The sequence below is a fragment of the Erithacus rubecula genome (assembly GCF_903797595.1).
Source record: "Erithacus rubecula genome assembly, chromosome: 9".
Classification (NCBI taxonomy): Eukaryota; Metazoa; Chordata; class Aves; order Passeriformes; family Muscicapidae; genus Erithacus; species Erithacus rubecula.
In genome coordinates, this window is record NC_136660.1 from 8824340 (window position 1) to 8965608 (window position 141269).

Genomic DNA, 141269 nt, shown 5'->3' on the forward strand with positions numbered 1-141269 from the left:
TAATTATTCAACTAAACTTTGCTATACATCTGTTTGGTTTGCTGAAAGGAAGTCTGTGCTTTCAATGAGTATTCACACAACTGTAATGAGAGGTGATGGAAGGAAAGTGAAAAGTGGAATGATGGAGGAGAGCAAAATCATTTTTTGCTGACAGGTCACAGTCTGGGTGTGCTTACTCTTCTCACCCTGTGAATTATTTAAGTGGACTTCGTACATGTGATACCATTGTCACACAAGCTGTTAACTTAATCCCACTGTGGGGAGACAGCACCCAGTGCCAGGCACATTGTGGCCACGGTCTGTCCCCAGTGACGACACAGGGCACTTGCACTCTGGCCTCTGATGGGATCCAGCAAGCCAGGAACAGCTGCTGCCAAGTGTTGCATCAACCTGGCCTTACAAGTGACCAACAAAATGCTGAAAATCACTTTTTTTTCCCTTGTAACAGCAAAACTTCCTTACTGTGTAAAACTGCAGTTAAGCTTTATTGAGTGATTTGTTCTGATAGAGCTCACAGCCTTTGTGAGCTCCCCCCAGTTATGTCCTAGCCAAGGGCATGCAGGGCCTGATTTTTCAAAGGTGTTTGTCTGGGATGAAGGAGAGGAAGCAGTGGCTCTCTACAGAGTATCCCAAACAGCATTCCACTAATTTAAATGCAAATCAGGTAATAATACACTTAAGATCCCACTTCATTTGAAAGTACTATTTTTGTGTCTGCATAATGCATGTCCTAAAACTGAATTCACAGAGCACCCAATTAAAAACTGAAGGGCTATTTTTTAAATACTCTTCTCTATAAAATCACATTCTCACTTCTTTGACACATTGAAACTTGCATAAATGCATTGAAACCCTACCAAATGACAAGAAGATACTCCATACTGTTAGTAGCATAGCAGGAAAAGCTCAAATTAAAACTGCACTTTCTGAATATCAGACAAACCCCTGCCCACACGAGTTTGAAGCAGCACAGTTTCTCTGTCAAGGTTTGGCATTTGCATGGATCATAGCATGTGAGGCTGCTCTGCTTCTCTGTCCTTCTGCTCCCACTAAGCTGTGTGTCAGAAGGGCAGAGCCACAGCACTCCTTCCTCTCAGTGTGCCTAGAAAATATACACAGCTCTCCACAGACTTTACATCCCAGCTCACATCCTCAGCTTTCTCAGCCAGTCACTCCTGGGATAGGAATAATTATTTATTTCCCCAGTCCCCTGCCAGATTTTAAGGTGGGAGTCAAGCCCTTCTCATCTTCATAGCCTAAGTTCAAGATCAGACGAATTTTTTTGGTCTTTTCTAGTCCTGAATCTGCAGGATATCATGAGACTCCACAGCAGTCCCAGTATTTAGGGATGGTTTGAGGTGCTCCAGATGACAGTAGAAACATGACACTTCACCTGGATGTTACCTCAAGATTGAGAAAGTAGAAGGTGAAGAACTTGATTTGCACTGGTCTTATGTTGATCTCGTGTTTGAAGCAGAGCTGACTGATGATTCCTGGAGGATGTTACCACCCGTGTAAGGGAGGAATCCATTAAACCTACTCTTTTCTCAGAACTGTGTATCCATATTTGAACTGAACAGCTAATTTATCTTAATTAGAACAACTTTAGGTTGCTCTCCTAAATGTCTAACATATGACTTAAAATAATTCTCTATGAGAAAACCATTGCATTTCTTAAAACATTTCTGTTTCGTGGCATATACATCACATCCCTTCCATACTAATATGTCTCCTTTAGCAGCCGTGACTGCTGAACACTGCACACTTTGCAAACTCCTGGAGTGATCTGTGTAGAACTTCTTAGCCCTGACACATCATTGTGTTCACTTTGCTGATGGACACCACACCTATCTATAAATCCCAACCCTGGTAAAATTAAAATTTAAGAAAACCCAAATAAATTTCAATGCATCTTAATTGACCTCACTTGCCCATTTTCATGCATAAAACATAAGCTCTAGCTCTGATTAATTACTTCTGACCTTCATCAGGTAATAGAGCAGAAGGGTTCATGTCACTGATAAACAAGAGGGTATTCAAAGATGTCACAGAAGATGTGTGAAAGGAAAGGAAACCAGAACAACTTCTAATTTCCCTGTGGTACTTTAATGTGGCAGTGAATATTGCAGCTTTTCTAAAAGATGCAACGTGAAACCCAGGCAGCCTGTTAAGCAGGCAGGTACCTGCATGAAAATCCCAGCTCATCTATTGGACCTTAAGTGCTAATGTATCGCTGGTCAAGAAAGTGAATGACAGGAATTGTAACCAACCACCTGTGTGAGCCCGGGAAAGATCAAGCACCCTATTTAACTGTGCTCACACACAATAAAGTGGCTTAAGCCTTGTTGCTGTGATCTACAAGTGTCTTGTCTTTGTCTTGGACCCGACAGCCCAACAGATCAACAGAAACTACTGTAACAACTCTAACACTTTAACTCGCAGCTGTTTGGGCTGCCTAAGTTGGAGTTGCCTACTATTTCCAGGGCCATGGGTTGTGGAGCACTCCCAGCACTTAAGGAGTCAGTTTTGAGTTTCTTTTCCCCAAACACAATTAACTGCTCATCACAAGCCACAGACTGTGAAGGTGCAGAATGTGGAGAAAAAGCCCGAGGGCTCAGACACAGGGAAGGATGTCAGAGGCGAGCAGACAGTGCTGCTGGGGGTGCTGACACTTTTGAACTTCTGCTCCTGGCCAGAGTCAGTGATGCACCCTGGCATTATCAGGTGGAGTAACTTTTGGAAGAGCTGGAAATTCCAGGGCCACCTTGGCATGTGCTTCTGCCTGCACTGTGGTTCCTGCCCCAGCTGGCATGAACCAGGATTTCTACCTGCAGTCTCAGCAGATACTGAGAGCTGAATGGAGCAAAAGTCCAAACTAACTTTCCACCCTTTCAAATCCTCATTTTAAAGCACTCTAATTAATATCTAACATCAGTTCAAAAGGCTTATTATTGTATTCTAAAAAGCAATCTTAATTCACAGATAAATATTATGCAATATATTCCATTAATTTTCTGTTGTGGTTTTGTAACTCAGCCAGCCACCTGATGCACAGATTGTTGGTCTCATCATATGGAATGAATACTATGCAAATATCCCTCTTCCCTCTGCTCTGGGCTGGATTATAATGATCATACAATGCCAATCTGGGCTAGAGCAATTTGCTCACTTTCTTTTTCAGTTTGGAATCAGGATAATGATATGAATACTAAGGATAAGATTTATTAGATAAGTACTCATACTGCCATGTTGTCAGCAGCGTGGATTTTACTCAGGAGTTCTTGCTACCTAATGCTTTGAGCAGGAGGTAAAGCAAGCAGCGGCACAGTTTGGATACCCATATTGAGACAAAAATGCTGAACAGAGGTTTCTACTTGGAGGAACAGTAGTTGGAGCTGAGGAAATTTAGGTAGGTGTTAGAGCAAAATTAGAGAACACTATTTACCTGAACTGATTAAGAGTCTCTAAAATACTGCTCTAATGTGGTGCATGTTTAATGTTTTATGCAAGCGTGCTTCAGTTTTAAGTGCTCTCCCAAATTCCTGGTGTCCCTTTCAGGCAGACTATCCCAGCCAGCACCTGCAGGGCCCTTGCACTGAAAACTCAGCAGTGGAAACAAGCTGGGAGGGTATCAAGAGGGTATTTGCTACTGAACCTTGAGCACTTCTTCTCTTGAGCTGTGACAAGCTGCCTGGATTCCAGAGAGAGTCTTCCTTTCACTAACACTCCACACAAAAGTTAATTTACCTGACTAATGGGCTGAGAACAGCTGAAATCCACGTGTTTGGTGTAGCTTTGCTGTGACTGCGTTCTCAGGTTTAGGCAAGAAAAATAAGTAGGTCGCTGTTAGTAATTTGGTTCAAAAAATGCCAGAGACCCACAATACTGCATGTCTTTTTATCTGAGTTTTTACAAATTCAAGTAAGAAAATCATTCCAGGAAAGAAATCGGCAAGGAATTGAAAAAGAAACCTGATGTGAATATATAATTAAAAGTCTAATTAATCCATTGAGGGGGAAAGAGGATATCTGTTTGAAATAACAAAGGAGTGGTGCTAAAGTTGACAGGAGCTCTCTGAAATGACAGGCAGAATAGGAGCGGCAGAGGAATGCTTGGAACCTTGTTTTCTGTGACTCTTCCTCACTTGAGTACTAATGAAGTCCTAAACTTATGAGAACTGTCAGTGCCTACCCTAGTTCATCTGTGGCATCTTGTTCTCATGCCTGTTTACCAACACAAATCTTTACTCAGAAAGAAAAATATGGGTATGAGTGTGGCCATCCGAACAGAGACACTTTGTACCCCGGAAAATGGCAATGAGGAACCCAAACCCCACAAAAGCAGAAAGTCATTTGGCTCCTGACTCTGCCAATAGTTTACTTTTGCAAAGTACCTTTGTACTGGGGATTGATGGCAGGAAATATAAACTCCAAGGCTAGTGGAAACCTGGGAAATGCCAGAGGTCAAAGCCAGAAACTTTTATTAATGTGGCGATGCTAAGAAAGGAAGTGAGTTTAAACATAATTTCTGAACTAAAAGAATCTTACCACAAAGCCACAGTAGGAAAATGTGGGTTTGCTAATTTGGCTTCTTTTTTTTTCCCTTCCCCTGAGAGCTACTAGTGTTGGCACTGATTACCCACCTTACCTAGGCAAGGCTTCTGTGATGATGGGATTTGCAATCCACCTTGAGCAGGCAACTGGAAAGATGACCAGATTAGCAGTTTCTTATAAAAAATACACATAAATCACAACTCTCACCATCTAACATTATCCCACCTAACAAGAAAAGGGGGTTGTGATGAAAACTTCTAAGAACAGAAACAAGTTTGGGCTGATTTCTGTTCTCATGAGGGTCTGCTCAGGGACTGAAGGAAGGAGGTCAGTCCAGTAGGGACAAAGGTTGGCCATGCCCACGCACTGCACTTCAGTAGTTTTCCAGCACTCTGTAAAGCTCAGTTCAGTGGCTTTCCTCTGCCTGTGATGGTGGAACAGGTTTTTTTGCAGTTTTGGTTTAAAAAAAAAAAAAACAAACCGCACAAATTAATGAACAAAGACAGTGCAATGGAGCAAAAATCCCAACCTGGGCACACCCTCTCATCAGGGAAGGTAAATAAACAGCTTTTCTCTATTTTCAGCTATCATTCTTCACATTCAAACTCCTCCCATTGTACCAGTCACCCCCAAAAGAATCATCAGGTCTCCTGGCAGGTGTATAAAACCAGAACAAGTCAGGACACTATCACATAGTGTGCTATACATCACCAGGTGTCCAACTTTATCAAAGGAGAGGACTTCTAACAAGTGTCAGAAGCCACAATGTCCGGTAAGAGCTTCCAGGGACTGAAGGAACAAGCTGAAGGTGCAGCAAAAGATGCTGGTAAGAAATATTAAATATTGCTGTATATTTGGAGTGGGGCTTAGTTGCTGAATACCATAACCTGTAGCTGCATAGGTGCTAGCAGGTTCCTCTATTTCTTGACTTTGCAAGCTTTTGCCATCACCTAGACAAAGATCACAGGCCAGCCATTGCTCTCAAAGCTGGCTCAACCTACTCACCCATTTCTCCCTCTATGCTTCCTGAACATTGTCCAGCTCTTACCACTCTCCAAAATGTTAAGCTTATTATTTTTAGAGCAGTGAAACCTTTTTTTTGGTGATAACAACCTTCTGTATTTAGCATTTGCATTGCTCAGGCTGGTCTTTTCTCATGCTCTGCTGTGGTTTTTAATCAGCTCTCCTTTTAGTAAGTTTGATTTAAGTTTTTTGATTAACGTTTGCCACTTGGCCTGTCAGTGCCTTCTGGTAATATAACTGCATTGATTGCAATGGATAGTTTGTAATGTATAGAACATGTTTCAGTTGTGTTCTTCAGCAGTAATCACTAGACTGCAGGGTTTAAAAAACCCTGTATACATATTTCTGTCATAGCAATGCCCATGTTGTAAGGCTGAGTACTGCTGTCATTGGCACTGGGCATTATTGTAGTTTTTTTAGTATATTCCTTACCATGTTTGCCTGCAGCTCTTTCCTGGTAGAGTTATAAATTGGTCAGATATGGTTCTGGATTCTGATCCTGCAAACACTTTCTTGCATAGCTGAAATATATGAATAACATCATTGATTACAATGAAGTTACAGAAAGTTTCCAAGCATCTGGGGACAAATGTGTAGTAGTCCCACGAACATGACAGAACCCCTTTCTGAAAATCAAAACAGTCTTTGCTGCATCCTGAATATATTCCTGCCACTGAGGGGGCACTTTACTGATAAACTATATCAGCTATCTTACAAAAGCAAGGCATCTCACTTTTTAAATATTTTGTATTCTGGAGTTGATCTGTTATGTTTCTAGTTTTTGCTCTTCAGCTTCTATTTATATCTTGTTTATAAAAATCTCCCTTCTCCTGTCCAGCTCTGTGCAATGCACTTGCTTCCATTTTAGAGCAGGCCCTACTCCCAGACAGCCCATAGGGAAAATGCACATTAGATGGCCAACCTACCCCAAGCATAATAAGGCAGAAAGATCAATATAAGCAAGTGTAGTGTTAAATAAGCAGCTTGCTGCTAAATGTCATCATTCCAACCCACTGCTAATCTTCTCTTATCTCCTGCTTATCTGCCATTGATTTGCCTAGCTGACTGTAGGTGCCAGGTGAGTGCTAATCTCAGAGCAAGCTGCTGTGGCAGCACACAGTGCCCAGGGTGCCCTGTGAAGGGCAGAGCCTCAGCCTGCTCTGTACCAGCTCAGGCACTTGCCAGGGGCACAGGCTGCTGCAGGCGTGCAGAAAGCTGACTGACATACGGGATTCCTGTAACCAAAAAAGGAAAACAGCTGGAAAGGATTTTGATTTAGTTTTCCCTCAATTACAGCAAACACATTGGGACAGGCCACTCAGGATGCAGTCAACCAGATTACAGATGCAAGCCAGAAAGGTAGGAGCAATGACGTTCAAATCAAGATGGAGCAGCTCAACACAAGCCAGAAGCGGCCAGTGCTCATTCTCCTCTGTCCCACAGGTGTTCCCAGCCTGAAAGTCCTCGGTGTCAGTGACTTTATTTAACCTTTAACATTTTACAACAACTTTAATGTTTTTATAACAACTTTTATAAATCTCACAAAAGGATTTCAGGATCTGTTGCTTAGTAGCTCTGCATATGTACTGGCAGAGTGTAGCTGACACTCCCTGGCCACTGAGTGTCACGTACAGTATTCAGATTGACTTCCTATGTAGAAAACTTGTGGGGACAGCTCTTCCTTCTAAAGGGTTAAGTAACCCCTGTGTTACATTTTGCTCCCTGAGGTCCAGGTCCAGCCCTACACTGGATCCCAGCACCTGCTGGGCCAGCAGCTGGGATGGAACATTAATGATCCTGCAGTTGAAAAGATGCTGTCTAGAAAGTGTTGGCATCTTGCAGCTGGGGATTGGGAACAAGTTAAACTAAAAACTAGTCTGATTTTGGTTTTTGTAATAATCTAATAATATTCTAAGTATGAGGGGTGAATTGGCAATTTTGGGGTCTAAAATATTTCATGAAAGCCAAAATGCACTGGCACTATCTCCTTAGAATTGACACCTTTCACAGTTCCATGGATGTGACAAGAAGGGAGGCTTGGGCACCTGTTGATGTTAGATGGGGAGGCAGAAAAATGTCCAAAATCTTTTCTGTAGTCTAATAATTTTCACAAATCTTTTCTATCATAAGTATAAAACCATGTTGCATTTATCCAATTTTCTGCTTATCTTTTTCTCTTTCCTGCAGCTTTTGACAAGGCTTCCAAGACAGCACAAGATGGAGTAGAAAAAGTGGCTGGTCAGGCTGCAGAAGCAATGTCTGGCTTTGGGAAAAAATGTGGATTTAAAAAATGATGCTAATTCAAGTCTGCTTGTATAAATCTCTCTCTCTTTAGCCTGCTATTAGCTACTTCTTTGTGTAGAAAAATGAAAGCTGTTTGATATCTGGCTAATTTTGTTCTCTTCAAATACAAATTTTTAAGGCAGAAGGTCCCCCTCATCCTTTACATAAAAAAATACAATCTTTTAGCACTTCTGCTCACAATCGTCAACATGGCTCGAAAGGTTTTGGCAATGCTACTTCCCTGCTCTTACAACAGCTCAGTGATTATTGCCACATTTGCTGAGTGTATTTACAAAGCCAGTGAAACTGTTCATAATTAGGACACCAGAACAGTCATGTGATGAAACTGAGTCTTCTTCCAATAATCAAAAATTAGCTGGGGTTGTATTTCTTGTCAGTAGTTTGTTTGTTTCCATCCTCTGTATTTTTAGATTAAGATAAATAAATGTACTGTACGATTTCCACTACTCAGATCATCTTGTTATTTAATCTCACTGTCTTGCTGGGGCTTTCAGTGAAAGATTGCAGAGTGTCTTGCTAATCTCTTTTGCCCTTGGATTTGAAGCCCTATGAGGTCAGGGAGGGGAGTACTGAACCCTTCTGCAGTCTGGCAGATGGATGGAAACCAGCAGCCCGGCACTGCAGAGGAGCCCTGTGGTGTCTGGGAGTGAACAGAGTTGTGCTGTCCAGAGTTGTGGTGTCCACCCCCTTCTCCTTTCTCCTACACATCTGGTGCCCATCTAAATGTCTTGTTTCCATTATCCACAACACATCTCCTATTAAACCTCCTGGGAATGAACCCCGGCGTCTTCACCTCAGTGCTTGCTCGAGGCAGCACTGGGCTGTGAGAGATCCCTGTGGGTGCTCTGCTCTCGCTCCAGCTGCTGTTTGTGTGCAGTTTGAGAGCAGTTCATGTGCAGTTTGTGTGTACAGGTTGTGTGCAGTTTGTGTGCAGTTCATGTGCAGTTTGTGTGCAGTTTCTGTGCAGTTTGTGTACAGGTTTGTGAGCAGTCCATCTGAGCAGTTTGTGCTCCAAGGCAGCCCCAGCCAGCCATGGCCTGTGCAGGGATGGAACTGTTGCCACACAGGCAAGGGGGCAATCTTCTTGCCTAGGAGATGGAAATATTTATTTGAGATTGCTGCTTGCTGGGCAATCAGAGGCTGTGCAGCTGGACAGGATGCCCTCTTAGTGCTGCCTCTGTCAACAGAAGGCACTAATACCCACTTATTCACAGTAAGTGCTCTTACCTCAGCCTCTGGCTGTTTCTCATTGCTAGGCAATATTTCCTTTCCCTTTCTTTTTTTTTTTCCTTCCCCCCTCCCCCCCTTGCTTTGAAGCCTTACCAGCCTGTTTCAGTAAGAATCTAATTTGTGTCTTACAAAAGAAACCCCAAGCATGACCCAAACTCTCTGGCTGCAATGAAACACGGCAGTCCAGGCCTGTTTGAGGTATCAGAGTATTGTGCCTCTTGACCAAGAGCTGTGGTTGTCCAGGGTTTTTGGAAGCCAATCTTTACGAATTTGGTCCAAGGAGAGACTGGCTCATTGCTGAACCTAAAGACCATCCTGGTCTGCAATCTGCCCAAGGACTGCACAAACAGAAAAGCCTTTACTGCACCTTATATGTAATAGACCATCTGTGAGTAAATGTAGTCCATGGCTTTGCACAGTGTCCCTATGCAATGGCTCCTGTCATTTAAAGCTTTAAAAGCCTAAATATTTACCCAAGTACAAGCTCACAGAAAAAGCATTAGACTATTGCACTCTCAGTTACTGGGCAACCCCCAATAGTACTTTATTATTTAGTACTTTTCATGGTTACCTCCCTGATGGTGAAATCTCTGGAGACTGAGCTCTTTAGGCTCAGCATTTCAAACACCAATGCTGTGTTTGTGTGTGATTGTGACCCATACACCACAGTCCATTGCATCTTTTTTTTTTTTTTTTGCTGCCTGCAAATCACTTTAAATATCACAAAAAATAAAAAAATTACACTTGCAGGTATTTTCATCAGCAAAATCTGTTATCCCCTTGCATGACAGACACTGTTCTTCCTGCTTTGTTCATGGGGAATGCAGCCCTGACTCCTGGTGTGCAGTTTTACACCCCTCTATTCCAGTTGTCTTCAGTATAACTGCTCTGGCTCAGTGTTGGCAGCAGCGATGGCAGGGTAGGGACTGGACAGCCTGGCTGAAGGGACTACTGGAGGTCACCCTCTGAGTTGAGAGAGGAGAAAACACTTTATCCACCCAGCCAGGGAGCACCCAGAGGCAGTTGCTGACTCCTGATCCCCAGTGCAAGGATGCCCTTGTTACTTCAGGAGCCTGATCAGAGTATTTCACATCTCTTTTGTCCTGAAGGCACCCGTGAGCCTGAGTCACTTGCTGGCAAGTGTTTCCAGGTCTAAACTTAAGCACTTTGCTCCACAAGTAAGGTCCCTGCCTTAGTCACAGTGCTCTTTGGTCTGGAAGCATTTGAGGCTCTCTCTCACTCCTGCATCACACAGGGACCCATGACCCAGCCCAGGACTGCATCTTCCCATCCCAACTGAAGCCTCCAGAGTTCTGTAAAAGTAAAGTAGACATCCCTAGAGCTCCTAGCAGCTCTTGTACCATCTGCCTCAGACATGTGAAGTTATCTAACACCAGAATTCTTCCTTATATTTGGTGCTGGGTGTGCCTGCAGATGCCTGAGCTATGAAATGCTGAGCAAAGGGGATTCATGTTTCAGCCTGGCTGGACTGCCCAGCCTGAGCACCTCTGCTCCATGCCCCACTCCAATATCCTAGAGGTCTTCCCGGGGTGGCTAAGGGGCAAACAGTCCACCCCATATCCTCTTCACAGCTCAACAGACCAGGAGACTGGGGTGGGGAGTACACACCACACAGATTTTTACCAAATTTTTGTCCTCCTCTCAGGTGAATACTGTGATTAATGGTGTGAAGGTAATCAAGAATCCAAACTCTTTGCAGCTGTAGTTTCCTGTCACGTGTGGCAAAGTAAGATCAAGAAACCTGGAGTTGAGTACACTGTTGGTGTGTTGGATGCTGTTGCCCACGTGCCCTGGGGTGAGCCGGAGTTGGAGCTGCTCTTCAGCTCTGCCTGGGTTGTGCCATTCACCAGGCCCCAAACAAGGGCAGCTGCCCCACTCAGCCTCTCTCCTCTCCAGAGGGGAGCAGCAGCAGCGGGCACGTGGCAAACTGGCCCCTCTTGGCACCACCTCCCAGATAACCATGATGGCTGGATTAGCAAAGTTGGAGAGGATATTCCAGCCAGTCCCCAAAGTCTGGTTATGAACAATGCTGTCCAGCTCCCTTCTGGGTCTGTAAGCACTGTCTGCCCCCAGGGCCCATGGCAGCAGTGGGCTTTCCTGCCCAGAGGGCAAGTTGACTTTCATATCCCTTTCACGTGTGAAGTTTATTTCCCACCAACCACACAGACCCTTCACTCAAAAGTCAACAAGGTTTGGCAAAAATAGGCCTTTCCCCAAAGCCTGCTGCACCTGGACTGGGGCTGCCTGGCTGTGTTGGGTATAGGGAGACTTTAGCGAGGCTGTGAGAGGATTCCCAGGGTTGCTGCTGGCTGCAGACGCGGTGGGCAGGTAGGGGACAGTGTGTGAGGGGACAGTGTGCTGGGAGGGTGGCTGGGTGGTGGTGGGTCAGTGTCAGTGCCGGTGCTGGTATTGGTGTTGGTGTGAGTGTTGGTGTGAGTGCTGGTGTTGGTGTGAGTGCTGGTGTTGGTGTGAGTGTTGGTGTGAGTGCTGGTGTTGGTGTGAGTGCTGGTGTTGGTGTGAGTGTTGATGTGAGTGCTGGTGCTGGTGTGAGTGTTGGTGTGAGTGCTGGTGTTGGTGTGAGTGCTGGTGTTGGTGTGAGTGTTGGTGTGAGTGCTGGTGTTGGTGTGAGTGTTGGTGTGAGTGTTGGTGCTGGTGTGAGTGTTGGTGTGAGCGTTGGTGTTGGTGTGAGTGCTGGTGTTGGTGTGAGTGTTGGTGTGAGTGCTGGTGCTGGTGTGAGTGTTGGTGTGAGTGCTGGTGTTGGTGTGAGTGTTGGTGTGAGTGCTGGTGTTGGTGTGAGTGCTGGTGTTGGTGTGAGTGTTGATGTGAGTGCTGGTGTTGGTGTGAGTGTTGGTGTGAGTGTTGGTGCTGGTGTGAGTGTTGGTGTGAGTGTTGGTGTTGGTGTGAGTGCTGGTGTTGGTGCTGTGGGTGCTGAGCTGAGCCTGGGGGATGAGGACCCTGCAGCCCATGCCCGCGGTGAAGGTGCCGGGCTTCACCTCTGCTCTGCAGCTGGGTGTGTCTGCCCATGCCGGCTGGTGGTTGGGCTCAGGCAGTGCTTGTGTTTGTGTTTGTGTTTGTGTTTTGTTTGTGCCTCAGCAGCTCCAGCCCCTGTGTTCCGCCGTTGCCGGCCCAGCCCAGCCCAGCCCAGCGAGGCCAGGTCCAGGCCGAGCCATCCACAGGACCAGCCCTGAGGGGAGGCAGAGCCAGGCCCGCTCTCAGCAGCCCCGGCGCAGGAATGAGCGGAGCCCCTCGGGCTGCGGAGGGTGAGGAGCCCAGCAGGGCAGAGGTAGGTACAAGCAGAGTGGTGCAGGGGCTCCATTCCAGGAGCTGTGGAATGCAGTTACCCAGATGTGTTGCTGTGATGGCAGAAACCGTGACACTGAGTGCAACCTAATGTCAGTCTAAATGCATGCGTGATCAAGGTCCTGGTGCTTGCAGGGAACTGACCTCCTCATTGGTTTGCCATGTAATGAGAGAAAATGGGTCCTTTTTGTATTTGAAAAGTGGGTGTATTTTAATGTTGTGTGTTTTCACTCTGTGAGGCAAACATCACCTTTACCTGTGTGTAGGGAGTGTTGTGATGGCATGTACTCTCTCCTCTCCCATGTTACAATTCAACACATACCTGCAGTGCATCCATGTAATGTAATTAGGGTTGGTTCTGTAATTTTATTTCTGCACTGATATTCACTGGAAAGCCAGTGCTGCTGCTGTACCAGGCCATACTCATGGAAGTTGCTCAAGAGCTAATGTGGCTTTCTAAAGAAAGCTGTGTTTGTGGTGCTGCAGCGTGTCAGAGTGGAAACCATTGGAATTAGGATAGGATGGGGAGGGGTATTTCCAGTGATAATGCAAACACGCCTCAGCAAATACACAGACCTGTTGCTGGCTCTGAATCTTGCTGTCTTCACACATCTCTCTGCTGTCAGTAACTGGAGCAGCAGCAGAACAGGAGTAGGAAATTGCAATTTCCTGTGAACAAGGCTGGCCGTGGATAGTTGAGGATGTCACAGGGAACAATGTGTACATTTTACTGCTTGGCTGCTGTGCAAAGAATTTCCACTGGTCAGATGCTGTTCTGAGTTATCTGAAATATTTCTGAGTTTGTTTTCTTTTTTCCTGCATTGTAGGCCTGTTTTGAACTTTGTCAACAACCCTCGACTTGATGTCAGTTTAAAACCAATATTGTTACTTTCCTTCTGGGTTTTTTTTTTTTTTTTGTGAGCATATTGTGGTAGAATTTGCTTTCAGATATGGTGAATAATCCTTTCCCTGCTGACAGAAGATAAAAATGAGGAAGGGAACCCCCTCTCTACCCTCAGTAACTCTATATGCTGTTTAATTGATATAAAGTAGGACTCTGTGGTCTGTAAACAAACTGCAGTGGTGGGAAGAAAACAGAGCTTTTACTGTAATGCTGGAAAGGGACATTGCAGAAGAACTGTTGTTCATGAAGTGCCATGCCTGGCATCAAGAGACGCCTTCCTAGAGCCTGTTGTGGTGGCAGCTGTAGGATACAGAACAGTTTGATAAATAAACCCTTGTGCTGAGGTAGATTATGCATTTTCACCTTGTTTTCAGCAATAATTATTTGATCAACAGAGTGAAACCCTCTGTCCTGTGTGAAAGGGCACCACAGTAGTTCTAATGGAAAGCTGGTGATCTCAGAAAAAGAATAAGCTTAGTGTTTTGGGGCAAGGTCAGCTCCTGTGTGGCTAGACAACATAAAGGTGCCCTGTGAGAGGAACCAGGGTGCTGTGGGGGCTACATGCCCAGCAGTCTGCCTCCTGCACATCCCATCCCATTGGCTACAGCTGGAGGGACAAGGCTGGGCAGCTCAGCTTTTAGGCAGCTGGAGTGAACCCACCTGAACCCCACCAGCTGTTGCTGATGCTTGAGACTCTGGAGGCTGTGCTGATCCTGCAAAGTGTTTGCTGTGGGGACAGTGGGGAAGGACACAAACCTACTCTCCTGAACCAGACCTTAGAAGTAAGAGGTTAAAATATTAATTACGACACACCACGAAATTATGAGCCTTCTCTAACACAATGCAGATTTCATCAGACACTTTAAAAAGCAGGATTAGTGCCTCCCATTTCTTTTTATAGCAGTGAATTTTAAGTCCCACTGGGGATCAAAAGAACGTGGGCAAGAATCATCTGAAACTGGATACTTTTCTATGTAAGGTTTTGAAATGACAGAGTTGATTTAAGCAACTCTTCAGAAGTTTCTCAATGCAATGTTTTTCTGCCTGGTTCACGACGGGCCGTGCCAGCCTGCATATCCCCCTGCGGCACCGGAGCCTTTGGTCAAGACAGCTGTGGCATGCACACTGTTTACCAACCCCCCGATATGGAAAAACAAAGCTTTCATTCCTGGGCTGTGGAAAACTTCTGCCAATGAATCCACGCCCTCTCTCCGGGGAGGAAATCATAACAAACATTAATGTCTCTTCACCCTTTTATGCCTGGTATATTAATCACCCGAAAAGGGCTCATGACTTTTCCCTGTTCCAGTTTGCATTTGCCCTCTAACTGCTGGGAGGAGTCCTGCTTTGTCTATAAAAAGCTGCACTTTGCCAAACAGTGTAACAGAACCGAACTTAGGGATTCACTCGCCACCTCATCCGGGGAGAGAGGACTGTGCGCAGCCATGTTCGGGATTGGGAAGAAGCTCGCTGAGGAAGCTGTGCAACAAGCTGAAAGTGCTGCGCAGGTGGCAGGTAAATACAAATTGCTGCTTTCCCTTCCTCTGGATCATGCCTTGGGTGTTAAAGTATTTGCCCTGCTCCCGCCCCTGCTGCTGCGAGCAAATCTGCCCCTAGGGCATGAACTCTATCGGTGCTACCCTCAAGGGTGGGGTCAGCACATCCTGTAATCTCCAAACCCTCTAACACTATAGTGAGTGGAAGTCTAATACGAACTCCTGGGTTTCCAATAACTTTTCCTACTCGGGCTCATAGTGCGTGGGTGCCTCGATGATGCACTGATGATAGGACAGAGGAAAGCTGCGAGCGGAGGCGAGGCTGCTTATTTAGCTCTTTGCTTCCTAATATGAGCAGCCATGACAAATACAAGCTCTGCAGCAGCGCAGGGTATCAGCTCTGAGGCTCTGATCCGCTCGGAGCTGCCCAGAGAGGTGCAGTTCAGTGCCCTGATGTCAGTGCTCCAGCCCTGCCAGCACCGCAGTCATGCACTCCACCAAGAGCACAAATGCAGCTGCAGGGGCTCAGGGCATGAGCCAAGTTCACTCCTGCAGAGTTTTCTGAACTGGCCCAGAACTTAAATAACCATTGTTAGTGGAGCTTTAACATGGAGACCTGCACTGCTGAAATTCCTGAAGTGTTTGTGCTTAGTATGTGAGCACTGGAAACTCTTTCATATTTCTTACATGACATTTTGGTAAACTCTTGAAACCAGTTATTTTGTCTGCGACTTCAAATGTTGTAGAAACTTGTGGGCTATGTGCCCAATGAAGCAAGTGGGAAGCCTGCTACTTATTTACCATGACTTGGTTCATTTTGCAAGGAAGATGAACAATCGCAAATCCACCTTCTTTTCCAAAGAGTTTGGATTTATTCTTAGATAGCTATTTTTACGTTGAAGCATGAAAGAAAAACACCAGGATGTGGGCAATTGGAAAGGAACCATCAATTTTTCAAATGAAGATTTCTTTCTGATTTTGCCATAGAATAGTCCTAGAAATGTGTATTTTGTGGCAGCTTTTTGATGTTCCTAACTTCTTTAACACTGGGGAAACCTCTACTGTTTCCTAAGCTGGAAGACAATATGGATGTTTTAGAAGGAACATTTGTCATTTTCAGAGGAGCTGAGTACTAATTGCAATCAGCTGTTGGAACTAAGTGTTCAGGAGTCAACAAAATCTAAGAGCAAAGTTTATAAATAGTAGCTGCAGTCCTTCCCCCTCTGTCCCAAGCACTTGAAGCTGAACCAACTCTTTGGATATCATCTCTCCGAAGGCCTTTGCCTACATCTTCCCAGTCCTGCACTGCAGCATGGCTCTTCCAGCTGGAGTTGGATTCTGGAACAACACAGGGGGGTCCCAGGCACTGGCCTAACTTTGGCCACTCCAGTGCAATCTGCACATACCTTGATGCTAGGCAGTAAACACACAGCACATGATGCTGAACTCGTCACACCAGTGTTAGTACTGCACTGACTGGAAGGATTCTAGAGGTACCCTCTAAACCCTCAATTAAATGAAAATAAAGGGGTATTAATGCCAGATTTCAAGTTAAAAAAAAAAAAAAAAGGCTGTCTAACTGGTGGTTTTGCAACCATTAATTACCTTGTTTCTGAACTACTTCTGTTGTGCCTGCACGTGCCCCAAAGGCACAGTCCCAAGGGCCATTGCAAAGTACAGAGTGACCCAACTGGGCTTTGCAAGTATCTAAAATTAGCACCTATCCCATGGGTCCTGAAAGGAGTCACAAACTTGGCTGTGACACAAGATTGGGAAGCATTTTCCTTAGCTGCACCTTATGAGCAGTGCACATCATTCACATAAGGAAACTGCAGCAAAAGATGGCATGTAATGATAATTAGCATGTCTTTTAAGCAGTTGAAAATGTCCTACAAGCTCAGGGTGAAATAGGCTACTGGTTTTTACAAGACACTAAAAAAAAAAAACACTGTTGAAGAGACATTCAGTGCAAGCCTGGAGACCTTTGAAGTTTTAGACACTCCCAATCCACTTAAATGTCTTACCTCACCTCAGCATTTCTCCCTCCTGCCACTTCCATGAGGAATGTCTTGCTCTGTCAGCCACCCTCTCAGTATCTGTTATGCAGAACACATCTATGGTGTTTTTTAAAAGTAGTACTTGGAGCCAGGGGTAATAAACAAAGGTCCAATGCAAAGCCTGTTGCCCTAAACTTCTGAATCATGTAAGCAAAACTTCCCTGATCATAGCTGTTGGAAGCTGATAATTCAAATAATTACCACTATTTTCTAGGCTGCAGGCCTTTAAGACAATACCTTCTCTTGCTCTTCATTTTTCAGGATGTCTCTTTTATTAAACTTTTCCATGCCTTTAAAACTACTCTGGTCTCTTAGAGAATACATTTTCTTTAGATACAAGAGAAAATATTTGACTAATCACTACATTTTTGATGTGCTGCTCATACAGCATGCCAGTTCAGAGAGTATCAGTTTATGCAGCTGGCAAAAGAATCCTTACCAATCAAACTGCTCTCAGCAGATCCTAGCCAGGCTAAGTAAAAGGAAGGTTTCATTGCACCTTATTCTCAACTAGGCTTTATTTCTTGACAGTCTAGTTACCCTACATTAACATCCATAATCTTCATCTATACCAAGATATATGGATACTGTGGGGAACTGCAACCAGAGTTCTAACAGCACCTCTACCACTAGATAAGGGTGCCCATCCTTATGGAATAATTATTCACCTTCCAGCCCTGAAACATTTATGGAACCCTTTGAAAATGTGACTGTTGAAATAAGGGGAAGGGTAAAGACTGCTTAATTGACCTTTTTTTCTCCTAACTGCAGTTGACACGGTGAATCAGACTGTGCAGCAAGCAACGGAGCAGGCTAAAAGTGCTGGTCAGAAAGGTACAGTGATATTTGTGTTTATTTCAAAATGTCACAAATGTGACATCCCAGACAGGGCACCCAACACTGCCTTGCTCCTTGTTCCACACCTGGTGGGAAATGGGAAGCTATTGCAGTGATGCTACAGTTATCTTTGTTTTTTCTCTTTTAAAAGCACTTGATGAAGTCTACAAAGTTGCTGAAACTGGTGAAAAAGCTGTAAAAAATGTAGCAAACCAAGCAACTTCATGGGGCAAAAGCTTTGGACAATGAAGATCAAAATGTATCACATGTATCACCACTGAAATTTTTGCATACAAGTTTCTACTATATCTACTCTTAAATAAAGACAATATTTACACTGCCTGGCTTGCATGTATTGCCTTGATAAAAACATATTTACAATCGCTGGTCTAGAATGACTGGATTACTGCACAGAGCAGGGAGCTAGAGCTCTGCCATGCTACTAATGCAAAGATTTTTTTTTGTTTGGGTGGTTTGGATTTTTTCTTTGTGGTGGTTTTTTTTTTTGTTTGTTTGTTTTTGGTGGGGTAAGGGCTGGCTTAAAGTGGGCAGCAAGTAAAGTCAAGTACTTGAGAGCTGGTCTCCCATTTTGTCACTGAGCCTAAATCCTGAGTGTGTTTATGTGCAAGTCTCAAAAACTGAGCACCCAACAGGCCTCTCCAGACAAGGTAAGACCCTCTGTGCCTCTCTGGCTGTGTTTGTTCTTCTGATCTCATTGGTAAAATCACAGTTAGCTCCTGTGTTGAGGAAAGCTCAAATGTGTTTGAGGTGTATGTAACCACTGTAGAGCAGCACTGTGACACTCAGAGCCAAAGCCAGCAGCAGGAGGTTGCACTGCTGCCAGCAGAGCACTTGGCTGCAGCACCTGCTTTGTGCTGAGCTGGGTCACTGGGGCCACTCCAGCAGCTCTGCTCAGCACAGGCACCATGAGTACTGCAGCCACACTGACCATGTCTGTTAAACCCACACAGGGACAGCAGCTGAAACAGTCAGAGCCAGCTCATTTTGAGCAACTCAGCAACAACCAGAAAAAAATCTTCAAAAGCCAGAAACACTCTGTGGGCATATGAACTTAGAATGTGATCTTAGAATCTGATACTACAGACTTCTCAATTAGTAGCACAATAATTTAGAGGTTACTTACCCAGCACCTTGAAATCACAGCAAGAACTTCCATTGCTTTGACACTTCTTCCTGATGGTGACAGCTGCTATCAAAGAAAAGGAGGTGTAGTACTCAGTTCTTTGCTGGAATAAAAAAATTACTGTTCTGCTTGCTCTTCTGAAACATTTTGCATTCAGTAATTTGCAGGTGGCATGTGACCCTGAACACTGTGGTGTCACCCTTAAGTGAATCACTTGCAGCTTTAGAGTACTTGCTGAGCTGCTACTCAACACAAACTACATACCTAAGCATTATTGAGTGCTGAATGAAAGCTTACAAACACCCTGTAAGGATGTGCTTTGCTCTACATAGTAGGTGTGGTTCAGAGCAGCTACAAATCTGTGTTCAGACCCAACTTCAGGTCCTGACTGGCTCCCTGCCAAACAGTACAGCAAATTTCTTAACAAATGTTTAGTGGCATGTAAGTGAATACAAGCAGTGATAAGGTTATTAGCTGGCAGATAAGACTTGTATGTGTGTACATTATATGTAAGGAGGATCCAACACCTAACTGAAGTTACAGTTTTAGTAAAAAAGCCCCAGTATTTAAAACATGCATCCCAGAGAGTGATTGCTTTCTTCAATTGTAGCTTGGGCTGGGAAGAGGCCAGAGCTGCTTTGTACCCAAACCTCTAAAATCACATTAACTCATATGAACTGTACAAAATTTTGTCACTTTCTTCTCTCTGTTGTTGTGGGGAGTTGAGAGGTACTTGCACAAAATGTGGATGTGGATAAGGAACATGTGACTTTTTTTTTCCATAACTGCCTGATCACATTAGGAGTGAGGTCAACAATGTTCAGAACTGGTGCGAGATTATTTCAGAGCAGGCTATAACAAGAAGTCTGGGATCACTGATAAGGATTTAGCTCTTGTGTTGAGTTCCAAAGGGCAAATCAGCTCTTAAGTCAGCCTCCAAGCATTTGTCTCATCAAGAATCTCTTTGATTGGAAGTACCCTAAATTATTACACCCACTCTTGATATGCTTGGATTCAGGTCTCCAACACTGACTCTGTTTAACAAGGGGTCAGTAACTACTCAAACTGCTGAGTACAGATCCAGCAAACATTAAGGGCTCATCTCTAACTTTAGTAAAATCATGCCAGGTGGTAGGTCTGCTTTTTATTTCAAGACACCCCCAGAAAAGAAGTGTTAATGTATGTGTACAAAAGAACAGAGAATGTCAATGAACCAGGCAATTACAGGCATGTGCAGGCTTTGTCTTTTTTTCCCTTCCAAGTTGGTAGGAGGTAGAAGATATCCCAGTTAGCTATGCCAGCTTTCTGTATGCTCCAGCATTGAAAAGGTCTCATTTTTCAAGTTTGCCCAGCTAAACTAAGGCTGCTGTACTAGCTATAGAGGAAACTAAGCAGGAGAGGGAGAACAGTAAGAATTTTGCTTTAAATGAATTTGCTGCCAGATAATGCAACACTACTTTTAAGATTATGTCTCATTTTTATAATACAATTGTTTATTTGTAAGCTTTTGCCTCCACATTTTGGTCACAATTTGTCAGAGCTGAACTGTTAAAATCATAATTTTTTTTTTACACTTTATAATAGTTTATGTAAAAATGGCACTGAAGAATGTGATCCAGGATACAGATCTTATGTTTAGAGATCCATACTTTGATCATAATAATTCTCAAGCTCAAAGGGTTCATGTTTTTTTTAAATAGTATGTGTGTATATACACATTTATGTATGCTGCACTTGCTTGATCTGTAGCACAACCCTAGATGCCAGCATATATGATGAAGTAAGCCCCTAATTAAATACCTCACACAGGTTTACTGCTCCATGCTAACTACTAAATATTTCTTTACACAAATTTTAGAGGACAAGCTAAAAAGACCTGAAATGATTTACTAATTATATAAAATATATTTAGCAAATATATTTACTACATATATAAAATACTTTAAAATCTTGCTGACAAGCAAGTTCAAGAGACAAAGATATGTATTAGTGAGCCCCTTAAGATAATTCAGGGACAGTATCTTAGTAGTGGTCAGGTAATGAATAGACATGTGTGCTGTGAAGAGCTGCAGATTGTAGCTACAGAAAACTATAGTATTAAGTAGAAAACAGTAATACACCAGCATAGTAGGTTTGGAAAGGTCAACTTTTTTTAATAACTGCTCTCTCTCCAGGTTATGTCATGCAGTTACAAAGTAGTTAGGAAAAAAGCATGAGTTTCTGGGAGGGACTAATTGTCTTTTTAAAAAAAACATTCATATTCATTACATAAATAACATCTGGCACTTCAAGGGGACTCCAAGGGACAAAAGCCTTACACTTCGAAAACTGTGCTTGATCCATTATTTTGTTGAGGTCCATTTTGTTGTACTTTATGTTCAAAACTTTGAAGACCTCTTGATGACAAAAAAAAAGAAAAAAGGCTGTGTGTGTTAAGACAGTGAATTAAGTTTATAGCAGCATTCTAGCTCCTCTGTGGTTTGGCCAATGATTTCTGGGTTCAGTTTCACTCTAGTTGTTCACTGAGGCAGTATCTAATTTTCAGAAAGCCTCTGAAAGGAAAGGACTGAAAAAGAATTCCAAAAAACCTAAGTATGATTGCTTACCAAATTCAAAATATCCCTTTCTTAAAAAAAAAGGAAACAACCTATAGTCAGAATAGTTATGTAGATACTTGATTAAAAACATAACTAGAGTTGCTCAATAGTTTCAGCTTATAAAAATATTAGTCTGTCAGCGCTACAAATGTCATGATGATAGTCAAACTAGCTTGAACAAGCAAGGAAAGGCAGTCCTGTAACAGTAGCACAGTTAAAGAAAAAATATTGCCTTAAGAGAATCAGGCCTGAACCTTTACTACAAATAGAAACTAGACTCCTATCAAAGTTAATCCCTGCTGGAGGCCCATTCTTCCTTTGACAATGCCATAGCATTGACCATACAAGGCCTTACTGAAAGTGCTGAAGCCAAAATTATGTCATTAAACAAAAGTGCATGAAGTAATAATGAGCTAAGTGCTCATATAGTACAGTATCTGATCTGAAGTCTGAGAAGTGGCTCAGGTGGCAAGACCACTCTTTCATACATAAAATGTACCATTTTGATTTGTAGGTGAAACACCCAGAATGGCCCCCACAAGTGCAGATGAACTGTTATCTTCAGATACATACTTGTATACAATTTCCTAATCCACGGATTTTTATTGTAAAAAAGACTAGTTTGGAACTGAAACTAATTGAGAATAGAATCCACTATAATGTCAGAAGAAAAGAAAATTTTGTGGTTACATGTAAACTTGTGATAAGCTTTCTCAAGAAGAGGATACATTAACAGCGAGGGGTGGGATACAACAAGGAGCGGTCATGGCCTGTCTATGTAAAGGTCAAACCAGCCTCATTGTACACTTTGAAGACTTTCTCAATTGCATTGACGTAGGCAGCTGTTCTCAGGTCCAGGCCCAGGTTGTATGTCATGGCAGTACGCATGATTTGCTGAAACAGAAAAGGTTACATGTAGTTTCTGCAGGTTTCTCCATGGGAGCTCAACAATTTTGCTTGTAGGATCCAAGCAAGGAGTAAAAGGAGCTGCTAGATTGGTATCAGAGCTTGGATCCTTTGTGGATCAGTTAAGGAATTTCTTGATTCCCCTTAAAACTGAGAGCTGAAAGGGAAGAACATCTTTCCCAGGTCACTATATTACCCCTTTTCAAGTCTTACACTGAAAGGGAGAGATAAGATGTTTCAAGGAGTCTTTGTCTCACTAATTAATCATACAGCATAGAGGAATTAATCTAAAACTGCTAATGGTGAAGTAAAGCACTCTTATGTACATGTCCCAGTTAACCAGGTACAAGAGGACAACTAAGAAGTTTCTACTTACTATTATATTATTCTATTATTTATTCTATTAATCTCTAATGTTTATTACACCCAGTTCAAGCTAGTCATGATGGCACAGAGCAGAAATTCTTCATACTCTAAGTGACCTTCCATTAATCATGTACTATTTATTTACTCCTTTAACTGCAAAGAAATTCTATACAAATTCAAAGACTGTCCCAAAGCCATATGAGTTTTCTTTCATGTAAGTATATATAGTTATGCAGTATTTACCCGGGCAGAACGTTCCATTGTGTAAGCCAACCCAGAGTGCACAATGTCTTTCTCAGATGCACCCTACAATAACAGAGAATAAAATCAAGGTTTAATCCAAGACACAAAAAGGTCCTCATTGTGTGCTGGGGACAATGACATGCTGAATTCCTATAATTACTGAAGCTTGCTCAGTCATTCTCTTCTAATGATGGGTAAAGAATCTAAATAGCCTTTACTGTGTTACTTGAAGAGCTAGATACGATCAATTAAATTCTAAAACCTCAGATGTAAGCAGTGAAGACTTTTATGGGCCTAGCTTCTAGATGCATGATCCTACCATTATCTACTGATGTAGTAATTACTGTTTTCAGCCTTCAGACCACACAGTAAATATTAAAAGTTTCCAAGAGTCAACAACCTATTGCAATTGTTTTGAAGACAAGTTTTAGAAAGGGCATAGATTCATATACTCCACATCATATTAGCCCTTAGCAACTCCACAACTGTATTTTCATTAAAATTTAAATACACAGAACAATAAGCAGTTGAAGAATTAGGATGAGTCATTACAGGTTCAATGTTTCATCATCCTGATTGCTGGCTCCACAAAATACTTGCTTTCCCTCAAATACCAATTTGGGCTGGAAGTAGAAAGTACTAGGCCAGTTTCTATGGCTTGTGTTTAAGAGATCCAGCATTTGCTTTAAGCCACAGAATCCATCACACGTGCTGCTCATATATCCTAATATGTATAAAATGCACCATTTCTGGATCAAGCTAAATAAAGTCTATTGCTATCATTTGCCTGTAGTCCAAGTTTATACACACTTTCCTCCTGAGGAAGCATGGTTTAACATTTTTCACAACTTGCTAGACTGATTTTCTCCTCATTTGTCCCACCTGAATTTAAGTTTAGAAACCAAACCAACTAATATTTCTAGTTTCCATGAATCCCTTGGCAGAGTATTGCACACCTGAAGTGTCTGCTGTGCTAGGAACCATCCCCTTATTCTTCATTGTGCACCTCACTGTGCTGGCTTTGTTGGAATATATCTCACTCTCTTCCACCATTCCCTGCAGTGAACAATCTATCCTTACCCACCTCTTTCCATATCCCTCATCCTACAGATCACTGCCTCCACCTCAGGCCTCGTTCAGGCTAGTAGGACCTAGGTTAGTTCATTGTTCCATGTTGGAGAAGCTCCTGTACTTCTATCTATCCTTGTCATCTTGCTCTGAACTTTTTCCACACTTCCAATGTTTGAAGATGCAGAGACCTAACCTGCACACAGTATTCAGAAGGCAGCACACTCTGAATTCATATGGTGGTATCATTAGTCAGTCTTACACCTTCAGAACAATTTCTAATGCTGGATTTGCTTATTGATTGCTATGGATTTTTAGGCTTGTACTTTGTCATCAACTCCAAACTTTCCTTTTAAATGCAAATGGATGAGCTCACAACCCATCACTTCACTGGGAAATTTCCCCACCATGTATTGCTACACAATAGACAGCAATGAATTTTACCTGACATTTCCTTGTCTGACAATAATACAAAAAGCATCTGTATTAGAACTGTAGCTTTTTTACTATGTTGGAGGTATTTTGCATTGCCTGAAGTAAAGGAAATAAGAAATAGCTTACTTCCAATATTTCAAAGTAATTCAGATCATTTGCTTGCTTTGTTTGGCCATTAGGCTAATTATGTACTAATGCTTTGCTTGGGGAAAAGAGCTCCATAATAGTTACAATGCTAAAATTTAGATTTCAGTTATAATATCAGAGTACAGTTCCATAACAGTAAAAAAACCAGCAGCAACTACTTACCGATATCCTATCTTGAAATTCTGCTGTAGGCACAACTGGAATAGTTCCCCCATGTTTCCCAAATTTTCTTTCCAAACTTTCCTGGACAGACACTAGAAAGGGAAAAAAAAAAAAAAGCGATATTTTAGAATTTTTTTTCCTTATGACATGAGTAGTGCTTTGGTATTTTCTTAGATATTTATTCCATCTTAGTTCTTGAAATTCTGAAATTCCTAAACAGCAACAAAGAGCATCTGAGATGACACAATCTCGAAGTTAAGAAAAGGATTTAAATGAGAATTGCCATAACTCTCCACTACTTTAGAAACACCTTACAATGTATATTTATGAGAAAGGGCTATAAAAAACTATTCATGTGGATGTTTTGTCAAGTCCAGTGTCTCAAGATTCTCATATTTTCTACAGGGTACTGTTTAAAATGGAGCAATATCCTCCAGTTCTTCTCCACTGAGCTTCCTCTCTTCATGTAATTGTTGTTATTGTTTCCCAAAAAGTAGACAGCACAGAATGACCATAAGTGGAACTGTGAGTCACAAGCAAGTTTTCCCAGTGCCTGTCTCTATTATATTATTGGCCTTTATAGAAATCCTTTATTGTTGAATGTGAGGAACAATGACACCCACTTGAACTTCATTTGAATGCTTCCTAAATACCAAGTGTACAGCTAAAAGATGTTATTAAGAAGTAGCAAATATTTCACTTAAGTGGTTTGACTTTATTACAAAGCTGAGGAAAGAAATAAAAGACAACAAAAAAAGCATGCATTTAAATCACTAGAGCTGCAGGTCAGTTAACCTATAACACTTTTTCTATTCTCAGTAAGCAGCAATTACAGACTTCTGGGGAAATTGTGGTGAATTTAAAAGAGTTCTGTTTTCATTTCTCCCAAATTTGGAGTTTGCTAATCCAGTCTATTAATTAGTGCATGGAAGCAGAAAGGAGCACTTACTGAGCAAGTGGTAGTTTGAATCTCTTTCATATTTGAAAGTCAAACGGCCGTAACTGACGTGGTTCAAGTTTTTCAGCCATTCAAAGTAGGATACTGTTACACCACCAGCATTCAGGTAAAGATCCTGTACAGAAAGAACAAATATTTTGAATTGTGACCATGTGACAGAGACAGCGCTATCATGTTCTGCAACAGCAAACAGTGTTATGTACAAGGCATCATTTCAACTGTAGTACAGAAGGCAATCCAGTTCTTATTCTTACAGAGTAAGACCCTCTTCTTCAGTTCAGGGATTACTTCCACTGATTTAAAATAGGACTTGACTTTAGAACACATCAAGTTCAGGTGTACTTGACTGACTACTTCTATTTTAGCACAAGTGTTTAAGAAAATTAGAGCATTCTTAGGCTATCTCAGTAAAGGCTGAAGATCAGCTCCTCTATCTAGCAAGATCACTTGATCAGGACACCCTTTCTCTGTGAAGAAATGGTCATTATAGCTGGATAGGTCTTATTCTTTCAAATTATCATTACACATACCCTGCACACTGTGCAGTACACAGCTCTGTCAGAATATCACCCAGACACACCATGTCTACAAACCTACCAGAATATTTACTCTTCCCTTTTACTGTTTTTAGTGCACTTTTTGACTGAGCAAATGTCAGCTAATAATCATTATTCTTTGGCCATTTACAGTTGTAGTAAGATCTTCAACAAATACTATCATTCTTCAGCAAGAAGGCATCAGTTATTAAAAAAGACTCTTAGAGAAGGAATGGCCATTAATAAAAGCCTTCAATAACTAGTGTCTTGGTACTCTTCACAAAAATGTTCCTTTTGTAATGAAAATCAAAGGTTGTGATAGAACCTTACAGGGATAACCATGATATTCCGTTCCAAGAAGATCTTGTCAGCTTCAGGAGTTGTAGGCCCATTGGCACCTTCAGCAATAATCTGAAAGAAATCACAGCACAACATAACTCAGAGGTATAGGTTTTGGTTTTTCATGCTGATTATAGAATATTAGTATTTAAACAGACCATCTCTATTTTTTATTTCCATTTGAACTCCTTGACTTACTTTTGCTTTAACCTTGTGTGCGTTGGCCTTGGTCAACTGCTTCTCACTGGCAGCAGGGATGAGAATGTCACAGTCTGTTTCCAGAATGCTGCCCTCAAGTGGCTTTGCTTTAGGGAAGCCCATGATTGTCCCATGTTGCTGTGTGAAGAAAACAAACCACTGTGGTTTCAGTGTGTTGTGCACTCATATGAATTTCTTCCCTTCTGACTTTCAGGGAGAGAAAAGGGATAAGCAACAGTACTAGAGAGACAGCACATAATATATTTCCTATCCTTACTTAGGCATAAAAAGCAAGCTACAAAGCTTCAGGAACAAAGTTCCCAAGACTGAAGCATAACAGCTCTCTGCATAAAGACAAAAAAAGGTCCCTCTCAGCTCTTAAAATAGTTTTCAAACAACTGGAATGACTCACTAGTCTGCTATACCCAGGATAAGTTGCATCACATAAGATTGCAATAGTTTTTAAAATTCAGTACTACAACCGTAGCGTTTGCTTAGTAATTGAATCTTCATTCTTTTGAGAAAGAGGGTGATAAAGAAATTCAAATATTCCCTCAATATAAGAAGACACATCAAATAAGCCCCTAAAAAGTTTTAAGCAGAAGATTGTATTTTAGTGCCTGTGAACTGTCTCCTCAAGTCTACTTCATTTGGAAACTGAAATAAAAAGATCTCATCCAGTTTTCATTATAAACTACACATTCAAGTGACACTGCTGGGCAGGCTTTTCTTCTTTCAAAAACATCCAATAGGTAAGAAACAGCAAAAGTACACTTTGTACATCTTAAAAGACCATGAGCTTGTGATTCTCAGTCAGGAATCCTTCAGGAACCTCCTTGCTCTGGTTCCTTAAGACAATCTTCCTATTTCAGGCATCAGAAAGGCAACTCAAATTCTGGCAACAAAGTAATTAGCCTGCACACATACAGACATTTTTTGAAAGTCAGGTCAAAGGGTAAAAAGCTACCACTGTATTTGCATTCTTGTTGGGAATAAGAAGGAAAAGTCAGAAGAATTAACATTTCTAAGCCATTTTGTAAGGACTATTCACAGCATGCTTTAAATATCACACCACCAGTCTACAGCCATGAGTTCATTCCATCTACTTGCAAAGCTGACAAAATTTTTCCTCAGCTAAGTTTCATACCAATTTGAAATCTTCTAGTTCCTTCGGGTCAATCCCATCAGGATTCCAGATGGAACCGTTAAACTCTCCGACAGCGACACATTTTGCACCGTAACGATGCAAGTATCTCATAGAATGCAAGCCCACATTACCAAATCCCTGAAGGTGGAAAGAGAAAGGGAAAAGTAGTTAATCCTCCAGCTAAAATGATGATTACTGCTAAGGCTTATACAGTTTTCAATAGTTCTTCATCTATTGGCACATCTTGGCATTAGATGATGTGTATAGGCAAGATGGAAGAAATCTACATACATTCCATTCTTGTTTGAATACCATTGCAGAAATTATATACTGTAGCCAGCAATGTACAGCTGTGGCAAGTGTTTTGTACTCGAAATATAGAAATGGAAAGGTAATGTTGCTAAGAAAGTGTTAAAACTGTGATGTTTATCAACCTAGGAAAATTCTGTGTACCTACTTTATGACTGGCACCCTCTTAAAGGGGTTAGTGGATTTTTGTATGACTACTGACTTAATTCCAGGCCATTAGTTGCTTTACTTCCAGAATGCTGATGTTTCTGGAAACAAAGAACACACATAGCAGACCAAAAGGTCGCATGATCAATGTTGAAAGCTTGTCATACAAATCTGTGCTGGAAAAAAAAGCTGAATAATAAATTCCTGTATAACACAGCTTCAATTATACTTGGGATTTTTGCTTTTGTATTAGAGGCAAACTTTGATAGAAGAGTCTGTCATGCCTTAGGTCTCCTTGAAATGCTCTAGGCTCATTTTTCTACAAGAATGTTCTGTTTTTCTTATGGCCATATTTTCAGTTTAAGTTTTGCTTAAGTGTGTGTTGGTTAGTCCTCTGGCAGGCATGAACATACCAAAGAGCAGGGAGATGAGCATGCTGCTGGGCCTGTGCAGGGCAGAGATGTTTGTTCCAGCCCACAGGTTAACTAGAGGACAACTTGGAGGTTACAATTACTCTGCTATTTCTAACAAGCACTTTTGGGAAACAACAAAACAAATGAGTTCCTCAAAGCCTCCATTTAACACACGGTTTAAAGTTAAAGAAGTTTCCTTTCTTTGAAATTTTAGGAACGATAATGCATACTACTGACTATCAAATCCTTTCAAAATTCAACTACATAAATCTCCAAGTCCCCATAAATCCCTGATTTCGGAACACCAAAAATGTACATTCAACCCTACAAATTTAGGATAAGGTCTTAGTTCACATTTTTCCCACTGCTTATTCCATAGTGGAACTAGAACATAACCCTCAATTCCCCCTCTCCTTAAATTTTTTATTGTAAAACATTGCAACAAATTTTGTGTAGGTAGTATCATAACTCACTGAAAAGTATGCTATGTAAAGAACTCCTGTAACAGTGTTCATTTTAGTATTTGCAGCTTACAAGATCATTTATAGAGATTTGACTTTGTACCTGTAGAGGGCAAGTGAAAGTTCAATTTACAAAAACCAGTCAAAAATAAAAGGACATCTATGTTACTTGAAAAGTGTTTTTAAAGTTTGAGAATAAAGGTTAACTTGGAAGTTATAAAACTCTGTCAGTATCTAAGGGCTACAGTCTGTTTTAAAAACAGCTCTACTGAAAGCCTGTGTACTACTTCTTTTCCTACAGTCCAAGGAAAAAAGGTTACCTGAACAGCAAATGTTTTATCTCCAAATCCTGGAGTCATTCCTAATAAGCTCATGTATGAGGCTTCATTGATGAAATTTTCAATTCCATGGAAGACACCACGACCAGTTGCAGATATACGTCCATGGATCCCACCCTGGCTGATGGGTTTACCAGTGACACATGCATGTGCATTAATATCCTGTAAAACAGCAAAGGATTTGCAAGACATGGAATTAATTAAAAACACCAAACAGCTGGAATAAGAAGTTTTGTACACTTTAGACAAGGAAATTTTAAGAATCAGAACATTATATAACATCCATGCATTTAGTTTGTAAAGATGATTTCCTTCCTCACTTTGTGTGAACACCTCAGAATATTCTGTCAGGAAAGTTGTGTAATGCAATAGTAGATATGACTTGCAGTTTTTTTGCTGCCTCTAAGTGTTTATGTTAACTTCAGTCTAGGTATCATGGTGACATCCACAAGCAGACAAATCAAAAAGCTTTCAGGAATGTTTCTCAAAATCAGCTCCTATTTACAGCCACAATTTCTTTACATCATTATTTTTGATGTCTTAACTTTTTTAAGGGCTTAGACATATCCTTGAACTGGCTTTTAATCATCTTTAAACAGTGTTTACTGTTCCTTTATAACAAATTTAGTTACTTTGCAATTACAAAATGAGGTATGACAGTTGTAGTCAGAATACATTATCTCAAAGGAAATCTGCTGTTTGAAGGTCATATGGGAAAAGTTGAGTATTTACTACTTTAATTCAGAAAAAGCAACATTTTCAATCAAGCCTCTAGTTGTAATTTGGTGGCAATATATGCCAGATAGTCAGCCAAGATAAAATAGCTATTTAAAACCATAGCTGATTTTTCCAATTGGAATTAATAACCTGAAAAAAATTCTTCCAAACCAGACACTGGACCTCCCTCTTCTGTCACCAGTGGTTCCCATGCTCCCACACCCTGGGAGCACAGTCACACGGTGGCTTGGCTTCCAACACAAGTGAAAAAGAGGGATGAAAGGGAATCCACTGAAATGAGTGTGCCAGCAGCCGGATGGGTTTCCATTCCACCAGCCACACATTCCCTTGTGCCAAAGGCATTTGCATGCCTGTGGTGCAGGATGCTTGGTGAGAGGAAGGAAAGGAACAGACAAAAGTAAGTGGAGGCAGAATGGCTGGAGGGGAATAGAGCCATAATGAAGACTAAAACTATTTACTGTTTGAAAATGATAGTGAGTTAACATATAACCCTCTTTAAGAACAATAAAAGTGATGCTGGGCTTGTCACAGAATTCCTAATTCAGCCTCCCAAAACAGAGCTCACTGCTCTCCATAAGCTGTATGCTCCCTCTTGTGGCATGTCAACTGTAACAAAGATTGGCAGGGGTGTTTTCTTGGAATGACTGGGTCTGATGTTTTAATAGACTCTCAGGTTCTTAGTCTGTTAAATGGTCTTAAACTATGCTTTGGGCTTCGTGCATTCACAAAAGAGGAAATGCATTTTATAAATATGTGAAGAAATACAACTTCCCACCATACATAAAAATGTATTTATCAAAGTCCTTTCCTGTGTACCAAAAGTCAGTTGATTGTGTCAGGAAGTACAGGAAGAGCAGAAAGGATTAATTTAATAAAAAACTTCAGCCATATATAATTCAGTGATCCAGCAACTTCAGATGGATTTTCTGGAACAGTTAACATGGTAGTTATTACCAACTTGCATGGTTTATCAAGAAAACAGAGCATGAAGTGAGGGCAGATCCAGGTCTTCCTAAAGTCACATATAAACACCACAGCTGATATCAAAGTCCTAAAATCTTTGGTTTCAAGTCAATAAACAAAAGCTTTTAACACATTTTGGGTGAAAACCAAAGAGCATTGCTTTTACTGAGAATCTTGAAAAATGGCATATAGCTAGCATCTGTCTAAGACTTCTGTATCAGCACTGGTAGCTTATCAAGTTAGTTGGTGATGTTCAGGCACTAACTTGTGCTCCTTTCTTAACCCCTTTCCCTCTTGCAATGATATTCTCCTTGTCTCTCCAGCTTCCTGGCTCTGTATGGTTTTGAGCAAACTTCTCTTATCTGTTTATATCTGTTATTTGATTTATCCTTCCCACTTGAAACTCCCTGAACACAGCTGTGTGCAGTATGCAAGCACAGAGCCATCAGGTTTCAGACAGATCCCTTTCACCAGAGTGATCTTATCCACTCCACTGAATGTACTCCATTGCACAGCTTCCACCTGTGCTTGGAAATTACTGCTGGTTTCACTTTTGTTTGTTGCTCCTTTTCTGTTCTTACTTCCTCTCCCCATGGCCACTTTTATCTTTTTAGCATTCCTTAATCACCTTTATTTTTGCTATTGGTGTTCCAACCAGTTATCTGAACCATCTTCCTCTAGAAACTAGTTTGGATTATTCCCCTTTTTGTAGTCTTGTCAGAATTCTCATTTTTCTTCTCCATTACCTGCTCAGCCTTCACAACAGCTCTGGAGTTCCACTGTGACTGCCACTCTCTTGAGTGTACAAACAAACAACTCAACAAAAGTAAGCAAACTAACATTTACATTTTCCCTCCCATCCCCCACTCCCTTATTTCCATTTTTTAATTAACTTTGCAGAAAAGTGGTCTTGAATCCTCAGGTTTTTTAATTTTTTCAATAGGATACTGCCATACAGAGGAAGTCTAAAAAGAAGCTGTTGTAGCATAATTCGAATTGTAATCCTCAGTAATTATTTTCTTTTCTGTTGTCATGAATCATAAGAATACACAATAAGGTGAGATTATAATGTGAAAAGAACAATAATGTGAGATTGTACAAAGTGCAAAGAATAAGAAATGCATCCATTTTGTTTAATTTTTTTAAAAATCAAGCTTTTGTGTAAAACTATGAGAACTCTACAGCAAATCTTAAAGCAGGTCACTTGCTGTGATCCTTCTTGTCAGTTTTAATAATACAGTGCTGTTGTATCACAGTGAAATACACATTTTAGTGCAACAGGGTAAATGTTTTCAGGCAGTAGCTTTGCTCTAAGTTGGAATTTTAAGTTCTGAGGGAACTAGCTGCCACCTTGCATGCTGGAGTCCTTCAGAAGTCATAATTTTGTCTTTTTATCTGATATAAAGTTTTAATTAAAATATTTACCTATGTGAATAGCAAAAAGCAAATAATATTTTACAGTGATATCCTTAACAGAGACCTCTGTGTAAAACGGATTTAACTCAACTAATCAGCATGCCACAGCTGATCCCTCAAACATTCCTTTTTTCCTCCCATAAGATACCTCAGACTGTATTTCAGACTTAGAATAACCTGTGCCACTCCTACTGTCCAAGAAGGCCTCAGACAAGTCTTGTGCCAGGAGACTGCCCGAGGACAGCCAGGCACATCTTGAGCAATGTGGCACTAATGTGGTGGCAGGCACTAAAGCCCAAGGCACTGAGGTGAAGTACACCCTGCTGTACTTCAGGGGAGCTGCTGGAAGGGACAGCACAAAGTACAAGGAAACAGACTTTCAGCTTCAAAGGGAGCTGGGATATCCAAACAAGCAATAGATTAGCATATTAACACAGCTACCAAATACATTTTTCTTTGAACTGACCTGTTGAAAGTACACAATCAAAGTGTTTGGTTAACAGGTACAAATAACCTCACTGACACAAGGACAAAGGCCAAGCCAAAGGCTAGCATTAAAAAGTGATTTTTAAAAACATTAATTTTTTTTATTGCCTTCTGGGCTATAAATTATGTGTCTTTTACTTTATACTTTGAACAATTTAAGTCCACAATGAAACTTGTTTACTACTAGGAGACTGCCAAGAATCTGGAAACTTTTACAAGTTATACCAATAGTGTCAACTTAATTGGTCTCTTGAATGAACAAAACCATGAGCACGTATTTAATAAAACTTGTAAATTCAGTTATCAGTTAACAACTTTAAATTAGTAATTACTGTACCAATGAAAAACAGGAAAATGATACAAATATAAACCAATTTTAGACTATATACTTTTAAAAACAGTGAATTTTCATTTTGTTGAACAGTTGCAATCAGTATTGTATCAGAGAAGCTTCTTTTAAGGCTAGTGTAAGAATGTTAACCTTAAAGCTATTTTTCCTTTGTTGTACTCTAAAATCCTCACACCACTGAGGTTGTCACAGTTTGCAAGAATATTTTTAGATCCAGTAAGTAAACAAATTTATATGATTAGGCAGCTTTTCTGCTTGAAAGCCTTTGCTCAAGACTTACATAGTGTCCTATGGTACTGGCATAGGTGTCAGCAATCCAGGACATCTCCCTCTCCCCCGTGCTCATATCAGGAGCAGGCACATCCACACCAGGTCCTGTTGGCAACAGTGAAAACATTTCTTAAGGATCACAGACAGTTATTTCCAATCTTTATTCCTTTGGAAACTGTGCAGGCCTTGGCAGATAATTGTTTTCATGTTTAATCCTCATTTTATTAGCAAACAACATATTCTTCTGGATTCACTGCAGTTTTAGATGCTGTATCACACCTTTCTACAATATTATCAAAACCCCCAACCTTTATATAAGCCATTTGATAAAAGGTGTAGGCCACTTTGCAAATAAAAACTCAGAGCAGGATAGTGTACCAAAAGTGGTTTGGTTTATTTGCAGGGAGGGTGCTATCTAGGTATGACTCCTACATACCGTGACATTGATTTCATTCTTTGCATAAGAATTTCCTTCCTGCTCCTGGGTGAGTTTAAATATTGAAGGTAGGCTGTTCCTGGTCATTGCACTGTAGTACATGCATTTGATTTTACATCAAGAAAGGTTTCACTTATCTTTCTTGATGAAATAAACCTTTAAAAGAAGTCTCATATATGTGTTGAAATTTTAAAAAAAAATATCTAGTTTTTGTAGCTAGCTAAGAATAGTATTTCCCCAGACTATATAAGATTATAGACACTTGCTAATCAGGATATTATATGCAATTCTTCGCCTACAATTTTTAAAGTATCTTTAAAACGTTTGTGAAAGTTGTGTAGCACCACCCAGAGAGCCTAAAAAGAAGACAATTTTATCAAACCATTCTAATTGTCACTGAACTAATTATCACTATAGCTTACAGTGTGTATAGTAAAACTATAGTCACATGTAACATCAGTAAGTGTGCTTATAAAAGAGCTTAATTTACATGATAAATACTGTGTCTGAAAGAGCAGATGACAAACATTCTGGATGAAGAGCAAGAAAATGCAGATAAAAGGACAGACATTCCCAAGGCATTAGATATCAGGAATACATGACAGACCATTAACTAGCTACATGCCTCATTATTCATTTGAGTAAGAACCTTCTCTGGGTAAAGCTGCTCCCTGTAATTAAAAGTTAAGCTGCTAATATTCAGCTTTCTGCAGAGGAGACGTCCAGACAGCAACTCCAGACAGCAAAGCTAGCAGAACAGCTCAGGGCTGAGTGTGAATGAAGCCCCTGCCAGCATTACAGAAGCTGAGGTTCTGTTACACAGGCTCCTGTGCTTCTTGCCTACGCTGCCCTTGCAGCCTCTGGTTGCCATGGGTGAAGCCATCAACTTTTGCTGGGGTGGATCTTCTATTTCCTTCCTCTCTTTCCTCAGATACCTGCCAAAAGCCTCAACTGAGACTACAGGAAACAGGAACAGTGAAGAGCTTGCCATTAGAGATAAAAACTGCAACAAATATGGTCACCATTTTCTGATCTAACTCAGGGAGAAATGTGATTCATTTTGGATACCATGACCTCAGCACTTGTGGCTTCTCATAGCAGAACAGCCACCAGAAAAAGTTAAGACAGTTCCCTATAAAATGCACTACGATGCAATGACTCAATTCTTTGTGGTTCTTGCTGAAAATTCTGTACCCAACTTGTTTACAGTTCCCAAAAATACTGTTATTTAAGGATATTATCTAATGGACACTGCCAATGCACAATAAATCAGATTCTAAATTTGAATAGTAAAGCTGCCCAACGTACCAATAAAGCCCTTTTTTGCCAGCTCCATGGTAAATCTTCTTGTGATCTTTTCCAACTCGTTGTCCTGTAGAGAAAATGCAATAAATATCAGAAGAAATCATTAGTGCTTATGAGTATTTGCTCAAACATAGCCCAAGCATAAGCGAACGCCCTCTTCTTTCAGAAGAAAGGATGATTCATAATTTATATAATTTATATGCCACTCCCTAGCAGACTGTTGGTATTCAGGCAACACAAGAAACATTGTGCTTTCTTTCTGTACATTCTGATCCATGACAAGTCGGGAGCATGGCACAGGAAGAACCACCTGTGCCCACAGCAGAGATTTCCAGCAAACAAATTTGATATCCTGTGTGAGCGATTTACAACCAGCAAGAGCTGGCCCTGCCAGTTGTATGATCAACACAGCCAAACAACTTGACACAAATCCTTCCAGGAGCTGTGAGCTTAGAATATCTGTTATGTATTCTGGTATTCCTTTCTGTACACGTTGTTTTAATTAGGGCAAGAAGGCAAGCCTGCAGTAAACCTTTTATAAGCCAAGTTAGTTATTATTCATACTGGAACACTGCATAGAATGGTTTAATGGAGCATAAAACTATTAGTCAAAATAAACAAAAACATTAACTTTTTTTTTCGAAGAGTAACTTAATTTAAGCTTTTATTAACAGTATCAACTTTAAAAAAAAATTCCAGGTTCCAAATTATTTGTAGTCTCCTGATTTTCAGAAAAAAAGCTAATATATTAAGTAATTGAAGTATTCCACCTCTGTAACACAGACCTTTTAAAAATTCTTTTCCTACCTATTGCATGCACAGGCTACATTCAGCCTTTACACAGGCAGAAGTGACAGGAGGTTTAAGTGGTCATTAATGCCCTTAGAAGAGCTTTTTTAGCTGGCTGGCTTCAGTATTGCAGATAACCAAATTTTTATCTATGATTAGGCTTACTGTGTAGTTCTTGGGATTGATCTTGACACCAGCCTTTGCCCCACCAAATGGCACATCTACAAGAATGCAAAGGAAAATCATTTTACTTTTTCAACAATAAAGGCAGAACACATGAGAAAGAGGTGTAATTATATCTTTGATTTTAGCAGTGATTTTGGTTTTGCTGCATTTATGGCTTCTGAAGTGCAAGTTATAATCTGATCTAGGTACTCTTATAAAAATGGGAGATGTTTAAAGGCACTTTGAAAATGGTCTTTAGAAGTCAGAAGTTCATTATTTAAATTTGCTATGCTTAAATGTATCTTATCCATGACACTTGAAGAAATAATAAGTTTTACCTTTTATACTTTATTGGTTTAGCTCAAAAATTTTACTTAGGAAGTCCTAAGCACATCTATATACATTAGGAAAGTATTTTCTTTTCTTACACATAATATGCAGATCCTCTCCAAACTCCTCTACAATTTAGTAACTGTGTACAAATTATACTTCTTTATAACCCAGAAAGGAATTTTGTCTCTCTCCACAACTCCCCTGCCTGAATCCTTTGCAGCCTCCATCTGCTCCCCCTAAAATTAGTCTCCTACTAATCCAAATTTGTCATACCTGAATTTGAGTTCAAGATACATTACTATCTATGGGGGGGGAAGTTAGCAGAATTTGGACTTTTCAAACAAAAATGCAACCTTATTAAAGAATTTTCAGTAACAGCAGAGGGAACACGTATTATTTTTTAGATACAGATTTTTCCCACCTTGCTACAGATTTAAGTTAGAGATTAATGTCTGAACTTCATTTTAATCCTTTACATGTTTGGGGTTTTTTTATGTAATTACATTAGTACTGATTGAAACTGAAGATTGAAATCTTGCCTGAAAAATGAACACTTACCAACCACAGCACATTTGTATGTCATGAGAGATGCTAAGGCTTTCACTTCATCCACACTAACATCCATACTATAACGAATACCTGCAAAAGACACACAAGAAAAAAACAGGAATTCACTAAACAGCTTCATAAGTATTTAAAAATTGGGAAGGGCAATTCTACACCAACAGTCTTTAACACACAAGTAGATAGTTTATCAACTTATTTAGTTATTTAAGAGGTAAAGAACAAGACCTTGTTCCCCTACTTAAATATCTACCTTTCATGTAGCAGAAATTCACTACTTCAGTAATTTTCTTTGAAGTAGCTTAATGGCAGCACTCGGCCTTAGGGGGAAAAGTGAATATTCCTTGTGATAAAGATGAATCAAGCTGACAGGTAGCTAAGAACAGAGTTTTCAAGAGGCTGATAAAGCACTGCAGCATTCCACAAGATCTTTAGCTTTGGACTTCATTCATTGTATATACAAGATTAACTTTGTTCCTCAACATAACTTATCAAGTGGAGGTTATAATTAAAGTCTTTTTGAAAGAGTAATACAAGTTCCTGTTAAGTTCTTGCTTGGCTTCAAGGCCCTGGCTGCTAGGCACAGCCACAAAACAAAAAGCAATAAACCACTCTGCTGGTTTAAATTTTTTCAAAACACTTTGAGGGAATAGTCCTGCACCAGTGAGTTTGTGAGGCCAGGCCACCCATCCCACACCCACAGGGAAGGCAGCCCACACCTGCATTCCCTGCTCCAAGTCACTCAGCAGGGCTGCAAGTGTGTGCTGACACATGGTGCAAATGCAAATTCCATTTGTTGTGCACTGGTAGCAGCTCAGATACAGAATGGGTGAGCCCAACATTCTAGGCAGCTCAAAGCTGAGTAAAAAAGTAGTTACACAAAGGTAAGGAGATCTTTCACCTGCCTGACTGACTCTTACCAGTCTTCTAAAAAATGCTAAAATCCAATAAATTGATTGAACTCAAAGTTAAGATTCATGTATCTGAAGGTAGCTACAGAGCAGGAAATATTTAACCAAACTGACAGGGCAGATATAGAGAACTAGAGACTCTGAAACATGATGTTTAAGATCAACATGTGCCCAAAGTCACGGGGCCAGAGCCAGAAGAGCCCTATGGCTGTAGGTTTGTTCCTATCCAAGCTTCTCCTACTTAACTAAGCATACAATAGAGCCATGAATTATTTATTACTCCCATCTCTACTCCCCAAATCCTTGGTTGTAGATTCTGCCAAGCTGCACGGTGGTTTGTAGCAGGCACAGAGTGTCCTTTAGATGCCAGAACATGGCACCACAAATTTCCTATTATGTAAAGAGAAGACCATATTCAGGTTCTCAGGAGTGTAAAAAGGCCAGCATACATTATCCAAACTAAAGCACTGTGCTGCTATGAAAGCCATTCCTGAATGCTCTGGAAACAATCCCAGTTTCAAAGGAACTAAGTGCTGCTCAAATAAAGCTGAGGGCCAAGTGCTGTTTTCTTATGTGAGTTCAATCAGCAAAAGAAAGTACCCTGCTTCTGCAGAACAGAATTTAAATTTATTGTGTGAAGAGTGGTCTCCAAAAGCAAACTAAGTAGTTTCTGACTTAGCTGCATGGAGTTAACATCTGAGCTTTCAATAACCTTCTCATGGGAAGTAATATTCAAAATTTAAGTGAAACCCATCAGAGCCCAAAAGGCCAAAGTTAGAACATAAATGTGTTGGGGTTTTCTTTAATGTCTCCCTATGATCCTTCAGAGGAGCAGTCATCCTTTGAGCAAGAATGAGCATTACCCATGGCACTGACTGTCAGGCCTGGGGAAATCATTCCCTCCTGGCTGAGCAGGTACTCTGGGGACAGGTCTCATCTGAGTATTGCTCAAGCAGCCAAGTTTGGAGTCACAGCCTATGATGGCCAGAAGTGAACTCTGCCCCTCCACCCCCAGCTGAACTAGATCACTGTGTATTTATTCAACCCATATACTTATTTAAACTTCCAAGCTGTGTATACAAAGCAGTTTTGCTACAAATGTACTCCTGCAGGCATACAAAATGTTGTTTATTGATATATGAAAAGCAGTGGGGAGACTAAATACTTTGGGGTAGCTATCTTGTATAGTTTAAAGAGAGAAGCAAAATACAGTTTAAAGAGAGGGAAGGCTCTTCTGCAAATCATATGGAAGATAGGATCTGAAGAGGAAAACAAGCAGCACTTTAACTGGAGTGCACTAGCATGTACTCACTCCAGTGAATGCAGAACAGTTAGAACTCTGGTTCCTTGCATTATAATCAAGGATTACCACAAATTTTGAGGTAATAACAAATGTTAAGTTTTCATATCAAGGTAAATATGGAAAAAGCCCCAAAACTAACAAAGTATTGACAGGCTTGCAACTGAGCTGCCTATCTGTCAGCCATGTACATATACCAGAACACAGAAAACTTTTGGACTTGAGGTCAAAACTGTTCGTTTCTGGACAACTTCTGAAAAAGGTTTAATTCCTTTTCCAGGCTTTTAAATAGTTGTAATTAAAATGGCTTGTCTGCTGGCTTTATCTTTCTAAGTGGAAGATTAGTCAATTCTGATAGTTGTGATGACTTTACTGGTCACTCTTCTCTAGTTTATGTGGTAAAATCATCAGGTAAAGTTCAGGATGTGAACCCAGGTTCTCTGACAGATGTAATGAATTTTTCCCTTCCCTGGCAGGAGCACATAACATTTAGGATGCTCTAACATTTAAATCCTTTTCACAATTCAGCCAGTTACAGTTTTTCAGGAACTGTAATTACTCTACAGGAGGGCCACCTCTTGACAGGGAAGTCATTCATGCTAAGCTGTTAAGACTGATGAGAAGAAGCAGGCATCTGAGAATGCTGTACATTCCATCTGCAAGCAGATGCACAAAGATAAAAGGCACACTTAATTTCTATTCTATTTGGACATCATTGAAATTTAGTTTGACAGCTTCCTAATTTGGCAGGAGTATTGCCATGCATTTGTGTGACTCTTTTGGCACTGTTACTATGAATTCAATAGCCTGAGTCTAAAAATGGACCATATGCACAGATAAATTACTGAGTTTGGTTTTTTGGCTTTTTTTTAAGGTTCTCACTACATAAAAGCAAACAAAGTCACTGTTAAATAACAAGATTACAATTTTTTTAAACCCTGGCAAGTCCCATGCAGTAAGTCTCTGGAAACTTGTGCCTTTTACAGCAAACCAACTACAAAAAATAGTTTGAAGAAAGCCTCAAGTTACAGTATGACTCACGGCCATGGAAAATACTTTTCATTGGAAAACATATTAATTCTTGTTCTAGCTGAGAATTCCCTTTCCTTACCACGCCCCAAGAAGTTAAACAGTATGTTAAGAGTGGCTTTGTTTTTCTGTGCACAAAGGCTTCTAAATGAGGAAATGTTTTAATTTTTTTTTGTATTGGTCAGTGTAAAGGGAAAGCTTTATCACTACACTGAAGTGTCTGTGCTTCTAAAACTTCTTATTTACGACCTGTAATATGGAGATAGTATACTAACTTCATTCAGTTACCTGTTCACATCAAAGCAGTCTTTATCAGCAAGACTACTTTGAATTCTATAATAAAAGCAGTCAGTTATCATTTTAATCATTTTACAATGGGGGTGTAATAACATACACATAACAGAGACCTTGATTTCCAAGAAAACTGTTTTATACATCCTACTAAATTTTACAGTGTATGGATTTCAGTATGTTCTGTGATGTTAAGTGTGTTTATTTTGCTTCCTTAGAGGATAAGTGGTGTACAGAACCACCAACTTTTCAAGGATGACTAGTGCATTTCCACTACGCCTACAAATCTATTTAGGGAAGTTCATGTCACTATTTTCTGAGCTACTCGTGCAGCAATCCTAAATGGTAGTACCTCCATATGCCCTCACTACTAACAAGCACGAGGTATTCAAAGTCTCAAAAAAAGGAAACAGTTGTCACAGCAACAGTTCAAAGCAAAACACTTGGTAAACTACTCCTCCTGCACTAAACATCTTGTAATCTTAGTAAGTCTCTCAAGTTCCCCAGAACCTGGAACACATCTCAGCCTAAATTATTAGTGTCTAACCAAGGGTTTTGTCCTGCTTTGACTGGAGTGTTTTCTTCTGGTTGTCACATTCTTGTGAGCTCTGGAACTAATTTGGGTCCTTTACAGAAGACAATTCCTGTTTCTATGGTGCATTTGTTCTGCTCACCTCTACTTGCAAAGTGCTATTTTGCTCATCCAAAGAAGCCTATCCTACACTACAGTGCCTTAGTTCCTTAACGTTGTAACTGAATTATGGATAATATTTTCGTGTTTGGTAAGTAAACAAGTGCAATTGTGATTGTACTATCACCAAACTAAGTATTCACTGTCACCTAACCCAGTGGGGTGGGGACAGATCATCCAAGCAATTCTTAAACTCTCTTAGAACATACAGATTTTTCATTTCAGAAAAACAACCCAACCTTCCCAAGAAGGAAACTGCAGAGTTAATAACTGCAGTTATTTAACAGTTAAATACCTGCTGTTATTTAACCATTTGGAAAGTGCAGTAAACAGCACAGTGACCAATTTGTAATTATTGAAGACAAAGAAATTCCAGATAAACCTAACAAAGCAAGATGACTAATTCAACACTGGAAAACAAGAACACTGTACAACCAATCAGCAACAAGAACCACTAATTCCTAAATTCAATTCACTAACTGCCAAGAGAGAAGATAAAAATATTTATCTCCTTCTACACAGCACTAGCCAGCTATAAAGCTGGGGCAGGACAGACATTCCCCTATAGAGACAACCCATCATTCTGCTTTAAGCACTAGTATGTATAAAATGACCATAAGGTACTCAGCCAGACAGAATACTTCAGTATACAACTTTTTGTATGTTTTTAACAAGCTGCACTTGAAGTATGCTTAAACATGTATGTTTACTTCAATCCATGCTGTGAAAAGCCAAGAATTTCCTCAATTCAAAAATTAGCTCTTGTGAATTGATAAGACTTGGTGTTTTAAATGTGAATATAGCAAATTTAGTACACTACCAGGCAAGCAAACAGGACATGAATTTATGCACTTAGAATCTGGCTGTGATGTAAAGTCTCTCACCTACAGAACCACCTCAGCCCCACCTAAAGGATTAGGTCACTCATTAAAGTGCACTCAACACTAGTAACAAGGACAGGAACAGGGAGATACAGTAAACTGCTTCCACACAGATATTATTATTACCACGTGCAGGGGGGCGTGTGTGCAGAGGGCGGAAATAACACACAAGTTGGCCCTGGCTGGTCCAAATGCCATAGGAGCCACAAAAGAAGCCACACAGTGCTGAGGTGGGCAGGCAAATTCCATGCTCTTCCTAAGAGTCTAATTTCTAACAAGATGGAGCTGCTGCAATTCATGCAACAAAGAAAGTGCTTGCTAGAATCACCCAGAGAACAGATAGCAGGGAGACTATCACATAGGAGATTCCTCTCCCCAACACGTGTTTATGCAGAAAGCCCAATGCTGAGAGAGGTATGATCTCTCTATAAATAGACAAAGAGCCAACAGTAGCAAGGGAAAACAACTATTTAAGATCAAGGACAAAGCTGGCTACTGCAGCAATGGTATGAGCTGATTATATGAAAAAGCTGAGACTAAAAAAATTCACAGCCAAAAGAGCAAGGCATAGCCTCTTACAAGAATATCAAAGGTAAAAACCAAATCCTGATAAGGTTCACATGACAACTAGCACATTAAAAGAAAGTAAAAGACAAGACACACATGCCTTTCCTTATTTTTTGGTTTGCTATTTAAATGTATAACCACTGTTGGACTAATTGTGAAGTTACATAAGCTACAATAAGAGAATATAAACCTATGAAAATTGGTCACAGGCTGGACTCAATCTTAGAGGTGCTTTCCAGTCTTAATGATTCTATGAAAGTAAGGCACTGGTACAAACTTTAGCTATAACACTGCAAGTGATATCACCATTAAGGTAATTTTTTTCCTCTCAAAAAACCTCTCACACTCCTCTGGAGTTAGATCAGTTCCCAAGGTTTATTTCAGGTTACAGATGGTCTATGTTACAGCTCCATCTGTTGCATGGTCCATAGGGTACATTTCCATCTCTTACTTGAAAGACCCCAGGCCAAAGGTACAAGCTCTTAACTTTCACCCACGCATGACTTAAAAAATGCAAAGTTAATTCAACTCTGAGATAAACAGCTCTGCTGTTTCCAAAATACCTTATAGCTCTACTCCTTCCATCCTTAGAAAAGGAATAAATAATGCTGAGACAGCACATGGGGTTGTACTGGTCCAAGTCCTGCATGTACAGGTTTTTCTTCTGCAAGTAAAGTTTCCATTATGAGCATGCAAACTGCTTCAGCCACAATAATGCCTGCAACAGAGGGTATTTTGTGACTGGGCATGGAGATCAGTGCCAGCCTTGGACCTCTGCAATTGGAAAACTACAGCAAGGGTGGCATGAATAAAAGCCACCTTATGCAGTAAGAAACTCATTAATATGAACTCATGAGCCAAGTGAGAAGGATAAATACTGATAGGTAGAAGAAAGCAGCCAAGACCAGACAACAGGAAAGTTTTGTAGTGCAGAATAGGTCCTTCCACCAGCCAAGGCAGCACCACACAGGAAATCAAATTAATTCACCTCCAAGTCAACTGAACAAATAAAGTAAGACTCACTTGTCTTCACATAAAAGAGTCAACTCTGAAGTAATGTTTGACAAAGCTTTCCAAAATTCCTCTGTAAATGAAAGGTATACTAAATCTAGTCCAGAACTAGGGACGGTTTTGAAGCCTTTCTGAGCTGAGGAAGCAGCTGAGACTTGGTTACAGCAATTTGGGTGAGCACAAACAAAAGTTAGACTGTTTCCGGCTTTGATTCATTGCATTTATAATAGACCTGTTGGACAGCTGAAAAAGCTTGAAAAAGTTTTAAAACCACTTAACAGCATTATTCCCATAGTAAATACTCCCTAACAAACATGGAATCACTTCCATACTACTAAGCAGGTAAAAATTCAGTAAGTTTATTTTGTTTTCTAAAACTGACCGATTAATGATAAATAGCCATCAGCAACCACATAAAAAGTAGCTTAACCAGCTCTACACCTTTCATAGAACCTGACAAAATTATTTAGAAGAATTTATTATTTTAAGTAGGAACTGCCAGAGTACTTTCCAACAAAGTCATCTGTATTCAGACATCTCATTTCCTGTAGCCTATTTCATCTGTTTGATTTCTTTAGGCAGCTGTCAGTGCAGTGAACAAGAGCAGCTGTGGTTTCCTGTTAGTACTGGCCACTGGCATGCAAGTCACCACATCAGCAAAGGAAAGAGTGATGTGACCCACAGCACTACTTCAGCTACCAGGCAACATCAGTCCAGTTGTATAAATACTACATTTGGCATGTAAGCAACCTGAGTCCCAACACACAAGAAAACTGCTTATTCCATATTATCAGTGGGATGAGGACGCATCTAACTGAATTTTCCCTTCCAGCAAACAGCTACATTGCAGAAAATGGAGTCCTTAAAACCTGGATTTATATACTGGATACACTGGAAGACCTACCACTTAAATGGGGATAGTAAAGACTTCTAAACTACAGCAGAGAAAGAAAAAGAATCGCCACCTTCTCAACATGCAAAAGTCTGCAACTATCAAAGCAATTAAGGATTAACTTCTACAACAGTTAAATAGGCAAGCACCACAAGATTCAACAAGGAGTGTTATTTCTGGGTTCTCTCAATAAGGTGGAAATCTACCAAAATCTGTAAACTGAAAAGAAAGCATATTTCAGTACCTCATGCTTCTTTTCCAGAAAAGCACTTTTCTTCACTCAATGAAGAATCACCTGCACTGCTATGTACAACACAACCAAGTTGACTTGTGTTCTTACATGTGCTTAAGAGAATTGTACTTCTTGAACAGAAATACCACAGTCAAGTTTCTCACCAAGGTGTAGGAGTTTGCCTATACAAAAAATGTAAGGTTAATCTTGGATTTGCCCTCGTGCAGCTGTATCAGGCCACAGTCATCCATCCACTCAGGACCTGTATTTTCAAAGCAGTCCCCTCATAGCATTCACTCTGCTGAGGTATTTCTACTTTGCAGACAAAAGAGAAGCCAGCACAGAGGAGGTAAGGAAGGACTAGAAGTCAAGGAACTGCTGTTTTGTATCATTTGCAGGCACACGTGAGATTTATAAAGATAAACCTTGCATTTAGAGTTGGGCAGTTTTCACATTTGGGCTGAACCACTCAACAGGGATTGAGTATTCACTCCAGAAGAGAATGAGCAGGCAAAGAAACTGAAGATATCTGACAAAGGAACATCATCTCAATGTTATACTCTTAACTACAAATGGTTAGTACAAATAAAGTGCTGCTACAGTGCATATAATGAAAATTTTTATTTAGACTCTTCTTATTTGAGTAATTCAGCTGTCTCCAAGTTTAGGGCATTTAAATCAAGACCTTAAAATTTGATTTACAGTATAAATTCTTTGTTACTTCATGGTTAAATCTATAAATGCCCTTATGAACAGAAAGACATACTGAACTAACATAAAACTGCTAATCAAGTACTTTGGTATGAATGGACTGAAAAAATTAGTAACAATTAAAGGAGGACAGTCTTTTAAAGACCTAAAACTTTAGTACTTACTCCTACATTTCCTACTTGAATCTTAAAGTGCACTTTGATAATTTGTCTTATCTGCACATAGAAGAGTATTTAATATTCTCTAACCAGCATATCTTATCCTTCAGTTTAAGTAAACCTCAAGGAATGTAAGAGATGAGCTTTTTAAGCACAATGCAAAAAACATTGAAAGAACAACAGGCATGACAAAGTTTCCCCACTTGCTAGCAATCACCTAGCAGTAACTAAACTCAATTTCTTTCTTAGCACCAAATGCACAAACACCCACTCCAAAAAAAAAAAAAAAACCAAAAATAAAGAAAATGAGTAACCTTGTTCTACCAAATTTTGCTTTTCAGGAAGGACAGAGTTAAAGGCCACAATTCTGCATGTGAAAAGATGTGGAAACTGTGTTCCTCCTAATGTCTTTGCAAGCCTTCCACTTGTCAACTCATCCTTTCTTTTAAAAGGGGCCCTTTCGTCCCTTGCTGTTTCTTGATGGTGCAAATTACTTGCATGGGACTCTGGGGTCCACAGTGTGTGGGACACTCACTTCAGCAAGTTTCCCTACTTTATATTGTTATATGGGCTGTGGATTTGTATTTAGTTGGACTTTGTGCATTTATCCCTGTGGCCTGCACTAGAATTCTAGTTTAAAAATCCCACTCTGACAGAAGCGAAAGTTCTTTGTGCATTTTAGGTGGATGAAGTGTACTATAAACGCAGAAATATCTTTACCACTCTTTAGCCGTTAAAGTAGAAATGTTCTAATTCCTAACATCATCTTCATAGCAGGTTTCAAGCAATTGATTTATGCTTATCATGCATCCCATTTAAACTTACTATAAAATTCAGATCTGTCACTGATAGTGAGCAAATTCCTAGAGAGCAGTGGAAGGTGAAACCCATTAATGATCTCTGTGCTTAAGAATGGAAAGGAAATATCATCTGCAATCCCTTCCCTAAATTCAGAGAGGGTGGGGAACAGCACAATAAGAAAAGGACAAACTACTGAGACTTCCTATTTTCTTTAGCTGTCATTTTCAATTTCCTGTAAGTGCTCCAGTGTTTCAGAGTAAGTGTAGAGAAGCATAACAAATGCCACTGAAAATCAAGAAATTCTGGTGAGAATTTAGAAGTGTAGCTATCAGAACAGAGTGTCCAAACACTCAGTTGGTGGGGTTTGCTCATGTACAGTGCATTTTATAATTATTTGTTGTGTAAACATTTGTTTCTTCACTGATGTGCAATACTAATGTGAAATATCAGAAGCTATCATATATTAATATCATTTTCCTACTTCATTTGCCACTGGACTGCATTTTGTTATGCAAGGAGCATCCTAAGAGTAACACAGGCTGTACAGCAAAGGACTTTTTGTAAGCAGCAGCAAAGAGTAACTTAACTGAAGCAGTGATATAACAGCACTGTGATATCCATCAGCATTTTAAAAAAAATTATAGCAATGGCATAGAACAGTACATTCACAGAGTAAACTTCAGCCACGCCCAACTTCAGCTACAGCTAAATCTGATGCTAATTCTTGCTTCAAGTAAACAACCAAAAGTTGAGCTAGCCTCTTTTGGGTAAGAATTTAGCATGTCACAGGACACTCACTAGATATTTGATTTTGGAATGTTAGGAATCACATTCACAAGACACACTATTTGTGCTGCAGAGAGAAATCCTCATGTGTGTATATATATATATATATATATATATATATATATATATGCACCAGCTGAATTGATTCTCACTAACACATTGACCTAAGATCACCCTCTCTAATCTAGTCTTGAAGTTAGAGGACCTCATTTACAAGAAATCTCTTACTATCTATAACTGTCATTATTTGCCATAAAGCTGAGGTACACTGAAAAAAAAAAGTGTTTACAGACTACAGAAGCTCTCATTTGAGTCACAGACTTGAAATGGTTTCCAATACTAAAATGTCCACAGAGATCAGAGCTCTTGAGTTATGCCGAAGGACATCTCTATTTGTTTTTCAAGGAAATGCCAAGTATCCCAGCCTAAACGGGAGTCTGATTCCTCTGAGATCACGGCCGGTCCCACGAGAGCCCAGCTCCGCTCAGCTCCAGGGGGATTCACCCTCTCGGTCCCTCCGCATGCCATTGGTTTCACCTAAGTTGAGCTAGCTACCTCCAGAAAAATCACTTTTTTTCTAACTATGTATCCAGCCGGTAACTGGAAACACAGTTAAATTGTTATTAAACCTGTTATTTTCCCTACGGATGCTTTCTGTGCGAGTACTCGGTTTTCTCGAACACAGCAGGGCTGAGCGTAAAGGGACAGTGGCACCTCCAGCTCCCGACTCGAGCAGCACTTCCAGCATGGTGCTCCCACGTCTCCTTACAAACACCATCGAGGTCTGAGCCACATCGAGTTAAAAATAGGCGGGGGTTCTCCTCGCCATGCCTGTACCAGACCGGTGGGTGCGGCGAAGTCCCGCGCCGGTACCGTGACAGGGCTGGCCCGGGGGTCACCCGCGGGGCCGGGACAGCGGAGCGCTGAATGGCTGCGGAGGAGCCGCCCCGCGGTATCGGATACCAGGGGCGGCTCGGGAAGCAGCGCTGCCCTGGCCGGGCGGGCGGCAGGCGCGGCGGGACAGGGGGGTTGGCCGGGGGCACGGCAGGCGGGGCGGGGCGGCCGCGGGCACGGCAGGGCGGCCCGGCCCTCCGCGGGCCCGGCCGGCCGGCGGGGCTCACCTCCCTTGCAGGGCGTGCGGTGCTGGCTGTGCTGCGCCCGGTAACCCTCGATCACCTCCCACTCGCCGTTGTCGCGCTTGATGGGGAAGGTGACGCTGAGCACATGGTTGCAGGGCTTGATGATGCGGAGGATGCCGCGGACGCGGTGGCGCCGCTCATCCATGCTCTCACGAGTGCGCAGCCCCTCCACCAGCTTGTCCTCTACGATGCTGGCGCCGCGATCGAAGAACCCCTCCACCATCTTGAAGAAGTTGGGGTCGTCCTCCTTCTTGGCCGCCTCGCAGTAGTGCCGCCGCGGACACCGGCCCCCCGCCCCATGCCGCCGCCGCCACCGCCCCGCCGGCCGCCGCCGGCCCGCCCGGCTCCGCGCCCGCCAGCACCGAGCCGGCGGCCAGGCGGGACGCTAGCAGCTCCCCCAGGTAGCGGTACATGGCGGCGGCCGCCAGGAGCGAGGATCGGAGCGGCGCTGCCGCTGTCACAGGAGGGGCCGGGTACCGCCGCCGCCGCCTTTAAAACGCGGGCTGCAGGGAGGGCGGCGCGCCCGCGGGGCGCGGGGGGCGGGAGCGCTCCGCGCCGCCCGAGCGCGCCTGCGCCCCGCGCCCCGCGCCGCCCCCGGCGGGATTCGCGGAGGGGAGGGGGCGCGGCGGGAGGGGCGGGGTCGCGCCTGCGCAGTGCGCGCCCGCCGCACCGCCCCTTCCCTTTCCCTTCCCATCCGTGAGGCCGAGCTCGCTGCCCACCCTGCCGGGAGCGCCGCCGTGCCGCCCCTCCCGTCCCCCTCCCGTCTGTGCGGCCGGGCCCGCTGCCCACCCCGCCGGGAGCGCGGCCGGTGTCCCATCGCCCGGGCCGGGCCCTGTGCCCGCTGCGGCCCGTGAGGGGCCCGGGACAGGAGCCTTCACGTGCCGCCCTCAGCCGCGTGCGGAGCCGGGCCTCCCCTGGCGCAGGTTCAGCGCCCGTGAGGGCGTGCTCACACCCAGCGCCCACGGGGAAAGCACCCGCGGGGAACCCGCTCTTCCTCCTGTGTTTAAGTGCTGCCCTGCCGAGACGGGACAGAGGCTTCGCTAACATGGCTGCTTTCATAGAACTGTTCAATCACTGAGGTTGGGAAAGACCTTGAGATTTATCTACTTTGTCTGCTCGACTGTTGCTGGGTCTTGGTCTATTCAAGTCCCTTTTTTATGTAGCTCAAGCAACATCTCTTAAGAATATTACTTTAACTTGCTTTAAGAGCATCAGAGAGAGTGCGCTGTGCTATTGAACCGGGTTCATTTAGAATAATTATGTGCCTTGTTCATTTTCTGTCGGTTTGGGCTGCTAACTGGAAAACACAGTGGGTTTTTTTTCTTTTTAGGTTTGTGGGAGGCCAATGCCCCTAAGCCAGGAATAACCAGGAAGTTCCTTTATCGCTGTGGGAATCTCTAACCACTATGGGCTGTGCTACAAGGTTTGTGGGAAAGCAATTTAACTTTTTGTGTATTTGTCAGCAGGGAGATTAGTCACAGATTCTTTAACTCACATAAACTCTTCAGGCAACTGGTGCTCAATTGTTATCTTGGTTTAATGTTGCTCTCTGTCCTGGGAATCTGAAGAAGTTCTCTTAATGACCACTAATAAGGCTTGTTTTTATCTGTAATGAGGATGGTTTATAATTGAAATCTAGAGAACAAAGATCCTTGATAGTAAAACGGGAAAAAAGCGAGAAAGCTGCAGGTTCTTTGACCAGTTTGTTCTTTGGATGTTCACACAGGGGCTTCAGAAACAAGCTTACTGATTTGGTTTTCTGTCCATATTATAGGTGTTTTATGGAAAACTTCTAATTTGGTGTTAATTTTCATTTCACAGAACTGCAGTGTTCTCAGTGGTTGTATCAGCTTCGAGCTGCTACAGTCATCTGCTGTGTTCTCATTAGCTGGATCTCAATTTCTGTACAACTTCTTAAATTTTGTAAATGCACAGGAAAGAAGGTGGTGAGCGGTATTTTGGCAATTAGTCCTTATCAGGTAATTATTTCCACCTTGTTCTGTAGGTTGGAATATCATTGCTCAAACACAGAGGGTACATGAAGAATGTGATTAGCCAGTTTGCTCAAGCATGTAGTCTTACATCTTAAGGTTAATATGCTCAACTCCTGTCCTGCTTTCAGCTGTGTTCTCTCTGATTTATGAGCACATTCAATTATCAGCTGCTTGCAGTATCAGGCTGTTTGTAGCTCATGTTTGTGGATGTATTTGAGACTGAGCATGGGACATGACAATGTGAGAACCACGTGGATCTCTCCAAGGGCTCTCTTGCACAGTTGTATTTGAAGCAATGGCAGTACCACACCTACCCTGCTTTCTAAAGGATTCAGCAAAGCATTTAACAAGCTTGTGTGTTGATGCTGAGAATGACTAAATCAGCATGTTGGATTTCTTAGTCTTTAAATATTGTAAGAGGTAAGATAACTATGTAGTTTTATTTTGCACATATTTATGACTGAAATAATGTGTACAGTTTACAGGCAGTTTGTCAAACCCAGGAGGTCTCTACTGTATTTGTGTTTAATTTAAATTCTTTCTGGAGGCAAGAGTTATGACACTATCTGTGTCCCCCATTCCAATAATCTTATGTGCTAAGCAGTGAGCAGTTGAATCAAAATCAGCTTGCCAGAGGAAATTATAAATGGCATGCTTCAGAATAAGGTCTAGCAGGAACTAAAGGATAGAGGAATGAAAAAGGAATTGTATCTTCTTTACTGTCCTATAGCATGTGGGGTGCCATCAGAAGATTCACATTTGAGTAGCATCAGTAAAAAAGTCACTGGGGTGGATTAAAAGATAATTTTTTGTCTTCAGAACCTGAATTTTCACTAACTTCATTAATTTCATATGACGTTTTGGTCTTAGGACTGCATCTGAAGAGAGAAATAAGTAGAGAAGACTCAATACCTGTGTGGTAGGAACTGTCTGTATGATTTATGGACTTTGCAGCAGGGTCATTTTCAACTGTGTACATGACAGGTATCAGTTTCTATTTAAAATCTGCGAAGTTAACTGAGGGAGACAAACAACTTGATTTAGTTTCTTCTAAGCTGCTTCTAAAACATATATAAATTCTAACGGATTGTTTTTATTATAGATAAGCACAATGAGCACTGTATTGTGCCTTCTTAAAGCAATCTGTTTTAAAGTGTATATTAGCAATTTTATAGCAGGTGGACTAATTTTTTATGTGTCAGATTTTAAAATTTTATTGAGGAAAGGGGTCTAAGGCAAGAATCAAATATTTTCTGTTTCAATCCATTATATTATTTGAAGTACTAGCTATTTGGGCTGGTGCTGAATTCCCTCAGAAATTACAGTAGCTTCTGTAGAAGACATCCCAGTCTTTTTACCAGCTTACCAGAGCAGATGAGAAGGAGGAGAGAAGCTGCAAATCAGGGATCCTCCCAGGCTGGGATAACTGTGCTTGTCTCCTGAGCCCTTCAAATCCAGGGTAACCCTGGGGTTCCCTCCTGTGCAGAGTTTGAGCCTCCATTAAATAACACACTCAGGAGGAAAGTTGATCTGTACAGAGGACCACTTCCTTTCTGTGGTAAACTGTCTTCTGGGAAGACAAATTGCTTTTGAAATAAACTGCACATGGAATTTCAGTTATTTCAGAAAATTTCATTTTAATTTGTGAGCCATACCACATGAAACACTTGATATTTCTTACCCTTAGCTTAAAGAATTGCTTGATATAAATTCTAAATAAAAATTGAAGCAAGTTGTTTGCCTTTGAATTGCCTATATGAACATTCATGCTTCCCTTCCTCATTTCACCAGAAAAAAAAAAAAAAAAAAAAAAAAAAAGCCTCTTTTTCTTGGGCTTAAATGTTATACTGTACTACTTTATGTAGACCTTGGTAGTGTAACTAAATAGGTGAGAGCTGAGGTTATTTTTGTACCCCGAACTGCTGCAGAAAGTGTTCAGCCTCTGAGGCAATAGATCTCTGGACAGTTGCATAATAGTTTCTGGGTGAATAGGAGGATGTGAATCTGATAGCAATGTTAAGTGTAGTACTGTTCATGCACCTCTTGGCTAAAGTTCTGTGTGTCTGTGTTAAATGGAGCTGATGCAGGTGAGCAGAAAGTGTGTAGGACTTCACAGAAATCCTCCTGCATGGGAACTGCCTACATATTGTGGGAAAATCTGCTAAAATAGTACTGAATAGAAATATAATTTTTTTCCAGATCTTTAGCTTGAGATGTTCTCAAGTTCATGGGTTTTATTTTCTGCCTTCCCAATGCTTTAAAGTAAAAACTTCATGTCTAATTAGTTTTAGCATAGGATGTGAAAATAGAGATGGCAGTTTCTTTATATGCAGGAGAATGCACCTGCATTCAGTCTTCAGAGTAATAGGGAGTAATGTTGGTACAGTGTTTTTTCTTTCAAATATGTAATGAAACAAATGTACTACAGATTAAAGAGTCTAAGGAATAATTAATCTGTAATCTGATTTTAATTTTAATTCCAAATTTGTGAATAAGTTATTGTACTTTAAGTGCCCTATTTCTTGGTTATATTCTTCCCTTTTTTATGCCAAGGATGTAACAGCAAGCAACCAGGATATGTGGAACAGTTGTCTGACTTCAGTGTTGCAGGAGGGCTGTCCCTGTGAGATGCTGTTACAGGCAGCACATGGATTAGGTGAATCCCAGAAGATTCCCTTATTGTGTGACTGGCTATATGAGCACTTTTAACAAATGAACACGTGACTAAAAATCTTCATTTCAGTCATCTGTTTACAACCACAGACCAAAGCTTATTAAAAGCCTTTTTACTGATAGCATATTGGTTTAGAGCCTTTCCTCTGTAAATAACTTCAGCTCTGTTGAGCTATAGCAGATCTGGAGAGCACACTTGTAGGTTTTCTTTTGTTCCTTTTGCCTTGATAAAAGAGAACCTGAATTTGGTGGTTTTCCAGGCAGACTGCACAAGTTAATTTGCTGATGCTGCAAGTTTTAGATGTGTTTTTTGCAATGTTGCAAAATTGGAGAAGAGATACTCAGATTATTTCCTGTTGAGATAAAGGCTTTAAACTTTTCAATACTTTGTTTTATTAATGAGATGCTTTGGTACCTATGGTCTGATTATTTAATGTTTTTATGTTTACTTTACATTAAATTGAAGTTTTTCCTGACTGCCAACTTCAAGTAATAAGCTGCTATAATTTTCTTTATCTGTAAATAATAATGTTTTTGCCTGTCTACAGCCCTGTGAAAGTAGGGAGTGAAACTCGTAATTGTGCAAGCAAAGTAGGAATTTCTAGCCTAGTAGGGACTACACTAAAGTGAGCTTTGTTTTTTTACTTGAGGCAGTGCTACAAAAATAATCTCTAGCTGAGCAAAATAATATTTAAATTTATTATTTAATTAAATGTAAGAATTCTTTAACAAGATATCATTCTTATTTAAAAATTCTGGTAATAGATCTATTAGTCCATTATTTAGGATTTGAATTTCACAGGGGTTCTTAATTTGTAAGTGAAAGATACTTGGGAAAACCCTCAATAAGTGGTTCAGAGCACTTTTCTGAGCTTTTAACTTACAATTCTGCAGAAATCAAAATATTGAATAAATTCCGGTAACTACTTCATGAGTAAATATTTTAAATTGCCATGAAAAGTGGTTGTGGTTATGTTCATTAGCTTTAAAGACCTGTCTCCATCTGTTTATGTAGTTACTGTGCAGGATGACTGATGTTGCCAACTGGTTACTTCAGTCTGACAGAGCAGATATAAAAAGCTCTTCATGTATACGGGAGCTGATGCCCTTATCTCTTGGTCAGGCACTCTATAGATACACAGAAATTCTCAGTGCCATGTTTTGGTACTGTTACTGTCAATATATTGATAATGAGTATTGTCAGGTAATCTAACTGATAAATACTAAATATGCTTTTTAATCACACTTATCCCTGTAAAACCACTTCTGGTTTTCAGATGGGTAGGACAAAAAGTAACTAACTCTGGAGACTGCAGATCTGACCCAAAGCTTGCTGAAGTCAGTAAGAAATTAATCTGATTTCAGTGACCTTTCCGTCAACGAGGCCATTCATGATAGAGGCTTTTGTGGGTCAATGTGAAGGCTGTTCTTTTCTCAGTTCCTGTATCAGTGAGAATCTGTGTAAGCAGCTGGTTTGTGTCATTGTGGCATGATCTTTAGCTTTTGATTGGTATTTCCTCCTTTCTAATTTAAAAAACAAAAGAGGGCATGATATAGTTACCAATCCTGAAATATTTGTGATTCTCATCTCGCTGTTAAGTGTGTTTGAAATTAGCTGATGAAAAAGCCAGTAATGGGAAAGCTGATAGATATACAGGCATAAATCTTCCACAGATGCACTGTGAGCGTGGCATCTTTGTTCTCTTAAATAAGGTTAGGACAAAAAGACAGTCCTTCAGTCAGTGTATTTCCAGGAAATTACGTTTTTTAGAAAATTCCTGTCTATTTCAGTGAACATAGCAAATAACAGGTAGTAGAAAGTGGCTTGCCAGGAGTGAAATAAGAATTGTTTGAAAGTAACATTTACAGTTGCAATGAATCTTTTTTGCAGCTCTTGGTGTCCTTGGCTGTCTGGCTGAAATTGTACCTGAGATTTTTCCAGCCTAGAATCACAGCATCAGAGGCTGCAAACCAGTTTTTTCTTGGTTTAATACTCAATTGATAATCAGAAGTTGTTGACATAAACGTTGTGTGTGTTGTTTAAATAACAAACATTAAAGCTCTTATGAGCTAGAGAATACTAGTCTCCTGTAGTGCTTTTGTTTGCATTTCTATTAGCAAAATCAACTTTAGCCTCTTTCACTTTGGAAGAGTGGTTATGGAAATCAAGATTGTTAAAATATATTTGATTGCTTACATCTTCTGTGAAATATGTTGGTGGGTGAAGCCCACAAAGCATTAAAAATTCTCATTCAAGTTTGTTGGTATAATTGAAATTGGTATTATCAGAAAATTCCAGGAGTTCATTGGCTGGTATTTTTCAGCACATTATGGATTTATGGTTATGCTGGGTGTAACAATGTGTATGTGATATCTTTTCTTGGTCATCTTTCATAGACCTCAAGATTTTGTTCATGATGCCCTCCGGATGTAGAGATCCAGCACAAAATTAGTGTTGTATAGTTCATCCCAAAGGAATCTCAGAATGATAAAATAGGTCAGAAAAGGAAATATTTCTGTTTTAATTAAATTGTCCCTTCTTGAGCACACTTGAGCAATTTTTGAAAACACAGTATCAAGTTTTTCTTGATTATTATTTATTGTCTGATCTTGTCAGCGTTGGCAAGATGATGTGTTCTGCTTCATCTCTTTTGTTTTTTCTTTTGAAAGCCATTAGGTTGAAACTAAGCTTATTTTGAAGTACCAGAAAGGTAGGGTCTCTGCATATCATTAGTAACAGATTTTCTGGTTTCAGAAGGACTATTATATTTTGATCTTCTGACTAAACGAGTTTAAATCACCATGGAATTTGTCAAAGCTTATCCTGGTTTCTTTCATCTTATCAGTTTTCACATAAGCCTGATGTTTTTCTTTAGTTCAGTAAAGGAGCACTAAATGCAATCTAAATAATGTGTGCTTTGAGATTGTTCAGTTATAGAGATCAACTTGCTTGAACAGGGGATGCTTTGTGTTCACCTCAGGTTTTAAGGCTACGTTACCATTGTGGCATTTACATCAATGTAACACGGGGCTACTTAAGCAGAAATTGAGCTTCTTCCTCATGTGTCCAAAAACCCCAAAGTAATAGATTAATAGGTGAAGGATGGAATTAGAAGCCACTCTCTTTCACTGTTCTGTTTTCCCTAAATACTTTACCCCTCACCTACACTGAACTCATGCTTGTAGTGAAAGTCCATTAATGTTACTTAGTTTTAGGTGCAATTTAATCTTGTTTATTAGATGGCTAATTCAGTGAAGGTCATGTAAGTTAAAGAAGTTAATGGGCCTGTTAACTAAAAGAAAAAAAATGTCTCTTATGTGACGAAACACTTGTCTTTTTTTTCTCCCAGAGTGAGACCTAAAGTCACAATAGAATATAGGGCACTGCCTCAGGACTTAAATTAATTCTTAACATTTTGAAAACTAAGGCTTGATTGTGTGGGTGTGTTCTTCACAATATAAGGTTCCCTCAAATATTTTATGAGGTTCAGGAACTAAACAAAAAAAAAAAAAATAGTTACATCAGATGCCCTGTGTTAACCCTGACTTTGAATCATTTGATTATTTTGTGCTTGTAAATCAGCACCTGAGACCTCAAGTAAAGAATAAAAGCAGAGGAGGACAATAAATCTCATATTGCAGGAAGAGAGAATTGTATAACCAGGTATGATGGCTGTTAAAAATCTCAAGAGATGAGATGAAATGGGTTTTGTATCTTATCAAGAAGGTGAAGGATTATGCACTGGGGAATGGCAGTGCAATGTTTAAGGTATGAGTATGTAAGATTTAATCTGTGAGTTCTACACTTGATTCAATTTACTGTGCAAGCAAAAGTGAATTACTTAACCTTTCATTGCCTCTGCTCCCATGAAAAATCCAGATGATAATTTATTCCTAACTTCTTAAAAATATGGGGAGCACAAATGCATTAAGTATTGCTTGGAACTGAGCTGTTTGCACAAACTTGTAATGCCCTCATATCTGAATGAATATAGGCCAGAAATTATGGAGCTTGGGAAGTGTGTATTCCTGGAATTTGCTTTTCTAATAAACTCATAGGTTTCTTTCCTATAAGACTTGATTTTCTTCAAGAAATATAGGAAAGTCTTAGATTATTTTTCAAAGTGATAAGTAAAATCCTTCTTACCTTGAATGTTCATCCTTTATGAGAACATATTCAATTTAATCATTCCTAGGAACAGAAATAATGAGGTCTAATGGAACTGCATTTAATTTATTTTATGTTGGAGATGATGAAAAATAGAAATTATGTAGGCTTTTGCAGGTTCTGTTGGATTAAAAGAACCCATAGAAATGAGTGATAGAGCAATGAGCAGAAGTTCTCTTGGAATAACAAGTACTATCCATAGCTTCATCTACAAGCTACTTTAATGGGTCAGTCTGGATAAAAGGAATGGTTGTCAAATACATTACATGTATGTTTTGCCAGCAGATTTTATATCAATTCTTTTCATACTGTATGCTTGATATGTCTGAAAAGTAAGTTTTTCAGCAGGTCTTTATCCAGTAAATTGGGTGATGGCAGGTGAAGAGAAGCTAATATAATTTGACCTGTGACTATATTTGGTTAGAAAAATTTCTGACATGCCAAGTAAACACCAAGTGGAATTTCTCAACAAGCAAAGAAAATAAATGTGGGGTTGGCATTAGTTCTTTGGGAATATGCCAGTGTAGATATGATTGTGCTTTTTTCTGCTGAGAATGTCAGATCAACTTGTTTAAAGCAGTGTAGTTTCTTGAACTTAGACTTGTTTCTTAATGTTCTCCCACCCTAGATCATAAAAGAGCATGAAATTGAGATAAGAAGAAGGAAGGTGACTTTATTAGCTCTGTAATTGCATGAATTGCTAATTCTAAGGGGCCTGTTGGGAATATAGACTTTGCAGCTGAGCTGTTCCCTGGCCTTGCTGTGCCCAGCAATGGAACTCCAGGAGGCAGAGCTCTGACTTCTCAGGGTGTGAGGCTTTCATTCCTGCTGTGAGCCCAAACTCCTCATTGCATCAGTGCTTGTGAAGCAGTTCTAATCCTAATGATCAGTGGCAAGCTTTCTGCCAGTTCTTCTGCTCTTGACATCAAGTTTCTGAACTGAGACATCACTATTTAATTTTTAGAATAATAGGTTAGAACTACTCTTGAAGTATCATGGTACTCTTATTAAAATGTGAAGCAAGGTGACAAAAATTTCTGTCGTGGAGTCTGGAACTAGATTGGAAAACCAATGTAATGTGGAAAATCCTGGATAACTTTTACTTTGGAAGAACTTCAGTCCCCACTAAACTATATTTTGATTTATATAAGATGAGCTATTGAAAATTTGACAAGTTGGGTTTAACCTATTTGGATTAACTTTCCCCACATCTTTCTAAAATACTGATGTTGGCTGCAAGAGTGAAATTTTCTTTTTTGAAAGATAAATGTGAGTCAAGACATCTTTTAAGGAGCTTTCATTTTTTTGATGTTTATAGTCTTAAGAAGCTGGGCTCTGTTTGGAGAGGAAAAACTTTGCATAGCACCACCGTTCTATTCAGCACTACAGTGTACGTGGCTTTGCAATGCTCAGCAGTGGAGAGTGCTGCTGATGGACAGTTTCCTTCTCCACGTTTGCATGCTCCAAGGAAAGCTGAGATGTCCACTAAACAGTTTGTCACTTCAGAGCTGCCTGGAGATGGGAACTGCATAGATCAGCTTCCAGGATCAGAACTTTAAACTTACCTGGATATAAAATGTAACACAATTTTTTAAACACCGTTTCCCAAGTTAAAGGGATAAGCATAGGCAAAGGGACTTGACAGCTGGTTCCCATTTGGGATTGGAATCTCAACTTCCTTGAGAGCTGGTAGAGTAAAACTTACTTATTTGCCATATGGAGAAAGAATCATGATGTACGTCATAATGTATGAAGGAATTAAAATGTTTGTATATTGTAATTTCATAAAGTTCCTTTTCATAGAAGTATGTTACTATTTTGATTCTCACTTGTCTCTGAATACCTTGTATTTACTGAATGAATACTGTCTTTATTTTTGAAAAGATACCTTCAATTATTTTTTCATCTGGTTTCCATCATATAAACTAAATCTCCCTTTGCTGATTTTTAGATTTATGCTGACAAATATGATGTCTTAATTGGTTTAGCTTTGTGTATTTTATCTCAAATTCTTCTTCCGCTCCAATGTTTCATAATGGTTAACATGAGATATTGCCATACCTCACTTAATGTTTTTTATGAGCACATGGTTCCTAAAGTGACTCTCATTCAGATGGTATGTTAGTTTTACCTGCAAGATAAAGTTTTTATATAAAATGTAATGTTAACATAAATGTAGTTCTTGCAATGCAATGTCAGGTAACTCAGAACATTAGCCAAGACAGAACAAACTGTACTGCTTTTTGAATTCCTGTCTCTCTGGTCTGTTGTAAAGGTTACTAATCTCCAGAGAAAGATAATGGATCACATGTTTAGTGTAACTGCTTTTTGGATTTTCTGCTTTATCTGCTAATTTTAAAGCATTTTAAAGTAAGCTCATATAAACAGGTTTAATGTGAAATTTATTGGAAGAAAAGCCAATATATATTTGCTCATTTCCTGTCATATGCTTAATACTACCATAACTGTTTATATTCTGTGTGCTTCCTAACACAAGCAAGTTAAACCTGGAGTTACTCAAATCATTAGCTGGATACAAAGAGTACTTTGATATGGAATGGATTGCAAGTTCCTTGTGTTTCTTCACCTCTGTTTTTCCTCTTTCATGTTTTTACAGAATGTAAAGTTCAGGTGGTTGGGTGTGGCACTAAAGCACCACGAGCCACATGGAGCAGTAACTGTCTTTCTGTAGATGATGTCTCTTGACAATGGAATAAAGGTGGGTTACAAAACACTCTTCAGAGCTACTTCAGTACCAAACTCAAATGAGTTTGTTGGGGCATTAAACAGAGCACTTGTTAAAAGGATAGATTTCTAACATTGGCACTGCTGCTTCTATTCTATGGGAAAACTTCCTGCTAGTGTTTTTTGAAATATGTTTTGAAGACTATTGTGATTTTGTGTAGCAGCTCACATGGATAAAGAGTATGCCAATATGCTAGTGGCCAATATTGGCCTGGTATACATCAGTCCTATTGTTTCTGTTCTAGTGAAAAACAAGTTTAGAACATGCAACACCTGGTAGACAGAAAAAAATTGCATCTGCAAGCAGGATTGCAGTTCCAGTACACAAGGTGTTAAACTATGAGGTGATCATTTCTTTAATTTCTATTTTCTCTGTGTTACATGCAGAAAGAAGCAATTTATAGTTTTACTTCAGATTGGAGCAGCTTCTGCATGAAGACAAATTAATAAATAGCTAAATCTCTTTAGTTTTCATCCTTAACTCTTCATATTTCAGGAGCTTTGGAAGTTAAACAACTTAAAATTTCAGTGGCAGGACTATGTAGTACTGCAAGTACTAAAAATTTTTAGAAAAGTTGCTGAATCAAAGGCAGCTGAGTGAAGGTACACAGTAATAATAGCACAGTAGAGATAATAGAGGTATTGCCTCGAACAGAAACAGTGAAGAAAATGATATGCTTTGATTGAGAACAAAGGTACAAGAAGGTTTTTATCAGTGGTTATTCTACTGTGCCCTGCTGCTACACACTGACTTGAAACAATAGAGGGAGACCCAGGATGCCTTGTTACATCATACCTTGAAATTTTTGATTTTGTCTGAGGTGTTTTGAGACAGCTGACTTACTATGGAAAAGGGTAAAGACCAAATCAGTGTTTCTGGCATTTAATTAGTGCACTTCATTCACATTTTGTTCAATTGCGGTGATTTCCTTTAATGATTTGGGGCACAGTAGGATAGAAATTGCGATTGACAATTTTTTGAATATAATCAGTCAAATTATTTTTAATAAATAGTCAGAGTGCATTGCTGCCTTAAAGTCTGAGAGAAAAAACCCCTCTTTGAAATAAGGAAATTTGCATCTAAAAGGCACCTTTGGCTCAGTCAGCTATGTTGGTAGTTACTCAGTGTCACCTGTTCCCTGTTAAAGCTTAACCAGTTTGCTAAACTGACATCCATCTTAAACCATTGAAATGTAAAGGCTTATATATTAAAAAGCTAATGGTAATTTTCTCTATTTATCATATCCTAATTTTTTCATAAGTGAATGCGAAAAGACTTGAAAACTTTGTTTCCAGAAGATTCACTGTAGTTCTCCCTCACGTAAAATATTCTAATTTTTTTGTCTTGATTTCCTGCAGTGCTCTAGTAAATTAACAACTTTACTACTTAGCTGGAATAGCTATGAAAGAGTGACGTTCATGCAGTTCTGCTAAGAAGTTGGTAGGTGTGTTCCCTCTGTGGTCACAACAAGGAGCAAGTGTGGGCAGTGAACCATCAGTGATCTTTGTAACGCTGTTCACCAGTGTACAGAGACAGTTTGGCCCAAGTCTGAAGGTTATGTTTCCTTAAGGGGGCTTTATCTCTTAAAAAATCTTAAACCTCAACTTGTAGAAAGAACAGAAAATCCTGTTCACTTATAGCTGAGGTGTATTCCTGGGGTGTGTGCAAAAGGGAGATATTAAAATAATCTTGAAAATCCTTTGCCTTTTCAAGAACTGAAATTCTAGATTTGCATATAAAAGTCAGTATTGTCACGTAGTTAGCATCTCACAAGAGTTTTGTTTAAATTGCAATGCTTACAGCCAAAGCATGTCTTTGAACTTTTGGGTCTCTGGATCTATTGAAGCGTGTAAAGCCAGTTTTCCTGAGATTTGAAAGTACTGAGATCAGCTGTGGATGGGATTGGATTGTCTGTTCCTTTGAACCTCACAGAAATATACTAATGCTACCACAGAAAGGATGTAGTTGTACACTAGAGGAACAATAAAATGTGCACAATGTGGTTTGGGGTGGGGAGGGAATAGTGCCATAGGTTCAGTGCTGGTGAGAAGTACTTTTTGCCATTTATGTTTGCAGGAAGGTTAAATGTTTGCTTTTCTGGAGGGATCCCGAATAAGCAGTGATGAAGTAAAAATGAAGTCATGTTGGAGCTGTTAGTCTAAAGGTGTCTTGTGGGCTTGTGTGCCACTTGGCTTCTCCTGGAGCTCCTTGTGTAGCTTGTAGTTTTGAACAGCCTTTGAAAATGACTTGATCTAGTGATGACTTGTGTGCTCCAATATGACTTCTTGGAGTGAGTGTTTAGTGATGACAAATGGGAAGTATCCCACTTGTCTTAAAGGCAAGAGGAAGTGCAGCTTCTGTTAAGGTCTATTGCTAACATAACCACTTGTGGTGGAGAGTGAAAGATGTTTTCCTGACACCTAGTAGATTACTTACATAGTAATAAAATAAAGTAGATTGCTTTACATGGTAGATGTAAGAATTTCACCTTTTCAATATCCTGTGACCCCCCCCAGTACAAAAGCAAAAGGATAGTCTTATCTATGGCTGTTTGTCCAAAACAGTAACAAAATCCCATTTTTGACTATGAATATGCAGTCAGCATCCAGGATTTCAATTTAAAGCTTCATCTTTTTTGAGTAAGGCTTCTGTAAAGATGAGACAATAATATTGGTGGCTTTGTATTTTAAATATTTCTTATGTTTATATTTATCTTCTGGTCCTAATAAATCTACTGGCAATTAATCTGATGGAAATCAGATATTATGATGTTTCTTTGACCAGTTACCTTGCTTTCATCTTAGGTCCTGTATTGTTTTATCCACCTCTTTATCAAGTTTCAGTCCCAACATGGACTTTCATTGGTAATGATACTTGCAGAAAACTTTCTGCAAACTGAATAGTTTTTCTGAAAAAAAAGCCACAATGATGTTGTTCTAATATTTTGAGGCATTTTAATATACTAAAATATGTGGAAAAGTCTCTTCACTGAAGGTATAGCTGTTTAGTTGTTTAAATAGTTCTTATAAACAAGGGTTTGAGGAATGAGTGTTCTTCAACAAAACATGCATGGCACGTTTGTGTATCTTTGACCTTTTACCTTTATCTTTCTTTTCTACTCAAAAGGTCAGTGTTCTCTAGAACTTCTAACTTCTTTTGTTTGTAGCAGCCACTGGATGCTCATATCTCCTTTATTATATGTTTCTGTGTATTGCAAAACAAAAATCAATAAATAGCATTTACTTAAAGGGCCATCCCAAAAGACACGACGGCAGTGAGGAAAAAATTATCAAGTTAATCACAAAAGCCTATTACCTTTACTCCAATTTTCAAACACAAAGAAGGCAATCTCAGTGGCTGAGTTGAAAGTGTATTATCAGTGTTCAGGTTTTTGCATCATTTGGTTCCAAAAAACTAATAATAGTAAAATGAAATGGCTGATGCAACTGCTCAGTAGATGCCTTTATATGATCCAAGCTTGTATTTATAGAAGAAATGTCTTCATTTGAGATCCAGGGAAATATTTTCCTTCTACAGCCCAGCTTTAGGAAACACACGCCCTGCATGCAGGTAGGTACACATTAAATAGCAATAGCAATGCCACTTGATTGCTTGCCTTCCTTTAGTATATTAATAGTTCAGTAATAGTTATGAAGAACAACTTGCTTCTTCTTACTCAGTATTTTGATTTAACATTTTTTACAGTGTCAGGCTATGGAACTGTTTAGAACACTGATTTCTAGTTTAAATTATTTCCCTGCTGCTGCAAGGGTATTTAGGAAGTTTTCTATTGTGATACAAAAACCATAAATTTTCCATATTCTAAAGATCATCTTGTTACTGAAAGTGCTCCAAATAAGAAAAAAAAAATGGATGCCTCATGTTTTATGGCTATGTATTGCTGAATACAGGTTTTATGTACTTGTAAACCAGCTGTACCTATGTTGAGTTCAAATGGTTCAATTGTAGTCCTCTGGTAATAGCCAGTGAGAGGAACTAAATACTGCATGGATTAATATTGCTGCCATTTAACTTCAGTAGTAAGTACTAATAGAAGTTATTTTATGGCCAATGATAACCTAAGTACCTCATTTAGAAGTAACTTTATACTGATTACAGATACTGCTGTAGGCAAATGGTGGCTTGTGATTTTCATCAGTTTTGATATCAACTAGCAGGGTTCCTGCTGTTCTTGCTGTCTGGTTGACAGCAGCCTCTGTGCACAGTATTCCATTGCTGACATGGTGTTATGTGAGCCAAATAACCATCCTGGTGTAAAATTGCATTTGGTTAAACGGGTCACTTGTGGACAGGACTACAGTCTATGCCTGGAACTTTGTATTAGAGTTCAGATAAAAGGTATTTGGTGGTTGTAACAATCAACAAACAAGAGATGACAGAAATAAGACCTATCCTATTCATTTCCCCAGTTAGGCATGTGTGCATGTATGTTCTCCCACATCTGTGTTCCCTTGACTTCTTGTTAGGTCCCACCAGCCTTGGCTAATTCAATCCACCTAAATCTCCATGAGCTACCATTCATTTAGAAATATAATCTTCTAAGCCCACATGATACATTTCTCACTCTACATAGAGTAAGTCTGCTTCAGCTACAAGTTGCTTAGCTTGATTTCTTCTCAGTTTTTGTTTTCCATTGTGTTTCTCTTTATATGTGTTTGGACCAAGCTTATTGATTTAGTAGATGGGTGCTGTCGCTGGTGTATTGATTCACTTGCAGTGTCAGCAGGAGTTGTTGGCAGAAGGATCACCTTTCTTTTGCTTGCACAAGTTACTAGCAAATGTGGAATGCATTCATCACTTGGTTCCAGAGTTGTTTCAGTTTCTAAGTATATGAAACTGTTACTATACTGCTTGCTGTTTCTTCTTGCAAAGTTGACCTACAGCTGCAGTACCTGACTTTTTAAAAAGATCAGGTTGAACTTTGGAGGGAGATTTGGGCAGCATGTGAAAATGCCAGAAGAATTTCCTGTGATTTAGTCAGAATTTTGCATCAAGTAGTTTTTCTGGTTTTCCTTTGGTTGGCAACACAGGTTGAATTGTTGAAAAAAGAAAAGCCCGGGTGAACAACCTTCCAGCTTGAATTTAACTGAAACGAAATACTCTGTAGATGGCTATGCATAATTCAGTTTCCTCCATTGTAAGGTAGATTAATCAGTCCTTTAAATTTTTATACTATGTGTGGGAGGAGTATAAAGTCCAGTAAGCAAATAAGAGAGGATAAAGTTGATGATACAAGTTAAAATTTAGAATTTAAGGAATATCCTACTTTATGTATTTATTACTTACTGGGCCAGCTTTTCAGCAGGTAAAGGACAATATAATGGTTTTTTGCATGTTTTAAGGATCAAGTCATTAACCACATACTATTTAGGATGTTTATCATCAAGCTGCAGCAAATCAAAGTAGTAAATTAAAAAGAATATACTGTTTATCTCCTAAAATTTTAGTGTTTCTAGAGGGGAAGTACACTTTTGAATTATATTGATGTAGTCCTTTGTCTTCTGATGCATTACTGTATTTTATTTCTGTAATTTTATTTGTAGCATGAAACTTTGTTGTGTGTAACAGACATAAACTCTTAGCTGGAGATTGAATTTGTGTGGTTTACTTTTATTGTACAGGGCTTACGTAAAGACTTGATCAGACTGTTTGGATGTAACTTCTCAAAACAGAGAATTAGGCATGTGGCTACCGTGAATATTCAGGAATGATAGAAAATTGAAGCTGTGTCACCCTCTTCAATTACCTTGGTGTAATGCTTAATGATTATCATGGTGAGTGAATACAATTAATGAGTAGAAAAATATGGAAGAGAATTAGCGAGTATTTCTAGTGTATTTTAGGGGTTCTTTAAGGTTATGTATGTATCAGAACATTTCTAGAGTAACTATGGAAGAGGATTTTTAAAGCTATTTTTAATTTTGTTCCATGTGCAGCAAATCACTAGATATTAACAATTTGTTAGTGACAGTTCATTTTAAAAACCTTTTGAGACTTCCTGTTTTATTGTTTAGATTGGAGGAAATACACTATGTAACATAATATATTTCTGTATATTAAACTTCAGTTGCAGTGTCTTGCAAATGTAAAATTTGCTGATGTAGTTACTGTTTTTTAATAGATCATTGACCCGTCAATCAGACTCTGACCATTTCAGAGATAAAAAGCTTGGCTTTCATTGGCTGTTAGGAATAGAGCACCTTTCCACAAATTAGGAAATGGTGTAATAATTAACAGGTATAATGGATATGTGCATTCAGGTTTCAGTTGTGTCTCTGAGTTTTAGCTCCTGTTATCTTTGGTATTGTTAGTTAACCCACTGTCTGCCCACAGATCATTTAACTACAGTATAAAATGAATTGCTTTTGTGGCAGCAGAATTTTAATAAAATGATTGATAATTTTTTTCTCACCTTTTAAAATCTGTAGCGAATTGTTCTTTCAGACTTTCATTTATACCAAGGTGCAGAACTTCACTAACTAAACTCATTAAGTGAGTAATAATTCTGTTCTAAAGCAGCAAAGCGAAGTTTTGCATACAGAGAGTTTAGGTAAATTTTAATTCTTTTTTTTCTTTCTGATTTGCAGGCTTAAATGATTTTAGTTTACTGATGGTTCCTAGTACAGGAAGGAGTTTGACATCTTTGATCTAAAAAGTCACTTGGAAATTGCCAAAGCAGGCCGTTTAATAGTGGAATCAGAAAGTCAGCAGACTTACCATTACTAAGGTAATTTATGTTTTGAAAATAAAAATTATAATTTAATTGCAAATGTTCGTTAAATAGCATCAAGATTAAATTCCTTTGGTGTGATGATAGATTCATAGAACAGCTTGGGTTGAAAAGGTTCCTAAAAATCTAAACCCCCCTGCCATGGACATGTTTAGTAGACCAGCTTGCTCAGGGCCCTATCCAACCTTGAATGTACTGGCACTGCAAAATGTGAATCAGGAAAGCAAATCCTAAATTTAGAGAAATTACAGAAGTGAAAAGTTAAGGAAAACTTTCTGAATTTTTGTGTAACTTATAAACCTTTAAACATGTCAAAAAGCAAAGGAGGGGCTGCTAAATTACTATATAATTGGACATTTACAAAGCTATCATTTGAACTGATAGTAACATTTTCTATTTGTCACAGATCTGTTACTGAGCTTTTTGCATCATGTATTAGGTAGCCTTTTATCTCCAAAACTTATTAACATGATTTCTGCAGGGACTCAACCTCACTATTGCTTTGCCTTGTCTTTCTCTTACCTGATCCACTACTTTAGCATTGACTGTAAATTCTGTTCCTCTGGTTATTTGTATATTACCATTTTTTATATAACAATGCTTTCACAGCTTTGGGGATTGTCCTTTAAAAGTTTGCAGTTTCTGGTACTAAATTTAAATGTGCAACTGCAGAAGTTTGGACACTCCAATGTTTTAAGTGGTACTGATTTTGTTATGAGCATGAAAGTGAGTGATACCAGTCACTGGGTTTTGTTTTTCCTTGTATTTTGCCCTATCTAATTTTAGTGATTGTACATTACTTTTCCAGTGGCAGCAATGATACACCAGAGATCAGTTGTTCTGGGATGTTTATGGTTTTTCCATGTTACAGTAAGCCTCATGAATGTGCAGATTTATCGACCCCTGGTGGGCTTGTTAGGAGAATGGTTGGTAATTTAATTAGTGCTAAATGAAAAATTTGCCTAGTTTTTCAATGCTGCATTTGTTTCAATGGTCTTTTCCTTCTATTTACAGCTGGATTAGCTCTCAAATTTTTTCTGGTGTTCTCTGCATCTGCAGAATTGCCTATTGAAGCAACTTCTATTAGCAACAGACCTCCCAAAACAAGTAGCTGTAATCAGCATTTTAACCAATAGTTATGGCTGTTTCTGCATATTTTAAAATTATAGTTACACAGCAGAAATTTTAAAAAATAAAAGGTCGTCTTTTTGTATGCTGTGTAAGTGGGCATATTTTTAATTAGCTAGGAAAGCTAGTAATTTCTTGAGTAATTTGATACTACATAAATTAATTAGATCAAATCCTAAATCACCTGCTCAAGCTTTACTGACCCCTTAGTGGTTTTTAAATAATTGTAATTTATCAGTAATAGCCTGGAACAGTAGTTTCATGCCAAAACAGCATGTAAAATATTACATTTCTAGCATACTTTAATTTCAAATAGCTGTAGTGTTTTAATCATTTAGTTGAAACTGTAATTTTCTGAGAGATCAAATTGTCTCCTAACCATGCTGTGAAGATTTCTTACATTTATTTCAGATGAGCTAAAATCAAATGAAGTCACATTTCACTGTTTAATTAGCAATAATAAATGAAGACAAATAGGTCAATAATTAAACTTAATTCTAACTTCACTATAATGTGTTTCCATGAATCAGAAACTAGGTGTTGCTGTAAATTTATTTTTCTATGCAAGTTTGACACAAATAAGTGTTAAATATTTCTAAAATAAATTCAGTTTTTTAGATTTTGTCTGTTTCTATAGTCTTTAAGTAGTCAAGTAGTATTTGAATCAGTTAAACTAGGAAATACTCCCATGAATTTTAGGTGTTTTTAAAATTGTAAAGAAAAAGTAAAATCTCTTTTTGCTTTTGCTAGTATTTATTATTGTGCCCATTGCATAAACCACATAATTTTAAGTCAAACTTACACAGCAGTCAAAAATGTCAAAAAGACCTCAAATTCATATTTTTGTGGGAGCACCCAGTATTCCGTGTGCACTGCAGGGGTTAGAGCAAAGCAGTTCAGCCCCTACTGGTGAGAAATGGAGAGAGCTGCACTGTTGGTGTGATACCCATGGGTTTGTTCCTGCAGAGGTCCAGGGTGCTGATGCCCCCTGGGTGCCCCAGGCACAAAGCTCCACACTCCCACGAGTCCCTGCAAGTGGGGACAGTGCTCAGCAGGGCAGCTTCAGGGAAAGAGAGGGAAAGGATTTGACATCTCCTGCCCCTGTGACACTAGCTTGTACCAGCAAAAAGAGCACAAGTTTAACTTGCTCTGATTGTCAAGTATCCCAAGATAGATTCACACCTGCAGATGTAAATCAGGCTGCAGATCAACACCTGCCCCAGAGCTGTGCAGAATCAGCTGGACAAGAGAAACCATCACGTGCCTGCTGCCCAGAGCTCACGGAGAGAAAAGCCAGTCCTTTGGAAGTCAACAGCTCTGACATTTCTGCTTTGGTTGCCAGTACTGAGCGGGTCAGCATCCATGTGCAGTCTGTGGGACTTCAGGCAGGTCACACAAGTGAGCACCATGAACATCCGAGTCAGTATTTGGATGTGTTTTTCCAAAAAAATCGGGAGTCCAAACCAAAAGAGCCACATGACTCCGCAGACTTTGCAGTGTCGGCTGACACTGAATTTCGTAGTGTGGTGACTTCAAGTCAGGTGGCTGTTTTTGCACAGAATGAGATGCAGGAAAGAGTTTTAAAACTACCAGAAACAGAAGCAGGCAAAAAAGCTGAAGAACAACGGTATGATCACTTACAATGTGATTCTGGTGTTGGAACATGTACTACTAATGTGACTGAAAATGAATATAAGGAAGAGGATGCAAGTTCTCTTGAACTTTTCAGTTCTGAGGATGATGGGGAAAATGTTTGGATTAATGCTACAAAACAGGAAGAAAGTGCTCAGGGAAATGCAGAAAAGTTTCAAGAACTTAATGCTGCTGAGCAATTTGTAAATGAAATCCATATTGAGCCATTGAGCTCTGGAATACTGTGCTCTCAAGGGAACTGTTCTCACAAGAACTCTTCTAAAAGACCCCGCAAGTATGAAGATTCCTTTCATCTTTTTCACTCAGCATTTAAAAGACAACTGAAATCCAAGAGAGCTAAACTGAATTCTTCTCCTCCTGGTTCTGGGGTGAAAGTGGATCCAGACAGGATGACAGAGTTCAAGAAACTCCAAAAGAAACTATCACTACTTAAGAATTGCTGCAGCAAAGATCAAAAGTACAATATTTTGGTCACAGCTGTACATCCTTGTCATATCAAAGAAATACAGATGAAGACTAAACCAAAATCTTCATGTAAAATTCCTGTAGCAACAATTGTTGTTATTGACCAGTCAGAAATTGAGAGAAAGGTGGTGCTGTGGCGTGGGGCTGCATTTTGGTCCCTCACTGTGTTTCCTGGGGATATTGTACTGCTTACAGGTGAGCTTTTGTTTGTCTTTTAAAAATATGGATCTTTAAAATGCCTAGAAATTCTATTAAAATGCCTAAAATTCTACTTTAAAATGCTTAAAGTAGAAGAATGTAACAAGTAATTTGGAACTATGGCTAAGCATTTGTAAGTTGCTTATTTACATAATTTGAGTTCTCATTGACTGTTCTGTGGAAGTTTGCCCTCAGACTCAACCATGGGGTGTCAGGGGTATTCTGTAAGGTGTCATTGTGTTAAAACAGTTGTTCCTGAAAAGTACAAATCCTACTACAGACCAGACCTAAGCAGTGTCTGCTAGGAGGCTAATGAATTCAAGAATTACATCAAACTAATAAGAAAATTTTACTCATTGTAAATGGTGTTGGTAGATTAAAAAAAAAAAAAATCACTTGTGTTTCCAAGTGATCTCTTTCAAACCCTGTGTCTTGCACATCTGCATATAAGATACTTATATAGTCAAGAAAAATAATGATACACTTCAATATTGTTGGAATATGAGTGGATAAGGTTGTTTTTTTTCTTGCAGATATAATAATGTATGAGAATCCTTGGTGTGGAGAGGTCATGCTTCAGTCTACATTTACCAGTCAGTTACTGAATTTGGGAAACTGCTCAGCTCTCAATCCACAAGAATGTAAGATTGTAGTGCATAAGTTGCCATGAAAATCATGTTAAAAGAGCTGTTTCAAGTACTGCATTTTGTTGGCAATGCCTCACACATGGGATGAAATGGGAATGTATGCAGGGTACAAAAGGTGTGAGCACAAGATGTGGACATGACATCAGATAGGCATGTGGAGATCATGGTAAAGCTGGTGGCTACCATTCTGAATTCTAAAAAAAAATAAGTTTAGTTTAGGAAAGAGCAGTTATCCCAGGACCTGGCCATGTGGTATCTGAGATTTCATAAGGATTTAATTTTTTTCAAAAGGGAGTAAGTAGATCCATTCAGGGAAGGTGATCAATTGCAAGCCATGGAGCATTGGAGACTGAGGGGAAGATACTGTGGAAGTATCACCATTGTTCTTACTGTCATTGTGATGTTCACTGTTGTGATGCCAGCTCTTTAGGCAGATTCTGAGGTCAGTGATCAAGGACAGCTTTCTTCTTACCAACTATGATACAAGATTTTTGGAGTGTATTTTAAAGTATTGCACTTAACTTCATCTGCCCCCTCTTGATACTACCCTGAAGTACAGTTTAATTTCAGATCAAGTGTTATATATCTCAGGAATTTCTTACCTTAGAATTATTCTTAAACTGTTTTGGTTTTGTCAGTGTAAAATTGTTCTGAGTCATAAGTTTTATACTTTTAAATGTAGAAAACAATGTGTGACTTTGCCTTTTTTCCATGTAAGTTTATCCTCTAGTGGATGGTGGTGTTCTCAATGGGTTATTGGCATACATATCATCAGAATTTCCACACTTCAGAGACATTCCACAAAGACAAGTTCAGAGACTGGATGATGTTCAGTATGTGCAGCTAGATCAGCTCCAGCCAAATACTTTGGTGCATTCAATTCTGAAAATTATCAATATTTCTGTGTTAACAGGTAAGTTCATGCACTGGACTTCAACTTCTGCAATAGGTGGAGCTTAAATAGTAATTTTGCAAGGCAGAGTGTTTCTTCCTGCTTGATTTAAAGCTTTGCACAAAAATTTGATCACATTACACTATTGTCTTTAATTAGTAAGATACAAATTTCTACCCACATCATCAATATTATGTTTATTAGTTTTAAATGCAGAATTTTGAAGTTAGAAATCTTCACAAGTTGCTCTAGTAAATCTTGGAACTAGATATTAGATATTTCATCCAGGTGTTCTTGTTCAAAAATTATTTATGAAAAATGCTGTAGTTTTAGTGTGGAACTAAAACAAACATGCAGTGTCCTGGATAAGAGTAGTGTAGAGATGTTAATTGTTGCAATTTGTGTGTACTGTTACAAAGTTTTTGTGTTCCTTTTACATGACCAGAATTTTCTTTTATGTGAAAACTTTTAGAGAAATGTTTCTTCCACTGTGTTCTACAGAAGTTATGGGAACTTCAGCTTACAAGAGTTGCTCAGAGATTGAATACAATTTCTTTCTACTCAATACAAGTCAGGATGAATGGAAGCTGAAAGATGCTCAGATACCTCCTTCTTCAAAGGGAGTTGTCCAATTACTGAGTACTTAGATGGATAAAAGTAAATTAATATATTTTATGCACTCCCTCAAGCTAGATTCCTGTTGCAGAAGAAATCAGATTATTTCCTGTCCAGAAGAAATTGTAGGTGTATTGTTCTTTGCTTTTAATTGTAGCATAAAATGTGATAAGACAATGATTTTACCCTAATACTGAAGCACGTGGGGTTTGTGTGCTTATGTACTTTTTACTGTAGAAGTAATGTAATTTCAATTCCTTTCAGAATCTGTGTACAGCTACAGAGGTGGCAGCCAAAGAAAAATTATTCTAACAGTAGAACAGAACAGAGATCAACACTATAGGATGGTTCTATGGGGTGCAGGGGCTGCCTGGTACCCCCAGCTTCAGAGGAAAAAAGGTAAGGTCCTTGTACCTATTGGTAGGTTTAAAAGGATTTTTGTGATGCTGTTAGTACTTTTTAAGTGTTCAGCTGGTAACATTTATCCATTCAACCTTTAAATACTCCCCTTAGAGGGGTAACTTATTTTATGCTAATTCTAACATGTCCCCTCTGTTTAGAAGCAGTGCCATCAGCAGCAGGATTTGAATGCTTTGAGAAGGCATAAATATTTAAAAACTTGAATCTATATGCAAGATGCACTTATTTGCATAGTGCCTGGTTATGTAACTATAAAAATCCATGAGTGTTAACTGTGTTAGCATTTTGCTGGGCCTTCCTTATCATTGTCTGGTTTAGCATGAATTGCTGGGTTTTTTCTACTCCTTTTTTCATTTTCTGCTTTTCACCTTACTTGTGTCCAGCTATATATCCTGATGGTCCTGAGATCAAGTTCAGCTGTAACTAAGTAAAAGGATCTCTTGCAAGAATTATATAGATTGTGTTTCAGCAGTGACTACTACCAAATTTTGATTTATTCCTAGTCTTGTTCTTTTAAGATAAGTTAAGTTAAACTGGGTTTCTGTTAAATTGATAGTTGTGGAGATAGAAGATTAAAAACCAGGAACATATTAAAAAATGGAAATTAATTAATTACATGAAGTGTTTTTCTCTGAGACATTGCCAGCCTTAGAGCTGACAACAAATTTCAGAACTGGATTCTTTTTTGAAAGGCTGAATTGTCTTGACAGCTGAATTTGGTAGAGGTGAAATGAAATTCCTGTTATGGGACAACTCATGCAAAGTTTATAGGGAAAGGAAAAACCTTACATGTCATCACACTTAAAATGATCTGACCATATGAGATGTTTTCTGATTTGTTTCTCAATCTTGTAAGTGATCTTGGCTTGCTATAAATTAACCATGGTATGGAAAGTAAACTCTTCTGTTTGTTTTTTTGTTCTGTAGACCACATATGGGACTTCAAATACCTTTTGGTAAGACATAGTTCTGTCTCAGGTGACTTAGAACTGCACACAACTCCATGGTCATCCTATGAGTGCTTGTTTGATGATGACAAAAGGGCAGTTGAATTTAAAGAAAAGTTTCAGAGCAGTCAAACATCCCTCATGGAGTTGACGAGGCTCTCAGCACACCTGGAAGAGAAATGCTCAGGTAAATGTTATCTGTAACTCTGTAATGTCTGTTGTGCTGTGCATAAGTGGGCAGAATAGATGCTCTGTTGGTGAAGTAAGATGGTAGTTTTTTTAAGGTAGCCCAGGTCTGGTTCTGAATTTATTTTGGAGACTGCTGCTCTGTACTTGGCCAAACTGAATACAGCCTTCATCCCATGAGCTCAAGGGAGAGATAGGTGTGGTGTGTGGTGCCATGCAAAGACAGCTTTGGAACACGGGGAAATGCTGACTTTTGTTGTCTACACCAACTAGTCCAATAATGATGTGACTAATTACTGAAAGTTTATCAGTGTTTCTCAAAAACTAGAGCTCTCTAAAGCAAGAGTAAAATAGCAACTGCTATTGAAATCTTCTTACAAAAGGACAAATAAGACATTTTACACAGTCATGCTCTCCCAGATAAACCTAGAAGATTGTTATGGTTTGTGTTAAATTCTAGGAAGTGATTAAAATTGTTCTTGCAGTATTTAATTCTGGTTTATATATAAATACCATGCTATGCTTTTCAGTGTCTTTGAAACAATGGGAAGAAAATCACTTGGAAACTCTTTGCACAGTTTTGATGTCTTATTCAGGCATCTTCTATAGTGGCATCTACTGATATAGTACCTGAAAATGCAATACTTATATATATTTTGAAATAGTATTTAACCACCAGGATTTTTCACTGAATAAAATATCTCTGAAAATTTGAGCATGTGTTAAAAAAGGGGAAAAAACTGAGAGTTTTTGATAACAATTTTCATTTTGTATCAGCTGTAGCCATTGATTTTGCTTTCAGTTCTAAATAAAAATTAATTCAGATTTGAATGTTTTCATAGGAGTGATTCAGGTGAAAGCCCATATCTTGGAATTGAAGTTTACCATTTCCACTGGTCAGTACAAGCAACTTATCCTCTCTGCTGACACTTCACTGGAATGTGTTTTGGCCTCTCTGCCTATGATTACATATGCAGGTTGTGCCAAATGTGGTTTGGAACTACAGGCAGATGAGAACATGATCTACAAGCAATGCATTAGATGTTTGCCTTACTGCAAAGTAAAAACATTTTACAGGTAAACAAAATAGAGCTAAAGTAATGTGTATTATTAGGGAGGTAAACTTTCTCCATTTTAATTTCCCTTGTATTAAAATTCTTTATTTAAGATGTGTTTAGCAATCCCCATCTCTCTAATGAATTTTCAAGTTGTTGTCCTTGAATCGATATATTATATTGTCATTATTTATACATGATATTCTTAGTTTAAATCTAACTTTTTAATTTCTGTGAATACTATATCATGCAGGAATGATGTTTACCCAGTACTGTGTCAGATAAAGCTAAGATGGAGTAGAAACATGAGGACCAAAGGAAAACTGCTCAAGAATCTTGTTCCAACCTAAATCTTAAATCATGTGAATGCAGAACCATGTTTTTAAATTGATTAATCAGTTTCAGCTGTGCAGAAATAATACTGACAACTGTTTTCAATAAACACTCTGGAGAGCAGAGATAGTGAGTTATCACCAGATGGCACTGTGAGACACATACATTGACTCTAAGAGAAAATAAACTAAGTGGATGCAGTTGATATAGGTACATCTTTATTAACTAATTGTTCAATTCTCACATTTATCTTGGGCTTTTGAAATGTAATTATCATAATGACTAGAAAGATATGTAGCTAGAGAATGTTTGTTGAGACAGCCATGGATGTATTAGAATTCTAGAATATGTAAATTTTCTATCTAAATTTTTTCTCAAATTCTTTCTAAACTCTTTCAGAATGAGCTTAATGAATCATTAACTTAAATACTATTACTTAATGAACTATGACTTAAGTATCATATTTATCTAACCAGATAGTGACTTAGTATTTTTCCTCTAAGCAAAATAGTCTTGCATCTTTATGTGCTATTTGTTTTCCTTTGAGGGAGGATTAAGTGCAAAGAGGTTTTTTCTTAACTGAAAAGGTTCCACCAGTCTTTCATAAGATTGTAAAATCTCAGTGGGCATGAAAGACCTCCATTTGCTCCTGCTCAAGAGGTGGTAGAAAAATGATAAGAGTTTCCAATATTTGTATTCTCAGCATGGGAACATAACCAGATGTAGAATTTACATGTCCATTTTTTTTCAGAGAAAAGCCTGACAATTTTGCACTGAAATTTTCTTCTGATCAGTTTAGTAAGAATACATCACCTTGGGAATATTTCCAAGGAGGGATTTTTATTTGTTTAGTGGTTTAAGAAGACATTTGGTATTTGTTACAGTACAAGAGGTATACCTTGGCATTATAAAGTGACGTATTAAGACAGATAATATTGAGTGATGTTGATACAGATAAGTGTATCACTTGGAATTGTACTAAGCTTATCTCCCTACTTTGCATTTCACCACCTCCATGGGCAATCTGGACCATCCTAACAGTGAAAAAATTTCTTCTAATTCTAATCTGAGTCTCCTGTCTCAGTTTTTAAGGTCATTCCCTTATATGTTCCTCAAACTGATTCCAGTGCTACAGATTTGACAGATGAGTACATAGAGATTTTCTCATTTTTCTATTTCTTGATATTATGTTGCAGAGTAAGATTAAACTGTATGCTTTCTAAAATTTTGCTTCAATAAAAGACAAAGCATAGCAGCTAACTTCCATGAAACCTTGTTTTCTGTTCTAGACCTGCTTTGATGACAGTAGAAGATGAAGGAAATGAAATTTATGTTCATGTGGTGTCTGAGTTGATGGAAAAAATCTTCCTCAATATTCCTGCAGACTGGTTGAAGAGATTAGTAGGTACTGATTAATGAATTACTTGTGATAGAAACAGGCAGCAAAGTTTTGAATGGAAGCAAAATTTTTAATCATTGACAGTTAAAAAAAAAAAACCCAAACAACCAACATCAAAGAATATTTCAGTGGCTGGTGGCCAAACTCAGAATTTCAAAGGAGAGGTTGCAACAACAAGAGGTGAGATGGTATGAATACCTATTATATAACTTAATAGTTGTAGTTATATACCTAAATATTCAATAACTAAATGGATTCTTTATGTGCAAAGTAGAATCTCTTAGGAGCTTTTAGAAGTAGCTGGCATGTTTTCATGATGTGAAACATTGAGCTCTGTTTCAGACAAGCTTCACTTGATACGTCCTGTTTGACTTCAGAAGTGTTTTATGTGATTCAGAGGTATTAGCAGTTTAATGAGAAGTGGACTCAGCTCACTGTTTTTAAAAAGCAATTAAACATAAAGCTGATTTTCTTTTCAAATGTTGAACTTCACTTCCTGTAATTCAGTGGAGGTTCATGGAGGTAGAACTTGAATGTTAGGCGCTATTCTGAAAATCAAATGTAAATTGAATTGTTTTGTGTTTTGCAGTGCCCTCTTCAGATATAACCTACAGCACAATAGTAGCAGATCTGTGTCATTCGCTGCTGGCAGACAGAGAAGCATCCTATTTGCTGGAAATCAGAAGCCACTTTGTGCTAGATGAGAACAGCTATCCTTTGCAAAAGGATTTCCATCTGCTAGATTTTCATCCTGATCTTTGACCTCTGTGCTAACTGAGTAACAAAGACATAAGGACACACAGATAGGAAGCAGAAAAGAAATGACTGCTGAAGGAAGCAAACCTCTTAAAAAATTATAATAAAGAGTTTTTAACTTACGAAGTTTTAACTTAAGAAAAAAGCAAAACCATCAAAAGGACTGGTATGGAATATCTACTAATAGTATATACTGCTGGAATAATACTGATGAATTTTCATAGATTATATTTTTATGTATGTATTTTTATGTTAATAATTATGTTAATAAAGTCCAACAATTCCTTTTGTATCTGTTTTCCTTTTTCTCTGCAGTAAAGTTCACTACTACTGAGAGACTGAATTTTCCTTAGACCTGGCTTATTAGAGGAGAGCAGACAGAATTCAGTAATATTTTAGTTAGACAATTTTTGTCTTATCCCATATGCTGAACAGCATAATAGCAGAATTTTTGCTATTAACTCTCAGCAATTGCTGCTGCTCTTTTCTCTTATAAAAAAGAACTGTCTTGCAATCATTCCACCTTCTTCAGCTCAAGGTAAGTCTCAAGCACAAAATCAGATGCATGTTATGTAAAAGGCAGTAGGTGAAAAACACTGTGTTAGAACTCCTTATTTGATAGTGTTTCTCACTTTGAAATAGCTCTTGTTCAGGAAGAGTCAAAAAGGGCCTTTCTCATTTGCTCCATTTGGATGACCATGAGTACAAGTACATTGGTAAGTGCATTAGAGTAGGTTTCTTCACAATTGAGCTGAAATTACTGAACACACAAGCTGGAAGTATTGTTACTTTAATGTATAAGAAGAAAAGAGGACCATACTGTATGTCAAGACAGGTGACTTCCCACCTTAGAGGTATTTGTTAACAGACACTGGACATGGCATGCATGTCCTGCACAAGCTCATAAGCCAACTGTCTGGAACACTACTAACAGCTTACTTTTGAGATCTTCATTGGGATGATTGAAATAATAAAAGACAAAATCTATTTTTTAAAAATAATTTTATTCTAGTAATATGTAAACTGTATGATAACTGTGTAGTTTTTCTTCCCAGAACAAAGGCGATAACTTTGCTTATCAGATTGGTTTGCAGTAGTTTTGTGGGGCTGAAATTTGAATACAGCTCTTTGGGGTTGAGTTGCCAGTATTACTCCTTTAGCAAAGATGTAATAAGGGTTGAGCACTCTGTCAAATTCAGTTTAATGTAATGAATTTAGCTCGTTTTAGTATCCTTTGGTGTAATTAGCAAGACACACTGAGGGTACCATGCAACAGATGGTGGATCAGGGAGGTCTGTTATCTTACAATTCCTTTGCGGTATCTTCTCATTCATAGTATTTCCTTTAGGTAATAACAGTATTATTAAAATGGAAAGTGGTTTCATTTCCCCACAGAAGCCTAATTTTCTTAAGATTTTGAATTAATTAATATCATATCCTGTTTGAAAGGAAGTTGGTTTGATTGCAGTTGTAGAGGTTATGGAACATGATTTTGCTAAATGTTTTGCTGCAGTAATCTGTGTGTCTGGTTTATGACTGTACAGTGAGAAGGGTACAGAGCTCAGATCCCCAGTGAACAATCAAGAAGAGAAAAATATCCTTTTTATTTTGATTAGGAATAATTGCTCCGAATTACTTTAGAGAGCAGTAATTTACTTAATGAAGAAGACTCTACTACTGAAACACATGCCCAGGGGGCTTAAGCTGATTGGATTTTCAGTGTAAGAGTGGTCATACTAGGTCAAACCCAAGGCTTTTGTAATCAGTGCTCTGTCTCAAGCAAAGATGTGTTTGAAGAGAAATATAAACAGACAGGGCAGATCATCATCTTACTGTCTCAGAGTATTCCAGTACTCCAGTACTGGAATAGCCTCCAGTCACTTGTGACTCTCTGACTTCTCTGCTTGTCCCTTAGTGTCAACACAATGTGCTGTACTTGGGGGTCAGCTGAAAACATTGAACTGAGTAAGTGCAGAAAATACACTGTGCTCAGGGATGTGAACAGCTGCTTCTAGGTGTGTGACCAATAAGCAGTGCCTTCACCTTTCCTGTTCAAAATAGGTTTTAAATATAATGCTGCTATTTAAAATAAGTTCTACATATTTTGGTCAGTATCTTTTGGTATTTGTCTGTTTTGGTGTGTGTCCATGGGGCTTCTCTCCCCTTTGGTGAAGCTGCTGTGGTGATGTGGAGCAGTGGGCAGATAGGCCTGGCATCATCACTTGCAATTCTTGGGTCATTTTGGACTCTATCTACATGATGTGAGATCATTTGTGTCCAGAACTCATGACCCAGAAGTGGAATTTACTAGTCAAAATAATAAATTTTGAGAGGTCATGTTTGGCTGTTTTGTTTGCTCAGCTGCATGTTGATTAAATTTAACATTTATTTTGAAGAGAGGAAAGAGAGACTCCCAGGCTACCATGTACCACGTCTTTATCTGTGTTGGGTCAAGGAAATAATTTATTCTTTTTTACTTCGGGTACAAAATCTTAGCAAAGATTTCTGTACCCTTTAGATGAGAAAGATAAGAAGAGCTTGTGCATGTTAAGGTTGTTTTTTTCTCAGTGCTGCTCACGTGCTGTGGCAGAGAGCATGCCATCGTTTCACCAGCTCCTTGGGCTTGCTGATCATCTCATTCCAGTGCTCCAGTTCTTTGCCACGTGTGTACATGAAAGGCCCAACTACCACTCGTCCCAGCAGAAGCGTTTCTGGGGAAAAAGCAAGCAACTGGTGATGAACACCTGTGGTGCTTCTCTGAAATCCTGGCTTAAATTAGAATATCAACCTGTATTTCTCCAAGTAATGCCTGCTCTGAAAGGTATTTTCAAACCAAAATATTCCTCGAGGAAATAATTCTGGTCTTCAGATTCTGTATCTTCTACCTGCTGAGGTCCAGCATTAAAAGGTATGGCAGTAGGTGGGTGTTTAGTCAATGCAGGCCTATCATTTTGCCTGCAGTTAAATTAAAACATCTTTAAGTCACAAATATCTGTATCTGCCCTGCCCCTTTACCTCAGGTTTACTTGGAAATGTGCCCTAATTTTGGGCAGCAGCCACCTCAAGATTCATGTGATTCTCTGGCTTCTCAAAAAATAAATGCAGTTACTGAGACAGCTGGGAACTGTAATATGTGTGTTGCCACTGCCAAGGAGCAGATTGTTTAGTCATACACTTTTCAGCTTTGAATGGAGATAATTATTGAGATCACATTTGCACTGCAGGGAAGATATTTTTCTTGTGAGCAGTGGAAATACTGAATTCTGATTTGTTTCTGTAAGAAGAACTCCTTAATGGATTCTCTAACAATTAGTAAGAGATGGCCTCAAGCATCAGGTTTTCTGCCAGGGAATGGGGATGTTTGCTAATCTCTCTTCTTTCTCACTGCTGAGATAATTAAAATCCCCATTCCTCTTTAAAATTTGCTTAGACTGAATGGCCACAAAATTTTGGAAGTTGTGTATCACACACACTAGTGTTCACATAATCTTGTTTTAATAGGATACTGGAATGAAACTAATGCACAGCACCTTGTACTGGCATTGACTAGTCTACAGTGATTTTATTCATGTCTTCCATGAAATCCAGCCTCTGAAAGAGATATATGCTTAACTGCAAATAAGTTGTTCTGCTTCTAAAGAGCCTCTGAAAGTACCCCAAAACTCTTATATGTTTTATGATTATTGCCAAAAAGGAATTACTTGCTTTCAGGTTTAAACATCTCATATATTTAAGAGATTTGACACCTTGACTGGTAATAATTTGTATGACTGTAATAATTTTTATAACTTACTTTCTCCTTTGTTACTTTGGAGCACAGATAGACTCAGGCTTGCTGTATCCAACTCTGTCTGATCTGCCTTGAAACTGAAGGTTTCATTGTACACAGGATTGGGAGTTCCCAGAAGAGCTGCTGTCTTTTTACTTTTGATGAATTTATTATGGTTCATTAGTGAGACTTTGACATAGACACCTTGGAGAAAAAGAAATTCAAGACTAAAAGACATCTTCAAGAAGCAGTTGGGAGATGGCTTAAGGAATTTCTACCTTTTGGGAGTCAATATAAAGTATAATATCAGAGTGAAAAATGCATGGAACACACATGACAGCATGACATAAGGGAGTACACAAAGTGGTGAGGGTGCAGTTTTCAATGCACTTTCCATTTTAAGTGCTGTTAAAATAAGCAGCCATGTTCTTACCCTGCATCCTTGATCTTATGTTTCTGTGCCTTCCCTTCATCTGATGGAGACTTTTCTGAAAGCTTAATTTGTTCAGTCAAACAAACTTCATAGTTGATATGTGTAGATAAAGGACTAAATCTCTTTTCTTTTTAAATGGTAGGTGTATTTTGCATTTATATTGTTTAGCTTCAAAGCCCTGCAAGAAATCACTACAGACTGAAATACAAGTTTGGTTCTTCATCTGTTTTTGCTTTGAGTGTTGGATTTTAAGCATTTTGGATTTTTTTTAAACATGTTGGATTTTTAAGCATTTTGAGGTAATTCTGAGACCAGGGACACATGAGTATGATGTACCAGAAAAAGCCCTCTGCATAAGGGAGAAAATTGTGACTCCATGCCATGATCCTCTGAACAATAGCCAGGCTGTCCTAAACTGGGATTTTTTTCTCCCAGCTTAGTTCCTCCCAGGACAGCTGTTCAGCATAAGCAGTTGTCCTGCAGCTGTTACCTCTGGGAATTTGACTTGAGGCAACTGTTAATGTCAATTGGTTGGATACTGAAATGCTGCCTTCTCTGGACTGGAGAGCAGTAAAAGGATGTTGCTCACTGTACTAAAACAGGAGAAAAAAGTTACCACCAATTGCCACAGGACAAACCATTTATTATGAAACAAACCTGAAACATAGCAAAACTAAGCTATCAAAATCTAATTGCCTTAGGTTAAAATATGGCTTATTTCCACTCAAATCACCAGGATGTTTATTTGTTCTTGTTCAGAGTCCCACAGCACAAGCCTGGGTGGACAGATGAGGAAGGAGCAAATTAAAACAGGAATTGTGGGGCTGATAGCAGGGAGGAAATCCAACTTACCAACAGCAGGACTCTCCTCGTGGAGCTTTAATCCCCTTGCCCTCAGAACCACCACAGTGAGACGGCCCAGGTAGTCATTGTAGCTGAGGGAGAACTGGATATCACCGTGCTCTGAAGGAGGCTTTGGAAGCAGAACACCACCTGTCAAACATGTCTGAAGAACTCTCATCGTGTGCTCAAACAGGGAGAAAAATCCTTTTCCATGCTAATGGTTTCTGTCACACTGAGGCATGTCAGTGAATTGTAATGGCTTTATTTATGCTGCTGTAACATTTGGTGGAACCAATTAATCAGCCTTCCTAACCCTTGGAATGACTCTTTTCCAGGGGATATCTATTTCCTTGCTTGTTCTGCTATATTCTGCTCTTACTAATTGAAAAGAGAAGAGAATAACAAGTTTTTATGAAACAACCTCCTAATTCATGTGACTTTTTCTAAGCATCTGGGTAATCCCTTTACAACAGCTACAGATCTGCAGGTTGGTAAGATGGGAATTTCAATTCCAAATGTTTATGAAGTACTTTTGTACTTGAGGTACTTGGTAGAATATAGTTCTACTACAGCTATATCCTTCCAATACTTGTAAGATGACTGAAGTTCCACAGTGCCAAGCAGCCTAGTATCACATACCTCCAAGTTTTCTTTTTCCAGATCTCTCCATATGACTAGTTTGTTGTCCTCAGTCAATGCTTCATTTTTTAGTGGGAAGATAACTTGGCCTAGGAGATGATGCTTTTTTTGTTTATCAACATGATAAACCAAGAACTTTAGTGTCCTTTGGAGCAACATTTTACTGGAAACCTGTACAGGAAAAGGAAGAATATTAATAATTATAAAACATCTGACACTTTTCTACTCTAGCTTGACTTCAAAAGAAATATTTTTCAAAGTGTGTTAAGTGTAGATGGAGATTTCCTTTAATTATTTGAAGTGTGTTTTTAAAATTTGCCTACAGTTTTAGCTATGCAGAAGTCAAGGCCAAGCTAAAATATAGGTTCATTTGAAAGCTATGAAGTTAGGTAGTGGTTTTTTAGCTCCTGTGGATCTAGTGCTGTGTGATGCATTCACTTTCAGACACAAGTGCTTAGACTCTATAAATATTTTTTCAGTTGTCCAAAACACAAGCTTTTTTTGGTTTTGTCTTGTGATGTGTGCTGAAAGCCGCTTAGCATTTTTTGTAAGAATTTCATATTTTATTTTCCTTTCCTTCTCATTTGGGGGAGTAATTGTAGGCTGCACCACTTTTCTTTCTCTTACTCCTGTGATTGTACCTTGTTAGTTCTGGCTATTTGTTGTTGTTCCAGCTATTTGTTGCAACTGGTGACTCTGCTGTTTCTGGGGACAACAGACAATTCCTGGCCTTTACAAAATATGAGAGGAGAGATTGCTTTTTCTGCGAAATGCGTAAGGTACCAAGCTGTACCTCCCAAATTCTACTGCCTGGCCTACTTCCACAGCAAAGAAATTAAAAGCTGTGAAAGCATTATAACACTATTGGCTCCTTCTGGCCTTCTAGAATTGCTGGGCTGAACTGCTCAGCTGTAGTTCAAATTGGAGTTTTCATTATTCCCAGGGCAAGTTCTGGACTCATTAACTTTGGTACAGACTAGAAGAAAGATCAGTCTGGAGCCACCCGCTTCTGTAGCCTCAGATCTCCAGAAACCCCAGTAAAAACCCTGTCTCTGGTGGGAACAACTTCTATCTTGGTAGAAACATTGCAAACATACAAACATGTACTGTAGTTTGTCAAGTTAATATTTCCAAACAAAATCTGCCTCATCAAAAGAAAAAGTACCTGGAAAACAAAGTTTTCATCAAACTGCGGGTTAAGAGTTTTACGTTTTGTTTTGGACTGCAGGTAGCTTCTTTCATCAGGCAGCAGGTAGATTTTCACAAATGGACTACAGGAATCAGCAGGAGGCTGCAGTTTTCTGACTTTGATCAGGGAGACCAGGAGCCTTTCTGTCTCTTGCTCATATTCTATGGAGAACCAGAGGCGGCCAATGTTGCCATCAGGAAAATCCGTTTCGCTTTTGTCTTCAGGAAACTTGTACAGATCTGGGTTAATGGTCCCTACAACATAAGCTCCAGCTTCAAGAAAAAACAAAACAAGCACCCTCAGATTAGCCTCAAGAAGAACCATGGCATTTTTATAGCCTCTGCTGTATTTGGGTAAATCAGATTACCCTCTTTATTAACAATCCAATTTTGTAATAATTTCATATTTTATTTCCTTTTCCCTCAAATTTGGAGGACTAATTGTAGGCTGCTCCGCTTTTCTTTCTCTTATTCCTGTGATTATACCCTGCTAGTTCTAGCTATTTGTTGTTGCAGTCTGCAACTAGTGACTGCTGTTTCTGGAGACAACAGACACTTCCTGACCTTTACAAAATATGAGAGATTGCTTTGTCTGCCAAATGTGTGAGGTACCACATCAGTGGGATCAAAATTACTACATTGTCCAATTCATATATTATAACACTTATAAATGCATAGATCTTTAAGGCTTGTGCTGTGCAATGCTATCTCTGGTGTGCCCCCAAGATATATGCTTCATAATAATAAAGTCACCCTACCCTTAAAAATAGTCCCATTTTTTGCAATGCCATACCCAAAGAATGAAATGAGGACCGAGGTCCAGACTGAGGGGTCATGTAGGGGTCTCTGTCTTCCTGAACCTGTTCATTTGTCAGGTGAATCCAGTCTCGCCCATGCAGTGTTGGTGGAATGATGAATGGAACACTTCTGGATCTGCTCAAGACAACAGCACCCATTGACTTTCTGGTTTAAATGTGAAAACCAAACTTGGGAAGAGTAGTAAGTTTACTGTTGAGATTTGACAAGTTGAAATAAGTTACATAGTGTATGCTTTAAAAACAAAATGAAAATACGTACCTTGTGCTTTTTAGTTGAGTTTCAGAATTTGCCTGATCCTGAAAAATGGCTTTTTTGTTTGTTGTTTTGACAGGATTGATGAGCTTTTCATAAGAAAAGGGGCGGCAAATTTTTTTCCAGAGCAGATATGTAGTTATTCCAAGGAGAACAAATAAAAGGATCCCTCCTATTATACCTCCAGCCACAGCAACTGCTTGTTCTGTTCAAACATAAAAGCACATAAAGGTACCATTATTTTGGTTTGGTTTGATCTTCCAACTATTCATCTATGTTGAACTGAATCTAGACCCTGGCACAAGGAACAAAGTAAAGCTATGGGTTGTTTTCTTTCTAAGGATGCATGTGTTTCCTGATCTGTGGACCCAAAGGTAAATATCCATTAAACACTGTTTCCTGAATCGTGAGTACTTAATGCACAACAAAATCTTGTATAATTACTGTGAACAAATCAAAACCCAAATAAAACTTAATAAATGTATTTAATATTAATATGAGAAATTCTGTTGTGACAATTACTCCTCAGACCAAGGGTAGATAATTGATAATGGGCTCAGTTAATTGCTTTCATGTGTTTGCTGAGAATGCTGGAGCTACAGGCTGCAAAGATTATTTTGCTCTGTACCTAAACTTTAGAATTATCATCCACACTGCAGGGTGGATGACAGTTCTCAGATCTTCCCTGAAACTGAAGTAGTGAAGTGACCTGGAATTTTTTCACAACTGGTATTGAATTTTTTCCTCTTCCCTGCTTTTAGGTAGAGATAACTGTGATTATGCTTTATTCCTTTTTATCTGTCTGTGCTTGGTAGGTTACCTTGCAGTTAGCCATCTCTATCCAATGGTACAAGTAAAATAAAGATAATGCAAGCACAATATAATCAGTTAACACTAGTGATAGTTTTGAATAATTGAAAACTAATTTCATATAATTTGGTTTATTCATGAGAGCTGTAAAGAGTACATGAGGCAAGTTACAAATACATATATTGCTGATCTTTTTCAGTGTTGCTCTGTTGCAATAAGGGACATGAAATGTCCTTCAGCTACAGAACACTTAAGTAATTACCTTGTGCTATAAAATTAACCTGGCCATAGCGCCTCAAAGGCCTTAATCTGATCCTGACTCATTTTCCTGCATTCGGTAGAGTCACCAGAGCCAAATTTGCAGCTCCCCTCCAGGTGTGTTGCCTTAGCCCTCTGCAGGAATTGTCTGTGTGCTTCCCTGAGTCACAATCACTGCCGCGCTGCTCACGCTGAACCACAGCAACAGCCCTTTGCTGCCCTTGCAGCTGGCAGGTGAATACTCAGATCCAGCCTTCAGCCAGACTCGGTCCAGTCCTTATTCCAAGGAACAGGAAACAAGCACCTACTTGGTGTGGGTTAATATTAATACAGAGACAAGTCTGGCTGTGCCATGTGGGTAAATTGGTTTTCCTCGATAGGAATGCACAGTATGAGGAAATGCATATAAGCATGGGAATTTTGTGTGTTTGTTTCTTTGGGTTTTGCAGGGTGTGCTCAAATATATCTTCAGTCAGACTCACATTTTTTTGCATCTCAGAATGCCAGATGCAGAAAAAAATGCTTCAGTTTAATTCCCATGAATATAATAGAAATGAATGGTTTCCTTCATGTAGGTGCACTGTAACAACACAAATGTCTATATGGCTGGTAGTTTTACTGTCTGACATAAGTATCTGAAAGATTAACATTTCAAGCAAACTCTACATGTGTTTGTTTAACTTGTCCTTTTCATTCACAAGTCTTTGATGCTCTCAGCAGCAGTCCTTTGTTTCTCCTATAGCCAGTTTGTCACTATTTACCATTAAAGACAATAAGATGAGGTGTATTAAATTTGGAGAAAGAGAATGAGTTTCCAGTCTTAGTTATTGAGTTTGTATGTACTGAATTTGTTCACTACAGAATGGTGTTAAGTATTTATGATAGTCATGACTCAGATTCTGGGTATGTTTAAGCTTTACAGAGCTGTAGATAAGGTAAAGTTTTATTCATTTCAGTAGTTACCTGTAATTTAATGAGAGTAAAGAGAATTTGTCCAGCTTTTTGACCATCTTATCTGATTAGATCAGCAACCGAACCAGTGGCTTAGGGCACAATGTGGCACTAGTCACAAAATCGACCACTGAGATAAGTTGCATCCATTGTGTGCAGGGAGAAAATATGTATCTTTTAAAATAACAACCTGCCATCATGAGAAATTGATGTATTGTGTTCTGCTGTGATACGGGATCGTGGCAGCAGGAGATGGGAGAGACCTGTAGGACCCCTCACTTCATCTTCCCCCACCCGAGCAGGGTGACTGTCTCCTGCTAATAGGTGCCCGGTGTATCCTAGCATAGAGGAGGTGTCTCCTCTGGGATTGCATTCCTTTTTGCTTACTGTCTGATTATATGCTTTTAATGAGCTTTACTTAAACTTTGCAGTGAGTAACTTTCGGAGTTACGAGCCGCCCATTCTCCTCCAAGAGTTTTTATCCCCATATAAAGGCACAGCCTGAGCACATGGACAGTATAAACTAAATAATCGAGAGGGAGTGGAGGCGAGACTCGGCATTTGCTGTGCCTGTACCAGAGCCGAGCTCTCCTGGCTCCGGGCGGTGCCAGAGCTGCAGTTCCAGGCTGCCTTTTCCCCGCCGGCTCCGGAGGGAGGCCGGGCTGGAGCTGATGCTTTAGCGAGCCTTCCCCGGCGGCAGGTGCCGGGCCGGGCTGCGTGGGGAGCGGGCACCCCTTCCCTGCCTCCCTTCCTCCTTCCTTCCCTCCCTGCCTCCCTCCCTGCGCCCCGGCACTCACCGGGCATGGCTCCGCCGCTGCGCTGCCCGGGGCGAGCGCTCGCCGCCGCCCGTGTCCGAGCTGCCCCTCCCCGGCCCGCCCCCGCCGCCCCGCGGGTCCCGGGCAGCTCCAACAGAGGCTCCTCCGGCCCCTGTCGGGAAAAAGCAAAGGGACCCGCTCGGGAAAGATTCCGCGCCGTGCCAGGCTCCCCCAGCCCGGCCACATATTGCCGATCTTCTGTGGAAGGAGGGCTGGTATTGTGCTGGGCATTGTGCTGCGCTCATCTTCTTTCACTCCTAAAAAGGCACCTGTGCCGCGCTGACTGTGTGAGACAACTCCAAAAACTACAGTTACCCTCACAAAAATTCTTTGTTATTAGTAGCTAAATTCTGACTGTTCGTGTGGGCAAGAAGACAGCGTGCATTTCTTTTATATCTGTAACAAAACATATAAGTGCAAAGGAACACCTGTCTTCTTAGACTTAGATTCCAATTAGATTCCTTAGATTGCAATTACAGCCCTTCTTATTTGTATTTATGGACATAATGATCTTTAATCTCGGAGTGTATAATAAATACAACCAACCAGATCTTAACAAACCAAATTACTCATTCATAGCTCAGAAGCAAAGTATTTGCCATCACTTCTCATCTGCTGATTCTGCTTTCACAGCCAGTGTGTCAAGAACTTATCCCTTAAAGTTAACAGCTGTTTGTATTACTTGTTTTCTTCACAGTCGTTGCATGTATAGTGCATAGTGTTATTTAATCTAAAAGCCAAATAAATGCAAAGGAAATAAAACCAGTTGGATCCTAATAAAATATCCTCTGTTTCTGTGGAATCTTAAAATTCTTTTCATTGCATTTAAAATATTTGCTGTAAATGTAGCATGGTTAAACTTTTTCCTATTAGTTTTGAGTCCTCTGGAAAAAAAAAAATAAAGTATTTAGATAATTTTTACTCTAAAAAAGAAAAAGCTTCATATATTTTAGTTTTATGCTTGTAAGATAGTTAATTATGAAATAAATGCTGCAGTGTCTCCCATGCAAGCCGCGCTGCCCGTGTGGGAAGCTGGACAGCTGGGCAGCAGTGCCAACAGCAGCCCTCTGCTGCCTCAGCTCCTGCGGCAGAGTGTGGGTGGCACAGCGTCACCTGGAGGGCCACATCTCACCCTCCCCAAGCTCCACTGGCAAAGCTGTTGAGCAGAGAGCTTTAATTTTGATTCTCTGCTCCACTGTGAGTTCCTGTTTCCAGCCTTTCTGGGCTGAGTTCTTGCAACAGCTGGAAATCAGAATAAATACAGGACATGAAACACAGCTATACCCTCCTTTATCTCTGGTTGCCAGTCTCCTTCCTAGCCTAAATCCCTGGAACAGCTGGGAGGTTAATGTTTTGTGGCCCTAGATATTGTACTATAAATATTCTATGTTTCTGGTGCATATTTTGTAACATACACATTTTTTGGTGTCCCTATCCAGGGACACCTTACAGTCAAACCTTGAGCTTTAAAAGGACACTTAAAAACTCTGTCACAAAACAATTTTCCAAAGTGTTTTACCTCAAAAACAGTTTTTGTATTGTCAAAACCATTTGTCACATTGCTCATTTAACACCTATCTAAGTAGCAGCAAATAATTTATCATATATTCATGTCATTCCCACTAGACGGGGTGAAATTCATCATCTGTGTTTTTTAAATTGGATATCTTTGAAAAAATTCCGTAAATATTTGCTTTGATTTGCTATATAAATCCTTTTATCCAGTTATGATTTACAATTAATTTGATTGCATGTAATTACTTAAAGCTGTTTATAGGGACATCCCTTGATAAAGGATAGAAAAGTATTTAAAGAATATATAGCTGTAGGATCACAAGCACCCATAGGTCTTTAGAAAGGTAAGTAATTGTAGCATCATTGTACACTGAGGTCTAACTCCTACTATAATTTATTAATAATTTTAAAATTTGAACAGATTCCATTCAGTAAAATGATTTTCTTTTTTTTGTTTTTAAACCCATTTTGCAGCCATAGAATGATCTCCAAGTCCATCCATTTCAGTTGAAATATGTTCAAGTAATTCTGCCTTCACAACCACTCCCTCATGTTTGTGAATTTCGACTTTGCTGTTGGTGGTACCTTCATCTGTAATGGCATCTAGGAAGAGGTAAACTTTTTTTTTTTTTTTCCCTAATTAAATGTGAACTAATTTTATTGAGACCAGTGAATTGTTCAAGAACAATAGATTAGGGTCTGCAGGGAGCATTGATGGGCACCCTGACTACAACAAATAGATTACATTGAAAAGTATAATTGCAAATGGCAGAAATAATGAGTACTTAGAATTTCTATAGTGCCTTTCATTTCCAGGCAATCATTTCCTGCTTTCTATACCAGCATTAATTACTGGTAGTTAACCATCACAAACCTTTTTAAAATAATACTTATTGTTATCCTTATTTTATAGATTGTTTAATAACTGGAGTCCCTCCAGACCCACACTTGTGTAACTGAGATAAGAATTTCTCCCACAATCTACTGTTGGCCTTGGTCTGACACCCAGTTCTTGGCTTTAGCAGGCTATGGCTAATTGAGTTTCAGAAAAGAATTTGTGAAAGAAAAATCTACTCTCTTACAAAAAGCCCTTTGGATCCATTCTGGGAGTAATTTGTTAGTTCCCTCTCCAAAGAAAAGATGAGAATGGGAGAGGAAGTGCATCCAGAAGAGAAGAGTCTTCCACAGTTGTCACCATCAAGCAGACTGCAACCCAGAATAGCTCTCCCAGTAAAATTACAGGTGTGAAATGGGGATAGAGACAGGGCAATTTGGACAACAAGAAAAAAAAAGATCTTCAAAAGATACCATGTTTGGTGCTTCTAGATGGGCATGAGGAGAAAGACAGCAAAATAAGAAAGGAGAGGGGGGGGAAATGGCATTAATCTAGCCATGTGTTTGTATTCCTACTTTGGCATTTCATCTTAGCCCAGTAAAACTGACCCTGCAGCTAACCTTGACATTCTTCAGGGAGAGGCAGACAGAATGCTCCCTCTGGACCTGCAAAAATCTTCCAGTGTTCCACCAGTTTCCTCATGGCACAGAACTGCTCAGCAGAGCTTCAGAGCTGTGCAAGGCAGATTTTTCCCTGTGCTTTGAGTCATCTTTTGCTAGGTGTTTGAAATCCCTGGCAGACAGGAACACTTTAATGCCTTCTTGCAAATCTTTTTATCACTGTTACAGAATACCTACTGATATGAAAGCATCTGTAGGTAAAGGCTGCATGCCAGCACTTCTACAGGATTCAGAATGTTTTTCTTTTTTTGCTCTTTCCTTGTAGTTAGCATTAGCTGTTGGTTTTGCCTAATAACAAAACTTAGACAGGCTATAGCACCACCTCCTGTCCAAAGCTGGGCTTTGGTGCAAATAATAGAGCAAAGCCAAAAGTTCTCTTAAAGATGACTTTTTTTTTTAAATGTATGAAGTAAAATGGAAACATGTGAACTTATATTCCTTTCAAATAGCTTTTCCTTCCTGCGTTTTGTAGAGTTTCAGGTTTGCTTTTACTAGAATGTGTTCTTATGGTTGCATGGGTTTTTTGCTAATGTAAATTGCATTAAGAAGGTTAGTAGCTGGGTGTTGATATTTTAAGAAAGTAAGAATACAGCATGTTCCTTTTAAAATTACTTTATTAATAAAATCCAAATTCAGAGATAATATGCACAAGTAGAGACTTTTGCAGAGAAAACTACTCGTGAAGCTCTGGCTTGCATGGTTTTAAAGCCTTTTGGGGGCAATATCTGGCTTTTTTTTCCAGTTTTGTACACTTCCTGGCCTTGATAAGAGTAATCTAAACTCTGTAACTTTGGCAGGGCCTTGCAAGATTATGTGTGTACACATGAAAAAGGAACTGTTCACACAGCTGGAGTGAACAACAGAAGCTGCTCTAAGACAACACTGGTGTTCAGACAGTTTTTCCTGAGCCTCACCCTCTCTGAGAGAGGGGTAATGAATTTAGGCCAGTCATAAAGTGAATTAGACAAATGGGGAGGGATTGCTGAGCAGGCAGGTGAATCCATAGACACTAATCCATTTTAAGATTTGCAGGGAAGCACAAAGGCATTTGTGTGGCATGACAATTGCACCATGTGTAATACAGCCCTATGGTACAGCTTTATGGGATACAAACTTTTAACTGGGAGCAAAAGGTGTTTTTGTTTCTGGAAGCATTTACATCTGGAATCAGATGCTGAAAGCTGCAGATCTGTGTGCTGTAATTTAAAGATGTTTCTGCAGGCATGCACACCCAAAACTGCTCAGTACAGCAGCAACAGATGTATAGGTGTCATCCCATACATTTTTGTGTTTCAATCAGGTTTGGCCTGTGTAGAAATCATTGATACAAGGGGTTAGAAGTTAAATCAGATGTAGAGTACTTTACATAACAAATGTCACAAGAGCAACACTGCAGCAGCTGTATGAACTATTCCAGTGGCAACAAAAAACCAACCAACCAAGCAAACAAATAAACAAAAAAAACAAACAAAAAACCTAGTCAAAACAGCAACAACTCCCCCCCCAAAAAAAAAGCAAAACAAAACAAAAAAATGCCACAAACAACAAAACAAAAAGCCCACAAAGAAAAACCCCCCCAAAAAACAAACAAAAAATCCTACAACCCAAAAATCTCAGAAAGGGCTAGTCTTACTCAAATCCTTCCAAAATCTATGTGAGAGCCTAGCCAGGAAGTAATTAAATAAGCTGATGTGGGCATGTTTTTTGTGGTAATCACTAGAGTTGAGACTGCTGCAGAGAGAGTGCTGCACACTGTTCCTGTGGTTAGCTCTTCACTTAAAATAGATGTGAGAATGTTCTAGAGAATGCAAGAAATATGAGAAGGATGAAAGTAAATATTTCAAGCTAGGAAGAATAAGTGTCACTGGCACAGATATTATGGCCTTGCTTTACTCAAGAAAATAAAATTCCAAATGCTAGAAAGCAGTATTTTTGCTCTGTAGGAGCTAAGCAAACAATTCCTGAGCCTTTCCCAGCCCAGGGCTCAAATGGTACGTGCTGTGGTTGGAAATGCTAACCTGAAGGACACCTGTAAACCACCTGTGAGATTATTATGTAACTTCATTTGTATGCATGGAGAACTACACTGGTTTTGAGAAATTTTTTCCCATTGCCAACATAATTTTTCCCCAAAAAGAATTAACGGGATCACTGACAAGCTGTTTATTGGGCAACCAGGGGTTAAAGGATGGCAGAGAGTTAAAGGAGTAAAGAGTAAAGAGAGAGTAAAGGAGATTTTCTTTAGATTCCTGAGACCTATGAGTCAGTATGTCCATGAGCAAAGGTTACATAAACTAATAGATTAGAACAAGATTTAGTTGCATAAACATTGTTACTGCATTTCAATCTGTCACAGAGTCAAGCCTGCAGATTATTGCAGGCAGAGCTAGCCTGGGGCTGTCTTGCTGGACTGCCTCTGACACTAGATACATTTGAAATAGCTTTGTTCTCTTGCTATGGGGCTCCTCTGAAATCTAGGTCTCAGTGCTGCAAGCCCTATTTAATATACACTGGTGTTGCTCTCAGCTCCTGTCTAATTTGGGATGCCACTTTGGTTGCACAATAATTCTGTCTGTTTAATTAATCCAGGATCATCAGACCTCTTATGTGACTGGTCCCCTACAGGCAGCCACGGGACTAGATCCTCTTCAAATTTCCTCCCAACTTTCCTGAAGCCTCTGCCCCTCTTCCTTCTATCACACTCTCTCCCCAGAATATCCTGGGTGAAGTCAGGGAGACAAGTATAAGCAGCTCTGGTTGCAGGGGGCTGAAATGAGGATGGATATGTTACCCAGGCCTGTTTTGCAGGGAAAGGGAGTCTGGGTTAAGAATTTTGAGTGGACTGGAGCTGATCCACAGACCATGAGACATTATGATGGCTGTGGTCTGAGTTGTTTGGGAATATTTCAGGTCACATGGGAAAACAAAGCCTTTGTTGGCTGCGTTTTTTCAAAGTGCACGAGGGCGTATTATGCTCCCAGGCTGCAGTACTTTCCTCTTGTGTAGTGTTTTCCTTTGTGCTTTCCCCAGCTTCTTGCTGATCCCATGACATCATTTTATGTATGGGAATTGAGGTATCAAAGTTTGAGCCTTTATTTTGATGCTTAACTCCCATTAAGTAAAGCAAACTCTCTACAGCAGGCTTTGTTCATAGCCCTCAGCCCTGGGCACCAGTTCACATCTACAACAGACTCCAATACTTTGTTGTTCAAAGACAAAGTAACTTTTTTTTTTTTTTTTTAATGACACCATTTTCAAAAGTAAACCAAGGAGGTTTAGTATTTACATGAATGTAGTTTTGAAAAAAAAGTCAGATCCAAACTTGCAGGAGTGTCCTGGTGGGCAAGTCACATAAGGACAGAATTAGTGGTGACTTCTCAAAGTGCAGTGTTCTGTAGTGGGTTTTTTTGTTGTTGTTGTTGTTGTTGTTTTTGTTTTGGGTTTTTTTTCTGGAAGCAGGCCCTGGGAGCCTGCCTGCTTATGTGGTCCTGGCTTGCCTCCTTTTCAGTTGAGAGTACAGAACAGATGGAAGACTAGCAATCAAATGCAGGGCAAAGCTAAACGTGATTAAGTTATCAAAAGGCAAAGCCCTTATTGCATGAAAGGCAGCTTAATGCTACCCCAAAACTGGCTTGAAGGGTTGGTTTTTTTGGTGCAATTATTTATTGCTTTTTGCTAATGGATATTAAGGAAGTGTAGGGAAGATATTCTGGTGGTTGTGCATGGGAGGAAATGACATCTGGGAGAAGTCATCCATGTGATAGTCTCTTGATTTAAAAGGAGGTGTAAGGTTTTGTGCAATATTATCTTTGGCTTATTGCAAAACATGCTTTAAAAAGGCAGCTTGTTTTCATTCTCCATAAGCTACTGTTCTATTTGTATGATTACTGAACTAAAAATAGTGCTTTGTAGAGGTTTGCTAAGTCTTTGAAATATATGTGATTGTTTGTATCAGTGGGCTGTCTCGCTGACTGCCAAGGTAAAATAAAGGCAAAAGAACTGGTCTGCTGTGTTGAGAAAGTTGCTCTTGTAACCAAGATGAAAAAGAAGGGAGATGACAAAGCTCAAAGCCACCAGTTTTCACAGGTCTAAAAATTCTGACAGCTTTCAAACAGATTAGTTCTGCAAAGAAGAGAACTGCATCTGTGTCACTCCTAGAAAAAAGTCATGTCAGTAGTGTTACAGCATTATTCCCAAAGGAGATAAATGAAGGCAACCTGGCAGGTTTCAGGGAGACTTTATGAGATAAAGCCATAAAAATCATCTTCCTTTCTACAGGAAAATTAAATTGCAGAATAGAGGCTTGTTCAGAGACCATGCCTGCTGTAATTGGGATGTCTAACCAGCAATTGTCTTCTCCCAGGCACAAGAAGCAGAACTTGTCATGATGCTTGTTGGATAGAAACACTCTATAGAGTGTTTATATTTATACCCAAAACTCTATATAGAGTGTTTATAGACAAATTAGGTTGGCAGACATGTTAGACATGTGGCACATAGCCTAATGGAATGATATTTGTGGTGATTGCTTGGGATGTATTGGAAAGTTTGAAGTTAATGTGATATCACTTACCCAACAGAATTGCTTTCTTTATAGAGCTCTGTTAGAAATAATCCTTGTTTATGTCAAATGGAAGGTTCATGTTTTTAAACAGTCTCAGGTGCATTTCAGTTGCCTCGAGTGTGTGTGTGAACAGTTGCTGTGTTTGCTCCCACATCTGACTGACTGGAATTATTTTGGGTGTCTCAGTATAAGCAAAAATTGAAAACTGGCACTGCATACAGAATGCCAATTTTGATAAGGGACGGGTAGTATCTGAAGTGGAGAGCTTCTGACTGGTTTTAGGCATAGAAAAAGTTAAATTTGCCCATGGTGCATTAGTTATTATCTTGAAGGCTCTCTCAGACTGTGCCAAGGGGCTGTTATTCTTCAGAAACACTTGAAAATACTTTACAATGGAGATACCCAAAACCTGATCCAAATTGGCTGTGGCAGATGACATTCAGGCAAATGAGCAGTGTTACCCACAAGACAACATATTGTTCCTGGAGGGCTGCCTTATTGTGGAAGGTCAGAACATATCTCAGAAATGCATTAAGATAAAATCTGCCTGGTGGAAGGTGCAGTTTCACCAGCTTAAGTGGCTTTGAATCAACAGACAACAAATATCAGCCTTTCAGGGTTTCCATGCAGAGCCTGCAGACAGAGATGTAAACAAATTTCAATAAGTGTTTGTGGGCACTTAAACCTGCCCCCCAGAGAGCAGCAGAGCTGGGTAGGCTTGGGGGGGATGGAGGAGTTCATGAGGCACAGTCTGGGCAGGTCCAGGTCTCCCACCTGGAGATGACAGCAGACCAGGCAGTGCAAGAAAATACTGCCAGGTTCTGAATGGGAAGGGGTGACAGAAGGACTTCAGTACATGGTTTAAGGGGAACCAAGCAATCAGGATTGTTTTTCTCACCCCATTTCCTCTTCTGTAGAGGAGGAGATGGCCAAAGTGTGCCAGTGAATTTTAGGTTAGATAAAGGGCTTTTGGGTTAGGACTGAACTTCTCCTCTCTTGCATTGGCAGCCCTGCTTGCCTGGATGGAGACTGACAAATGCTGGCCTGCAGGTCTGACAGCTCTGCCTGGGTGCTGCTCTTCTCCAGCAGGCAAGCAGAGCTGACTGCCCCTCCTCACACCAGCTGACTCAAAGTCAGGGGGCTGGAGGCTTGCTTTCATATGACCCTCAAGCACCCAAATCAGTAAACAGTAATTTTGAAAGCTTTCTTCTGTGGCTGGGCACTGGACTTTAATTTCATTAAATTAAACACATTCTCACATGTATAAGCCCTGGGTGGAGCTCTCAGGAAAACATGTATGCTAGTCAGGCTGAGCCACGATGGCAGAACTGTTCTGAAATCATTCTCTTGAAAAATAATGCTGTCCTTCTTCTCCAAAGAAATTCATTAGCATTGTCTGGATTTGGCCTAATGGATCTGTAGGCTACTTGATTTCTCAGCTTCCTTTAACTGTCAACTTTTAAAAAGAGAGATACAAGAATAAACTCTCCAAATCTGACTTTAAGGGAGTTTTACACCTTTTCTTATCAAAAGTAGAATGAGAAGGCTGTGTGCCAATTGCATCATTATGGATGCCTAGATTTGTGACCTGTTGATGTAAAAGCTGGTCACCAGTATCTTCCAGTAAGCACATTTTGATGCTTTCAATGGAAATAGTCAACTTAAGTGGACATAAAAAATCTGGGGCAAAAAAGCCCTGCACCTTTGTTCTGTGAAGGTTTTAGGAGGAAAGCTAAGTGCAGTATTGTCCACTCATTTTATCTTTTATATGTTCTTGGGATGTCATTTGGGCAACCTGGGACTCATTTGGAAGATGCATCAGAGTGGAAAGGTTGTACTGAGCTATTTCATGGGTGGCCACTGGCACTGGAACAATGTTGGAGTGGCTCCAGGTGCCAGGACTGTGTCTCACTGTGTCAGCCCTTTGTCATCCCAGTCTTTTGCTGGAATAAAAAAGGAAGATGTAGGGTTCCCTCTCCCTGAAGCACCACTGCAGTTCCATACCATGGGATGGGAAGAGTCGTCTGGGCATGATCTTAGGCCAGCAGAAATGCTGATAAGGATGCTGATAAGGGACAGGTTCAAGGAACTTCTGTTTCCAGCCTGGCAGGAAAGATGTCAAGGTCAGCACGAAGGGCTGACTGCAAGTGCCTGCTCTGCTTCACTGCTGTAATACATGGCAGGTGAAATAACACAGCCAGAAATGTGCTGCTGACCCGTGTGTGGCTCTTCACCCCCCAAATGCCTCCTGACCTGCAGCCCGAGGGTGTGATTGCTCACTGAGTCTGTGGGGGTGTGCATCCTAGGAACAAAGCCTGGAAGCACATAGGAAATTACTGGTTTTGCAGCCCATTCTGAAGATTCAGGGAGGAATTGAACATTCCTAAAAGCATTTAGGAGGGGTGTTGATCCCCCTCTCTCAGCTGAGCCAGGCCTGATGGGAGGGTATTGGTAAAGGCTTAGGAGCAAACTGGGAACTGCTGTAAGTGGTTTGTAAAAATCATTAACTGCTTCCTGAACAGAAAGGAAGAGGACTGGAAGCGGTTCTTTTCTGATGTTTTGGCATCCTCCTCCTTGCCCCACTGGAGATCCAACCACCCTCCTTTGTGTGAAGTTTTAAATGGAGGGAATAGGCCAGGAAGGAATAAAAGCAGCTCACAATGTGGAAACTTGGAGTGATTGTTGGGAAAGGACTGAGTGTAGCCCCTCATAAGGGTGAGCAGAAGAGGAGATTCTATACAAAAATGGGCCACTGTGAATGGGGACGAGACTCCTCTGGTCACATCTGTCCTTGATGTTCCCTGCTGCACCACAGGTCACACCTGGCAGCTTGGAAGGCCTGTGTGCCTGTCTCCTCAAGGCAGGATATTCCTGTTGGGCAAGGATAGGGTGGGGGATACTCAGCAGCAGCACCCTCAGGATCCTGAGCCCCTGTGCCAGGCTCACACCGTGCTGCCTCCACGTTTGTGTGCAGGAAGGGCAGGCTGGCCACAGCCTCCAGCAGGCTGGGAGCCCCTGGGGGCTGCAACACCACAGAGGAGGGGGTGGCCACAGTCTGTGGGCAACTGTGAGCCCAGAAAGAACCTGTGCCAGGTGTGGGAGAGAGGGATGGCCAAGTGGGAGCCTTGCAGGAGGGCAGCCTCAGCTGAGAGCATGCTGATGTTGGGCTGACACAAACTCCTCAGAAGTCACTTTGGTTCAACTAAGATGTGTTTAAGTAAGTGGAAACAGGTTCTGGAAAATGACTTCCAATAGAAAATGTCTTCTAAATTGTGTCCTGTTTGGCACAAACTACATAATTATCTGTAGCATGCTGTTTTTTCCATTTCTCCGTGCTCAGCACAATCTCACTCTTTGCAGTTCATGGATACATCCTTGTTCCCAGCCTGTGCCTACAGGACTGATGCATTCAGGGCTTGGGGTTTGATTTGTTTTCTTCCTGATTGTCCCACATTGCCAGAAACAATGGGTGTTTCCTACTGCTGATTTCACCTTTATTTGAAGGTTAGTATTGAACACATACCAGGATGCCTTGGCCCAGGAGTCAGCTCCTTTGTGCACCTTTTATAATTTTCCTTTAACCCTTTCTATTTTATTCCTCCCCCCCCTGCTCCTCCTCTTCCTGCCCCTGTTTGCCTCGCCTCCCTGTGCTTCCCTGGCGGCATTGCCAGCTCTGCACAGGCCCAGTTTCTCTAATCAGATGAAGCTGCAGGATTATCTCTCTCCCTCCCTCCCTCCTAGGCTCCATTTTATTTCCTCTCCAGCCAAGGGGGAGCCAGGAAGGGGCATCACATCGAGGGAACCCCATCTCCCAATGCCCTGCCTCTGATGCTCTCTAACAATCCCACCTCCTTCACCTTCTCATATGCTCACCTTAGTGTCAACAGCATCAGGCGGATCAAGGAGAGGAAATCTGAACTCTTTGGGCTTTCGTTCTCCTCAGATTTCTGAGCATCTGTTTTTAAATACCCTCCAAGTAACTTGTGCAGGGAAGCTGGATGTGCAATCTCTGAGAGGGGGGAAGGTAAGGACCACGGAGGTCACGCATTGCCCGTTCTCTCGTCTGCTCTGAGGACACCGAGCCCTCTCTGTTTGCCAGCAGAGTAACAAAGCAGATGAGGGGAAGGGAAGGGAGAGGAGCTGCACAGAGACAGACCCAGGCTTCTGTAAGTGCTGTGTTGGCAGCAGGGGGTTGATAGCTGGACTGAAAATCCCAGGAAATGGTAGCTTTCTCTTTTTCTGAAATGATGGCAACTATGACTCGGAGCTTTAATTGAATTTTATGTAGTTCTGTAGAAGGTAGGTTTTTTTGTGATGATGTCTTTCACTTACATGTGTATGTGTTTGTCTTTTTGTAAATACTTCCAGAATATACGTCACTGTTTCTCTGGGGGAGAAAAACCCCCATAAGCTTGTTCATCTTATTCCTCTGCACATCTGTGAGTTTATGAAGATGCTTTTTGATTATCTCTTGTGTGTAGGTTAGGGTTTGGATACTAAAAATAAGAGAAAATAGTAAATTTTATTATTTTAAATTTCTACCTTTTAGTACTAATGTACCAGAGAATCATTCATTTTACTGCTTTCCAACATGTACCATGTGTTTTTAAATTCCTAGGAATATCCAACACTCAAAAAATCTGAGGAATATTTCAGTGCTTTCTGCATATCAGCTTTGTTTTACACTTTTCCTTCCTAGATAAATGGGCATTTGCTATTTAGAATGGAAAATAATTTTTTTTCTCTTAAAACAAAACATGTTTTTTCCAAAGTCACTAATTTAAGGTTTTTTTTTTTTATTGTCACTAGATTAAATATTTTCTATCAGAATCGTTAGCAGAAGACTATTTTGTGTATATGGTGTGATTAAAAGCAAGAGTCTGTGCTGATGCACTCCTGGATTTTAGGGGAAGAGGGAAAGGGGAGGGGGAGCAAACAATTACTTCCATTTAGAGAGCTCTGAGCATGAAAGGTGATGGGAAAAGCAGCCATGAGAAAAATACATTTTGCAAGATGTTGATCTCGAGCATAAATGAGATGGGCCCTATATAGATCAAAATCTACCTCTCTTCCATGGACTCATGCTTGAAAGTAATATTCCTACACAAAAATAGAAAAATACCAGTGGTTTTTGTGCACCAAGACATTGAGGAAAGCTTGCAGATGGTCATTTGCATGTTTTTGTGTATGTCTGAATGTTTGCAGAACATCAATTGTGGCAAGATCTGAGTTTGGAGACCTCTGCATGGAGTCTGTGTAAAACAACTAGGTTTTGAGAAGTTTTCATTTAGGAGGGAAGATTAGAAGAGGGCTTTATGTTTTCATGCTGTGTCTTGGTTACTCCATAAATACTTCTCCACTTACAGGATTTAGTTGATTTTTATTGACCAGACATTTTATCTTAACTGTATTACAGGGAAAGATGGAGTTGCAATTCAGTTTATCTGACAGTTATTTAGGGCTGCATAAACAAGAGCAGTAAACTGTATACGGCCTTGTGGTGTCAGAGTTGGTTTATCATACAAAATGTGATAAATTTCCATCAGAAAACCATGCCAAATCAACATTTTTCCTTCCACAGTAAACTATGCATATTCAAACTGCACTTGAAAAATAAAAATGCATGAGGAGGGTAAAACAGAGGAAATTTGTTATTGATGATCATTAGACTTCTGAAGTTTGATGTTAATTCTTGCCTGTTAGGGCAATGACAAAGGGTAAATTTGAGGTAGGTTAACCACTGCCGATGAGCAAAGGTATTTGCTTGTATCACTCAGATACTGTTACACCTGACTGCAGGCTGGTCCTGAGCAGAACAGCAACAAAATCCTGTTTCTTCTCCAGCGGACTCTTCTGGAGGTTAGACAGACTGAATTGTTCATGCCTTTGTGCTGGAGTCTCTGATTTTAATGAGGATTTTAATGACTGTGCTTCACTAGTCCCTTGCATTTGGATATTGCAGGCTGTTACACAGTTTGCAGGAGAATGCAGCCTAAGAATGATGCTTTCCAAGGCTAGGGGCTTGAAAGAGACCTGTAAATAGTACTTTTTCCAATTAATTGGGGAAAAAAATCTTATTTTCATTATCATATCAATATTTTTGTTGCAGGAAGTATGTTTGGCAGGTGTGTGACATCTCATTGCTTCTAGTCTCAAACCATTTTGGCCCAAGAGCAGCAGCACATCAGGAATCATAAGCTGCAAATTATGTTCCTTGTCAGCCTTGAACACTTTTTTTAAAATAAATCACTTCCCATGGCCACACCATAGGGATTGAAGGCACAGGCCTTTTAGTTGATTCTTGCAGCTTCATTGTACAGAAATAAGAGGTTTTTAACTGGTGTAAACAGTAAAGCTGTGTGCACACACAGTATCTTTTTGAGATACTAAGATTCTGGAAGATGTGAATTATCCAAACTTTGAACAGACTTTTTAAAATTTTTTTTTGGGGAGGAGGGAGTGTTGAGGGTGATATTTCAGTGGTAAGAGAAATATCTTTTCTGTAAAAGCAAAATGAGCAGGAGAATAGGAATAAATATTGGAGTACAGGGTCAGGAATATCTGCACAAGGGATACAGTGAGCAGGCAGTGAACTGAAAGCCACTGCTGAGCTTTTCTCCTGTTAAGATAATTTGATGCAACATTTCCTGTGGATGCTTTATAACAATTGAATTAATCTATATCTGTGCAGGTGGTAGTTCATCTGTATGTTAAGAATTCTCATTTAGGAGCATTCTCTGATTGCTTAGGAGATTGTTGTGAAGAAGATGGCCTCTTCTTCTTCTAATAGAAAAGCTGTTAAAGTTCTCCAGAATAAAACTCCACTATGAGAAATTATCTTTAGCAACAGAAACCACAAAGCAGAAAAAAATCACTTTGAGGCTGCTTAGGTAGATGCACTCAGAGCATGGGAATTGGGTCAGGCCAGCTAAATGAACGTGCCATCAGCCAGGTCTTCCCTAGTCTGGTGTGTGAGCATTAAACATGTGAATTACAGCCAAGCACCATTCTGCACCAAAAAAAAAAGCTTCTGAAGAAAGATCACCTTTAAACTGGCCTGTCCCCGTGTGGGGAAGTTCTTGCAAAATGATGGCTTGGCTTGTGTGCAGTGTGGATTTAATACAAAGCAGAGAAAGGAGCAGGAGTCTTTCTCCATCTGCAGAATATTTGCTAATTAAGCTTTAGCAAGGGCACACCTGAGTGTGCAAATGAAGGTTAATGGGATTGAGCAGTTGTAAGACCTTCATTTGGCTTGCAGAGCTTTACTCCAGTCAACAGCACAGAAGACTGACAGAAAGCAGTTCATCTGAGCTGAAGTGAAAGATCTGGCTCCTTTTCAGCTCAAGCTAAGCAAACGTGGAAACTGGAGACATGAGAAATGCACAAAGCCACCCTAGCTCTCATAAACTGGATTTTTTTTTTTTTTTTTTTTTTTTGTCAGGCTTTTTTAAAGACTGAAAATTATTGCTTTCTGCAGATAATCTGCTGGGAAAGCTGGTGTTTGTGACTGAGCTGGATAGATCAGTACTTGAAATATCAAGGAAAAACATGCATCCTGTTATGGCAGTCTTATTTGGTTCTCAATGGTCTCTAAACTGTGAAAGGGGTGGAGTGATTTTGTTGATTTAGTTAAAAAAGAGCTGCTAATGGATTGAAAAGAAACTTCTGGAGTCACTGCCTCCTTCCTATAGATCACCTTTTGTATCATATATGGGGATCACCTTTGTGCTTCCTTTCCAAAGTCATTCCTGTCTCAGTAAAAGCTACTAAGGTTTCAGTAAAATGTACAGGCTTCACTAATCAATTAAAAGTAGTTCAGTATTGCAAAATGGCCTCACATTTCAGCTTCTCAGGTTAAGAAGGTACACTAACAGATAAAAGCACATATTTATGAAAAAAAATTTCAAAAGTAATTTTGGAGGGACCTTGCAAATTCGTCTGTTTCAGTCTCCTGCTCAAAGCAGAGACAGCTGTGAGGTCAGATTAGATTCCTCAGGGTTCTGTCTGCCTGAGTTTTGAATATTGGTCAAACCAATGTTTGAAAAGCAAAGAATTCCTGCAGCAGAGCCTGCATTCTTTATAGTCAGTATCTTGTTGCTAGCAGTTAGCAGCAGATGCCTGAAGAGTTATTCTCTTGTTGTCCATGTCACACAGGTGGGATCTTCCTCTATCTGAGTGATGACAGGAACTGAATTTCCCTGTGGCTCTTGAGCTGTTCTAGATTTATACCTCAAAACTTTGTGATTCTGACATTTTTACGTGTTAATAAGGAAGTGGAGATATCTGCAGCTTGGTTTGTAATTGAGATTAACCAAGAGGAGGGGAACTTTGTTTACATGGAGTAGGTATAAACATTAGTTCTAGAGGAAGTTCTTCACATACTTGGATTTGCCATAATATTTGCAAAGTTTAGGCTGCTGCTCTGGACTGTTACTCTTGTTTTGGGTTTTTTCTCCCTGTGGTCTCTAGTGTCAAGCCTTGGGAGGCAGGGGCACTTCTCTAGCCAAGCTCTAATGGTTTTCTTCTCTCAGTCCTGAGAGAATAGGGAAATGTTTCCTTTCATCCATTTCAGATGTTCTCTGAAAATTTTAGCTAATACTTCCCCACATAGGTCTGATTTGACCACAGATGAATGAGAACAGTTGCTTCTCTGAGGGACAGATGTGGCACTTTGACATAATGTGTTTTATGACAAAATACCAAGTTTGAAACCAAAACTTCCTCTTCCCATATTCCTTGTTTAAATAGATTCAAAGCTCCCTCATACTACAATGGCAACTTTTAATGCTATGAAACACGATTAGCTAGTCCCCTTTATAGTTCTTTTCAATACTCAGCCCCTTGGATAGAGGTTGCCAGCTCTTTTCCAGCTTAAGGATATATAAAAGATAGCTTGCAGTGTGAACTGAAGGCTTAAATTAGTCACAGAATCTCTTTTTCATGAGAAGTTCATCACAGTAAATAAAAGCCTACAAGTGCATGTGGCACTGCAAGACAATGTGGTCTGCAGTTGTGACAGCTCTGCTTAGAAAGTTTAATGAAGCTGCTTATAATAATTAATCATTGCTACTTAATATACCATGCTACTTAATATACCATTACATACTTAATATACCATACATATATTCTAATATACATGTTGTCAGCATGCATATTGCATAGAGAGTATATACATGCAACACCTAATCTGAGAAACTCTGCTGAGTTTGAGTATTTGAAAGCCTTGAGATTATTTATGCTCATAATGCTGGAAAGTTGCAGGGGGTGCTTTAAACATCTGCTTCAGAGGCACAGATGGTGTCTGAACTTTACTGGTGAGTTTTCTGCTAGTGCAACAAGAACATCCTGTAGAGATGCTCTATTTATTCCTTCCAATCCAAATATTTCAAAAGGGCCAGGATACATTATCTTTAGCATCTTATATTTAATACCTTATATTCTAGGATTTGAGAGTGCTCTGCAATCATGAATTAAGCCTTTAAGGACCTACATTAGGGCCTTCTGCATCTGATCTGTGAGTCACAGATGAGTAAACTGAGTCACAAAGGGAATAACTTGCTCAAGGTCATACACTATGTCAATGAGCACCGACAGAATTAGAAAGCAATTGTTTCCTCTTTTTTTTTTTAAGTTCTGGAAGTCAGTTTACTGTCAGTCCATAATGTCGAGGTCAGTCTTTTCTCTACCACTACTGAGAGCAGCTTCTAGAGGTAGATGGATTGTGGTTTAGAATTCTTCTTTTCTCCAAGGTTTTGCATATAGTTTATAAATGGGGAATATTTAAATAAAGAATTGAAGGGGATTTTATGGCCCTTGTGTAGTGTTCAATCGCAATGAAAAACAAGAGAACAAGCAATGAAGGTGAGTTTCTAGGTTTTGTTAGTTAAGTTGTCAGGTTTTTCTAAGTAGGAAAGAGGTTCATCTATTACATGTTGAAGAATAATGAGTGGTCTTTAACTGTTTTGGTGAGGCATCCTTCAATCTAAAATATTGTCTTTACCCTAATGGAGATGTTTGGAGACTTCAGATTGCTGTTACTGTTGTTTGTATCACCATTATTCCTGTTTGATGCTGCTGTAGGAATTGCCGTCCTTCAATTAAGGATGATATGTGAACATGAAAAGCTGCTGTACTTGTGGCTAAATCTATTCAGTAATTTTAAGGCAGATTTGAGCTTGGTTTGTCTGCCACTGCAGCTGGTTGTAAAGCTTTTATCTCTGTTGGCACAACACTGAAGCAAGGGAGTGAGTTTTATGGGGAGGCTGGGCATGTTAGGCTCAGCTCTGTGCTTTTCTGCCTCCTTGCAGCCTGCACAGAGCACACACATGGACTGCACATCCACTCACACAGGCTGGGACACAGCCTCAGCTGTCCCAGGTGCCTTCACCTGGCAGGGAGGAGTTTCCCACTGCCCTCACACTCAGAAGAGCAGGGCTAGTACAGCTGGGATGTCTGTAGGGCAGGGGGGATAAGCCAAATTTGTACCTTCCCCCTAAATGTCACTGTTAAGCTTTCAAGCAAACAACAACAATTATTATTTGACTATTTTCTACTCAAACACATGAATTTACAAGTAGTGTGTGCAAACTGCTGGCCCTTGTGCAGGCTGCACTGATACCCTGCTGTACTCTGAGGCTGGAAGGAGGCTGTTATCAAGCTTCTTGTTTCCTGTATGATTTTTAAGTTCATCCTGCTGCCCACAGTTGTGGTTCACACAGTTGGCAGGCTTGGGTCTCTGACAGGCAGAGGCTTACTGAGCAAACCATGGCCATGTGTTTTTGCAGAGTTCCAGTGGGGGTGCTTTGGAGCTGGTCTGCTCAGGACTGAAGAGTGGGTACAAAAGTGGGGCTCTGAGAAGCATGAGCTGTTCAACACCAGACCAAACCTGTCTCCTCCAAGCTGGAACATGTGAAGGAATAGGATTTATCCCCTGCTGTGAAGAGGAAAATGCTCACAAGTGCCTGTGTCCCTGAAATAAATCCAAATGTGGATAGGCCACTGTGTATTTTCTGCATTAAAGATGAATTCTTAAAAAAAACTATCAAATATTTTTGTCACAGGACTTTGGCAATACCAGTGGATATCACTAGCCATCAGTTCTTAGCACCATAATCCTGGCATCTGAATTAACAGTTTCATTTTGCTTAATTCTTTCTGCTTAAGCTAGAAAGACAATTATATTAATATATCACTTCTTTAGGCATGCACTAAGCACTGTAAGCATGATTCTAGGTCAGTCTTGCCTGCTGTCATTATATTTGATTTTTTTTAAGTCCCAGCTGGTGAAAACAGCTGATTACGTGACCATGTCATCATATTTAATTTGTAATTAAAGTTTTAAGTCTTCCAGCTGAAGAGATGAGCTTTAAAGAACTGAGCTGTCAAACATGAAAAGTAAGCATCAAATATGACTGTACAGTGTCTCATGTTTTAGCTCTGTTGGGTATATTGCAGGGTAGTTTGTATGCTGAGGCAGATCTCCACATAGAGATATAGTGGGAGTAATGTTTTGCTCATAAAACTCTTCTAAAAAAAGATGAAGTCCAAGAGATTTTTGAAGTTGTTTCTGGGAGAGGTGATTAAATAAAAAAGGTGGCAAAGAAGATGCCACATGTTGCAGTAGTAAATCATGTGGTGGTGTCAGGACAATGTCCTAACACATGCCTTCCTTGTGACAGAGTGAACCTCTCTGGTTTCCCAATAATTTATTTACAGCCATGTGTTTTGTCCCTCCTGGGAATTCAGCTGAAGGTGTCACTGAAATGTCTCCTTTGGTTCATCCCTATCAGTCTCCTCTCTCATGGCACTTTCATTTTAGCCTTGCTCAGTTTTAGAATTGAGTTGTTATCTCTGCTTTGCTGGCTCAGATGTGCCCAGGCTGTGGGCTGTCCCTGGTCCTTAAAAGAGGATGCTGACCCTCCGGCATGGCTCTCCTAAGCTTTGGGATAACTGTGGGCACTGTGGCCAGTGGCCTTGCTCCACACTGAGGTGAATGCATTGGCAAATGTTGGAATCTATTAATTTTCTGGTGTGGTAACTCATTTGTTATCTCCTCTGAGGCCACCGTGACCAGGGCACCTGTGGCAGCCTCAGCATCTGGGGAAGAGATCTCTGCTGGGGCCCTCAGCAAGGAGAGAGCTGAGGTTCATTATCCCTCAGGCTGAAGGGGACTCCTCACTCTCAGCCTTGCCACCAGTCACTGCACAGAGACACCTGCCCAGTGTGCTCAGCACAGGATGGGAAAGACAAAATCTTTTCCGACAGCCTGGCAGCCAAAGTGGTAATAAACAGAAACCAAGAGGCTGTGAGCAGTGGCCTTGTAAGGGCACCAGGCACAAGGGCTCTGCTTTGGCAGTGCTGAGCCCTGAGGGTCACAGCTCTCCTGCTCTCATGTTTTCCTGTCAGGTGTGCTCCCCCTCGAGAGTTATGGTGCCAGTGACACGGCCCCACTGTCCCCAGTGCTGGACTGGAAACCAACCCCATCCTTTGCATACAAAATGTGCACTTGTTTGTTGTGTTTGTCTGTGGTTATCTCTAGATGCCCAAACCAGCCTGTCCTGTAGATCTGACTGATACCTGGAAATATTTAAGATGATAGAAAATATTTACAAAAGGGCATTAGCTGATTAAGCTGAACAAGGCATAGTTTGTTTATAATGCTATTCCAAAATGGAAAGCCTACAGAAAGATGATGGATTAAAGGTTAAGTGATTGGGGTCTCAACCTAAGTCTTTATTAATCTAGTTGACAGAATTTAGAGAAATTATTTTTTGTATTGACAGAATTTAGAGAAATTCTTTCTATGTTCCCTGACAGGTGATACCTTTTCCCCTACTATAACTCCTCTATTTCTTCCTTTCACTTACACCTCACCAAAATGAAATATCAATTAAAAACAGCAACAACAAAACTCCTAATCCCAGACACTTGAGACTCTAAGCTTTTTACCATGGCTAATCCTGTTTTGCCAATGCCAAGTGGTTTGATTCCCCCCAATGTAAATGTTGGTGATTATTGTTAATGAACTGTTTCCTTCAGTAGTAGTAGTAGTTAGGGAGAGGCCATCAGAAGCTATCATGCCAATCTTTGTCTAAAGCAAAACAGATCTTTCTTATGTGGGCAAGCAAGGACAATTTTTTGACATAAGCACACTCCTATTTTTTTTTTTTTTTGATGATATAAGTTTCTTTAAAATTAGTACTAAAAAAATTAGCTCTAAAAGAAATGAATGCCATATTAGATGATGTTCCTTTTTATGTCATTTTACCACATTAAACATGTGTCTTAGAAGTTTAGTTGTGGATTGTACTAAGGAAGCCACATGGCTTATAAAATACCAGGCCTGAAGAGAACCAAGTGTGAATATACTGAATTGCTTCTGGTACCTGAGGGAGCTTGGCTGTTTGGGCAGAAGTGCAGATTTTCCTGCATGTGCAGTTTTGTGCCCAAGGCAGGGGTCAGCAATGTTTATGGCTAAGTGACTGCTGCCCTTCAGGATGCAATTAAAGTTCTGACATTTTAGCCATAAACTGCTCTTAACTTTCAAATTTATAACCATGGTGTTTGTAACAAGATTAAATAAAGAGCCTCTATCTAGAAGCCTTCTATTCAAGCAAATATCTTAAATTAATTAAAATGACACTATTCTTCTTGTATAAAATATAATTGTGTTTGTCTTGGAGTTTGGTGTTGTTGCAGAAATTCTGTATTTACTCTGTGGAGCAGATTATTGCATAGCAGGGCAGAATGATGCAAATGAAGGAGTAAATTCAGGACAAAGACCTTGCAACCCCCTAACGCTTCTCAGAATGTGTCTTCTCTGAAAGGCTAATGCTGCCATGGAAGGTCCTGATCAGCATTCAAAAATAACAATAATCCAAAAATGTTGGTATGGATCAGATTGCTTAGTTTTTCTCAATTCCACATTTGCCTATTAGTGATCTCACCCCTCAAACTTGCTTTGATTTCATAACTTATTTTGCAGTCAAATGCTGGTTTTAATAAGAAAAAATTAAGAAAAGAATTTTATTGTATGATCAGCCAAATGAAGATGGGTGAAACAGCTGCAGTCATTATTACAAATTTTCTTGCCTTGTGGGTTGACCATCAGAGTTATATAAACAAAAAAACCCCCAAAAACTGGAAGGTTTAGAGAAGTCTCTGGCATTGCATGCATATTTCTAGTAAATAGTATTACATTTCTCTGACCCTTCCCTAATTCTGCAACTAACTTGTGTTGTTCAGTGTGTCAGATGATTCTCACTGCCTTGCTGTTAACTTACTATAGTAACAAAGTACTAAAAGGGGGTTCTTAAAAAAGAGGGAAAAGGACTTTTTACATGGGCAGATAGCATAAGGGGGAACAGTGTCAAACTAAAAGATGAGAGTGTTGTCAAAATTTCAATTAAAGTACATGTGTGGAATACAAAAATACCAAAGGATTTTAGAATCATATTTCATTTACAGTGAATGCCTTTTAATTGATAATGTACATTGTATTTAATATTTTGAGACTAAATTTACTGGTGCATTAAATAGGTCAAAACTTTAATCATAAGTCATAGCAAAATACACATTTGTTGCTTTAAAGTAGTTCAGTGGAATTAGTGAAAGCAGCCTAGATCCCCTCATAAGCTATCTGAAGCTAAGCCAAAAATAGTGGATGTTAATTCCATTTCTATCCTAATCCTTTCTCTGCTTGTCTAACAATTTTCTATTTATTCATAGCAGAGTATCTACCTCAAAAAATCATACTTTCTTATTTGTGTATTCAGGTGTGAATTTCCTTTGAAATTTCAAATCAAAATCTTTCAGTCTGACTCAGAACCAAAGTAGATATTTTTAAGTAAAATTCCTTTCCTATAAATTATATTTTTGCTTTTTAGAAATGAAAGTTAAGCCAAGCAGTTTGCTCATGCACAAAGTTGGTTTGGGTGCCTGTGTACCTACAAAATGTGTGTTTCTATCCGTATGGGTAATCCATTCCTGATTAGCTGATTCACAAAATGCAAAGGTGTTGCACGGCTGTGACACCGACAAGGTTCTGTGTTTTAGGGTTGGATTTTTAAGAAGTTTGGCACCTGATTCTCCATATGTGACACAGCTCCTCGCTGGCAGAGGTGTCAGAATGACCATCCAGACCCCTGTGCTCCCCAGCCTTTCCCAGAAGCCTGGGCTGCACACCAGGCTCAGTCTGGCACCTCAGGAGGTGTGTGTGCACTGTTGAGCCTTTTCTCAGGGGGTTTTTGGGCACCCTGAGCAATCAGTGCCAGCAGTGCACGTGTGAAACACTGTTTGGAAAGGCCCAAGGCCATGGGAGAATTGTTACAATTATGCTAGAGTGAAACACTGGTCTGTCTGAGCAATGATGTTCAGATGCTGTTGGGAGTAGCTGGTTAGAATATTCTGCACACACATGTGTAATACATGTCACATCAGCTCATGTTTGGTCATGACTTCACCTGCAGTGGGGCAAAAATAAATTCCTGCTGAGTTTTCTTTGGAGGTTTCCTTGTCAGCAATCACCCTGCATGTTGCTTTGTTTAACATGTTTGACATGACTGTATTTGGTCTGTTTAATCCATCTGAAAGTGTCATGTGACAAATCAGTTTCAAATGCATCACTTCTTGCAGTTACAGAGGCTTCTGCAGCAATGTCCATTGCTACATACAGAAAGCAAATAGTGGCCTTGGTTTCTGCGTACATGTATTCAATTGAATGTTGTAAAATTTGCAATAGAGCCCTTCAAACTTCCCTTGTAACAGGATATGTGTGAAGCTTCCTTTCCATGATTCTCAACGTTTCTGTCTGAGGATTTCCATTAGTAAGTGTGCTTTCATCCAGGTGTGTGTGAGAGCCTTTGCAGGTGTTATCTTTTAAAGAGATTAAATGTAAGGTTTTCACCTTGTAGGCAGCTATTGCTCTGGTGTTTAATCCTCTTGACTCCTTTGAACCCTGTGTATCAGACTATCCTCATGTGTGGAAGTGGCTGAAGGAGAGGTAACATAAATGAAGGATGGGAAATCACCTTTTTTCTGCATGCAGTCCAAGTTGGAGCAAACCCTATGCTAAAGGATATTGCTCCTGGTCGTAAGTCCTTGCTACACAACCCACAATGAGAATTTTCGTAAGAATGTGATTGCAAATATTATTATTTTTTAATGTTGTCATGCTCAATTTAATTTCATTATGGAAAACAGCTAACACAAGTGGATTTCAGGTGATGGGAGAATTGCAAAGCAGTTAGCCTGCCAAAGTTAACAATGAAAATGGAATTACAAGCTGCCTGGACCAGATGTAGAGCTCTTGGTTGGCAGGAGTGAAAGGCATGTTCTTATCATTTATGTTAGTACATGACTCTTGAAGCCTCTAAATGTCACATTAAAAGGATCACAAATGAGAAGCTTCCTACTGAGAGGGTTGAAAGTGAGCCCTCGTAGCCACTGTCCTCGATGGTAAGAGTGAACTTTCCTGTTATGTTTGCAGAATGCTTTTGTTCAGCATGTGTATATACCTTTCCTGTTCCACACATTCATTTTTATTTAGTGATACAGTGCACAAGAAATTGTGCAGGTTTCTGTTAGAGACCTGCTAAAGAGACAGAGGGAATAGAGTGTATCTCAGGGAAAGTTGTCTAAAATGTCTTTCACTCTCTACATCTGCACAACAAAATGTCCGGTAGTACTTGGCTGGGAGCAATACACAAATACTCTGGATATTTCTGTTCAATGCAGTGAGTTCTTGTAGAAAAGACATATGTATTTGTATGGGTAGATATGGATATGTAAGTGTATTAAAATAATTTTAGTTGTACAAATGTTGCAACACCTCTGTGACACCAAGGCAATATGTATAGTCAATCAGTGGAATATCTGAGCCAATCAGCAAAAATGGATTGCTAAATCAGGTGAGATTCAAAATCTTCAATCACAACTTCCCTTAGATGTGAAACTGCTAACATGAATGCTAATAACATATGGGGTACTGCACCAACTAGTAGAAACAAGGGTTTTCTAAAAATAGAAATGACTGAGTGCACTATAAAAAAGGACAGAAGAACTTCAAGACTTTGGCTGAAGATTTTCATGTTTCATTTTTACCTTGCCTCTGGTGCCATGAGTGTGCACCTTCCACAGCCAACATGAACTTGTGGGTTTGCAAGGGTGAGTGACCCAAAAGTCCAGAGCATGCACCCTTAGCAGAGGCAGAGCTGAGGTGCAGATTCTCCTTACATGGAGAGGGGTATTTCCCCTCCAGCCTTTCACTGGATCCATCTTTGCAGCCACCTCCTGTGGTGTCAGTGAGCACAAGCTGGAATGCTGCCCAGCATTATTTGTTCTAGGAGCACTGGCAGTGACCCTGCACTGGCCTGGCAGAGGTCATTTCCTTGGGTTTCATGTCATGTCTGTCACAGGGGATCAGAACAGCTTTGTCCATACCTACTGTATACTTGTGTGGGCTCAGGGAAAACAGTGGACTAAAAGAGGGACCTTTTTGTAACATGAAATATCAAGAAGCTTCTAAGGAAAGGATGGAGAAAAGGGAGAACTTGCTCAGTTGTTGCAGCTTTAAGGTTTAAAACTCCATCAGTGTCTGGGTAACTTCTGAAGTTACAATATCAAGAGACTAAAAACTAACTTTTTTTTTTTTGGTTTTTTTTTGACAATACAGTTAATATCATTGGCTTAATGACCACCGTGGTGAAAAGCCATCTAGTTTGAAAATACTTCTGTCCTTTCTTAAGTTACATGACATCTCTGAATGGCCCAAAAATGGCTCCAGTGAACTTGAGGAGATGATACTTGGTAATGTTGAGATAGTTATTGTTAAAAGATAGAAACCATGGAGTATTTTTTTTTCCTTTTGTGTTTTATGAATTGGGGAAAAACCACCAGAATTTAAAAAAATCTCCTGGGTCTAATTTAGGGAAAAACTCTTTGGGGAAAGTGAAAAGGGGAACTGACTGGCCTGAGTACACTTAGACTAGAGTACTGCATTTTTTTAAAAGTACTTGTGAACCATGGAAGGCAAGAAGCCCAAGCAGGAGGTCAGTAGAGATTATAGTTTCCAGTACATTTATTTCCTACTTAAATTGCTTCTTTTTCTTTTCCACCATTTCTTGCAGATCTCTCTTTTTTGCCATGTCATCTGACAGCCACCAACTGATCACCCATTCCCACCAGGACTCACTAAGTTCTACTTGTCACAGTCTCTTGAATGTCAACAGTCAACCCCTATCCAAGAGCTCCTCAAATCTGGCCTGTATTGGGCACTCAAGTTTAGAGGAAAGGCAAAACAAACAGGAGCTGAAAAAAAGCCATAGTAGCACCATCTGCCACATCCTGGAAAACAGGAGTGATGCAAGGAATGTGCAGAATCCTGGATGGTCCTCCTCGCAGCCTGGGATGGTGGGACTTGGATCAGAGGTTCAAACTATAAATGACCATTCAGAAGGCAGAACTAAGAATACAAATCATGTTCTTGTCACTGAACAATCCTCATCATCCTGTGGAGTGGGGGACACTAAAACATGTGTAAAGAGCAGCACTGTTGAGAATGTTTCTTCAACCTGCTTTGTTCACCATCAAGGCACGTGTAAAATGGAAGAATCAGGAGCTGCCCTTCAGAGAAGCCACTCAGACCTAACCTGCAGCTGCAAACAGCAGACTTATGTCACTCACACAGAAACCAGTGCTACCCACTCCAGCCTGAGCTCTTCTGCCTGCAGGCATGGTCCACCAGTGGCTAGGATGTCTTTCCCAACACAGAGATATGGATCAGAAACAAATGAAAATGCATCTCACTATCAAAACCTTGTGACTCATCTTCCAGTCCTACCTAGAGACCAACAAGTACCCACAAATACCTTTGACAGTGGCAGTATTCCACATAACACTACTGTTTACACAGATCCTGGCACATTGCACACTGCTGTTCTAGGACCCCACATGCCTGGAAATGGTTTCCCAAACAGGACAATGTTCAGTCAAGCCCCTGGGATTCTTCATGGTGGTCTGACTTACGGTAATATTCCAAACTCTGCATACTCCCCCATGGTGATGACAGTTCACAACAACTCAGTGGGGCCCTGCAGTCTCAGGCAGGAAGCTTTGAAGGCAGATGCCACCATCCCAGCCTATTGCCACTCCTTGCCCATCCCATCCATACAGCTCGTCCCACGGTTGGTGTGCTCCGTCAGTGAGACAGGAAAAGAGCAGGCACCACCTGGCTACTTTAATTCCTTTTCTGCTTCAGACATTCTGACATATCCTAAGCTTGTATCTTCAGTAAGTGAAACAGGCCTGGATGCCAAGAAAATCCTGAAGTGCTGTAATGTTCCTGGAGAACAATCTGCTCAGCAGGAGAGAGCTCCTTTGGAAGCCAAGGCTGCCCGTGTTGCCCTGAGCAGCCAGCAAGGTGCAGACATGGTAGTGACAACTAAGGATATGTGGACTATGACCTCTATGAATGACATAACCAAAGGCCTGAAACCAGCTCTGGAGCACAGAGATGCCGAGGTACAGACTCTTCCAACCATGGAATGCAAATCAGTGGCAACAAGCCCGGCACCTGCAGCAGAAGGTCACTCCCATGTGTTCCCAGAGGTGAACCTGGAGCAAGACTTGGAGGGCCCCAAATCTCCAGTTCGTGAAGTGAGATGGGATGATGAAGGAATGACGTGGGAAGTGTATGGGGCATCTGTGGATCCCGAAGTCCTCGGGGTAGCCATTCAAAAACATCTTGAGTTTCAAATAGAACAGTTCCAGACAGAGCCTACTGGGAAAAGTAATGAGAAAAAAAGGCCTTTCAGAACAATGATGCATTCCCTGAGATATCCAAGCTGTTGTGCTCGCTCCAGCTCTGCAGTGGAGTGAGCATAACTGTAGGGTGTAGGATAGCTGTGCTGCTTTTAAATTGGACATAAATAGTGACTCTTAAGTGTTAAAACAATATTTGTGGACAGCCCACATCAGGATGAGTGGGAAAAGTTCAATGATCATCAAATCATAATCAATACATTAAAGCAGGGAAAAGTCCATGGCTGGACCATATAACAGAGAACATGAGATTATACTTAAATAATGCCATCCAAATGCTCTTGGCTGTATTTAATGTAGCACTGTTTTCTTTTATGTTAGTTTTAAACTGTATTGTAAAGAATGGAACTGCTTTTTTAATGATACATTTTTTGAAATAATTATTACTTTTTTCTGTATTTTAATAATTTAGGGTTAGAAAACACAGTTTGAAAATTATGCTTTAATCAAAGTTCTTAGTTTTCAATCACATTCCCTTAAATTGGTTTGGCAGCTGTTTTGCTGTTAATTTAATAATCCTGACTATAAACCCACTTTAACTGTAGACAAAATAACAAACTAGTGTAATGTTCTATGACAAAGAATTGTAACTTTTTTTTATTTAACTATGAAGTAATTTTAGTGTTGCTAGTCTGAACTCTTCCCTTAGCAAACTCATGTACAGTTGGAGGACACTCCATCAACTTTGCAATTAGTCTGTAGCTATGATGTATTCCACTCTAAATATCCCGAACTTATGTTTACCAAGTGATTGACACAAATGTACAGTCTTACCAAAGATGACTGATGTAATGTGAATTATTTACTGAATGCTTGTCTTAGAGACCTGAAACGGAAGCTGTTCGGATCAGTCTGTGGCACCACCATACCCTACAACTCACGAGCAGTTTTGGTTTGCTTATATTAAAAGTAATTTCCAGTGAGTTCTTTTTAAGTGCATCTATCCTGAGCAGTGGTTATTTGGCTCTTGCATAAGCCACAGGGGACAGTTTGAATGTAACCTTTGCCTGTCTTGTGTTCCCTCTCCGGTCTGACGTCAGACATCTGCTGTGAGACCTTGTGTCTTCCCCAAAGGACAGTCCTAAGGTTATTCTGGGTGTCTTGGTCATTTGGGCAGCTTAAAGATTTATTTTCTTCTAAAAACAACTTTGCAAACAAGTTGTCAGTGAAAAACCTGTTATGATAGTGTAATGCAGCCATAGTGCAGGGCCTTTTAAAGTGAAAGGTTTGTCAAGGAAGCTGAGAACACTTCCAGTGTCCTATGTACCTCTGGTGAATGCCTAAGATTCTTAGCGAGATGACATGTGCAATGGTTTTTTTTTTCAAAAGAGAGAAGAGAAACATTCATTTCTGTCTCAAAGGAAAATTTGCAGTGTCTGAGAACTTACTGCTGTGGAATTACCCACTTTTACTTCAAATGTGTGTGGTTGTGCTTTGTTGGTTTGGTTTGGTTTTTATTCCAGTAAGTTAGCAGACGGTCTCCATAATATTCACCTGACATTTGCATATCAAGAGGAACTCCTGGCAATTAGGACAGCTTTAAACTTTCATCTAGAAAACCCTTAAATGTAGGATCTCCTAGCTGGAATGTCCTGTGATGCATTAATTTAATGATGTAGAGTAGTTCAAGATCAAATTTTCACTCAAGTGAAAATTTAACAGTGGGATTTAACAGAGGTGGCTCTAGTGAAATTCACCTTGCTTTCAGGAGGCTTCATTCAGACCCTGGGACTTTATCCTCAAAGAAGTCTGAGTTCAAAATGAGTTTTATACAAACCAAGTGTGAAACCAATGGAATATAATGCCTTACTCAGGATGCCTCTATAGCTGTAAGTATCTAAGTTCTGGTAATGATTCTGGATCTTAAAATTCCTTGTATTAAAGCTTTACTAGGAGTAAGGAAGTAATGAGTAACTACATAAAATTACTCAGCTGTTATTTAGAGTTTAGCTAAGCAATTTCTATGCAGGCTTATTTTATGCCCCAGAGTATTGAACAATGATTTTTCCCTTTCTTCAAACATTACACTTTGAGAATTTTAAGCATAGTGGTCTAAGACATTATGCTGTCTGTTAGCTTGTCCTCGGGTGTGCAGGAGAATTAAAGATAATCAAATTAAAGCTCTAAAATAGCAAAAATACCTTCTTCCCACAGCCATTGTAGTCCATACTTTATTTGACATGTGGAAAATCCTTCCCACCTCTGCCATTCCAAGCACCACTCCAAAATAAAGCCTTCAGCTGTAGGAAGATGATACAATAAGACCAGTATCAATCTGGTCAGAAAGAGAGAATTTGCAGAAGGGACTGGAATAATATGGCAAAGTCTCTTGAATTCTTTGTCTGTTGTACTATAAAACCTGGGAAAATTAATGTGTTTCATACAGTTCTTATGTGTCAATTATTTATGGTTTATGCCTTGGTATAACTTGCTACTACAGTCCTAAACACTAGTTATCATTCCTGGATGATAAAAAAACTTACAAGTAAAGGCAAAGGGTATCAATGATTTGCAAGTTCAGAAAAACAGATGCTCCCTCATTGTGGGTGTTCTGAATCTTCATGTTAATAATCAGGGTTGCTGTTATTTACAAAAAATAGTGTTTATGTTTGAGCACTTCCTACACTTTTGGAATGGTTTAAAGTACAAGAATATAACAGAAATCTGAGGAAAAAAACCTAACAACAAACATTCATCTGAATATTAGTTACAGGGATAAAACAAGTTGTTTTACTTGTACAATCAAAGTCTTAGAAAAAGGATTATTTGGATTCATTTTGCATTTGGGTTCAATTTTTTTTAAAAATCAAATGCAGCCATTTTGTATATTAAGTATTTTCTGTTGAAGTGTTATTCTTGTAAATGTGAGAATTCTTTTTTTTAATGTTTTCTAACTTAGGAAAATCCAAATCCATGACATTCTACTCTTAAATATAAATAAAGAAGCAGGAAAATTCACACTAGATTTATAACTGAGTGGGCTGAACACAGATGCTTGTCAAGCTAGGGTGAAATCAGGATGTATTATTTTCTAAAGCCCATTTGAAAAGCACTTTGCACTTCATCATGCTGCCTCTGCTCCCCATGCTGTATGCTCAAGTACCACTTCCAGCTGAGCAGACTGGGGCTGCCTTTCCCAGGAATTTGAAGGGAGGGATGCACTGGCACACTGGGTGCTTAACCCTTTTGTCTCAGTGTGCCTTCTTTACTTTAACATATAGGAAGAGCACTAGTTAATGCAGTATTTTGGATATGTTATGTTGTCCCTAGACACGAACTAATGTCTCTAGAAGGATTTCATTGTACATTGATAATTGATGGCTGAGGTTGATAATGGGCTGAGATGCTTAGCTCAGTGGCTCAGCAGAGATTGAAGGCAATTTATACTAATATTGGTCCAGAAAAGGTGTTAGAATAATTCAAATTAATTTCATTCTGAATTAGTATCTACTGTTACCATTCCTAAGGAGAGACTAACACCTGTCAGACATTTGACACTGACTATTATCATTGCAGTTTCAGTTTGAGATAATCTTTGACTGGGGTTAAATACTGAAATAGAGGCTATTATATCAATGCTTTAAATAAAAACCTTCCATAGTTAAATCAGTTCTTAAAAAAACAAAGCCAAAACAACACACTGAACGTTGCCCAGTCATTGTCACATCAGTTACTATTTAAATCATTGTATTTATTCATTTGGTCCTTACTGGAAAATGTTTTGCTTTAGGAACAAACCCCTGTTTTCACAGAAAGCCTATCTTCCTTCAAGATGCAGCTTAAGAAAGTTTGTGTTGTACAGCTGAGCCACAGAGCAACATTTCTTCACAGTCCTCTGAGAGGGGGTGAGTGAGAAGAGGAAAAGGCAGTCAGCTGTTCTGTACTGTAACAAAGATGTTCCAAGGAAAAAGAGCATCCCCACTGTATGGACAAACCAATATATTTCTTCCTGATCACTTCTCTGCTTATAGTCAGTAAGAATAATGCCAGGCTGGACTAATTGCATTATTGGATAGACATTTAGTCTTTTAAATCCAAAGCAGTAGCAACCTGTCTGCAAAAGTGCTGAGGTAAGAGGCCTTCTAGAAGGATGTAACTCACTATTAAAGACTGAATAAGAAAAACAGTGTAGCTTTGCTCTAGCAGAACTAATGTGTGGTGAGGTTGGGTTAAAGCAGAAGCTGAGAGTGGAGGGGAGATGGAGCTCGACAGAGGGAGCTGGGATAGGTGTCTTCCAGACACTGCTACTGCCTCCTCTCTCAGGAGATTTTCCAACTGTGAAATTGCAATGTTAATACTTCATTGCCATCTGTTCCTTTCAGACATGTTGAGGTCATTAATTTGTCTTCTTAAGCCCCCTGAAAATGAAAGCAGTTTATTAGTGCTAAGTAATGCTGTTAATTGGCAAGAGAGAAAGAAGCAGCAGTTGGAAATAAATAATTCTAATCAACTCTCATGGTACCAGATAAATAACTTTGTGGAACTTGCTGCATCAGTCTCTTTTGAATTCCCCTTCAGAGGACTTTAAGGTCTAGGACTGATTTCTAAATTTTATTTCTTTTCCATCCATTCAGAACTATGGATCTGAAATGGAGAATACAATGTTCTATCAAGCTTCCTACCAAAGCATTGTAATTTACATAGGCCACAAAATCCAGCTGACTCTTGTCCAAACAGGGAAATCTAATGCCTGTGAACCTGTGTGCAGAGCCCTGGGCTGCTCATTGTCTGCAAGTATTGCCTGTCCACAAGCACTGGGTGCCCTGAAAGCCCCTCATGCCTGTTTAGAAAGGGAGCTGTGGTGCTTTCTGTTGATGCTATAGCCCAAGTCATCCCACTCCCCTGTCTCTCTACAGGAGCAATTCTACAGAGCCATGTGGTTTTAAAGGGAAAGAGATGGGTAAGCTTTGTGGGTGATGCGGATTAGTGAGAATTTTTCTTCCTTTTCTTGCTCAGAAAGCAACTTGCAGACAGTTCTGCCCCATATAAAAATGGTTGTGTTCCCTTTTCACTCTGCCAGTTGGAATGAGCGGGTCCATTTTCTGTGGGGCAGCACCGTGCCACAGGCAATCCAGTGTCATTAAGTTGTTTCTTTCCCCTGGAACTCCTTCACCAGACTTGGCACAGAGTTCCTTGTGGCTTTTACTGTATCTGTGAAGGGAATTGTGCATATCCTTTGTCATGGTTGCTTGGATTTCTGGCTTCCATCTTTCTTGAGCTGTAGAAGTGCTGACAGCCATCACATGTACCAGGGCCAATGTGTTCAGATAGCAGAGTACTAAGCTGTAGCTTGTAAGTCTTTAGAAGCATTAATCCTTTCTAATATGTGACCTAAACAGATGTCATCTGTCTTATTATCAGGCTTTCAGTATACTAAGACTATGCCACTCAGATGGCATGTGAAAGAAGCTTAGAAAACAAAGGGGAGAGACACAGGCAAGGAAATGATGCTTCAGACTTCCATCCCCTCCCCAGCCACCTCCTGCTCACCTACAGGCACTAAAGACAATTCCAGTAACAATGGTGTCATAGGTGTGATGAAGGGGAGATTTTGTCACCCGAGGTAGTAGGACATGAGGAATGTGGGTCAGGCATTCCTGTTCCCATGCATTCCTGCTGGCCAGGATTACATCTCCAAGCTCCACCTGGAGCTCAGTGCTGGCACACAGCTCCACAGGACAGATCCGCTTTTCTCCTCTGACATCTTCTGGCCTCTGCTCACCCCTGACAATTTTCACTGTAAAGCAGAGATGGGGTCACAGCTTGGGGTGCAGTGAATCCTGCCTGAACACCCTTTTGTTTGTGCTTCCCAGCAGACCTGCTGACAGGCACCTTTTTGTGGTGCAGGAATCACACAGAAGTGTCCAGGCCTGAGTGCCAGCATCTGGCTGTGCTGTACTGCCCTTAAAGCAACTCCAACAGGAGCTGGAGTTTCTGGTCCTTCCCCTGACACAGACACAACACCCTCAGTGATGACACATGCATCCCCCTCCTCTGATGGCTTTTTGCAGGTAATTTGCTTACACTGCCTCTGATGTTGTTGTGCAAACTGATGCACTCCAGATTGGGATTGTGCAGAAATTCCTGTGTGCAGGTTGTTTGAATGCTGTCTTGTGTTCCCATTGTCTGGAAAATCCTGCAAATGCCACTGCCTCAGAGAATCAAATTTTAGAAAAGCTTTTACATTGATGTAAATTCGCGATGTGTTGTTATAACTTATAATTTCTTCCTTGTTCACATATTGATCTGTGTTTTCTAAATTTCATGCTTTTTTCCACCATCAACCTCACTCCTGACAGTAGAATGAAGGGCTAATTTACTGTCATGCTGCCATAACTGGTTTCTAAAGAAGGATCTTGGGAAAAGATAAATGTTTCTGAGAAAGCAGAAGAGACCTGTTTCGATTGTTTGATGCATGTTGCAACAGCCTGCTCCCCCACGAATGAGAGCAAACCCTGGAGTTGTAACACAGCTCTTGTGTTCCAAGTCTGCACTACTAGTCCTTTCCTGCTCCAGTTTTGACTGGAATATATGTGTGTGTATGTATATGTTGGGGGGAGCTGCAAAACATTCAATGACCAAAATCACACTGCTGTTCTGCTGCAGGCACAATCTATGTTTGTGACAGAACTTTTCTGAAGCGGATTGAAGCTTTGTAAAAACAGTTTTACTTTAGTTAAATTTGTTTATACAGTGTTTATGTGCCTCCCTCCTTCTAGAGTGAGTCCTTTGGTGCTGCACCTGTTATTTTTTACATCAATAGTTTTGGGCCACAAGAAATAAGAGATTTGTTCATGTCTGTGCTGGGACCCTAATTGACAAATGCAACCCATTGCTTCCAGAAGTTCTGCCTCTGGTTAGGCTATGTGGAGAAGCTACAGAAGACTTTCCTGAGAACCTCTTTAAATGAAAGATAAGTGTGGAGTTAGGTGTAGTTGGTACTTTTGTACAATGTTAAGTTGGATAGAAGATAGACAGTAATTAAAAAGGAGAAATGAGAAATCCCTGAACTAGAGAAAGGAAACAGGCAGGCTGTGGTGTGCAGGAAAAAGCTATTAAAACATCTGTTTACAGTCTATATATGAGACTGTTTGTGTGGGAGGTCAAAAACATCTCGTTCCTCTCTGGCACTGAGGTAGCTCGACACAAACAGCAAAGATTCAAGGTGAGTAAATACAGTGCAGAGAGCTTTGAAAGTGCCCTGCAGGGCAGTGAAGCCTTTGAACTTCAGCGCGAGTGGCGGCTGCTGCACTGGGCTCCTTGGGCAGGCTGAGCGGGACGGGCCCTGCGGGAAGGCTGGGATGGACCTGGCGCTCAGCTGCAGACCCAGTGCCAAGTCACGGCCTGCCTGGAAGGGGACCAAGGACACACGTCAGAGAGGATATGTGCGAGGGAGGGTCATGCACTCGGGCTGGCACGGACGAAGGGAAACCAGTCCCTTTCCAGCTGCAGAGCTGGAGGAAACTGGCCATTCCCGCGGGAGCTGCATAGAGTTCCTGACGGCTACAGTGACGACTCCTCTGGAATTTCATACTCTGCCTTGGACTCCTGCTGCTTCTGGTGGGAGCAGCCGGCTCTGCCTGGCGTCCGGCTGCGCCCGCAGCTGTGCCGGGCTCGCTGCGCTCCTATTCCCCTTCCCCAGGCAGGGATGCACTGCTCAGCTGCGTGCTGGCATTGCAGAACAGGGAAATCGCACTCTGGGGCATTCAACAGAGAAGTTAACACAGCTGATGCCCTTCAACTACATTACTGCAGTTGTTGAAATAGGAACAAAATGAACAGAAAACAAGCATTCTTTAAAGCACATAAAATTTGCTCTAGAGCCACTGCACCAGAGAAAATTCCTCGAGTTGTTTGTGGTTTGAGTTGTGCCCAGTAGTACAGTTTTGCAGGCCCATACCTAAGAAATGAAGAAAAAGCTTCCAGTTCTCTATCAAACCTCATGTTTGCAGGGGATGGGAAGGGAGGAATCTCTCCACGGTCTTCATTCCCACACTGCAGATAAGCAAGAAAGAATGTATTTGAGTGTGACAAGAGAGTCATTACACACTTCTGCCAAATAAAGGACGGGCTTTATGCTGCAGAACTGTATGCAGGATTCCAATTCAGCAAGAAATAGCACTGAATCTTGGGTATAGGCGTGCATTATGTGGTGTCACATACTTCTGAAGGGAAAAGCTGCAGGCTTTTATCCTCTATAACTATTACTGATGTGTATTTAGATCCCTTTTAGGCATCCAAAATGCTTTTCTTCATAGTCTGGTTGGAGACTTATTGTGGACACTGATACACAGTTTCACCCAGTGCTGAGGAACTGCCCACTACTTCTCCATCTTTGCTTCTGTCTTAACATGAGCAGATTACAGTTTGTTTTCCCATAAAACTGCATCTCTACCCAACATTTTGCCTCCATTTTAGAAGATCACCAATTTGCCTTTTGCTTAAGCTGATGTAATTTTAAATTTCTTTTTCTGATCCTTATGCAGGTTTGTATAAAAAGGCACATCTGGCATGGCAAAGGGTATGGCTGAGGGAGGAGCAGTGTGTAATGAGAGGTGAGAGGAAAGAGACCATTAAAAGATCTATGTGGTTCCTTACCCTTGGTATTCCTTTAGGGGGTAAGATGGAAGATGTATCCAAAGAGCAAATCCTCTTAGGCAGGCATGACCTTAACCACAATGAATCCACACAGGAAGTGTACTCTGTGAAGCCACTCTACCAACAAAAAGCCTCTCAGAACCATCTGGATTATGATATTGCCTTGGTCAAGCCCTTGGAAGACATGACAGAAACCTGTCATTGTCCACTGTGCCTGCTTGCCCAGGAGGCAGCTTTCCTTCCTCGGGAGAGTCCTGCTGGGTAACTGCATGGGGGACACAACAGGTGTATGAGCACTCCTGTTTGCCAAGGTCAGGCAGGCTTGGTATTATTTTTCCTCCTACATCCAAGTACACAGAGGAGGATTATATAACACACCCTGTGTCTCCTACGTGTTTAGACAAGGAAGCCAAATACCTGAAACGCTTGTTCCTAAGGTAACAGCACATCTGGGATTAGGTGGCTGACTCCTACTTTCTCTTATGTCAGCATGGAATAATTTGTTCATGTAACGGCGAGTAAGGTCCTGTTCAGAAAACCTGAGCTCCCTGGTCTGTGCCCAGAGGAGGAAATGTGTGGGAAACTGTGACTCAGCTACCACATGTACCCAGCTACTTAGATTTTTAGTTGGAGTATTTTCTCTTTGAAGCCCCCATACATTCTCTGTTAAGCCTTAAGTGCTGTGCACATAACTACAAAAGGCAGCACTTCACCAATGTGCTGGCTGGATGGTCACGGAAAGGCTGAAATCTCACAGGATCACAGAACAAATAGTATGTGTTGGAAAGAACCCACAAGAATCATAGAGTCCAGCTAATGAGTGGCAGGGGCGGGGATCGAACCCGCGGCCTCAGGGTCACCGGCGGCACGCTCGGAGCCGCTGAGGCGAGCTCCTCATCCCCGACAGCCAAAGCGCGCGGGCCGGGAGCAGTAACCGGATCCTTTTCCCAGCTGGAAAGCGAGAAGGCGGTACTGGCAGGTATCCTGTCGTGCTTCACACCCGCGGAAAGGAAAACCCAAAACCTGTACCGCGGAAAGCCAAACCGAGGCACGTACTCTGGGAAACTTCCGGTGGACACGAAAAACACCCAGACCGGTGTCTCTCCCCGTGATACACATTCTGTGCTGCAAGGACCTGCCGTGCCGGGCCAGCCGAGATTCCCGGGCTTTGGCCGCCGTGAGGAGCGGCAGCGGCGGCAGCAGCGCCCCCGCCGCTCCCTCGGCGCTCCCTCAGCGCCGCCGCCGCCGCTCCGCCGCGCCGGCAGGGGGCGCGCGGGCCGGCGGTCTCGCGAGAGCGCGCGGGGCGGCGGGCGGGCGGACGGACGGCGCGGGGCTGAGGGAGCGGCGCGCGGCCGGCGGTGAGGGGCGGCGGGGCCGGCGGGGCGGGGGAGACACCGGGGGGGATCGAGGGCAATCCCGTGAGCAGTCCCGTGGGAAATTCCGTTAGGAATCCCGTAAGGCATCTCCGTGCCGCCCTGCGGGAAGTGCCCAGGCACCCGGCCTGGCTCGTTCGGGTCGGTCGGGAAATGGACGCTCCGCGGCGCAGGGCTCACACGGAGACGGGGTTTTGTACTGATCTCACCCTCCCTGTCCCGGAAAGGTTGTGCCGAGAGCGCTCCTAAAGCCACGTTCCTCATTGCAAAGGCCAAGTCTTTTGTTGGCAGCTGCGCTTCTGAGAGGTTATATAAGCAGTAAATGTCTGGGTTAGGAATGGTCGGGGTTGTGCCACATCGTGTTTCTTGAAAGTTTGTCAGCCCTGTGTTGTTCGATGGTGGTAAATGGTGAGAGCCATTCCGGGGGTTTGCTAAGCATTCTGACAGCTTTGAACTCGGTGTTTGTGGCTGGGATTAAAGAAAAAAGCTGACAGAGAAATAAGATTGCCTTCCCGCAGACTTTGGATGAGGTGTACATTCAGGGTATCGGAAAAGGCTGTCAGCCATGTAAACCGCTGTTGATCACGCTGCGAGTGCAGAACATGGCTCGATGTGCAGAGAGCGTGGCGTGGGAGCTTTGGGACAGCCCCAGACAGAACCACGGTCTGTCAGTCATTTTCCGAAGGGTTTTTAAGTGCGATAGTCTGGAAGATGTGTTGTAATGTGCAATCTGCGTTAAAATAAGTGCGTGTGTACCCCACTCTGGGGTATCTTCTTTGGTATTGTCAGTAATTATAGCATAGAGATTCCAGGCCTTCATGCTCAGATACTTTGTGATTTCAGTTATATGCTTGTTGTGCATAAAATATATATTTGTGATAGATGGAATAAAATTGTGATCAGACCTCTTCTCAGCCGCATTAGTGACTTGTGACTGTTCAGAGCCCAGCTCTTGTGAGGGTGTCTCAGTACAAGTGTTTGTGCACTGGCCAGGCTGTTTTGGGGCTAAAACAGGCAAAAAAGGTAGTCACACCTGTTCAGATCTGTGGTACAAACCATATACTGTGTAGACAGGTGAAAACTACCGGAATTTTAGGAAATGTAATACCTGGAACATCTGTTACTATTTTTAAGGTGTTTATTTCACTTTTTTTCCTTTACTCAAAACTCTTAAAGGTTATTCTATTTTTCTTCACATGGCTTGTGATTTAAAAACTAAGATGTTATATACTTGTTTTGGAGTAAAATAATCCCCCCTAGCCGGAGCTCCATGCAGATACTGGCACGTAATGCTGATGCTGCACTGTACAAAGTGCTTGTTATGCTTGGATGTAAATGGGAAGTTCCCAGATTCAGCTCTGTACTTAGAGTACTTCATTCCCTGACCACAGCTCCCATCTACCTAATTTGGGAGAGCTTCTTAAGAGGAACTACTGTTTTTTGGTGGGGTTAGATGGAAATCCACGGGGATTTCAGTTCAAACAAGCCAGCTGGTTTAAAACCACATAAAGACAGGTCAGTGAGGCCTTTGGAGCAGCCTTGTCCTGCCAAATGGAAGAAATCATTCCACATTTATAAATAGAGCCTGTTCAATGGGAGGCTTCGTTCCCTTCAGAAGCTTTTCACCAACGAAGGCTCTGCACAGCCCTGTTTTTGAGGTGATTTTTCCACACCCATTTGAGATGGAAAACAATGCTCTTCCCAAGGGCATCGGGGATGGTTGTGCTGAGAGTGAAAAGCTGGTAGAACCAGTTTCCTGCCGGCCTGTTTGCAAACTGGGCAGAAGAGGCAGGATTGCCTGCTCTCCCCTTCTGCTCCCCAGCCACTAGATACTTTATTAAGAGTTTAAAATTATTTTTGTCCAACTGTTTCTGACATGTGGGAATTAGCGTCTCAGGGGTGGAGTGTAGGCAGCCAGGAGGTTGCACAGAGCACCTGTGACCCGGAGCTGCTGCAGCATGTTGTGGTGACACCTCTCCAGCGAGCCAAAAGTCTTCCTTTTAAAAACTGATAGTTATTTTACTGTTAGGAACAATAATATCATCTTCCTCATCGTCTGGGCAGCTCTTTTAGTTTCATGGCTATAACATTTTTACTGATGACATGCTGGCGAGGACACGGGCGTGGCTCATCCCTGGGAGTGCTCACGCCAGGCTGGATGTGGCGCTGGGCACCCCGGTCTGGCAAGAGGCCTATGGCAGAGGCGTCGGAACAAGATGATCTTCAAGGTGGTTTCCAACCGAGGCCATTCTATGTGCTTTCCTCAGCTGTGTGTGTGAAATTGTGGAAGCGAGAGTAGATGTGACAAGAATTGTGTATGTATGCGAGTCATGTTGGTCCTTCCAGGAGCTAACTTGCATGCGAGCGGCTCGGTGTCAGGATTTGTGGCACGTCGCAGGCTCAGTGCTGGATGGGAAGCCTCAGTGCTGGGCAGTGCATGGCCGGGGATGGAAGGCTGAGCTCGGCACCCGGGTTCGACTCGCAGCTCTGTAGCTCTTGCTGCTGCATCCGCGCTGGATGCCTCAGCGCTCGGGTCTGCATTGTGGTTGCATGAAGAAAGCACATTGCCACAACTCTCAAGTTGCAAGAAATCGCGGCTTTGTTGCAAAACGTTGAGGTTTCGCGGTTTGAACTGGTAGTTGGATGTTTGGAGGCACTGGGTGTCTTTGCTGAGCGGGGCCAGGTGGGCAGAGCGAACGGGGCTCGGCCCGGTCCCCGCCCGGCGCTGCCGACGTGCGGCTCGGCCGGGGCGGGGCGCGGGCTGGGCCGCCCCGATAAGGCGCGGGGCCGCTCCTGCGAGCTGGGGCTCGGAGAGGAATTTGCTGGGCTGGGAGCCTTCCGGAAAGCATTCCGGAGGCCGTGCCTGGGAATGGGAGCCGCGTTATAAACAGGACATTGCGGGATTGCTTCGTGAGCGCAGAAAGTAAGTAGAGCTCATCTGTTGGGCGTGTGCATCCCGTGAGGCGCATAGCGGGGGCTGCTGGAGACCCCAATGTGCTTGGAAGCTGTTTGATGGCACGGAAATGGCCACAGAAGGTGACGGTGTGCTGCAGCCGTGTATCTCAATGTAGAAGTAATTGAATATGCTGCTGTTGAGCTGAAGTGTATGATCACGGGTGTTTCAGTGCATGTGACCTGAAAACGTCTTAAATTCTCCGTGCTATTTGGGAATAACTGGGAAGCAAGGAAATAGGTGCTTGCCCTCAGTTTTGTTAGAAGCTTGTGGAAATTGAAAAGAAGGATGGTTGGCTCTCATGCTCAACATGTGAGTTTTACTGGCTTATTTGCAACAAGAACAGCCATTTTAACAGGAACTGGCTGGCTGGAGGAAGGCAGCATTTATTCTCTGTACATCGTGGAGTGAGTCTCTTGTAATCGTAGAAAAAAAGAAAAGCAACAAACAGTAGTTTCAGAGATTATTACAGAAGTGTGTGTAAGCTTCTGAAATTCAATTGTGCCATTGAATTGAAGTTGCTAATACAGCGTGTGATAAAGTAGGTTAACACAATTTTCACAAGAGTCATTAAGTACATTATTGTGTGAGCAAATATGGTAGTTGTATTTAGCCTTTCAGATTTTTACATGTTGTTTTGTAAGAATATAAAAAAGAAATAATAACCAATACGATTTTTTAAATTTACTTTTGAGTATATGATAGTTTTTAAGGTATCTATCCTTGTTTTCTTGGCTGGGTGTATTGCTGTCATCTACTCGTTAGATTACATCTGAGAACTAGGGCTCCCACTTGCACTGTTGGCTCCTACTTCCTCTAGGCTGTACATGAGAGTTAAAAAGCAAGATAAAGTCCAGGGAGTGCTGTGAGAAAAAGCTTAGCTTATCTTTTATTGAACATTGCTAGCATGGTAAAGATCATGAAACCTTACAGAAGTGAAGGTGAACAAGCGAGGGTGTGCAAATACCGGGATAAAACTGGTGTTTATAGCACAGCATGGAGAATTATGGATTTGAGACTTCTGCACCATCTGATTTGGTGCAAAATAACATAAGCTTAAGGATTACATTTGAGTTCTCTTGTATATGTGCTCTGCAATTCCTTGATGAGATGTTATGGTGAGGATGGGATTGAGTTGTGTGCAGGATCTTGGGGTGGCTTCTGTGCTTAGTCTATGCCTTGTGTCTGGAGGTGGTGGAGAGACAGGAAGCCCATGGTGTTGAGGGAACTAAGGGTTGCAGTCTCTGCTCCTGCCCCACGGTGAACATTGCTTTTTCTGTCACCTCCACTTGCAAGTGAAACACACATTTATATCTGTCTTGTAGATCTTGGCTGTAGAAGGACTTTTGGGTTGCAGTTTATGTGATCATGGGATATGGAAATTGCTGACTAAAGAGCTGCTCAGTAAGACAAGTTTAGTTGTCCTCAAAACCACTTAGTTGTATTCAAAACCACTTTCAGTTCCCTCCAGAGCAGTGGTAAAATCTGTGACATTTTAGATTGGCACAATTACATTTAGAGGTTTAGATTGGTGCACTTTAAATCTGCTGGGTATTTCCATAACTGTCATTGCTTGAGGACTTGTTTTAAATAAAAGAAATACTGTGAATGTTTAGTGCTTCAGGAATCCCATTAAACTGGCAGGAGAATTCAAACTCTCAGGAACAAAATTACCCACTGTTTAGGAAAAGTTCTTACATTGATCCTTCCCATTTTTCCCAAAAATCCATGCTTTCTTTTTCCCTTTACTTGCAGAATCCTTACCAGTAGAACTTCGGTAGAAATTTTTGTATTTGAGCCCCTTGTACTTGAGACTGTGCTGAAGCTAAGTTCCCACAGCTGTGACCAGGACAAAATAGTGGGTAGCTGTTAAAAGTTCTGGCCTTTGCAGCCTAGTAAAGAGGGATCTTTGTAGCAACATGTGAGTTTTCAGTTAATGAAACTGCATGGGAATTTTCTCATTTATGGAAACCAGCTCATTTACCTGCAGAGGGAAAAAAAGGTGGTTGAACTATTTCCTGCCCCTGGTCAGGCTGTTCTCCCCCAGCTGAACCTTCTCTGAATCAGCCCTTCATCTCTGGAGTTTGCTGGCTAGGTATAAAAGCTGGAGGAAGGTGACTAGCAGAGGAGGATTGCCTAATGTGGTTGAAGCTGTTGTCAAATATCTGTTGGTTTTCCTGTGATTGTGCAAACTCTGTGGGCTGAAGTGTTTGAGAGACCATTGTTGCTTCTGGAGGAGAGCTTTATCTATGTTTAGAAAACTTGCATCTGTGTAGGGTCTTAGGCGTTTTTTGTTCACCTTTATAGTGAAGTAGAGCAGATGGTTCTTCATATGATGCCCTTCCTCTTCTTTTAAAGAGGAATAGAAACTATTAAGAAATCGTTTTTCCACTGTGTTTTAGGAACACTTCAAGAATGAGTCCACCACAAGACAGAAATAGAAATTCCTGCAGCAGTGAGACTCTGGCAAAGTGCCTTCAAGCAAAGAAGGACTTGGAAACAGCTATATCTGGAATTGTCAAAGCTGAACAGCAGATTAAAGAAAACTGGCGGGAGGTAATTTTAAATTACTTCTTAAAGATTTTTTTTTTTTTTATAGCTAACATGACTTCAATTAAAGTTTTTATTATTCCAGAATATTTACTATTATCATGGTAGTCTGAAATTTTCCTAACAATTTGTGAACACATTGCTGTGTCATTTGGCCATGTTCTTCATAAAGGTATTCATGTATTACTATCTTATGCATGCAGAATTTCCAAAAGGTGCTGATTGAAACATCAGAATAGAGAGAGAGGTTACAAATAGCATTATTCTTTGATACCTCTTTAAAGGTGGCCATGGAACTGTTACTGACCTGAGCCATGTGGTGCTGTGGGTGACTGTGATTAATTTTTGAGAAAGAAGTCACTTCAAAAATTCCACTTGCCACTGACAAACAGTAGTTTGTCATCAGTGCAGCACATGTATGTTCCTTCTGCTTGACAGCTGTAGAAATGGTGTGTGTTCCCTGACAGGTCAAGGCCAAGATCCACAGCCACATCAGCCGGCAGCTGGAATGCCTGCGCAGCCGTGAGGTGTGGCTGTTCGAGCAGGTGGATCTCATCCAGCAGCTCAAGGAGGAGGCCTTGCAGCAGCAGGCACAGCAGCTCTACTGGGTGAGCCTTGTTTGCTAGTCCCTGCACTGGCATTTTCAAGCAAACCTTGTACCTGCAAGTACTGGCTCAATTTTAATCCTGGAAGCTGAAACAATAACGTGTGTTTTGTCTTTCATGCAGTACTTGGGACAGTTCAATTGCCTTATTCATCAGTTGGAACGTTCCTACAGTAACGAACTGGCAAACCAGATTTCAATTTGCCTGGAGAGGTAAATATATTTTATAATGCAAGTTACCACAGTTGGGTTTATTTTAACCTACGAATTTAATCTGATTTTTTTTATTCTAATAGAACTAATAATAGATCTCACTGATCATGCATTTTTAATAGTTCCTAGAAATAAAACCTTTAAAGCAGTCTGAGGTGATAAACCAGGACTATAAGGAGCAGGAGAGGTACTTTATCTGTGCAGATTATTTCAAGTATTAGCTGTTCATGACAGTTGAAGTAAGAAGGTGAAACTTGTGTTTTGCTGGCAATTTATTCCATTCTTGGTTTGTAGATAGCCATTCCTTTCTTGTGTGCTGTATCAGAAGTCTCCTTTGTTACCTAATTACTGCCAAGTAGCTTGAAAGCTGTTAGGAAGTAATAGACTGACTTCCAAAACAGGACAAATGTAGAAGATTGTTACAGAAAGGTAAAAAAATTACAATCACCTTACTCTTTCAGACTGGAAAGTCTTACACTTAAACCTGAAGAGTCTTCCATCCTGAATTTTGAGGCTGACACATCTTACCTTCGCCAAGCTATTACCTCATTTGGTTCCATTAAAACCATGGTAAGCACCAGGACTCCCCTGGGTTGTAATACTTGCCTCTAAGATTTTTTTTTTTTCAGTAGTGCAGTATATTATTCCAAGTGATATTTTTGCTTTGAGTGGTGGCTTGAATGGATCCTGTGTATGAGTCATATAGTTTTAGCTGCATAATAAATACACAGTGGTTTACTAATTATTGCATGTAGTTTTCACTGAGTTTAGTTATGTATGTGTTATTTTAATGTATTTTGGCAGAGGTTGAGGGAATGACTACCGCATTCTTACTCTATTCTAGCAAATGAAAATTTGTTACTATTTTCTTTAGATAGCAATAGATAAAACATTATAAATGCTTTGTGTAATAAAAGTATTTTGGGAGTCATATGTAAGCAGCATATTTCCTGTATTATTGGAGACAATTCTGTTAAAGGAAGCAGACTCAAGGTAGTATTTTTATAGTCAATTTTTCTCCATTCTGTTTGTAAATGTTGAGAACATTGTTAGCCATAAAGCACTGAGCATTTGCAACTGTGCTTCTGCTTTATTGTAGAATTTGTCCTAGAAACTGGACACAATGGAGATTTAAATTAATTTTTACCTTTTTTTTTCAGCAAACCTCGGAGAGAGAGAATGCTTCTCCCTGGTTCCCAGGCCAGAATTGTGCCCTAATGAACTGTGAGCAGGTAAGATTGACCTCTGTGTATTTAATTGCATTAGAGGGAAGAGGAGAACTCAAGCACGTTATGTGAGCTTGAGTAATGGCTTGTGTTTATTTGTTAAGATGCTTGAGTAGCTAGTAACAGTGGCTGTGGTGAGCAGATTGATGTGATATTGTAGCTATTCCAGGAACAGACAGGCAAGAACAGTGTGAAAGTATTTGTGGAGTGTGACTGACAGGATTTTTTAATTGAGTGTTCCTTGATGTTGGAATTAGCCAATTCATATGGGGCTCTTTTGTAATTAGAGGGCACTGTTTTTCCTTTTGGTGCAGAAATACTGGTTCCTGCTGAATGCCTGTGTTGATGCTCAGCACAGATTGGCTCAGCAGTCACTCTCCTAACCAAGGGCATTCCTTCTCTCTCAGCAGCAGATGCTGTGTGGGACAGTGAGTGCCTCGCTGGCTGACTGGTTACTCGGAAGCAGGCCTGTGGGTGTGCGCCAGGCTCCCTATGTTCCCAGCACCAATCTTGAGGAGTGGATTACCCAAAAGTGTGTGTTAGAGCCCAGCCAGGTAAACCTTTGGTGCACTAACCTACTTTTGAACACAGTATCTGATTGCAAGCAGAATATGGTGGGAATGAAACCCTTCTGCCTCCTGTTCAGCTGATGCTTTGGCATTTACTAGCTGAATGCTCTAAGCTCCATCTGTGGAAACAGTTAATGAACACTGCCTTTTAGTTTTAATAGATATATTTCAATGTGTCTTTACTAGGATTTGAATTCTTCCAAAGTCTGCTATTTTGAACAAGCCTGGGGAAATCTGAAGGACTTGGAGAACTGGCTCCTGCACAATCAGCAGTGTGATGTTGCTGGGAAGACAGATTCCCCTGGTCGCAAGGACTCCACCTCTACTCTCAACTCATCCTTCTCCACTATTGAAAAGGTAGAGGAATTGGAATCCCTTGGACAAGAAGAGATGGACCTTTCTGACTGGCTGCTTACTCCTGACACAGAAAATGGAAGTATTGCTTCAGATGAGAAATGGAAGAATGAATTTAAACCTTTCAGAGAAGAATGCAATTTGAGTGATTGGCTCCTCAAAGCTGAAACATGTACCAGTTGTCGTGGCAGCCAGAGCAGAAGTGTGGAAATTGAGAACCTGGGAAATCTGAAGTGCCTGAATGAGCATCTTGATGGAAAGAAATCACCTGCTGCACCTGCTGTAAGTGCTTGGCTTCTTCAGCATCCTCAGGCCCCCTTTAAAGTGGAAGATGTGTGCAAAGCTAATGATCTGTGTGCCAGCTTTTCAGAATGTGTGTGTGATGAAAACTGTGGAAAAGAAGCTCTTTGCAAATGGCTTCTGAAGAAAGATGGGAAGGACAAAAATGGAGTTCTGGTCAGCCAGAGAGATGTACCAGACCCTGAGCATGATAAGACCAAGTTTGCTGCCAGTTCCTGGCTTAGCCCTGCACAGCAGCTCCCAGGGGAACCCGTGAGTGCAGAGAAAGCAGATTATTCAGCAGAGATCGCAGAACCCTGGAAAGCAATGCTCGAGAGGCCTCTGACAAGCTGGCTGGCCAAGGCTGAGCACAAAGCAGAAAGCACAGAAGAAAAGGAGCATCGGGAAAAAGCAGACAAGAGTTTCAAGAGCCCTTTCCTAGACCTCTTGGCTCCATTCCACCTCCCCTTAAATGTAAACAGTTGGGTGTTGACTTCAAATGACGTAGAAAATGCAAACCCACCTCCAGTGGAAGATAAATGGCTTCTGCGCAAGAAAGCACAAGTGAGCATAAGTTTTTGATACTTTTGTGTCTTATGTGATAGGTTTATTGCTTTACTGAATTTAATGACTTCATTCTCTTCCTAAGTTGTAGCTCTTCTGGATCATACTGACTGAAAGTTTTTAGGTTTCTTGGCTCTTTCAGTGTTTTCACAATTATTAGTTACTTAGCACTAAACAAGCTAATATGTTATACTAAATGAAGAAAGCATTAATCTCAGAGACTCAAAAATCGGTTTTTGCTCTGAACACTTTACAGAATTTGAAGATGCATCAGAATGTGTTTATGTTTGAGGTTGGTAATTAAGGTGACTTCTCTTTCAGGACTTTGGCCTTCCTACAGTTTGCGACCTTTTTGCCTGTATGAAACTCAGTGGAGATAACGAGAAATGGCTGTATCGGTCTCCTTTACAGGTAGGATAAAGAATGTGTTAGATCAGCTGAGCCTAATCTTAACTTAGGGGTACAGAACACAGACACCAGCAGCTCATGGCCATCTTCACTTCTTTTAATGTACTACTTTCCTCCCCATAGACCTTTTTAACAGCTTGGACCATTCTCCTTTGTTATTATTCCTCCTCTTTTGATCACAGGCCAGGGAGGGAATTACTTCTGTTCTTGTGTAAATCCCTCAGCTGATTGACACTTGATAACTCTGACTGTAACTAAGATATGAAATTAATGTGTCTTCTCCAGGCACTTCTTTCTTATCTTAGTGATGTATTTACAGCTACATTATGTTTTTCCTTTCTGCTGATAACTCTTTGTCATTGATTTTGAAATTAATGAAAATGGAATTTTGCAGGAGTACTTCAAACCCTAAAAGCAGGATACTCAGTTCTAGGAGGAATGTTAATATCACTTTTTTTCAAGGGTATCTTATAGTTGTTTTTTTTTTTTTCCCAAAGTGTTGCTGTTTGTCAAAGAGAATAACCCTATTTTAAATTTGTTTAGATGTGAAGAACTGGAAGTGTCAAAATCATCCCCTTCCTGCTATCTGTCGCACATCACACTGAGTGACTGCAGCCAGCTGAGTGCTTGTGTTTTGTGTTTGGCCGTCTGCTTTCTCTTCTAAAATTATAACAAAAAGAAAGATTCCTTATCTAACAGAGTTGTGATGCAGAAGATCCCTTTCTGTTGTCATTAATTCTGAAATGTAAACCCACTGACCATAAGCAATCTGATGATTTAGAGATGTTAGCAAATTTGTATCTGTTATTGGAATACACGGATCTTTAATGGGTTGTCACTTGAAGTATGTTGAAGCCAGTGCAGGTATAAAGCAGAATCTTCCTGGTGCTGTGGAATATAGGAACAATAAACCACCTTTGACAGAGACTTCAGAAGTGCTGCTGTTCCTCTCAGCTGCTACAATTTTGTCATGCATTAGGTTCCAGCTTACTTAGGCTGTACTTGCAAGCAATTTGTTTTATGGAGCAGTTGCTCACTTTGAAGGTTTCATTTGCATCTTGTGTTGGTGCGTTTCCCAGCTAAATATGTGAAATCCAGACATTGAAAAATATATGGATTTATGGGACCTAACATGTGACAGGAGAATTGGTAACTTCTAAAACAAAACTCTTGTGAATTTTGAGCCTTTCAGAGAACAGAGTGTTAATAATGCACCAGTAAATCACTGGTCTCCAGAATTTACAAACTATTTGAATGTCACTGAAAAGGCTGTAAAATGAAATGTGTGTTTCTGTTAGTTCTAGATAATTCATAATGAATTTTTATCAACTAAACCACTGTAAAGCAGGCATGTTAGCCACATAATATTTAAAAGTAATATTTGGGGAATTAGATGCCTTCAGCAGGTTGATGTCATGCTAACTGGGAAACACTGACTTGGCAGACTGTGGCTCCCACTGATACAGTTTAAAGGTATTTAATCTGTGGTTTCCATGTGATTATATATGTGAAAGTGGGGTCCAGTAACTTGGATCTTCTTGAAGCTGTGGACATATTGTGAGCAATACCTCTTCAGATATTTAGCCTTTTGAGCCTGTAGGAATGAGTGCAAAGACATTATATAGAAATGTGGATCATGCCTGTCCGGCTCCATGGAAAAACTGTGAAGTTCCATAGTTTCTGGTGCAGCTTCTACTCAATTAACAAATTGCTCTTAATGACTTATGAAGATAGGCCCCCCTTCTCCCCATCCCTGCAGCCTGCCTGGGAATAAAAATGATTTGAGTTCTTCACAGCCCTGTAGAAAAGAAATTATTATTAAGATTGGACCTTGATGTCACTTTGCAGTGTGAACACATTCCTGTCTGATCAATCCTGTGCATTCATTTAAGTTTTTAGTCTGAGAAGGGGAGACTGCACATCTGAAACCAGACCCTGAAAGGGCTTAACAGCAGCAAGACACTTGAGGCTTTTGTACTTTCATAGCCAGGGCTTTCTGCTGGAGGCAGAGAGGTGTTTTAGGAGTTCACTTTCCCCTTCATGTGTCCTTGCTGCTGCGTGGGAAGACTGCATTGTGACTAACTCCAGTAACAGCCTGAAATGATTATCAGTTGAACTTGATGAAGGGGATTGACGTGCAGCCCACCTCTTCCAATTAATTCCATGTAGTCGTCATTGTGTGCTACTTTGTCATTCATTATGAGCCTTTAAAACTTGGGAGTATGTATTCCTTTACTCAACTGACCTGTTGTTACTAATAGATATTTATGTAAAACATTGATTAGTCTTTTCCATTAAAAAAATTATTGCAACCAAAGTCTGTGTTACGTCTCATTTACAAGATGGTCAACAAAAACTGCTGTGACACATGTCCAGTTTACCTCTGGAAGCTGCTGCAGTTGTGCTTCCATCCAGATGGGATTCACATGCTTTAGTTCATTTCACCACTGCCTGGAGCTGCACTGAGCTCCAGAGCAGGGAAACTCTGGAGCTGGCACACTCCTACACATGTAATGGGAAATTCCTGTCAGGTACTGCCTTGCAGGGTCACTCCCTGGACAGGCAGCTGGTCTGTCTCAGCCACCTGGGCTTGGTTCAGCTGTTGGAAGAAACAGACTTGGAACAAAATAACCCATTTGCTTCTTACCACTCTTGAATACTTAGTGAGGATTCATGGATTTTAGTAGCATTTGGTCCTCTTCTCCCATGGCTGAAGAATATCTGTGGTCTGGCTGTGCACTTGGAGCGAGTTCCTCTGTCTCCTTGGTGTTTGAGCGTCAGACTCCCTGCATGATTGGTTCCTCCACTGAGTATTTTCCAGTACTTAAACTGCAGCCTGCATTGTTCGTTAGCAGAACATTTACAGCTGGGCCTGGCAGCCTTTCAACCATGATACCTTTGATGTGGGGGTGTGCATGCTTTTTTTAAAGTGGACTGGAAGGTCCTTGTTAGGATCACATGCAGAGCTCATGAATGTGCATCCTGAATGTTTAGCTTTTAAAGACAGGAAAAAGTACTCCCAACTTATCCCAAGACAAGAAGGACAGAGTAGCAGAAGAGAATGCTATTTATGGGTTCTCAAATGACTGGAGAGCTTTTTTTGAACAAGCTGAGCTGAGAGATGGATGCCCTGTACTGAGGAATGCTTCCTTCCCTGCCACACCTCTCTGGAGCAGGGTGGCCACAGGCTCCTGGGGCACTAGCCCATTCACATCGTCCTCAGAGCAGCTGTGAGTGAGTGGGGCAGCTGTTCTTCCCACAGGACAGGGGAAAATACCTAAGAGGAACACAGAGCAGGTATTAATCATGCTGGGAAAGTACCAAAAAAGGATTTGGGTACCCTCTGGTGTCCCTGCACTGTCTGGAATGGAACAGCACAGACCAATACTCACAGAATGCACAAAGCTCCACTTAAAACATACCAGTTTCCTATCTAGAATTTATTAAGCACAGGGGTAACCTCTTGTTAAACCGTACAAAAGGACTGCCCCCCTCCTTCTGAAGTCCCAGATTAGATCACAGGAAACAGACTATGAACAGGGAATTGTTCTTCTGCCCTAACATACATTTTGCCACCTGTTTTCAGAAGCTGCTTCTGCTTCAGGGTGCCCAGAGATTTCCACCCTAAGTAGTGATTTTTCAGCAAATTCCTTCAACTGTAAGAGAAATCTCCTGCTGGCAAGGAATGGAGTAAGTGGATTTGCCTTTCTGTTTCAAAGACTAAGCAGACCCAGCTTCACAAGACTCAAAGCCCTTCCATTACACCTGCTGTCCTCAGCTCCTTCACTTGGTGCCAGAACATGGCAAGCTGCCTTGGATCAACCAGCAAAGATACCACAACTAGCAAAACCCCGCTCTTCCAGAAGACAGTCAAGGTCTCCCATGCTCACATTTATAGAACGCTGCATGGGAGGGCTCTAACTTGAGCCAATCTTGTTTTCAACTTGATTTTGCATCCTTGTATTCCTACTGAACTTGGATATATTTTTGGTCACAATTTAAAGTAGCAACTTTGTACTGATTGCCAGTAAACCATGAATGCAGTTTTGTCATGACACAGAATATTGTAAACACATTGTAAAACAGAATAGTGTAAACACATTCTCTGTATTCTCCCTCACTGCTGCCTCTGTGCTGGTTGTGTTTCATAGCTCCATATACAAAGATTATGAACCAAAACTTTTAACAGCTGTAACACAGCTATTTCAGTGTCCTCCCAGCTCTGCCCGTGAAGTGAGCAGTTCCAGGAAATCTGAGCACACTGCAGACCAGATAGTATGCTAAGTTGTTCAAAAAGTCAGACTAGCCCTAAGGTTGTGCTAACCTTAAACCTGAAAAGGCTTGTTTCTGTATTACCTCCAGTGCACCTGAAGAAAGAAATACATCTGTTAAGCTTCATGGTTTACCCACTTCAATCAGGGCAGACAATTCCTGGGTCATATTTTAGTCCTGAAAAAGTCTTTAGAAAACCTAAGATACATTGCAGAATTCCTGACATTGAAAAATCCACCCGTCTCCATCAACCCCCAGAGCAGTTCTCAGTCTTTTATCCGGTGTGGTCAAGAGTGCAGGAACACAAGTCCAAACAATGGTGAACAGGAAACATGCAGGGGAGGAACTCACTGACACCAGTGAGGAGAGAAAAAGCTCAGAAGAAAGTGCAGGTGTTTTCCTGATGTCCCATGTGACAGTGCTGTGCAGATGAAGCCCTCATCATCCCTCTGCAGCCTGCAAATGGGAGACAATTTCTTTGGTGGCACAGTCCTCAACAAATGCATGCTAGGAAGGAAGTCCAGCTCTCACACCACAACAGCAACATGCAGAGCACTATGGAATTGTGGAACATAAGGCTTAACAAAACCCAGTATTGACACAGGGGGTGAGACACAGCCTGCTTCCTTTATGCTACTTTAAGTGCTGGCATAAAGCATCTAATCTGACCTGGTATACAAGCAAAGCTAATTGAGTTCACCTGTGAGGGCTCATTAGCTGGAGCACTTGCTGTATGAAAAGCTGGTCTCTGGTTATTTGCTGCTAACGAGGCTTCTTAGCAAAGTGGCATTTCCTCTTGGGGGAAGAGATACCACCTTCTCTTTACTGCTTTTTGTGTATTTTTGTGTATGCAATGTAATTGTTAGGAACTGTTTCAGTAGCAAAAACTCGAATGTAAACTTGGTTTGCATTAAGTTGTCTGCTGACCAGTAAGTTCCCTGTTTTCTCCTTGCTCTGCCTTCTCTGTCTTTGGACTCTTTAATAATTCACCTATTTAATTATTTAAATGTGGAAGGAAGGAGTTGTTATACAGTAACTCTAATGACTGAACTAATTATCAACTTACTGTTTAATTTATCTGCAAGATGCTTGGTACATGGTTTAATTTTAACGCTGGACAATATGTAAGTTCATCACAGTCTTCGTTCTGCCAATAACCTACAAATGGTACTTCAGACAAAAAGTTTCTTGCTAATTAGAAGTCCTGTAATAGGTAATGAGTGTAGTCTTTATACTGT

General features: G+C 40.4%; 7 protein-coding genes and 1 long non-coding RNA gene across 21 annotated transcripts; 5 read left to right on the forward strand and 3 right to left on the reverse strand.

The window, feature by feature from the left end:
* Window positions 1–5221: 5221 nt before the first annotated feature.
* LOC306805387 (uncharacterized protein) lies at window positions 5222–8264 on the forward strand. Its single transcript, XM_079313109.1, has 3 exons — window positions 5222–5379; window positions 6873–6935; window positions 7764–8264. The coding sequence occupies exons 1-3, from the start codon at window positions 5319–5321 to the stop codon at window positions 7868–7870; spliced, it is 231 nt and encodes a 76-aa protein (XP_079169235.1). The 5' UTR covers window positions 5222–5318; the 3' UTR covers window positions 7871–8264.
* A 4001-nt stretch (window positions 8265–12265) lies between these two features.
* On the forward strand, window positions 12266–18064 carry LOC306804953 (uncharacterized protein). 2 transcript variants are annotated; one of them, XM_079312182.1, is made up of 4 exons: window positions 12266–12414; window positions 14715–14850; window positions 17660–17722; window positions 17877–18064. In XM_079312182.1, exons 1-4 carry the CDS (start codon window positions 12364–12366, stop codon window positions 17972–17974), a joined length of 348 nt encoding a protein of 115 aa, XP_079168308.1. In that variant the 5' UTR covers window positions 12266–12363; the 3' UTR covers window positions 17975–18064. The 2 variants fall into 2 exon arrangements, with proteins under 2 accessions (XP_079168308.1, XP_079168309.1); XM_079312183.1 differs by having other exon boundaries at window positions 12300–12414; window positions 14645–14850.
* A 3435-nt stretch (window positions 18065–21499) lies between these two features.
* Window positions 21500–49391, reverse strand: GLUD1 (glutamate dehydrogenase 1). Its single transcript, XM_079313017.1, is given in 14 exon segments — window positions 21500–22360; window positions 22982–23044; window positions 24794–24885; window positions 25743–25866; window positions 26618–26698; window positions 26825–26962; window positions 27972–28109; window positions 29622–29801; window positions 33872–33966; window positions 35606–35669; window positions 36557–36612; window positions 37448–37528; window positions 48836–49130; window positions 49132–49391. Coding segments are annotated over 14 exon segments (1662 nt in total). The 5' UTR covers window positions 49267–49391; the 3' UTR covers window positions 21500–22240.
* Window positions 49392–49606: 215 nt separating this feature from the next.
* On the forward strand, window positions 49607–78171 carry SHLD2 (shieldin complex subunit 2). 10 transcript variants are annotated; one of them, XM_079312347.1, is made up of 11 exons: window positions 49607–49932; window positions 63945–64004; window positions 67043–67182; window positions 68200–70626; window positions 71163–71270; window positions 71995–72189; window positions 73048–73182; window positions 74131–74337; window positions 75179–75413; window positions 77014–77129; window positions 77713–78171. In XM_079312347.1, exons 4-11 carry the CDS (start codon window positions 69129–69131, stop codon window positions 77883–77885), a joined length of 2667 nt encoding a protein of 888 aa, XP_079168473.1. In that variant the 5' UTR covers window positions 49607–49932; window positions 63945–64004; window positions 67043–67182; window positions 68200–69128; the 3' UTR covers window positions 77886–78171. The 10 variants fall into 10 exon arrangements, 8 of the variants coding, with proteins under 8 accessions (XP_079168473.1, XP_079168472.1, XP_079168478.1 ...); XM_079312346.1 differs by lacking the exon at window positions 63945–64004; XM_079312352.1 differs by lacking the exons at window positions 77014–77129; window positions 77713–78171 and adding an exon at window positions 75645–76939.
* Window positions 78172–78873: 702 nt separating this feature from the next.
* On the reverse strand, window positions 78874–88734 carry LOC306805395 (synaptotagmin-15-like). Its single transcript, XM_079313119.1, has 9 exons — window positions 88639–88734; window positions 85829–86027; window positions 85545–85684; window positions 84729–85024; window positions 83564–83734; window positions 82934–83054; window positions 81673–81852; window positions 79441–80590; window positions 78874–79374 (listed from the first exon to the last, which is right to left on the reverse strand). The coding sequence occupies exons 1-8, from the start codon at window positions 88643–88645 to the stop codon at window positions 80454–80456; spliced, it is 1251 nt and encodes a 416-aa protein (XP_079169245.1). The 5' UTR covers window positions 88646–88734; the 3' UTR covers window positions 78874–79374; window positions 79441–80453.
* Window positions 88735–90362: 1628 nt separating this feature from the next.
* On the forward strand, window positions 90363–117373 carry GPRIN2 (G protein regulated inducer of neurite outgrowth 2). Of its 3 annotated transcripts, none has more exons than XR_013775097.1 (3): window positions 90363–90784; window positions 114376–117255; window positions 117304–117373. XR_013775097.1 is itself a non-coding variant. In XM_079312367.1 (2 exons), exons 1-2 carry the CDS (start codon window positions 90768–90770, stop codon window positions 116123–116125), a joined length of 1767 nt encoding a protein of 588 aa, XP_079168493.1. In that variant the 5' UTR covers window positions 90363–90767; the 3' UTR covers window positions 116126–117258. The 3 variants fall into 3 exon arrangements, 1 of the variants encoding a protein (XP_079168493.1); XR_013775098.1 differs by lacking the exon at window positions 90363–90784 and adding an exon at window positions 99850–100274; XM_079312367.1 differs by lacking the exon at window positions 117304–117373 and having other exon boundaries at window positions 114376–117258.
* Window positions 117374–119808: 2435 nt separating this feature from the next.
* Window positions 119809–125792, reverse strand: LOC306805057. Its single transcript, XR_013775102.1, has 3 exons — window positions 125723–125792; window positions 121559–121805; window positions 119809–120426 (listed from the first exon to the last, which is right to left on the reverse strand). It is a non-coding gene; the product is annotated as an uncharacterized lncRNA (long non-coding RNA).
* A 3007-nt stretch (window positions 125793–128799) lies between these two features.
* On the forward strand, window positions 128800–137482 carry NCOA4 (nuclear receptor coactivator 4). Of its 2 annotated transcripts, none has more exons than XM_079312366.1 (10): window positions 128800–128962; window positions 131395–131548; window positions 132010–132150; window positions 132271–132359; window positions 132821–132929; window positions 133520–133591; window positions 133993–134139; window positions 134341–135351; window positions 135673–135762; window positions 136303–137482. In XM_079312366.1, exons 2-10 carry the CDS (start codon window positions 131408–131410, stop codon window positions 136306–136308), a joined length of 1806 nt encoding a protein of 601 aa, XP_079168492.1. In that variant the 5' UTR covers window positions 128800–128962; window positions 131395–131407; the 3' UTR covers window positions 136309–137482. The 2 variants fall into 2 exon arrangements, with proteins under 2 accessions (XP_079168492.1, XP_079168491.1); XM_079312365.1 differs by having other exon boundaries at window positions 128819–128962; window positions 133996–134139.
* Window positions 137483–141269: the final 3787 nt, after the last annotated feature.

Coding starts and splice junctions, on each gene's coding strand:
- SHLD2 (XM_079312347.1), top strand. CDS start 69,129: ATGTCAAAAAGACCTCAAATTCATATTTTTGTGGGAGCACCCAGTATT. Junction 72,190..73,047: donor CAATATTTCTGTGTTAACAG/GTAAGTTCATGC, acceptor AATTCCTTTCAG/AATCTGTGTACAGCTACAGA. Junction 77,130..77,712: donor CTGGTTGAAGAGATTAGTAG/GTACTGATTAAT, acceptor TGTGTTTTGCAG/TGCCCTCTTCAGATATAACC.
- NCOA4 (XM_079312366.1), top strand. CDS start 131,408: ATGAGTCCACCACAAGACAGAAATAGAAATTCCTGCAGCAGTGAGACT. Junction 132,151..132,270: donor AGGCACAGCAGCTCTACTGG/GTGAGCCTTGTT, acceptor TCTTTCATGCAG/TACTTGGGACAGTTCAATTG. Junction 132,930..133,519: donor TTGGTTCCATTAAAACCATG/GTAAGCACCAGG, acceptor TTTTTTTTTCAG/CAAACCTCGGAGAGAGAGAA.
- LOC306805387 (XM_079313109.1), top strand. CDS start 5,319: ATGTCCGGTAAGAGCTTCCAGGGACTGAAGGAACAAGCTGAAGGTGCA. Junction 5,380..6,872: donor AGGTGCAGCAAAAGATGCTG/GTAAGAAATATT, acceptor CCTCAATTACAG/CAAACACATTGGGACAGGCC. Junction 6,936..7,763: donor TACAGATGCAAGCCAGAAAG/GTAGGAGCAATG, acceptor TCTTTCCTGCAG/CTTTTGACAAGGCTTCCAAG.
- LOC306804953 (XM_079312182.1), top strand. CDS start 12,364: ATGAGCGGAGCCCCTCGGGCTGCGGAGGGTGAGGAGCCCAGCAGGGCA. Junction 14,851..17,659: donor AAGTGCTGCGCAGGTGGCAG/GTAAATACAAAT, acceptor TCCTAACTGCAG/TTGACACGGTGAATCAGACT. Junction 17,723..17,876: donor TAAAAGTGCTGGTCAGAAAG/GTACAGTGATAT, acceptor CTCTTTTAAAAG/CACTTGATGAAGTCTACAAA.
- LOC306805395 (XM_079313119.1), bottom strand. Junction 83,055..83,563: donor TGGAAAAAGAAAACTTGGAG/GTATGTGATACT, acceptor CTGCTTCCAAAG/CCTCCTTCAGAGCACGGTGA. Junction 81,853..82,933: donor CGAGGAGAGTCCTGCTGTTG/GTAAGTTGGATT, acceptor TTTTTCTCCAAG/GTGTCTATGTCAAAGTCTCA.